This window comes from Plecotus auritus, assembly GCF_963455305.1.
Source record: "Plecotus auritus genome assembly, chromosome: 10".
In the NCBI taxonomy this organism is placed as follows: domain Eukaryota; kingdom Metazoa; phylum Chordata; class Mammalia; order Chiroptera; family Vespertilionidae; genus Plecotus; species Plecotus auritus.
In genome coordinates, this window is record NC_137785.1 from 6,616,267 (window position 1) to 6,743,094 (window position 126,828).

Genomic DNA, 126,828 nt, shown 5'->3' on the forward strand with positions numbered 1-126,828 from the left:
AACTCTTTTCTTTTACTAGTCTTTGTTGTGGAATAAAACACCCAAAGTTTAGTGGCTTAAATCAACCAGCATTCCTCATCGCACGTAATTCTGGGGTGTCTGAGCCCTTCTCTGTTGCTCTCACTTAGGGCCTGTGGTTCTCAACCTTTCTAATGCCGCGACCCTTTAATACAGTTCCTCATGTTGTGGTGACCCCCAACCATAAAATTATTTTCGTTACTTCATAACTGTAATTTTGCTACTGTTATGATTCGTAATGTAAATATCTGTGTTTTCCGATGGTCTTAGGCTCTACAGCAGCAGTTCTCAACCTGTGGGTCGCCTAGGACCATCGGAAAACACAGATATTTACATTACGATTCATTAACAGTAGCAAAATTACAGTTATGGAGGATTATAACCTATTTGACCGCACCCTGAATCCTGAATCCATTTCCTGTTTTGTTTTCTATTTGCGAATGAACTGTCAGGTATGGATAACAAATCTGCCAAATAGATACACTGAAGAACACACCGGGACATATTTTTAGCTCAAGAATCATTAATTCTGGCCCTAGTCGGTGTCACTCAGTGGATATAGCATTGGTTCATGCACTGAGAGTCCTGGCTTTGATTTCCACAAAGGGGACAAATCTACCTTGCAGGGTACATCCCTGACCCTTGCAGGAGGTACAAATCTTTGTGTCTCTCCCACAGAGACATTTTTTTCTCTCTCTCTGTCCCCCTTCCTTTCACTCTCTCTAAAGATGAATTGAAAAATAGCCTCAGATGAGGATTCACAACAACAAAAACAAAAAGATTCATTAATATTTTCCTGGCCAAGGAGTAACTCTGCTGGTTGGAACCTCATCCCAATGTGCCAGGAATTCGGGTTTGAGCCCAGATTGGGGCACATCCAGGGGTGAAAAATAAACAATAAGGAATCATTAATTCTGCAACATTTTGTATGGCGGCACATTCTCTGTAATGTAAGCCTAAAAAGAAGTAAAACCACTGATCAATATCTAATAATATCTCCCTTTGTACCCACAATAATTTTTACCACAATATGTGTTAGTGAGCATCTAATACGAAGTATGTTTCATTGAAAAAGGTTCCATCATAGACAAACAGCAGGACATTCTCCGCGTAGTGAGTAGACATGAGTGGGAGTAAGCTGAGTCCTGGGAGGTTGTAACTTTTTTTTTTTCCCAAAAGCAATGTATCTTCCAGACTTTCAATCTATCTCACCTCAAGCATTTAATTATTGAAAATAATAAAACATGCCCAGATGGCGTGTCTCAGTGGTTGGACATAGGACTATGAACCAGAAGTCGGGGTTCCATCCATGGTCAGGGCATATGCCCTGGTTGAGGGCTCCATTCCAGTGTGGAGTATGCAGGAGGCAGGGGATCCACGATTCTCTCTCACCATTGATGTTTTCATCTCTCTCACCCTCTCTGCAATGAATAAAAAAATTTTTAATTAAAAAAAATCTTATTAAAATGTTAGGATAACAATACTTTAAAATTTTCAAAATTCATATTATTTCTGAGAAAACCAGGAGGCCCTGTCTTGGAAATAAGCCTTTAGAAATGTCTGTGGAACAGAGATGTGGTCAGGTTGATGCAAACTCCACCAGCACAATATCCAGAATTTCCACAGAAAAAAGAACAATAAATATTAGGTATTTTTTATTTCAGGTTTAAAATTATTTTGGGTTTAAAGGATGCCACTAAAAACCTGAAAGCTAGGTTTCCTGTTAACTTTTATGTTCACACAAGAAAATTAACCTCCTTACCGCACGTCTCTGCATGAAGCAGTAACAAGCAACCCAGCCACAGGCTTTGGTGAGGTGACCACGTTGAGAAGGGGTGTCTATTCACGCATGGACTAGAGCCTGCAAGTAGGCTCTGCACTACCAGCCAGGTTGGTCAGTAAGGATTGCTCAGGGGGCCCATCGGGATGCCCTGGCAGCTTTACACAAACCAGGAAATAAGAGACTACATATGAAGTGATATATTAATGTGCACAAACGCACAGGAACCTATGGAAAAAACACAACACAGACAGAAGAAACACCTTTGCCTGATTTTATGAATTCATCTGAGGTTACAGAATAGAATTATGGTGTTTCTGACTCAGAAGTATTAATAACTGGTAACAAAATGGAGAATTCAGAGATAGAACTAAGGTATCCTTCTCACAAAATCCTTGGTGTTGAGCTGGGGACTCTCATTGAACAGGTGACTGCAATAAAAAAATGGTTATAATTTATCCAAGACATAGAAGCCATATGTGAGCTAAATGTAAGAACTCTGAGATAAAAACATAGGGTTAGTTCTTCCTGACCTCGGATTTTACAATAGTGTGAGATATGACACCAACACAAAAACAGAGAAAGGTTAAATTACTCATCATCAAAATGTATGCTGTGTGCATTCAAAGACTCTAACAGGGGTCCTCAAACTTTTTAAACAGGGGCCAGTTCACTGTCCCTCAGAAGGTTGGAGGGCCGGACTATAGTTTAAAAAAAAAAAACTATGAACTAATTCCTATGTGCACTGCGGGCTCGGAACGAGTCGGCTACTAAGCAGGACAGGCAGCGGCACCCGGATAAATGTCCTCGGCGGGCCGCATGTGGCCCGCAGGCCGTAGTTTGAGGACCCCTGCTAGCACATAAGGGAAAATAGTCTATGAGATGGGACAGTGATTTTAAGTCACAGTCTTAAAGCATCTAGTATCCCTGTTTCCCCAAGTCCTACAAATCAACAACCAAAATACAAAGATCCCAGGGGGAAGGATCAATCTCTGCCTTCATGTCCACCAATATTTGCTTTATATACTGTACTCAGGTCCTCCTACTTTGCGTCTGTAAATGTTTACAAGGGTTTTATCTTCTTGGTAAGTTGATCCCCTTTATCATTAGAAAATATCCCTCCATTGTTATGGCCTCTCTTTCAAAGTGTATGTTTTTGTTTTTTTTAAATATATTTTATTGATTTATTACACAGAGGAAGGGATAGAGAGCTAGAAACATCAACGAATGGGAAACATCGATCAGCTGCCTCCTGCACACCCCCCACTGGGGATGTGCCTGCAACCAAGGTACAAGCCCTTGACTGGAATTGAACCTGGGACCTTCAAGTTTGCAGGCTGACGCTCTATCCACTGAACCAAACCGGTCAGGGCGAAGTGTATGTTTTTTCTGACATTAGTATTGCAACCACAGCATTTTAAAAATTTCATTTCCATGAAATCACTTGTTTAACCCAGAAGAACAGAGTTTTGTACTTTATTTGATTTCCAAATTTTACAAAGAGCCATCAATCAAGTGGTTCCCATAAAAGAGAGGCATCCTTACCTGAGATAGCCAGCAGGCCTGCTCTGAACTGCTCCCGCTCCTTCCACAACTTTCTGGGCATTGAAACACTGTGTATGTGCTGCCTTCACTCAAAGTCAGCGCTCCCACAGGGGTCAGCCAACTCTGAGCACGGTTATCCTCACACCTATTAAATGTACACCGTCCAGGATTAGAGCTCTCACTGGCAACATTCTCTGCAGAGTAGTTTCTTTGGGTCCCAAAGGTAGACATGAAGTAACTTTTCTCCAACCCTTTACTTTCATGCTGTGTCTTTTGATCTGAAGTGGGTGTCATGTAGACAGCGTATGTAAAGGTCTTCTCTCCCTATCCATTCAGCTACCCTGTGTCTTCTGGTTCAAACAGTGAAACCATTTATATTGTGAGTGAATATCGATAGGTATATAATTATTGGCATTTTCAAGTTAATTAATACAATCATAGGAGGGGACTTTAACTTCCCATTGACATCAATGGATAGATCTCCCAGAGAAATAAATCTATAAGGAAAAAGTGGTCTTAAATGACATATTAGACAAGATGGATTTATATGTTTACAGCTGTGATTTTCAACTGGGATGTCACACAGGCTAACTGGTGTGCTGCAACAATTTTTAAAACAAGCAACAGTGCCGAAACCGGTTTGGCTCAGTGGATAGAGCGTCAGCCTGCGGACTGAAAGGTCCCAGGTTCGATTCCGGTCAAGGGCATGTACCTTGGTTGGGGGCACGTCCCCAGTAGGGAGTGTGCAGGAGGCAGCTGATCGATGTTTCTCTCTCATCGATGTTTCTAACTCTCTATCCCTCTCCCTTCCTCTCTGTAAAAAATCAATAAAATATATTAAAAAAAAAACAAAACAAAAACAAAAATAAGCAACAGAGACTGTTTAGTCAATAGCACAGACTACACTACCCATAGATTGTCGAATAAAATAAGTGACAACAGCCAAAACAGTAAACAGCTGTGTGGTGTGCATGGATCAAAACCAGACTTTTTTCTTTTTTTTTTAGCAGAATGTTAAGTTATATATTTTGGTGGGCCAGTGAATTTCAGTAATTAGTTCACGTGTGCCATGAAAAAAAAAAAAGTTGAAATCTCTGATTTAAAAATTTTCACACCAAAGCGGAAGAATATGCATTCTGGACAAAATGAAGACAGAATGCCCTCTAACCCAAGGGACAGTGTCTGCTTCATCTACTTTCCTAATGACCACATGAAAAAACAATCTTGTGTATTTTGTATCAATACACCTTCTCAACATTCCTCACTGCAGTACTAGAATATGGAACTATTGTCTAGATGGCACTGAATTCTTTAAATGACCTGAGTCCCATAGTATGTCCTGTAACAGAACACATTCATAAAGCCCCGGGTCCAGATGAGTCCCAGTCACAAAATATCAGGTGATACATATACAAATGAATGCACTAGGGGTATGTCAGAAAGTAGAGTAAAAGAATATTGAACATCTTGTCTTTGTAATGATTTTGTCAGTCCTCTGGGTGGCACGTGTATAGGAACTAACGTTTACCACCTTGTACAAATTCAGCACTGAACACTGGAAAAGTAAAAATTGTGGAGCTTTCATTTCAATCTCTGCTGTCCTGCTGTCACTGGAACTTGCAGTGATGGCTTGGAAAACACTGCAGGGACAGCTAATGCCGAAGGATATACCTGTGCTCAGGCCGTAAATATACAAAATAGCTTTGCAACCAAAATAATAAAAGTTTTCAACTACAAAGCTGCCATGATCTCTGGGGTTCCTCTAGAAAGAATGACCAACATTAGGCTACATTCAGGAAAGTGAGAATAAAACCTGTTTAACATGGGCTAATCCCACTCCAATAAAGAAATTACTGATATAACAGAAATAGTTTTCCCAGTGATAATCAGTTTGTGGTATTTCAAAAGTTCATATCATTGTTTTGTTTAATAAATCTTCATTGCTCAGAATATTACAATTGTTCCTCTTTTTTTAAAAAAATGTATTTTATTGATATTTTACAGAAAGGAAGGGGGAGGGATAGAAAGCCAGAAACATCGATGAGAGAGAAGCATCGATCAGCTGCCTCCTGCACACCTCCCACTGAGGATGTGCCCGCAACCAAGGTACATGCCCTTGACCGGAATCGAACCCGGGACCCTTCAGACTGCAGGCCAACGCTCTATCCACTGAGTCAAACTGGTTTCGGCACAATTGTTCCTCTTTTATCACCCCATACCGACCCTCCACCCGGTTCCCACCCCACCCTCTGCCCTTACCCCCCGCCACTGTCCTCATCCATAGCTGTACGATTTTTATGGAGTCTCTTCCTGTACCCCCCACATCCCTTTCCGCCCGAGAACTGTCAGTCCACTCCCTTTCTATGCTCCTGATTCTATTATATTCACATTTATTCTGTTCATCATTTTTATTCACTTTTTAGATTCACTTGTTGATAGATATGTATTTGTTGTTCTTAGTTTTTTTTAATATATATTTTATTGATATTTTACAGAGAGGAAGGGAGAGGGATAGAGAGTTAGAAACATCGATGAGAGAGAAACATCAATCAGCTGCCTCCTGCACACCTCCCACTGTGGATGTGCCCGCAACCAAGGTACATGCCCTTGACCGGAATTGAACCTGGGACCCTTCAGTCCTCAGGCCCACACTCTATCCACTGAACCAAACCGGTTAGGGCTGTTCATAATTTTTATCTTTACCTTTTTCTTCTTCTTCCTCTTCTTAAAGAATACCTTTCACCATTTCATAATACTGGTTGGGCGGTGATTAACTCCTTTAGCTTTTTCTTATCTGTGAAGCTCTTTATCTGACCTTCAATTCTGAATGATAGCTTTGCTGGGTAGAGTAATCTTGGTTGTAGGTTCTTGCTATTCATCACTTTGAATATTTCTTGCCACTCCCATCTGGCTTGCATAGTTTCTGTTGAGAAATCAGCTGACAGTTGTATGGGTGCTCCCTTTTAGGTAACTAACTGTTTTTCTCTTGCTGCTTTTAATATTGTCTTTTGCTCTTGGCATTTTAATTATGATGTGTCTTAGTGTGGTCCTCTTTGGATTCCTTTTGTTTGGGGTTATGTGCGCTTCCTGGACTTGTAAGTCTATTTCTTTCACCAGGTGGGGGAAGTTTTCGGTCATTATTTCTTCCAATAGGTTTTCAGTATCTTGCTCTCTCTCTTCTTCTGGCACCCCCATCATTCTGATGGTGGTACGCTTCAAGTTGTCCCAGAGGCTCCTTACACTATCTTCATATTTTTGGATTCTTTTTTCTTTTCCGGCTGGGCGTTTTTGCTTCTTTGTATTTCAAATCTTTGACTTGATTCTTGCGATCCTCTAGTCTGCTGTTGGATCCCTGTATATTATGTTTTATATCAGTCAGTGTATGCTTAATTTCTAGTTGGTCCTTTTTCATATCCTTGAGGGTCTCGCTAAATTTATCAACCTTTTCTAGAAATTTCTTGAAAAACCTTATAACCGTAGTTTTGAACTCTATATCCAGTCATTTCCTTTCCTCCATTTCTTTCATTTGTGAACTGTTTCTTTGTCTCCACATTTTTACTGCTTCCCTGAGTTGGTAGAGTGGCTTTGTGTGCTAGGTGTCCTATAGGGCCCAGTGGCTCAGCCTCCCCAGTTACCTGAGGTGGACACTCTTGGTGCCCCCCTTTGTGGACTGTGTACACAGTCTTGTTGTAGTTAAGCCTTAATTGTTGTTGGTATCACTGGGGGGAATTGACCTCCAGGCCAATTGGCTGTGAGGATCAGCTGTGTCTATGCTGGGAGAATTTCTGTACTGGAGACACCCTTATGACACTAGACTTGCAAAAGCCTCTGTGCTCAGCTTGGATGAGGTGGAGTCTCAGGGCGGAGCAGACAGCAATGGCTTCCCGTCAGCCCTGCTCTAAGAAGCCCCTGGGTCTCAGTGTCCCGCGGTAATCCCTGCAAGCACCTCTGAGAGAAAGCTGCCCTTCAGTTTCGCCTGCTGCCAGACAGTCCAGTTTCTCTCCGTATGAGTCTGGGTTCCCAAAGTCTCGCCTGGAACTGGAGTTCAGAGCCGTGGGGAGCTTTTGTCACCCTCCCGCTTGAGAAAGCCAGCCATGTACTCAGTTGCCAGCCCTCTCCGCACATCTGTGTTCTGCAGCTCCTCTGAGTCTCAGTGTGCTTTTCTCTTTCCTTCTAGTTGTAGAATTTCCACTCAGCCAGCCTTCCTGTGGTTCTGGATGATGTCCAATTTGTCTTTTAGTTGTAGTTTTGAAATTGTTGTGCGAGGCAGCAGTTTAGGTGTTTACCTATGCCGCCATCATGGTTTCTTTCCCAAAAGTTCATATTCATGTTAAAAACTATAGGTGTCAGCATGAGAACCCGAATGGTGTGCTTCCTACTCCATGAAAATAAAGCAAAATATTCACCAAATTCTACTACATTATAAATTCCAAACAACTGAGCAGAAGCTACACAGGCTTGAGGGGCCGATGTGGGACAGGAAGAGCTTAACGTGCTGTGGTCATAGCACTGCAAAAAGAATGGCAGCCTAGAAGACAGAGTGAAAAACCAGAGAGAAATAGAAAATAGAAAATGAAAGAAATAGAATTAATTTTTCTGAGTTCAGCCAGCAGTGCAGCCTGGGAAAGGTGTCCTCTCTCCACCTGCAGAGTTCATGCTGATTCTGCATCCTGGGTACAACAATGACACTGGTTTTGCAATATTCCTCTTAATTATGGAAAACCTATTACAGAGACAGCACAGTCCTGAGTGTACTTCCATTCACCTAAACATCAAAACCACAAATGTAAATGCACTCATAAAGTTTTCATCCAAACACATTGGCACTGAAAAGTAACTTTAATGACATGATTTATAAAATAAAACTCAAGAACTATTTTAAGAGATTCTTTCAATAGTGTAATTCTCTAATGGAAAAAAATGTGCACCTTACACTGTATCCAATATTCCATGGAAAAATGTGCATAAGTGAAGTCCCCATGATTTCACTCACACATAAACCAGGAATAACACATAGAAGCATCAATTGATATGGGAGTAGAATCACATTATTTCCTTCTCAAAATACTTCAAGTGATTTCAATATAAATGAGATAACACTCTAAGTAACTGTACATATGGAAACAACAATTCTTTTGATATATTCAAGCATACAAAATATTACCTAACTACATTTAAAGTTTGGAGTACACTGTGTAAGAAACATGCTGATTAAGAGCAATACCTGAAAGGCATTTTGAGTACCTATCTAGTATGAATTCAGTGATACTTTAAAATTCATAATCAATTATATACTTGGATCAAGTGTTTACATTTTAAAGTCATGTTAAAGAATTGATTTCTTGGAATTTTGTGAACTGAATATTTTGAACAAGTCCTCCCTCCTATATCATGAATGTAGAATTTCTACCCAATTACAATCCCTAATATTGACTGAGGCTGCAGATCCAAGTATATGATTTCCCACATTCTTCAGTTTTGAGGTTTCCCTCTAGAATGAATTCCAATGTGAGGAATAATGTACGGGTATTGATTAAAGACTTTAGGACAATGTTTACATTTGTATTGTTTCTCTCCAGTATGAATTCTGATTTCAACTAAGTTTTGCATAATGAATAAGCTTTCATACATTCCTTGTATCTGCTGGGCTTCTATCCAGTAATAATAATCAGATGTTGTATAAGATATAAATTAGGATATACACTTTGACATATGCCTCATAATTGATAAGGCTTAATTTTAGCATTCTCAATGAAGATTAAACCTATTGTTAAATCTTTGGCCAAATACTTTCATTATTTCTGTTTCTCTTTAGAACGATTCTTAAAATGTTGACTACACCTGTTAAAGGCTTTCTCACATTTTCTACAGTGTAGGCTTTCCTCCACTCTAAAATCTCCGATGTTCAATAAACTTTGATCTAAGGGTAAATGCTCTAGCCCATTCCCTAATTTTGTAAGGACTCTCTTTAGTATGAAGACTCTCAGGTAAAGTAATACATGAATAGCATGGAAAAGCCTTTTTATATTTTGCACATTAATTTGGCTTCTTCCCAGTATGAATTCTGTGATATTCACTAAGTTCTCCCTGGTAAACACTTCCAACACTCCTCACATCTGTAAGACTTCTCTCAACTATGAACTCTCTTATGATAAGTAAGAGATGAAGAATGGCTAAAGGCTTTGCTACATTCTCTACATTTATAAGGCTTCTCTCCAGTATGAACTCTCTGATGTTCATTAAGGGAGGAGGAACGGCTAAAGACCTTGCCACATTCTCTACATTTATAAGGCTTCTCTCCAGTATGAACTCTCTGATGTCGATTAAGCTTTGTGGACTCACTGAACGCTTTGCCACATTCTCTACATTTATAAGGTTTCTCTCCAGTGTGAACTCTCTGATGCTTCATAAGGGATGAGGACTGGCTAAAGGCTTTGCCACATTCTCTACATTTATAAGGCTTCTCTCCAGTATGAACTCTCTGATGCTTAGTAAGGACTGAAGAGCTACCAAAGGATTTGCCACATTCTCTACATTTATAAGACTTCTCTCCGGTATGAACTGTCTGATGCTTAGTAAGGTCTGAGGACCTGCAAAAGGCTTTTCCACATTTTCCACATTTATAAGGCTTCTCTCCGGTGTGAATTCTCTGATGACAAGTTAGGTATGAGGACTCTGTAAAGGCTTTGCCACATTCTCTACATTTATAAGGCTTCTCTCCAGTATGAACTTTTTGATGTCGATTAAGCTTTGTGGACTCACTGAACGCTTTGCCACATTCTGTACATGTATAAGGCTTCTCTCCAGTATGAACTCTCTGATGCATAATAAGGTGTGAGGAGCTCCCAAAGGCTTTGCCACATTCTCTGCATTTATAAGGTTTCTCTCCAGTGTGAACTATCTGATGATAATTAAGGGATGATGTTTTACTGAATGCTTTGCCACATTCCCTACATTTATAAGGCTTCTCTCCAATGTGAACTCTCTGATGATAAGTAAGGAATGAGGAATTCCTAAAGGCTTTGCCACACTTTCCACATTTATATGGCTTCTCTCCAGTATGAACTCCCAGATGATAAATAAGGTGTGAGGACTGGCTAAAGGCTTTGCCACATTCTCTACATTTATAAGGCTTCTCTCCAGTATGAACTCTCTGATGACAATTAAGGGATGTTGCCGAAATAAATCCTTTGCCACATTCTCTACATTTATAAGGCTTCTCTCCGTTGTGAGTTCTCTGATGATAAATAAGGTTTGAGGACCATCTAAAGGCTTTGCCACATTCTCTACATTTATAAGGCTTATCTCTAGTATGAACTCTCTGATGCTTAGTGAGGATTGAAGAGCTGCTAAAGGCTTTGCCACATTCTGTGCATTTATAAGGCTTCTCTCCAGTATGAACTCTCTGATGACAATTAAGGGATGGTGCCGAAATAAATCCTTTGCCACATTCTCTACATTTATAAGGCTTCTCTCCGGTGTGAGTTCTCTGATGATAAGTAAGGTTTGAGGACCATCTAAAGGCTTTGCCACATTCTCTACATTTATAAGGCTTATCTCTAGTATGAACTCTCTGATGCTTAGTGAGGATTGAAGAGCTGCTAAAGGCTTTGCCACATTCTGTGCATTTATAAGGCTTCTCTCCAGTATAAATTCTCTGATTTACAGTGCAACCAGACAGCCAATTACATGTTTTACCAGAATCTTTACATTTATATGGTTTTTCTCCACTATGGATTTTTTTCATTTTATTTAGAAAGAATACTTGACTTAAAAGTCTACCACAAGGATTCCATTTGTAAGCCTCCTCCCCAGTATGAATATTCTCTTGTTCATTATAATTTGAAGACTGCTGAAAAGACTGGACACATTTACTTCCTTTGTGTGTCTTCTCCACAACAGGAATAACCTGAATTATACTGTGATTGGACATTTGGTCAAAGACTTTTCCACCTTTATAATGGTCCTCTGCAAGTTCACTTGTCCGATGATTAAGATATGACTCTTGCTTAAAGTTTTTCCAATGTTTAATCCATTGATAACTGCTATCTCCATTATGCGTACTCTGGTAATAATGGGAGATAGAAAGACCTGTTGTGAGATTTATAATTTCATTAAACATGTACATTCATTCCATAAGTACCATTTTGTGATATTCATTAAACCAAGATCACTGTATAAAAAAAGCTTTCCTAATTTATTGATAGATAAAAAAAATAAATACAAAACATTAATTGTCAGAGGAAGAAGAATGAATCCTTGTTTAAAATACTGCCAAATTGCCCAGCCAGCACAGCTCAGTGGTTGAGCTTTGACAGATGAACAAGATCATGGTTCCATTCCCAGTAAGGGCACATGGCCTGACTGCGGGATAAGTCCCCAGTGGGAGGCATGCAGGAGGCAGCCAATGAGTGATTCTCTCTCATCATTGATGTTTTCCTCTCCCTCTTTCTCTCTCTTACTCTCTGAAATCAATAAAAATATATTTTTAATTTAAAGGATCATAAAAGACTGCCCAATTGAGCACCTTTTAATTTTATAGATACGTTATAAATCTATACATTTTAGATATGATTGCATGAAAGTTTAATTCCATCCTACATTTTAAATAATTCAAATAAATATTACACTAGAGAATATGTGAATTCCTAGCTTTTGCAGATTTCCTTTCCGGGAATGCTAAACAATAAAAAGTTGTTTTCACTCTTCACGTATAGAAACACACTGATCTGCCAATGAAACTGACTTTAAAAGGGAAGATTTCCCAAATGCATAATACACCTGACTTCTTTAGGTAACAAAAATTTTATTATAATAAGTGTTCCAGATTAGTTCTGTTTATATTAATATCCTCCCTTCTCATCACACTCTTCCTCAAATTCCAAGGCTTTCATTAAGTGTACATTATCAAAGTGACACTTTTTACATCTCACCAATATTATTTCAGGGAATAAATCTTGTATTTCAGGCTTTGGCATAAGGACCTGGTTATCTTTAGATGACATAGCTGAAAAAAAAAAAACACACAAATTTTTAAGTTTTGACAAGGTGAGTGCACTTTGAAATTAACAGCACGTATCGACCAAATGACATTTGTGAGTACTTCAAGAGCATGAAAAGAATTCAATCAAAACTCAAGATAGGTACAATAAGGAAAACTCACATCAAAGAGGGACAAAGAGTTCCTTATATTTTCCAATGATACCTGCTCAAAACCCCTGGCACACCAAGGCAATATTAAAACACTCCCAATGCCCAGTTTATTGGCTGGAGAGAGAGAGATGAGAGAAGTGCATGTTTAATGTCCTCCGTTTTGAAGCATCTTGAACAAGTGTCTGTTGTGCGTGACACAGAGTGCGAACAGAATGGCAGTACACGATGAGTGCCCTGTAGTGGCTGCTACAAAGAAACAATGAGAAATTGTTCGAGAACCACAAAGACAGTGGTAGTAAAGATGTATATCAAGCCTGAAAAGATACCGTGGGCCTAAGAAAGAAACAGAGACCATCTCAACTGGGAAATTAAACAGACAACCGAACCAAGAATACAGATACTGGCCGAAACCGGTTTGGCTCAGTGGATAGAGCGTCGGCCTGCAGACTGAAAGGTCCCGGGTTCGATTCCGGTCAAGGGCATGTACCTTGGTTGCGGGCACATCCCCAGTGGGAGGTGTGCAGGAGGCAGCTGATAGATGTTTCTCTCTCATCGATGTTTCTAGATCTCTATCCCTCTCCCGTCCTCTCTGTGAAATATCAATAAAATATATTAAAAAAAAAAAAAAAAAAGAATACAGATACTGAAAACAGTGTTGACAGAAAGTAGAATTGGTTCCACAGATGGTTATTATTTGTTTCCTCCTAAAGAAAGTATGTTCAAAAGGCTGCTTGTTTACAATTCCGGAATCTCTACAAAATATATTAAGTCATGCATAGAAACAGAAAAAGTGTACCATCAGAAACACAAAATAAAAGTAATCAAATTGGCACCACATTAATGGAAATATATTAATTACCTGAAAAAGAATCGAACTAAATATTTTAAAGCCAAAAAGGTGGAAAAAAAAGACAACTCCATAATATCGCCAAAATATTACATAACCAAAATAAAAATACAATAAGAAAGTACTTTATAAACAACACACCAAAAGGGGAAATTGAAAAACATAATACCCTAATTAAAAAATACAGTAGAGCCCTAACGGGTTTGGCTCAGTGGATAGAGTGTCAGCCTGATAACTGAAAGGTCCCAGGGTTGATTCCGGTCAAGGGCATGTACTTTGGTTGTGGCACATCCCCAGCAGGAGGTGTGTCACGAGGCAGCTGATCAATGTTTCTCTCTTATTGATGTTTCCAACTCTCTATCCCTCTCCCTTCCTCTTTGTAAAAAAAAAAAAAATCAAGATATATTTTGTAGAAACCAAGATGGCGGCATAGGTAAACACCTAAATTGCTGCCTCACACAACAATTTCAAAACTACAATTAAAAGACAAAATGTCTATCACCCAGAACCATGGGAAAGCTGGCTGAGTGGAAGTTCTATAACTAGAAGGAAAGAGCAAACAGCATTGAGGGGTGCACAAGCGCTGAAAAGCTGAGGTACGGGGATGCGCGAATCGGGCTGGCGGTGGGTGTCTGGGTGCGCTGCTTCTTTCAACCTGAAGGGAGACAAGCTTCAGATTACTCTGAACTCCAGTTTCTGCCGAGACACTGGGGACACAAACTCTTACAGGGAGAAGCTGGACTGTCTGCCATCGGGTTGGAAAGTGAGGGTGACTTTCTTGCAGAGGTGCGCCCAGCAATCATTGTTTACTGCACTGGGGCGCGAGATGCGGGGACTTGGAAACATGGAAATGCAGAGATGGCTGACTGGCAGCTATCGCTGTTTGCCACGGCCTAGCCTAGTGACTCCCTGAGACCCCACCCCGCACAATCTACAAACCCACCCAAGTTCCACGCAGTGACTTTTGCAAATAAATGGCCTGCCCTATCACAGCTTAACCAAACAAACTGCAGCTCTGGTCAGACAGCTCCAAAACCTCCAAACCCCAAGCAAAGAGGAGAAAACTGTAGTTCTCGCTGTAGTGCCTGCTGGGTGGCCTCAGACAGTAGCTGACCTGCACCCCATTGGAGATCCAGAAGCTAGTGTACCTAGTGGTCAGTGTGAGACGACACCAGATTTCAACTACTCACATCCATAAGTGATACATTCAAGAGGCAGACTCAGTGAGCACCAAAGCCCCACTGAAGCAAGTCCTGCCTCATAAGCGTGTATCAAGCACAGCAGTTCTTCCATTATAGACACAGCGGGTCCTCACAGCCAATTGGCCTGGAGGTCAATTCCTCGCAGCGACACCAACAACAATTAAGACTTAACTACAACAAGGCTTTACACACACGCCACAAAGGGGTGCAACAAGAGTGTCCACCTTAGGTAACTGGGACGCCGACCCACTGGGCCATATAGGGCACCTAGCACACAAAGCCACCCTACCAACTCAGGGAAGCAGCGAAAATTCGGAGACAAAGAAACAGATCACAAATGAAAGAAATGGAGGAAAACAAATGACTGGATATAGAGTTCAAAACCACAGTTATAAGGTTTTTCAAGAATATCCTAAAAAAGGTCGATAAATTCAACCAGACCCTCGAGGATATGAAAAAGGACCAACTAGAAATTAAACATACACTGACTGAAATAAAAAATATTATACAGAGACCCAACAGCAGACGAGAGGAACGCAAGAATGAAGTCAAAGATTTGAAATACAAAGAAGCAAAAAACACTCAACCGGGAAAACAAAAAGAAAAAAGAATCCAAAAAGTTGAAGATAGTGTAAGGAGCCTCTGGGACAACTTCAAGCATACCAACATCAGAATTATGGGGGTGCCAGAAGAAGAGAGAGAGCAAGATACTGAAAACCTATTTGAAGAAATAATGACCGAAAACTTCCCCCACCTGGTGAAAGAAATAGACTTACAAGTCCAGGAAGCGCACAGAACCCCAAACAAAGGGAATCCAAAGAGGACCACACCAAGACACATCATAATTAAAATGCCAAGGGCAAAAGACAAAGAGAGAATATGAAAAGCAGCAAGAGAAAAACAGTTAATTACCTACAAGGGAGCACCCATACGATTGTCGGCTGATTTCTCAACAGAAACTATGCAGGCCAGAAGGGAGTGGCAAGAAATAATCAAAGTGATGAATAGCAAGAACCTACAACCAAGATTACTCTACCCAGTAAAGTTATCATTCAGAATTGAAGGTCAGATAAAGAGCTTCACAGAGAAGAAAAAGCTAAAGGAGTTCATCACCACCAAATCAGTATTATATGAAATGCTGAAAGGTATTCTTTAAGAAGAGGAAGAAGAAGAAAAAGGTAAAGATAAAAATTATGAACAACAAATACGTATCTATCAACAAGTGAATCTAAAAATCAAGTGAATAAAAAATCTGAGGAACAGAAGAAACTGGTGAATATAATAGAATCAAGGGCATAGTATGGGAGTGGATTGATAATTCTCAGGGGGAAAGGGGTGTGGGGGGTGTGGGAAGAGACTGGACAAAAATTGTACACCTATGGATGAGGACAGTGGCGGGAGGTAAGGGCAGAGGGTGGGGTGGGAACCGGGTGGAGGGTAGCTATGGGGGAAAAAGGAGAAACAATTGTAATAATCTGAACAATAAAGATTTATTAAATTAAAAAAATATATTTTTTTAAAAAAATACAGTAGAATAACAAAAGACATTTTCAACTTAGAACATCAAAGAATTTGCCAGAAAGTAGTGGCTTAGTGGTTGAGCTTCGATCTGTGAACCAGGTGGTCACACTGGTTCCATGTCAGGGCACAGGCCTGAGTTGAAGGCTTGATCCCCAATCATGCAGGAGGCAGCTGATCGATGATTCTCTGTTCATTGATATTTCTATCTCTCTCTCTCTCCCTTCGTCTCTGAAATCAATAAAGATATATTTTAAAAATAAAATAAAGAACTTGTACATATTTCATCAAAATTTAATTCATTAAACTTGTGATTAAGAAAAGCCAACAAATGTGAAAATATGAAGAGAATTTAAGGAATTCCTAAGACACTAACAAGTGGACCTGCAAGAGGACACCAAAAAGACAGGATCGTGAAAAGGATTAGATAGCTTATATAAAAAATTAATCATTTAAGATCTGTTATGGGGCGACCCGCAAGAGACAACCACCAGAGACAGAGATCAAAATTTATGAGCCTTTACTAAGCTGGCCAGCGACTACAGTTGCAGCACTTCACCGCGGTAAAGGCCGAACTGCAGTGCAGACCACAGGTGTTACAGCAAATTTATACTCAGAAACCACAAGAGGGAGTTGGGACAGTTACAATGACAACCCAAAGGTTACAAAAGCCATTTCAGCCGTTCCCAAGAAACTCAGGGCACAGGTGCACTGCCTGGGCACGCTTGGCCGGAGCGTGAACCACCTCCCTCCAAACTCCAACTGACCCATTGTTCGGTGACCTACTGCACCTCCCTCTGTCTTAAGGCATCCTGCCTCCTGGCAATGGAGTTGCTGTGCAATGTTTGCAGCCCAGAACAAGATCCTGACAATTGGAGAAAGTGACATACAAATGCAAGCAGTTCAATGAACTCTAAGTATATAAACGTATAATCTAAGTATATGTTCTCAATATAAACGTGAGAACAGATAAAAAAGAATGAAAATATAATGAATCTCAGAATCCAAAAAGCATATAAAAACATAACTTTTCATGGAAAAAACAGCTCCTCTATGATCATTAGGGGGTTTCTAAGCAAAATACTACTGGAGGCTAAAAAGGGCACGAAATAGAACACTGAAGCGATAAATGAACAAAAACCACCCAACAAAAATACTGACAAAACAGATCAACAATGGAGAGGAAAAAACTTTTCCAGTTCCAAAACTTGCTCATTATTAGACCTGCCCTATAAATAATCCTTAAGAAATATACTCCTTGCCCTGACTGGTTTGGCTCAGTGGATAGAGCGTCGGCCTTTGGACTGGGGGGTCCCAGGTTCAATTCCGGTCAAGGGCATGTACCTTGGTTGCGGGCACATTCCCAGTGGGGGGTGTGCAGGAGGCAGCTGATCGATGTTTCTCTCTCATTGATGTTTCTAACTCTCTATCCCTCTCCCCTCCTCTCTGTAAAAAATCAATAAAATATATTTAAAAATATATATATACTCCTGGAGGTAATTTAAAAATTCTACAAAACACTAATAGATGAAAATATTAAAATTCCTTGTACAAGCAAAAATAAAAAATAAAATCTTAAATCTCTGCTATGACACAAAGCAAAAGATAATGTGATACCAACTTATGTGGGTACATGGGTAGAAATGGAAATCAGCAGAAATTTGTATGCAATTGACACTATGAGTTTAAGGTACGTTGTTATAACCTTAAAGATATTTTAAGTAGTTCCCATGGTCACAATCAAAATAGAAAATAAATAAAATTATCTCTGCTAACAGGTGACAGAATTCTGTATTGTACATCACAGACTCCAAATTTATATAAATAGATATACATAATTAATTTCTTAAAACATGATATATAAAACCACCCAATGAAGTTAGCAGTGTTACTGTAAGGTAACAGAAATTAATACAAAATAACAAATTAAGTATGTGTTTACATGAATAACAGCATAACTGAACTACACATGCAATGATTTTAAACTGCAATGCTAACAGTATAAGCTGTCACAGGTACCCAAGGTTGACATAAACATTCAACGCCGTCACGATCCACGTCCCAATGACACTTTTCACAAAATTAGCAATCCTCATCCTAAAATTGATATGAAACGACACGGGAAACTAGGGAACCAAAACAAACTTGGGAGAGGCAATATAAGCTTAAAGGCATCATGCTTCCTGATTTAAAAAAATATTTTAAAACTGGTGTTATCCAAAAGTATAATCTAGCCCTAACAGTGGACAGTTTGGCTCAGTGCACAGAGCATCGGCCTGCAGACAGGAGGGTCCCGGGTTCGATTCCAGTTAAGGGCATGTACCTTGGTTGCGGGCACATCCCCAGTGGGGGGTGTGCAGGAGGCAGCTGATGGATGTTTCTCTCTCATCGATGTTTCTAGCTCTCTATCCCTCTCCCTTCCTCTCTGTGAAAAATCAATAAAATACATTTTAAAAAAAAGTATAATCCACACATTAAGACAGAGGTAAATAAAGGAGCACGGGAGGCCCTGGCCAGTGTGGCTCAGGGTTAGAGCATCATCCTGTGCACCTCAGGGTGGTGGGTTGAATGCCCGTTAAAGGACACATACCTAGGTTGCAAATTCCCACCACACCTGGTTGAAGTGGGAACCGGTCAATGTGACTCTCTCACATCGATGTTTCCATCTCTCTCCCGGTCCTTGCTCCCACCCTTCCACTCTCTCTGAAAAGCAATGGACAAAATGTTCTCATGTGAGGATCAACAACACCTACAAAAAAGCACTGTAGAATAAAAAGCCTACTTACAACTTCTCACGCATGGGGTAAAATAATCTTCCACAACGGTGCTTATATCACTAAAGAAGTAAGGGACATATTCACATATACGAATAGTGTTGAGAGACTTAGATGTCTACATGTAAAAAGAATGAGGGGAGTTGGAAACATAAAGCTAATAATAACTCAATCGATTAAAATAAAAGTTATAGAAAAGTGGGTTTTTTTTAAATACATTTTTATTGATTTCAGAGAGCAAGGGAGAGGGAGAGAGAGATAGAAACTTTAAGAGAGAGTCATTGAGCCCTAGCTGGTTTGGATCAATGGATAGAACAATAGTGGGCTGTCTGAAGGGTCCCGGGTTCTATTCCAGCCAAGGGCACATGCCTGGGTTGCGGGCTCAGTCCCCAGTGGGGGGCGTGCAGGAGGCAGCCAGTGAACGAGCCTGCATCCTGGTTATGTGCCCTTGATTGGAATTGAACCCGGGACCCTTCAGTCCACAGGCCGACACTCTATCCACTAAGCCAATCTGCCTAAGGCATATAGAAAAGTTTTTATGACATTTGATTTTATATTGTAGCACTGAATGGAAAGGTAAACAAAATAAAATAGTCAAAAGGCATCACACACCATATAAAAATAACTTCACATTAAAGCAAATTGTCAGTGCATTAAAAATACAAGCTGTGAAATGTGAAAAAAATTTCTACAAAGCATATTACCTGATAAGTAGTTAATATTCAGAATATACAAACACCTTTTAAAAATCAACATGAAAAAGGAAGTAACACAACTTTAAAAATGTCCAAAGCTATATGGTTAACTAATGTACAAGATAGAAGACAAGAACACACAATAGGTAAAGACAGATTCTTCATCAAGTAGGGACACAAAACAGAACAGATACATGCAAAGATAATAAAGGTCCCGTTCATAGGCCATGAACCAAAATGAACTCAGCATGGATTAACAACTAAAATATAAGACCTGAAACCATGAAAACATTGAAAGAAAGCATTGTCAATGAACTTCACCATCACGCTTAAAAATACTGGTTTGCATATATCTTCCTAGGCATAACAAAGAAGTTAAAAAATAAAGAAATGAGACTACAAAAGAATAAGTTTGACATACCAAAAGAAACCACAAAATAACAAAATCAACGACAGCCCAGCAATATTACATCCTCAAAAAATAAAGATCCAAAATATGTGAGGAACTCACACAACTGAATACCAATAAGACAAAATTGGCAGAGGACCTGAATAGACATTTCCCAAACAGGACATAAAGATGCGCAATAGACATATTAAATGATGTTCAACTCATTCATCACCAGAGACATGCAATGGACACCTACGTGAAATACCACCAAACACCTAATAGGATGCCAATCATCCATACAAAAAAAAAAAAAAAGTATTATCAATGAAGTGGAGATATGACAACATTCATACACTGTCAGCCAGATTATAAACACACTAGAGGCCCGGTGCACAAAATTCGTGAACTGGGGGGGTATCCCTCAGCCCAGTCTGCACCCTATCCAATCTGGGACCCCTCAGGGGATGTCTGACTGCCGGTTTAGGCCCGATCCCGGTAAGACATCCCCCTCACAATATGGGCCTGCTGGCTCCCAAACGCTCATCTGCCTGCCTGCCTGATTGCCCCTAACCGTTTCTGCCTGCCAGCCTGATCAGTGCCTAAGTGCTCCCCTGCAGGACAGATCACCCCCAACTTCCCGCCCCTGCTGGCCCAGTCGCCCCTACCTGCCCTCCCCTGCTGGCCTGGTCACCCTCAAATGCCCTCCCCTGCAGGCCTGGTAACACCCAAATGCGCTCCCATCATGGCCAAGTCACTCCCAACTGCCCTCCCCTGCTGACCCAGTCATCCCTAACTGCCCTCCGCTGCCAGCCTTAGAGATGTTAAAATAATAAAGGAAACCAAACCCTGCGGGTGGAGGAGGAAATCAGGAAGGAGTCATCCTCACCCAGGGAGGCCAGGTTGCTGTAGTTCTCCGACATCACATCTACATACAATTTCCGCTGACCTGGGTTCAGGCATTTCCACTCCTCCTGAGAGAAATCTATGGCCACATCCCTGAAGGTCAACAGTTCCTGAAAGAAAAGACACATTTACCAAGAGGTCACCAGAAGAGTTCATAGTGTCACCCAACATGAAAACAGTGTCAGGAGAAGAGATTTGGACCTAGGGGAGTAGCCTGAATTATTCAATAGATCACTTTGCCCCAATAACATTCTCTGATGGGTTTTCTAACACTGACACATGAGGATAACACATGCCCACACACCCACGGTACAGAGTATGTTTCAGGAAAATAAACTTTAAATTTAAGGCATGCTAGCATGGGACCTGAAGGGTCCCAGGTTCGATTCCGGTCAAGGGCACATGCCTGGGTTGCGGGCTACATCGTTCTGGGGCATGCAGGAGGCAGCTGATCAATGACTCTCATCATTGATGTTTCTATCTCTCTCTCTCTCCCCCTTTCCCTTCCTCTCTGAAAGCAATAAAAAATTTTTTTTATATTTCACTGATTTTTTACAGAGAGGAAGGGAGAGGGATAGAGAGCTAGAAACATCAATGAGAGAGAAACATGGATCAGCTGCCTCCTGCACGCCTCCTACTTGGGATGTGCCCACAACCAAGGTACATACCCTTGACCAGAATTGAACCTGGGACCCTTCAGCCCACAGGGCAACGCTCTATCCACTGAGCCAAACCAGTTATGGCAATAAAAATACATTTAAAAAAAATTAAATCATGTACACAGGCAACTGGATTTCTGAGTGCTATATTTGCATCACTCAGGGTTAGCGGTGTATATTTCTCAGCGGGAAATACCATGCTGGTTGGAAGTATATGGACTTCTTCTCAAGTGTAAAACAGACCACAAGCAAATGAACTTCTGTAAAAATGCTGATTGTGATCCAGGTTCTGAGATGGGGCCTGTGTTTCCACATGGGTTACAAGCTCACTTTTACTTGTGATGTCAATGTTTCCGATCCATGTGCCATACTTCTGAGTACAGAGAAAGTGAAAACAGAGAAAAAAAATTCATACGGAACTTTGAACTAACAGAGTTTGTTAATGGAATTCAGTTCTCATGGAATAGGATATATAGGAACCACAATCCTAGTGGGGAAGTTACTATGAGTAATCTTATTATTTTTTTTTAAATATATTTTATTGATATTTTACAGAGAGAGGAAGGGAGAGGGATAGAGAGTTAGAAACATCGATGAGAGAGAAACATCGATCAGCTGCCTCCTGCACACCTCCCACTGGGGATGTGCCCGCAACCAAGGTACATGCCCTTGACCGGAATCGAACCCGGGACCCTTCAGTCCGCAGGCCGACGCTCTATCCACTGAGCCAAACCGGTTTCGGCTATGAGTAATCTTAGAACAGGATTATTCTGCCTGGGCCAGCTGGTGTGGCTCAGTGTTGCCTGCTAACCCACGCACCAAAAGGTCACTGGTTTGATTCCCGATCTGCACGTAAGACCAGTATGCAGGCTCAATCCCCAGTGTGGGGTGTATAGAAGGCAGCTGATCAATGATTCCCTCTCATCATTGATGTTTCTATCTCTTTCTACCTCTCTTCCTCTCTAAAATCCATAAAAATGTACTTGGGGGGGGGGGAGAAAAAATAGCTGAAATAAGGTTAACAGTTTAGGCTCAGAGACACACATTTTATAACTATGAAATCAAGATGGTTTAGTGATTTTGTAAATCTCATGAATTTATTTGTGTAAGATCCACTTTGTGTTTTATGAACATAATAAGGAGAGAAACATAAGGATATAAAACAAGTTAAATCTTCTGTTATTGCAACCTGTTTCAATAAAATGAGGAATGATGAAATGACAGACAATATATACACAGACAAGACAGACGCTGAGCTCGGTGAAGACTGCAGCAAGTTTATTAATTGCGTAATGCCTTTTATACACAAAACACTGAATAGGAGGTCTGTCAAGAGGAATGTATTTTTTGTTCCTTTTAATCTCTAAGGGAGAGACAGAGCAGAAGGACAAATTCTCAGTACAGCAAATCTCAGTAAATAGTTACAGACTTCTTGGTAAGCTATGAAAGGTTGCTCTCATTCTACTGATAACCGCCGTCCAAACAAGCCTGGGAAAACTGTGTGGGTAGGGGACCCATACCTTTAAAGAATAGCTTTAAAGGTCATTCCCTTGTGGCCAAACCCACCCTTCCTGTTTGCAGGCAAAGGGGGAGCACATCTGTTTGCAGAATGTGCTTCTTTGGCACGTACACAGTTGGGAATGTTTCCAAGTTAAGCTGTTTGCAGCTTTTCCTCAGCTGATCTCTTCATTCTGTTTCCGTTTTGTGGTTGTAAATCCTCATCTGGGGAGATTTTTTCCCATGGATTTTTGGGGAGGGTAAGGCAGGAAAGGGAAAGGAGGGAGAGGGATCGAGACAGAAAGAGACATCAATGTGAAAGAGAGACAGACACACATGGATTGGCTGCCTACCACAGGTACCCAGAACCTACTTGCCCTGGACCAGGAATCAAACCCTCCACCACTGATCTACACCAGCTTGGTAAACTAATTTTTCTTACTAGTACATTTCTTTCACAATTTTTATGCATCATTAGTGGAGAACTATGTTGTATAAATTTAATGAAACTGAATATACATTAATACCGTTCTTGGAAACTTTCTAGAAAATACAAAGAAGTGATGGTCTTTGCACAACTTTATTAAATCTCTATTACACCCTTATTACTGAGAAAGGGAGACTATGAACTCTATAGTGCGGGGATCGCCTGTGCCACGTGAACATCAGGTGGACTGAACAATGGGCATCAGGGGACTGAGGCACACGGAAGGTCAGGTCATCCCTGCTGCGACTTTCCTGGCAAAAATACATCAATAAAGAAATAATTTTGCGGAAATTATCACAAATAAACTTTAATTTTTGCACGTGCCAATCCATGTGTACCTCTCATGTTCTGTAAGCTAATAATAGTACATTTATCTACCAAGTATTTCGTACTAACCCAGTGAGCAAGTCTCTTCTATTTGCCCTTCTTTTCAGAATTTTCTGAGTTATTCTGAGAATCTTCTTACCCCTGATCTAGAGCTGATGCTGCAGCCACTTGAACCCAAGACCCACATTTGCCTTCTTCAGTGATAAGTGAGCCTCTGACCCATCCCAGTAGGGATGTTAGACATGGCTGCCTTCCAAGCTTTATCTGTCATGAAAGAAATGTTCTGATTATTTGAAAGTCACTAAATAAAGGTGGGAATGCTTCCTGCTTTCAAAATGAATACAGACAAGGCTCTGGGACAGAGGAGGAAATTATAGCCCAGCCCAGGTGGGGCTGAGAGGTAGAGGGTTGACTTGAGAACCAGGAGGTTAGGGTTGGATTCCTGGTCAGGGCACCTTCCAGGTTTCAGACTTGATACCCAGTGCAGGGTGGGGTACAAGAGGCAGATGATCAATGATTCTCCATCCTGACTGATATTTCTGTCTCTATCTCCCTCTCCTTTCCATTCTGAAATCAATAAAGATATATTTTTAAAAAGAGAGGTTAAAAAAAAGAAGAAAAACACACACACAAAAAGAGAGAAATATAGAAACTGCTGACATTGACTATCCTATATAAAACCCTAATAGGCAAATCGACCAACCTGGGGAACAACCAGTTGCTATGACACGCACTGACAACCAGGGGGCAGATGCTCAACACAGGAGCATATGTCCCGAGTGTCCTGACTTGAGCATCTGCCCCCTGAGAGGGAGGCGACTGGTGGCTGTGGTGACAGGGGGTGGGAACGGCCAGCAGGTGGCGCCAGGCCACCAGCCAAGGTGGGTGCTAGCAGGGACTCGCCAATTGCCCTATCAGTCACCCCACAGATCGGCCCTGATTGCTGGCCAGGCCTAGGAACCCAACCCATATATTGGGAACAGTCTCTTAAGATTTAAAAATTAAAAACGGGAAAGGCTACTCTGACACTGAAAACAACAGGATGATGCAGCATTGACATGCCAGGACTCTAGCTTATGGATTTTGTGGTCAACCCTGATTTTCATAACTTAAAACTGTGTGACAAAGCCAATTATGTAACGTCTCTCTGCTTCAGGTTTTCGACCCATAAGATGAGGAACATGGCCCTGACCGGTTTGGCTCAGTGGATAGAGCATTGGCCTGCGGACTAAAGGTCCCAGGTTTGATTCCAGTCGGGGGCATGTGCCTTGGTTGTGGGCACATACCCAGTAGAGTGAGCGGGGGCGGCTGATCGATGTTTTCCATCGATGTTTCTAGCTCTCTATCCCTCTCCCTTCCTCTGTGAAAAAAACCAATAAAACATATTATAAAAAAAATAAAGATGAGGAAAATGGTACTACTGCCTCAGAAGGATCATGTTATGTACTACTTTTTATAATCAGGGCAAAAAAATGTAGCTGCCCATATAACAGCAAGATGCCTTTCATCTGTACGAAAAGTACGGTCACCGGGGCATGCAGCATCCCAGATTGTAAGAGGGTTGTCCAACTGCCAATTGTTGGACATCCCCCAAGGGGTCCCAGAGTGCACGAGGGCGCAGGACAGGCTGAAGGACCCTTTACCCCTTGCATGATTTTCGTGCACCAGGCCGCTAGTGATGAATAAAGTAATGAAATAAGGAAAGAAAAAAAACCTGCAAAGGCAAGAACATCAGAAATAGAGAAATGAATCACCAGATGTTAGAGAAAAGCAAACATAATCTCTGACCCAGGACACATCTTTTACCTGAGAAGCAGCCATGTGGTCCTGGTCCTGATCAGGGTCTGGTTTGTTTCCTCAGGTGACAGTATGTTGAGGAGTCACAGAATGTGCCTTCAAAGAAGTTAGTACAGACTCTTAATCAGCTCATCTCACACTCACAGTCAGAAGGACCTGGAAATGCAGAAAAGGCCACTCCTTCTGACCACTGTCAAAGGAGAGAGTCAGGAACAAGGAGCTCCTACATGGAGACCACACGGTGAGGAGTTTTAGTCCATCTTCATGAGTCTCTACTCCCAAAGACATCCACAAACTCCTACAGAAATGAAAACATGAGCTGCTGTCCTGACCCCCCAAACCAAACAGAGCACCCCCTTACCTCCCCTGGACAAACCCTGCTCCCCACTCTCACAAAGGCATCCTGCAAACCTCCTGCTAATCCCTGTCCTCACCTTCCAATCACCCAGAGCCCCTCAGTAACCAATGATGCCCCACCCAGAGCAGCTGTCCACCTCCATGGGGGAAAGCGCCCCTGAGGGCATTTCCTAAAGCTCCTCAGGGGATCTGAGAAGACTCAGAGGATTTACCTCAGGATGTTTTTAAATAATAAATTAAATGTCAGACATTGAAAAATAAACCCATCGAAGAAACACGCACACACAGAAAACACCAGAGCAACGAAGATGAGGCTTTTAATATTCCTTGAAAAAGCATCACATGGTGACAGACACAGGTCACCTAGTCTTTGCCATCCCAGGAAATGACAAGGGACCCATAACCAAGAGACAAGTCTCTCCCCTCTGAGTGAATAAGGTTTGAATCGGAAGCAAATTATTATAAAACTAGATGCCCAGTGTCCCTCAGCCCAGCCTGAACCCTCTCCAATCTGAGACCCCGCTTTAGGCCCGAACCCAGGCAGTCGGACATCCCTCTCACAATCCGGGACTGCTGGCTCCCAGCTCTCCTGCCTGCCTGCCGGACTGCCTGCCTGCCTAGTTGATTGCCCCTAACCGCTTCTGCCTGCCAGCCTGATCACCCCCTAACCACTCCCCTGCCAGTCTGATTGACGCCTAATTGCTCCCCTACCAGCCCGATCGCCTAAAAATGACCTCCTCTGCCAGCCCAGTCGCCCCTAACTGCCCTCCACAGCAGGCTAGGTCGCCCCCAACTGTGCTCCCCTGCTGGCCTAGTCGCCCCTAACTGCCCTTCCCTGGCAGCCTGGTCGCCCCTAAGTGCCCTCCCCTGCAGACCTGGTCATGCCCAACTGCCCTCCCCTGCCGGCCATCTTGTGATGACATGGCCATGGCCATCTTGTCACCACATGGGGGTGGCCCTCTTGTGAGGGTATGACAGTCAATTTGCATATTACCTCTTTATGATATAGGACTCCCAAGCTCTATAAACTGGAGATTTGTCATTCTCATTCAAATCTGCATAACTAAAACAATTCAGTTGTTAAATATATAGGCACACCTAGGTGGCATGACTCAGTGGTGGAGCTTGGACCTATGAACCAGGAGATCATAATTAGATTCCTAGTCAGGACATAGAGCCAGGTTGCATGTTATATCCCCAAGTTAGGGGCATCCATGTAGGAGGCAGCTGATCAATGATTATCTCTAGTCATTGATTTTTTTATCTCTCACTCCCTGTCCTTGCCTCTAGAGAATCAATAAAAGTATATTTAAAAAAAAATACACACACACACATACACACTTCTCCATAAACCGATACAAAACTAAATCATCCACATCCCATTAGCTCACCCCTCATCCAGACCAGGGTTCCCCTCCTCCCACTGCTGTGTATTTCTGTCTATAGATCTGTCTCTGTCTCCCTGTTCCCTTTCTCTCCACTGTGGTCCTTTCCTGTGTCCCCCTCTCCCCTCCCTGCTCTTTCTCCCCTTATCTCTGTCTGTCCCTACACCTGGACCATGAACCTCCTGAAACCCATTTCCCTTCAGGTGCTCTTTCTCCTGGTCTCTGATTGCTCCCATCTCCACACACATCCGCGTCTTTCCCTCCCCACGCCCGCGGCCCCTCTGCTGCCTGTTACAGTCTGTCCTGCTCCCCACAGCTGGCTGACTCCGTGCTGCTTCCCCCTCTGAACCCTCATCCCTGAGCCCCCCTTTCTGTCCCTGCACTCGCTCCCCCAACTCTTCTCTGAACCAGTGTCTCTGTCTGAAGTGCCTCCTCCTGTGTGGCCCCCACTTCTGCTCACCAGGACCCTCTCCCTCTCAGCTCCCCCTCCTCTCTCTGGGCTCCCCCTCCTCCCTATTTCCCCACTTCCTTCCTCCTCAGGCTCCTTTCCCAAGTTACCCCCTCACTCCTACCGTCACCGTCCAGTCCCTCCCACACCCCCTATGGGCCCCTCTCTGTGGACCCCTCACTGCCCTTTCTCCCTCCCACGTGTCTGTCTCTCTCACTCCCTCTCCAGACCCCCCAGCCCGGTTCCCCGCCCCCCGCAGTCACCGCTCCCACAAAGCCCCTCCCTGCGGGCAGGTCACCTCTTCTGGGGACACCGCGTACTTCCCCCTGAGCCCCACCCCATGGAAGCTGTGCTCCCCTGGCATTCAGACCCCTTATTAAATGGGGGTGGGCCTAGGAAGGCGGGGTGCAGACCCCCAGGCCGGGAGCCATCCGGGCTCTTTGGGCGGAAAGCGCCGGGCGGGGGGAGGGGCGCAAAGGGCGGGAACCCCCTGACCCAGACTCTCAGCCCCGCGGGGAGGACCGGCGGCCCCGGGAATGGTTTTCAGCAGGAAAACCGCGCGGCAGGCGGTGGCCCACAGCCAAAGGCGGACAGACCGCGGGCCGGGGCCTCAGTTTCCTCCCAAAGGAACACGGCGCCTCCACTGCGCAGCCTCCCGGGACGCGGACTCACCGCTGTGAGGGGCTCCGGGGCGGGGACCTCAACAAGGACTTCAGCGCCTGCAGCGCCCCTCAGCCTTCCCTGCTGGGAGGAGGACGGAGAGCAGCAGCTTTAAAGCACAAACACCCTCCTCAGTGGGAACCAACACCTTCCCCTCCACAGCCGCTTCCGGGTCTGCAAGGAACTGCGCATGCTCCTCCCTGCGGGATGGGCGGGGCCAGAGCCTGAGCTGAGTGAATCCGCGATGGGGGAGGGGCCGAGCTGCAGGGACGGAGGGAGGGAGGGCGGGGCAGGAGCAAGGGGGCAGCCCTGGTTCCCTCACCTCCTCCCACAGGGACAGCCCTTCCTGGTGGAGTTCCCACGTCATTGTTGGGGTTTTGGCTGGTGATGCGGCTGTGAAAGGATTCACAAGGGAGAGAAGAGACAGGAGCAGAGAGAGGGCATTTATTTTACTTCTTTAAAGGGATGAAAGGGCCAGGTGCCCTTTGATGGCACAAGGCTCCCCAGGTAGAGGGGGCTGTTCTTTTATTAGGGTGCTAGCGAGTAAATGGCAGCTGTGGCAAAGCATAAAGAGGGGAGGAGGAATCTGGAATTCACACAGAAGTTTCCAGATCCCAGAAGCTGTGCTTAGAGCTACTGGCTGGCCTGCCCTTCAGCTGCAGATGTCCCAGGGAGGAGTCTTTCCCAGGATCTTCACAGGCCGGTAACACAGTCTCACAGTGAAGTTACAGAGAACTCAAAAGGGCAGATTGGGCTTGAAACCAGAAACTTCCTGCCTCCGATTTGCCTGGATCCTTAACTCCTCAGTGAGTAGGGGGGAGGGGAAGGGCAGCCTGCTCTCTCAGCCCCTCCCAGTTCCCCAACCGGAATGGAGAGGCAGCTTGAGTTAGGGAAGCAGGAGTGTGGGGGTGTCAGAGACAGACCCATTGGGAAACACATTTTAATTTACATACTTTCCAAGGGATAAAAATTTTCTAGTTGGAAGTTGTGGTCTTTGAAGTCTTTGTGTTCTGGAAAGGCATTTTTAATTGAATATTTTGACTTTAATAGTCCCTATAACCTAGTTAATGAAACATTGATATTAATGCAGAATGTCTCCTGTTAGTTTTCCTTATATTTGGGAAACAATACAATTTTAAAATATAGAATATTTAAAAGCGTTATAAGAATAATAACTATTATCAGTATACTTAGTCCCATCACCATTTTTTAATTTTGATTATTTTCCAGTATTTTCATGAATATATATATTCATTCAAGTTTTATAAATCTTTATTTACTTTAAAGATATAACCTGTTTAGAAACCTGTAATTTAGAGTAAGTCAAACCAGAGGATTATGTTTAACCTATATAAATATTTAATTGCTTTAGGCCAATAAATTATCACACCTTAGTATTGCCACCCAATGCCAAAAAATATACCACATATAATCAACAGATAAACACATAGAGACAATCTATTCTACAAAGACAGTATAAGACTTGTACACTGAAAATTACACAACAATGCTAAAGAAAGGAGATACAAATAAACTGAAAGACATTTCTTAATATATCAAGTGTTCTACAAAATAAATAGATTACCTAGTCAAGGCAATTTTTTAAAAAATATATTTTATTGATTTTTACAGAGAGGAAGAGAGAGGGACAGAGAGTTAGAAACATCGATGAGAGAGAAACATCAATCAGCTGCCTCCTGCACACCCCCCACTGGGGATGTGCCTGCAACCAAGGTACATGCCCTTGACCAGAATCGAACCTGGGACCCTTGAGTCCTCAGGCCGACGCTCTATCCACTGAGCCAAACTGTTTAGGGCATTGTCAAGGCAATTTTGACTGTAATTTAAGCAAATGATATTCAGGAGAGGCAAATTACTTCAAATATAGGAAAGTTGGAAGATTCATTTTTTTTTTAATATATTTTATTGATATTTCACAGAGAGGAAGGGAGAGGTGATAGAGAGTTAGAAACATCGATGAGAGAGAAACATCGATCAGCTGCCTCCTGCACACCTCCCACTGAGGATGTGCCCGCAACCAAGGTACATGCCCTTGACCGGAATCGAACCCAGGACCTTTCAGTCCGCAGGCCAACGCTCTATCCACTGAGCCAAACCGGTTTTGGCGGAAGATTCACTTTTTAAAAAAATATTATTTTATTGATTTTTTATAGAGAGTTAGAAACATCAATGAGAGAGAAACATCGATCACCTGCCTCCTGCACACCCCTTACTGGGGATATGCCTGCAACCAATGTACATGCCCTTGACCGGAATCGAACCTGGGACCATTCAATCTGCAAACCGATGCTCTATCCACTGAGCCAAACCAGCTAGGACTGAAGATTCACTTTTTTACACTGTAAAACATTTTACAAAGCAACAGTAAGCAAGTGGGTGTGATCCTGGATAAACACAGACACACCAATGGAACGGAGGGGAATGCCCTGACAGAAACCCCGATGAAGCCTCACCTGCATCAAACAGGAGCCTTCTCTGTGCCAGAGGATACAATCCACAGGGGCAAATGCAACCTCCAGAAAAGATGTGTTAAAAGTGTTATACACCTTTCACACATTTCTGCTTATTTCCTCATCGAAATTTAAAATAGAATGAAACACCCTTCGGCAGTGATGTCTGCTTGTCAATATTCCTCTCTATTCCCCATGGTACTCTTTGGAAGTCAGTGACTCACACATTTAGCTTCAAATCCTATCTAATAAAAAGGGAATATGCTAATTGACCATCACTCAGTCACAAATATGGCTGCACCCACAGCTGAAGCCAAGCTCCCATAAGTAGCCTTAACAAGCAATCAGCAGGGACCTGGGGCTACACCCTCCCCCGCCCCGTAGGGCTTGACAGGGGACCTCAGGCTGAGCCCCCCACCCTGGCGTCGGACTGGGGGACCTTAGGCCGAAACCTCCACCAGGTGGGGCTTGACAGGGGACTTCAGGCCATGCCCCCCACCCCGGCACCAGGCTCAGGGACCTCAGACCGCACCCCCTGCCCAGCAGGACTTGACGGGGGACCTCAGGCCACGCCCCCTGCCCCAGCATCTGGCCAGGGGTCCTGAGCCTGCGCTCACTGCCTGACGGGGATTGACAGGGGACCTCAGGCTATACTCCCTACCCAGCGGGGCTTGACAGAGGACCTCGAGGTGTACCCCCAGTGCTGGGTCGGGGGAACTCAGGCGACGCCCGCTGCCCAGCGGGGCTTGACAGGGGATCTCAGGCCATGTCCCCCACCTGGCGGGGCTTGATGGGGGATCTCAAGGCACGCCTCCCGCCCCAGTCTGGGCTGGGGGACCTCAGGCCATGCCCCCCATCCTGGTGCCGGGCCAGGGGACCTGAGGCTAAGTCCCCTGCCCGGCAGGGCTTGACAAGGGTGAAACTGGGCAGGTCTGGATCTAGCCCAATGGGGGCAAGGGCCGGCTGGGTCTGGGTCTCACGTGATTTTGAGGTGCATGTGGGTGGGCGGGGACTTGACTCTGGGTCCCATGTGCACCCCAGACTCTGACAGGAGGAAGGTTTTCACATACATTTTACTAATTTTCTTTCATCTCTGACACTTCTATTATAGAGAAAGGGCAAACAGCAATATTAAATTATTTCCTCTAATTAATCCCCTTTTAATGTGCATGAATTTCATGCACCAGGCCACTAGTATATTATAAAAGCACTCAGAAAGATTTCCACGTGTGATGGAAACTAACAGATGAAAAGGGTTATGCCAGCAGCTAATTTGCCCCCCTCCCACCCCAGCCATGCAGGCAGATATTAATAGTGAGGCTGAAGCAACTCTGTAGGAACTGGGATCTCAGTGAGGGGCAGGAGGTAGGGAGGGGCTTGAATTCAGAAACATGACTGCCATTGGATTCATGTAAGCACTTTCATTAAACAAAGACTTGCAATGGTCTGTGTGAGGATAAAGAACTAGAACGTGAAAACACAACTCTCCCTGAGTAGATGGGCAATTTCACAGTCACACCAGCAGCCTTTTCCGCTCCATTCCTCATTCTCCAGGGAGACCAGACTCAACATGGCTGAGTTCCAGAGTCTTTCAGAGGGACACAACCTGGGATATGAGATTGGGTGACCAAGACATGTGATCATTTAGGACAGTGGTCAGCAAATGGTGGCTCGCGAGTCACATGTGGCTCTTTGGTCCCTTGCGTGTGGCTCTTCCACAAAATACCAGGTGCAGGCGCGCACATACAGTGCGATTGAAACTTCGTGGCCCAGCCCTAACCGGTTTGGCTCAGTGCATAGAATGTCGGCCTGCGGACTCAAGGGTCCCAGGTTCGATTCCGGCCAAGGGCATGTACCTTGGTTGCGGGCACATACCCAGTGGGGAGTGTGCAGAAGGCAGCTGATCGATGTTTCTGACTCTCTATCCTTCCCCCTTCCTCTCTGTAAAAAATCAATAAAATATATTAAAAAAAAGAAAGAAAGAAAAAAAAAAGAAACTTCGTGGCCCATGCACAGAAGTGGGTTTTCGGCCTGGGCTAGTCTATTTTGAAGAAGTGGCGTTAGAAGAAGTGGGGGTGTCAGTCGCACGTGGCTCGTGAGCCGCGGTTTGCTGACCACTGATTTAGGACAATAGCATTGTTTAAAAAGAAACTTTTTAAAGAACATTGTGATAAACTGCATTACTAAAACAAATGTTGTGTCCAACACTTGAATTAAATTTCCTTAAATATTGTTTTTTCACTACACACCTGTTATTTCATGTAATAGCTGTTCCAAAATTAAACACATCAAAAATAAAAATTTCCAACTTAGCTGAGAAGCAGACATTGAACTATTCTTTCTTTATATTATCCAAATAAAACTTCAAGAATATGTACAGACAGGTTATTCTCTTTTATTTATTTATTTTTTAAATATATTTTAGCCGAAACCGGTTTGGCTCAGTGGATAGAGCGTTGGCCTGCGGACTGAAAGGTCCCGGGTTCGATTCCGGTCAAGGGCATGTACCTTGGTTGCGGGCACATCCCCAGTGGGAGGTGTGCAGGAGGCAGCTGATCGATGTTTCTCTCTCATCGATGTTTCTAGCTTTCTATCCCTCTCCCTTCCTCTCTGCGAAATATCAATAAAATATATTTAAAAAAATATATATATATATATTTTATTGATTTTTTACAAAGAGGAAGGGAGAGGGATAGAAAGTTAGAAACATCAATGAGAGAGAAACATCAATCAGCTGCCTCCTGCACACCTTCTAATGGGGATGTACCCACAACCAAGGTACATGCCCTTGACCGGAATCGAACCTGGGACCTTTCAGTCCGCAGGCTGATGCTCTATCCACTGAGCCAAACTGGCTAGGGCTATTCTATCTCCTTTAATAAGGACCCCACTTATATCATATTAGGACCCCACTCTTGTGACCTCATGAAAACTTAATGACCTCCCTAAACCCCCTATCTCCAAATACAGACATATTGAGGGTTAGGCCGTCAAAATATCCATTCTGAGGGGACCCAATTCAGCTCTTAAGAGCATCTCAAGTTAATTATCTGTTCTGTAAAACCACCCAAAATGGATTTTCTTTAATGCAACAATATTTGATATTTCTTATAAGTCTATGGGTTGCCCAGGTGGTTCTTCTGCTTCATGTGCTATTGGGAAAAGGTTTGTCAACTTTTTCACTAGATCAAAACATGATTTCCAAAAAAAACACCACGTTTTTCCCCTCCTTCCAGACTTCCATCCTAGTTCCTTCGCTTGCAGTGTCCACTAACAGTCTCCTTCCAGCGTCTATCCACTAGCTAGTTCCAAGGGCAAGTCACATGCATTAGGTTTTTATTACGGAGCACCTCAATCTCACAAACTGTTTTCTCTTACAGCTAGTCTTTGTTGTGGAATAAAACACCCCAAATTTAAGTGGCTTAAATCAACCAAAACTCATCATCGCACGTTAATTCCAGGGTGACTGAGCCCTTCTCTGCTGCTTTCCCTTAGCTCATACACGCAGGTGCCTCCAGCTGGCAGGGCAGCTGTCTTGGGCCCCAGGGAGCTGGACAATACCTTGCTTTGAACATATTTTAAATTTTTTTTCTAAAGTGAATTTAGGAAGGCAGGGATGGAGAGAAACATCCATGTGCACAATAAACATCCATTGGTTGCCTCCCAAAAGCGCCCTGAGCAGATCTGGAATCACACCCCAAATCCAGGCATTTGTGGGACCAGGAATCAAACCTGCAATCTTTTGGTGAAGGGCACTACATGCAGACAAATGAGCAAAATGGGACAAGGTGTGAAATACCTTTGAGATAAACTTCCTTACATCGCGATATGTGTATGCCAGTCATATCTCATAAAATGTAACTTCAAATTTATTATAAGTCCCTTCAAAGAGACTCTACAGCTCAGCCCGTGTGGCTCAAGGGTTATAGTGCGGTCCCTCCCTCCAGAAGGTCACAGATTGGATTCCCCCTCAGGTCTGATACCTGGGTGGAAGGTTTGGTCTCCAGCCAACCCTGTGTGCCTGAGGGAGGCACCAATGGATGTCTCTCTCTCATATCAATGTCCCTCTCTCTCTCTCTCTCTCTCTCTCTCTCTCTCTCTCTCTCTCTCTCTATCCACCATCCCTCCCACTCTCTCTGAGATCAATGAAAATAATATACTTGGATAAGGATTTTAAAGAAATAGAAACTACTTTTATTTTTTGAATATTTTGTTGATTTGAGAGTTAGGGAGAGAGAAACATCAACGATGAGATAGAATCAATATTCCACTGACTTCTGCATGCCCCCTATTGAGAACTGAAGCGGAAACCCAGGCATGTGACGTGACCAGGAATCTAACCCGACCTCCTGGTTCATAGGTCAATGCTCATTCACTAAGCAGCACAAGTTGGGCCAGAACATTTAGTTCTTATATTATTGCTAGAGTCCTGGTGCACGGATTGGTGCAGTGGTGGGGTTCCTCTACCTGGCCAGCATTTCATAAGTTATTTGAGCATTCAGCCCACAGTTTGCATGAGCTTGCTCCCAACATTTCTCTAAAAATTCTCCCTTCCATAGTAAACAATCTCCTTGATCCAGAGTTGCACGAGCCAGAGAATACTACTCACAAGGAGCTAAGTATGCTTCAGAAATGTTAGTCATAATTTCTCCTTTAATCCTTCTCAGATAGCTCTTTGCACAGGTGATTCTATTAGTGGCAAATTAAACATTTCAGGATTAGGACATGTAGGTGGAGGGGGCCATGAAGGCCATTTCTCCAATTTTTCTTTTTGCTCCTCTTTAGGAGCGGAGGGTGCAAGGTGAGGAGGTTTATCCTCCTTAGCCTCTCTCAAAGGCTCTAGCAAATGCAATACCGTGTTCCACAAGGAGAAACAATTTGGAGGCAAGTTTTTCCCCTGCTGTTGCGTTTTTTTCAAGTTTTTACCAAAACTCTTTCCCAACATTCAACATCTAATGTACCTCCTTCAGGAAACCAGGGTTTATGTTCTATAATAACTGCAAAAACTGTAAGAGAATACCTTCTAACACTTTAATTCCTTTATCCTTAAGCATGCAAGCCAAAAGTCTACAATAAAGCTTTTAACCGAATTCTCCCCCATTAGCCTAGCTTAAAAAAAGACGTTCCCACCCTACTTACAGATCGTGACTTCTGCAGCTGGCCATGGGCTTTGCATGCGGCAAATTTCCCCACCTTTCCGGTGAATTCTTTTTCCCCACCTATCCGGGGAATTTTTGCCACCTATCTGGTGAACTTCGTTTTTCGCTCTAAGAGATTCTTCTTCTCCAGATGTCCCTAGTCGAGAAGCCAAATGTGTGAGCAACGTCCCGCGTAGTTCAGTGTTCGGGATCTGGAAAAGGGCCGTGCGCATATGACAGAGACAAGAAATAATAATTTGGAAATATTGGAGGCCAGGGGGAATGTCCAACGCAAGGGGAAGGTGCCCAGGCCTTGCCAACCTTTTATTCAATTTTGGATACACATATAGCCCTTGGTCAGGCAGGCAATTCCAGTAAAAGACAAACTATGTTAATGGTCAGTAAGTATTAATAAAGATTTACTCTGAGACTATTTGGTCAGGAAATAGCTTGAGGTACCATTGTCTTGACTAAACAATTGGTGCATAGCTCTGGCCCTGGCCAGGGCTCAAGTTTCATCAGTGTTCTGGAATCCTTGTTTACACTGCTCTGATAGTGAAGAAAATGGGTAGCTCCAACAGTATAGGATCTTGCACATGCTCTACATTTGAAAGGTTTCCCCTTCAGTATAAAGTCTCTCATGCACAGTAATACATGAATGGCTTTTAAAGGCTTCACTACGTTTTTCATATTCATAAGGCTTGTTCACTATCAGAATTTTGTGATGTTCAGTAACTTCTCACTGCTGGTCAAGGACATTTGACACTCCTCAGATCTGTAATACTTCTCTCAAGTATTAACTCTGCTGTACAATAAGGCAGGAATACTGATTAAAGGCTTTGCTACATTTTTACATTTATAAGGCTCCTCTCCAGTATGACCTCTCTGATGTGCGGTAAGGTTAGAGGAGCTGCCAATGGATGTGCCACATTCTCTTTATTCATGTGGCTTCTCTCCAGAATGAACTTTCTTATGCTTAGTAAGTTGTGAGGACCATCTAAAGGCTTTGCCACATTCTCTACATTTATAAGGCTTCTCTCCAGTATGGATTCTCTGATGTAGATTAAGGGAGGAGAAACATGTAAAGGCTTTGCCACATTCTCTACATTTATAAGGCTTCTCTCCAGTATGAACTCTCTGATGTATATTAAGTCTTTCAGACTCATTGAAGGCTTTGCCACATTCTTTACATTTATAAGGCTTCTCTCCATTATGCACTCTCTGATGGTAAGTAAGGTGTGAAGAACGGATAAAGGCTTTGCCACATTCTCTACATTTATAAGCCTTATCTCCAGTGTGAATTTTATGATGGCGAGTAAGTTTTGAGGAATCAGTGAAGGCTTTACCACATTCTCTACATTTATAAGGCTTCTCTCCACTATGAACTCTCTGATGTATATTAAGGGAGTACGAACATCTAAAGGCTTTGCCACATTCTCTACATTTATAAGGCTTCTCTCCAGTATGAACTCTCTGATGACGATTGAGGGAGAAGGACTGGCTAAAGACTTTGTCACATTCTCTACATTTATAAGGCTTCTCTCCAGTATGAACTTTCTGATGATAATTAAGGGATTCGGACTGCCTAAAGGCTTTGCCATATTCTTTATATTTATAAGGCCTCTCTCCAGTATGAACTCTGTGATGTTTATTAAAGGAGGAGGAATCGCTAAAGGCTTTGCCACATACACTACATTTATAAGGCTTCTCTCCAGTATGAACTCTATGATGTTTATTGCGGGAGGAGGAATCGCTAAAGGCTTTGCCACATTCTCTACATTTGTATGGTTTCTCTCCAGTATGAACTTTCTGATGTCGCATCATGTTTGACGCATGGAGGAATGCTTTACCACATTCTCTACATTTATAAGGTTTATCTTCAGTATGAACACCTTTATGTTTAGTAAGACCTGCATGGCTGGTAAAGGATTTGCCACATTCTCTACATTTATAAGGTTTCTCTCCAGTGTGAATTCTCTGATGAATAGTAAGGGTTGAGGGCCGGCTAAAGGCTTTGTCACATTCTCTACACTGATATGGCTTCTCTCCAGTATGAACTCTCTGATGTCGATTAAGATTGGCGAACTCACTGAATTCTTTTCCACATTCTGTACATTTATAAGGCTTCTCTCCAGTATGAACTCTCTGATGTCGATTAAGGTTTGTGGACTCACTGAACGCTTTGCCACATTTTGTACATTTATAAGGCTTCTCTCCAGTATGAACTTTCCGATGTCGAAACATGTTTGAGGCGTGAAGGAATGCTTTACCACATTCTCTACATTTATAAGACTTACCTTCAGTATGAACACTGTGATGATTAGTAAGAACTATATGGCTGTTAAAGGATTTGCCACATTCTCTATATTTATAAGGCTTCTCTCCAGTGTGAATTCCCTGATGAAGAATAAGGTTTGAGTGCCGACTAAAGGTTTTGCCACATTCTGAACATTTATAAGAATTTTCTTCCATATGATTTGTACAATTTTGAGTATAACTTGAGAACTGACTGAAGTCTTTTCCATTTTCCCCGAGTTTGGAAAATTTTGCTATAGGGTGAAATCTTCCCTTATGTATAATAAGAGATGAATGATATTTAAAAGCTTTGCCACATGATTTACATTTGTAAGGCTTCTCTCCAAAACGAATTGTCTGATTTAGAGTACAACCTGAAGGCCAAATAGATGTTTTACCAGAATCTTTACATGTATAAGGTTTTTCTCCACTCTGGACTTTTTTGCATCTATTTTGTTTGAATATTTGACTGAAGACTCTCCCACACGGATTCCATTTGTAAGCCTCCTTCCCAGCAGGAATATTCTCTCGTTCAGTGTAATTTGAAGACTGCTGAAAAGGCTGGATACATTTACTTCCTTTGTGTGTCTTCTCCACAATAGGAAAAACCTGACGAATATTGTGATTGGACATTTGGTCAAAGACTTTTCCACTTTTATAATGGTCCTCTGCAAGTTCACTTGTCCAATGATTAAGATATGACTCTTGCTTAGAGTTGTTCCAATGTTCATTCCATTGATAACTGCTATCTCCATTATGTGTACTCTGGTGATAATGGGAGATAGAAAGATTTTTATTGACAGTTATAATATCATGAAAAATGTACACTTATTCCATAAGAACCATTTTGTGATACTCATTAAACCTAGATGGTTGAATAGGAAAAGCTTTCCCAATTTATAAAAATTATAGACAAAAAATAAATACAAAACATTAATTGTCAGAGGAAGAATAATGAATCCTTGTTTAAAAGATTGCCAAACTGCCCAGCCAGCATGCCTCAGTGGTTGAGCTTCAACATATGAACAAGATCATGATTCCATTCCCAATAAGGGGACATGGCCTGCCTGTGAAATCGGTCCCAGTGGGAGGCATGCAGAAGGCAGCCATTGAATGATTCTCTCTCATCATTGATGTTTTCCTCTCCTCTTTCTCTCCCTTTCTGAAATCAATAAATATATATTTTTAATAAAAAATATCAAAAAAGCCTAAACTGGTTTGGCTCAGTGGATAGAGCGTCGGCCTGCGGACTGAAGGGTCTGGGGTTCGATTCCGGTCAAGGGCATGTACCTTCGTTGCAGGCACATCCCCAGTGGGAGGTGTGCAGGAGGCAGCTGATCGATGTTTCTCTCTCATCGATGTTTCTAGCTCTCTATCCCTCTCCCTTCCTCTCTGTAAAATATCAATAAAATATGTATTTTTAAAAATATCATAAAAAATTGCCAAATTCAGCACATTTTAATTTTATGCATACATTATAAATCTATACATTTTAGAAATGATTGAAAGTTTAATCCAACCCTACATTTTAAACAATTCAAATAATTATTTAATCTAGAGACTATGGGACTTCTTAGTTTTTCCAGATTCTCTTTCCTAGAATGCATAACAGTAAAAAGTTGTTTTTGACCTTCACGTGCAGAAACACACTGATCTGCCAATGTAACTGACTTTAAATTGGGAGATTTCCCAAATGCATAACACACCTGACTTTCTTTAGGTAACAAGAATTTTATTATTATAACTGTCCCAAATTTGTTCTGTTTATATTAATTTCCTCTCTTCTCATCACACTCTTCCTCCAATTCAAAGGCTTTCATTAAGTGAGCATTATCAAAGCGACATCTTTTATATCTTACCAGTATTATTTCAAAGAATAAATCTTGTATTCCAGGTTTTGGCATAAAGGCCTGGTTACCTTCAGATGACATAGCTGAAAGAAAACAAATTTTCAGTTTTGACAATCAGGTGGGTGCACTTTGAAGTTAACAGCAAGTATTGCCCAAATGACATTTTTTATTATCCCAAGAGCAAGTGATGATTTTAAACAAAGCTCAAGAAAGGTACAATGAAGGAAACTCACATTAAAGAGTTGCTTATATTTGCCAATGATAGCTGCTTAAGCCCCCTGGCACACAATGGCAATATTATAAAAACATTCCCAGTTTATTCACTGCAGAAAGAGAGAGAAAGAAATGAAGAAAGTGTATGATCAATGATCTCCCTGTTTTGAGGGCTCTTGAAGAACATGTATCTCTGGTGCATGACTCAGAGTGTGAACAGAATTGCAGTACAAGGTGAGTGCCCTGTTGTGGCTGCTACTAAGAAACAATGAGAACTAGTTCGAGCACCACAAAGACTGTGGTAATGAAGATATATATCAAGCGTGAAAAGATACCGTGGGTCTGAAAAAGAAACAGAGAACATTTCCAACTGGGAAATTAAACACACAACTGAACCAAGAATACAGATCCTGAAAACAGTGTTGACCGTAAGTAGAATTTGTGCCACAGATGGTTATTATTTGTTTCCTCTTATAGAAAGCATGTTCAAAATCCTACTTGTTTACAATTCCAGAATCTCAACAAAAAATATGAAGTCATCCAAAGAAACAGAAAAAGTATACCATCAGGAAAATAGAATAAATGTAATCAAACTGGCACTATATTAATGGAAGTATATTAATTATCTAAAAAAAAGGCAAATAAATACCTTAAAGCCAAAAAGGGGGGGAAAATACAACTATATAATATCACTAAAACATTATATAACCAAAATAAAAATACAATGAGAGCCAAAACCGGTTTGGCTCAATGGATGGAGCGTCGGCCTGCGGACTGAAGGGTCCCAGGTTCGATTCCGGTCAAGGGCGTGTGCCTTGGTTGCGGGCACATCCCCAGTGGGAGGTGTGCAGGAGGCAGCTGATCAATGTTTCTCTCTCATCGATGTTTCTGGCTCTCTGTCCCTCTCCCTTCCTCTCTGTGAAATAGCAATAAAATATATTTAAAAAAAAAAAAAATAATACAATGAGAGAGTATTTTATAAATACCACACCGAAAGGGGATATTGCAAAACATAATACCAGAATTAATAAATACAGTAGAATCATTAATAAAGGACATTTTCAACTTAAAACATCAAAAAATTTGCCTGGAAGTGGTGGCTCAGTGGTTGAGTGTCGATCTATGAACCAGGGGGTCACGGTTTGGATCCATGTCAGGGCACAGGCCTGGGTTGAAGGCTCAATCACCGATCATGCAGGAGGCAGCCGATCAATGATTCTCTTCACTGATGTTTTCTTTTTTTTTTTTTTTTTTTTTTTTTTTTATTTATTTTTTTCAGAGAGGAAGGGAGAGGGATAGAGAGTTAGAAACATCGATGAGAGAGAAACATCAATCAGCTGCCTCCTGCACACCTCCCACTGGGGATGTGCTCGCAACCAAGGTACGTGCCCTTGACTGGAATCAAACCTGGGACCCCTCAGTCCGCAGGCCGACGCTCTATCCACTGACCCAAAACGGTTTCGGCGATTCTCTTCACTGATGTTTCTATCTCTCTCTCCCACTCCCTATATCTCTGAAATCAATAAGGATATATTTTAAAAATAATAATTAAATGATGAAATAATTTGTACATAAATCATTAAAATGTTAATTCATTAAAATTTTAATGAAGAAAAGCCAACAAACATGTGGGAATATGAAGAGAATTTAAGGAATTCCTAAGACACTAACTAACTGACCTCTAAGAGTGCCCCATAAGGACAGGAATGTGAAAAGGAGTAGGTAGCTTTTATAAAAAATTAATCGTTTAAGATCCTGACAATCGGAGAAAGAGACATACAAACGCAAGCAGCTAACTGAATTCTAAGTAGAATGAATATAAACATGAGAACAGATAAAAAAACAATGAAAGTATCATAAGTACCAGAATACTATCCTAAAAGCATATAAAAATATAACTTCAGATGGAAAGAACAGCTCCTCTAAGATCATTAGGGGATTTCTAAGTAGAATACTATTGGGGGCAAAAAAAGGGTATGAAATAAAACGGGAACTGATAAATGAACAAAACCATCCAACAAAAACACTGACAAAACAGATGATCAACAATGGAGAGGAAAAACTTTTCCAGCTCCAAAACTTTCTCATTATTAGACCTTTCATTATTAGACCTGCCCTAAAAATAATCCTTCAAAAACAGTCTTCTGGAGATAATTTAAAAATTCTACACAACACTAAACTACGAACATATGAAGATTCCTTGTATGTGAAAAAATATATAGAAATATAAAAATGTGTGGTGTTCTAAAAAAGAAACCCATATCACTTTGATTTCTCTCGTGGAACTTTAGAAAATAAAAGGAATAGTCCAAACAGCATGGCTCAGTGGTAAAGGGTCTACCTATGAACCAGGGGTCACAATTGGATTCCTCGTCAGGCCACATGCCTGTGTTGCGGGCTCATTCCCCAGTATGGGGTGTGCAAGAGGCAGCCGATCAATGATTCTCTCTCATCAGGGATGTTTCTATCTCTCTCCTCATCTCCTTTTCTGAAATACAAATCTATTTATAAAAAATAAATAAAAGAAATAAAATCTTAAATCTCTGCTATAAGACATACAACGTAAAAAATAATGTGATATCTACTCATGTGTGTATATGGGTAGAAATAGAAATTAGCACAGTTTTTGTATGCAATTGACACTATGAGTTTAACGTACATTGTTATAGCCTTAAGATATTTTAAGCAGTTCCATGGTCATAACAAAAATAGAAAATAAAATGATCTTGCTATTACGTGACAGAATTCTGTATTGCAAATCACAGACTTTACAGACCTAATAATATATATCTAATTGATTTCTCAAAACATGGTATATAGAAACAACCAACGAAGTTAGCTCTATTCCTGTACATGAAATTACTACAAAACAACAAACTAATTATGTATTTACATGAGTAACAGCATAATTGAAAATAAAATATTGACAGTTTACTTCATAAGAAGGTACATGATTTGAATGGTGTCAAGCATAAAATATTGCTGACTGCCCTCTGCAGTGTGTCTTGATGGGTAGAGCATGGGGCCACCCTCCACACGGTTGCAGGTTGGATCCCAAGCCCTTTTGGGACAAGTGAGGGAGCCAAACAACATGTCCTTCTCACATCGATATTTCTATCTCTCTCTTTTAACCCCTCCCTCCCTTCTTTCCACTCGCTGTAAAACGCAATGGTAAAAATATAATAGGGTGAGGATTAACAAAATCACACACACACACACACACACACTCTGCTGGCTGTAATTAAAGAAGAAACCACGAAGTTGAAAAACACATTCCATGATCCTACTCTGAAATGCTAACAGTATCAGCTGTCATTAGTACCCAAAATGACCTAAACATTCAAAGCAATCCCTACCAAAGTCCCAGTGACCCTTTTGGTGGAAAGAGAAAATCTCTTTCTAAAATTAATGTGAATGTCATGTAAGAAAGAGACTCCATGTAACCAAGAGAACCATTAAACGAATGTATGAAATTAAAGGCTTCAGTCTTCCTGATATTAAAACATACTTCAAAGCTTCTGTTACCAAAGAACTGTATAACAGCCCTAGCCGGATTGACTCAGTGAATAGAGCGCAGGCCTGTGAATTAAAAGGTCCTGGGTTCAATTCCTCTCAAGGGCACAGGCCACGGTTACAGGCTTGATCCCCAGAAGGGGACACGTAGGAGACAGCCTATCAATGATTCTCTCTCATCACTGATGTTTCTAACTATCTCTCCCTCTGCCTTGCTCTCTGAAATCAATAAAAAACAAAAAATAATAAACAAACAAAAACCTGTAATGCAGACATCAACGCAGAGGAAAATAAATATAGCAGCGGAGAATAACAGGCCTATATACAAATTCTACTGGATAGGGCCTAAAGATCTCCAACAAGGGTGCCAAACCACAAGATAAGAAAAGGATACTCTCGCCCTGACTGGTTTGGCTCAGTGGATAGAGCGTCGGCCTGCGGACTCAAGGGTCCCAGGTTCGATTCCGGTCAAGGGCATGTACCGTGGTTGTGGGCACATACCCGGTGGGGAGTGTGCAGGAGGCAGCTGATCGATGTTTCTCTCTCATCGATGTTTCTAGCTCTCTATCCCTCTCTCTTCCTCTCTGTAAAAAATCAATAAAATATATTTAAAAAAAAAAAAAAAAAAAAAAAAAAAGAAAAGGATACTCTCCTGTTGCCGGTGTAGCTCAGTTGTTTAGAGTGTGGTCCTGATACCAAAACATTGCACTTTCGATTTTTACTCAGGGCACATTAACAAAGCAACAAATGAATCCATAAATAAGTCAGGAAATAAATCTCTCTCCCCGCCCTGTTGCTCTCTTCCTTTAAAATAAATAAAAATAGAGTATAAAGTAGTGCTGGCAGTAATTAAAGAACACAATAAATGAACTACACATGCAATGACCTTAAATTGGAATGCTAACAGTATAAGCTGTCACAGGTACCCAACGTTGGCATAAACATTTAAAGCAGTTATTATACATGTCCCAATGACACTTTTCACAAAATTAGCAAACCACATCCTAAAATTGATATGAAATGACACAGGACACCAGAGAACCAAAATAAACATAGGAGAGACAGTATAAGCTTAAAGGCATCATGCTTCACGATTTAAAAAAATATTTAAAAACTTGTGTTATCCAAAAGTGTCATCTACACAGATTTTGACAGAGGTAAACAAAGGTGCATGTTAGGACCTGGCCAGTGTGGCTCAGGGTTACAGCATCATCCTGTGCACTTAAGGGTTGCGGGTTCAAATCCCCTTAAAAGGCACAGACCTGGTTGCAAATTCCCACCCCATCTGGGTTGAAGTGCAAGAAAGAGGGGCCAGTCGATGTGTCTCTCTCACATTGATGTTTCCCTCTCTCTTCCCCCTCATTCTTCCCACCCTTCCACTCTCTCTGAAAAGCAATGGAAAAAATGTCCTCATGTGAGGATTAACAACAACTACAAAAAAGAACCACTGTAGAATAAAGAGCCTACTTACAACCTCTCAGGCATGAGGTAAATAATCTTCTACAAGGGTGCCTATACCACCAAAGAAGTAAAGGATAGTCTCACATTTACGAATAGCGTTGAGATACTCAGATGTCTACGTGTAAAGGAATGAGTGAAGTTAGACTGTTATTAATCGCCATATACAAATATTAAAGCAAAATGGATAAAAGATTTGAAACATAAAGCTAATAATAATCTATTAAAAGAAAACTTACAGAAAAGTTTTTTTTAAATTCATTTTTATTGATTTCAGAGAGGAAGAGAGACAGAGAGAGAGAGATACAAACATGAAGAGATTGTCTGACTCCTGCATGGCCCCTACTGGGGGTTGAGCCTGTAACCTGATCCTGTGCCCTTGACTGGAATCGAACCTGGGATCCTTCAGTCCGCAGGTTGACAGAGAATCCACTGAGCCAGTCCAGCTAGTCCATATAGAAGTTTTCATGACATGTGATTTTTTTACTATATCACTAAAAGGAAAGGTGAACACCCCATATAAAAATTACTTCACATTAAAGCAAATTGTCAGTACATTAAAAATACAAGCTTCGAAATGGGAATACATTTCTTCCAAGTACATTATCTGGTAAGTAGTTAATATACAAATGATATACAGACCTTTTAACACATCAACATGAAAAAAGAAGTTACACAACTTTAAAAGTTGTAGTGCCCCACGTTTGGGCTCCAGTTTGTAGTGAACCCCTTTCACCTCCCGCGTGGTTCAGGGTTCAGGTTCAGGGTTCGGGCTCTGGAGGAGGCCGCACGCAAATGAAACAGACTAGAAAATATTAATTTATGGAAATAATGGGGGCCAGGCGGGAGCCCAACTCGAGGGGAAGGACTTCGCTTTGCTCCGGACTCACAATCCCTTTTATTAAGACTATGGGATCCACCCATAGCTCTAGCTCTAGGCAGGCAATTCCAGTAATAGCCAATCAGCAAGGATTGAAATAGGATTAAAAGGTGGAGATTGCTTTAGCTGTCATTCTCTCCACTAGACAGTGGGTGGCTGGCTCTGACCTTTCAGAGCTTCAAGGTTGACCAGCCTTTTGGGTTCCTTGTCCACACCTCTCTACTAGTGAGGACAATGGGCGGCTTCCAACAAAAAATGTCCAAAGCTATATGGTTAACTAATCTGTAAGATAGAAGGCAAGAACACACAATAGGTAAAGACAGATTCTTCACCAAGTAGTGCAACAAAAACTGAACAGATACATGCAAAAATTATAAAATTAGACCCCATTCATAGGCCATGAACCAAAATGATCTCAGCATGGATTAACGACTACAATATAAGATCTGAAACCATGAAAACACTGGAAGAAAACATAGTCAATGAACTTTACTATCACTCTTTAAAATACTGGTTTGGATATAACTTCTGAAGCATAACAAAGCCAAGAAATAAATAAATGAGACTACAAAAGAATAAGTTTGGCATACCAAAAGGAACAACAAAGTAAACAACAACAAAAATGCTACATCCTCAAAAGCTAAAGATCCAAAATATATAAGGAACTCACATATCTTAACACCAAAAAGATAATATGATTGAAAAATGGCAGAGGACCTGAATAGACATTTCCCAAACAGGACATAAAGATGTGCAATAGACATATTAAATGATGTTCGACTCATTCATCATCAGAGAAATGAAAATAAGACACCACCATGAAATACCATCAAACACCTACCAGGATGCCAATCATCCATAAATCAGAAAACAACAAGTATTACCAATGAAGTGGAGAAATTAGAACATTAGTGCACCATCAGCAAGATTGTAAACACATTGGTGCAGCCACTAACAAAACACGATGGAGGGGATTTTTCAATATTTACAAACAAGTACCAGGTAACACAGTGATTCCATTTCTGGGGATTTATACAGAGAACACAAATTTAGCTTCTCGGCCTTTTGGCTAAGATCAAGTGCAGAGAACACAAATTTAAAAATATATACCTACCCACATATCGATTGCAGCAATATTTGCAATAGTGAAGATAACGGACTGGAAAAAAAGGACTATTTTTATAATGATGCTATACCATTCAAAATAAATTAAAAGACTTCATTTGAAATGACATGTAAGGAGACAAAATTTATATTTCAACTCATCTGCTTCAAGATGAGACTCACTACATGTTTATTCCAGAAATGACACAATAGCTGCAAATATAACTTCCATGTTATCGTATATAATAAAAGCCTAATATGCTAAATGTCTGGTCGACCGGTTGGCCATTCAATCAATCAAAGCGTTATGCTAATGATATGATACGGCCACTCAACCACTCTCTATGATGTGCACTGAACACCAGTGGGCAGAAACTCCGAGGGGTAGATTAGCTTGCTGCTGGGGTCCAGCCAATTGGGATTGAGCAAGACAGGCTAGACATGCCCTGGAGCCCTCCTGTGGTCCCTCCCTGGCTGGCCAACCTCTTGCATCTCTACTCGGCCCTGATGATGCACTGGTGGGGTTCCTCGGCCTGGAATGCGCTCTCTGGCAATCCGGAAGCTCTCAGGGGATGTCGGAGAGCAGGTTTTGGCTTGATATAGCAGGCCAGGCCAAAGGACCCCACTGGTACAAGAATTCGTGCATCAGGCCTCTAGTGGAATATAAAACTACATTAATGTTATACACTGTACATTTTTGAAAGGTAAATAAGTAACCATACTTGTATTTCAATCCATTGTATTAAAATAGAAACTCCCAATGTATCAACTAAAACATTAAAGAAAAAAACACAACAATAAATATGGTATCCACAACAGAAAAACGAAAAGCCACAGTCTAAGAAAATATATTTGTAAAAGTCAACATACCCTGACTGGCATGGCTCAGCAGTTGAGAATAGACCTAAGAATCAGTAGGACACAGTTCGAATCTTTGTCAGGGCACATGCCCAGGTTGCAGGCTCAATCTCAAGTAGAGGGTGTGCAGGAGGCAGCCGATCAATGATTCGCTTTGAACATTGAGGTTTCTCTCTCTCCCTCTCCCTTTCTCTCTGAAATAAATATATATAAATGTATTAAATAAAAATTAATATATTAATATGTTAATATATAAAATTAATATATGTTAATAAAAAAGTCAATATGTATAGGACAATTATGCAAAACAGAAAAGAAGTCTTCAAACTCAACATTGACAAAATAACCAACATGACTGAAAACAGCCAAACACCTTAACGCACAGCACTACAAAATACATACACATAGAAAATCAGTGTGACAAGATCCTGCACATCATATGTCACTAAGGAAATGCACATTATAAAAATGAAAAGCAGCAGCAGACAAGCAACACTCAACCAGCATTGAAAGGGTCAGAATCCAGAACACTGACCCCACCAAATGCCATGGTGATGTGGAGCAACTGGAACTCCTATCACTGCTGCTCAAAATGCCAATGCTACAGCCCCTTGGGGAGACGGTCTGGAGGTTTTTATGAAACAAAACATACACTTGCCATAGGATCCAATAATTGGGCTCCTCACTATTAAACCAAAGAATTAAGACTTTTATCTACACAAAAGCCCACAAGGGGCTGTTTCTTCATAATTTACAAAAATTGGAATCAATGAAGAGGTCTCTCGACACGTGAATGGATAAATACACTGAAGGACGTACAATGAAGTCTTATTCACTACCATGAAGAAATAATACATCAAGCCATGAAAAGACATGATAGAAGCCTAGATACATAGAACTATGTGGAAGAATCCAATCTGCCTGCACAAGTAGCATAGTTGCTTAGAGGATTATACAGATATACCAAAGTCGTAGGTTTCCTCTCTGGACGGAGAACATACCAAAAAAAAAAATCAATTAATGACCAGCTGAAGTTTCTATCTCTCACTAACTCTCCCTTCCACCCTGAAAGCAGAAAAATCTTAAAAAATACAAAAATAAAAGAAAATGGTGTGTGAATTTTCATAGAGGCTTTCTCATTTCCAATCCTGTTGTTCTATGGCCAGAAGACAAGGTAGAATCTAAAATATTCTAGAAAATTATTTTCTAAAATAGTATTTTCTGATATTACCTTAATTACTGTAGACAACATGTAGAGTGTGCAAACACTGAGTTCCTAATTCACATATAACAAAAACTTTCTTGTCTACACCAAAAAAAAACCCCAATTTATTCCTTTTTAAAATATATACATATGTTTATTGCTTTTCGAGAGGAAGGGAGAGGCAAGGAGGGAAACATTAATGATGCAAGAGAATCATTGACTGGAGAAACCAAGATGGCGGTATAGGTAAACACCTGAACTTGCTGCCTCCCACAACCACTTGAAAACTACAACTAAAAGACAGAACGGACATCATCCAGAACCACAGGAAGGCTGGCTGAGTGGAAATTCTACAACTAGAAGGAAAGAGAAAAAGCACACTGAGACTCAGAAGAGGTCTGGAAGTAAAGTGCACAGGTACGGAGGCGCACACGCGGAAAGGGCTGGCAACTGAGGACACGGCTGTCTTTCTCATCAGGAGGGAGACACAAGCTCCCGACTGCTCTGAACTCCAGTTCCGGGTGAGACTCAGGGGACCCAGACTCATACGGGGAGAAACTGGACTGTCTGGCGGCAGGCGGAACTCGAGGGCGGCTTTCTCTCAGAGGTGCTTGCGATTACCGAGGGACACTGAGACCCAGGGGCGAATTAGGGCAGGGCTGACCGGGAAGCCAGTGGTGTTTGCTCCACCCTGAGGTCCGCCCCACCCAAGCTGTGTGCAGAGGCTTTAGCATAAAAATGGCCAGGTCCTTTGAAAACTTAAATTACCTAACAAACTGCAGCTGAGTCAGAGAGACCCGGACCATCCAAAAGAAGGCCCAAGGCCCCACAAAAGACTGCAGTGCTTCACAGCTGGGCCTCATCTGGGCACCTCCAAAACCCAAACAAAGAAGAGGAATCCGCAGATCTCTCCGTAGCTCCTTCTGGGTGGCCTCAGGCAGAGGCTAAATTAGCACCTCCTTGGAGATCCAAGAGCCAGTGTACCCAGTGGTCAGAGTGGGAATATCCAGATTACAACTCCTCAGATCCATAAGGGACACACTCAGGGGGCAGACTCAGTGAGCACCAAAGCCCCACTGAAGCAAGTCTTGCCTCATAACGGTGTCTCCAGCACAGAAGTTCTCCCATAGTAGACACAGATGATCGTCACAGCCATTTGGCCTGGAGGTCAATTCCTCCCAGTGATACCAACAACAATCAAAGCTTAACTACAAGAAGACTGTGCACACAGCCCACAAAGGGGTCCACCAAGAGTGTCCACCTCGGGTAACTGGGGAGGCTAGCCACTGGGCCCTATAGGACACCTAGCACACAAAGCCACTCTATCAACACTGGGAAGCAGCCAAAATGCGGAGACAAAGAAACAGGTCATAAATGAAAGAAATGGGGGATATAGAGTTCAAAAACATGGTTATAAGGTTTTTCAAGAATTTTCTAGAAACCGCTGATAAATTTAGTGGGACCCACGAAAACATGAAAGAGGACCAACTAGAAATTAAGCATACACTGACTGAAGTAAAGAATAATATACAGAGATCCAACAGCAGACTAGAGGATTACAAGAATCAAGTCAAAGATTTGAAATACAAAGAAGCAAAAAACACCCAGCCGGAAAAAAAAAAAAAAAAGAATCCAAAAATATGAAGATAATTTAAGGAGCCTCTGTGACAACCCCAAGTGTACCAACATCCGAATTATGGGGGTGCTAGAAGAGAGAGAGCAAGATATTGAAAACCTATTTGAAGAAATAACAACAGAAAACTCCCCCCACATGGTGAAAGAAAATAGACTTACAAGTCAAGGAAGCGCACAGAACCCCAAACAAAAGGAATCCAAAGAGGACCACACCAACACACATCATAAATTTGGACCATACGATTGTCCGCTGATTTCTCAACAGAAACTATGCAGGCCAGATGGGAGTGGCAAGAAACAGTCAAAGTGATGAATAGCAAGAACCTACAACCAAGATTACTCTACCCCGCAAAGCTATCATTCAGAATTGAAGGGCAGATAAAGAGCTTCACAGATAAGAAAAAGCTAAAGGAGTTCATCACCTCCAAACCAGTATTATATGAAATGCTGAAAGGTATTCTTTAAGAAGAGGAAGAAGAAGAAAAAGGTAAAGATAAAAATTATGAACAACAAATACATATCTATCAACAAGTGAATCTAAAAATCAAGTGAATAAAAAATCTGATGAACAGAATAAACTGGTGAATATAATGGAATCAGGGGCATAGAAAGGGAGTGGACTGACAATCTTCGGGAGCAAAGTGGTGTGGGGGGTGCAGGAAGAGACTGGACAAAAATCGTACACCTATGGATGAGGACAGTGGGGGGGGTAAGGGCATGGGGTGGGGTGGGAACTGGGTGGAGGGGAGCTATGGGGAAAAAAAGAGGAACAACTGTAATAATCTGAACAAGAAAGATTTATTAAAAGTCAAAAAAAAAAAAAAAAAGAAAGAGAATCATTGATCAGTTGCCGCCTGCACACCCCATACTGGGCAGCAAGTCCACAACCCTGGCTTTGGCCCTTGACCAGAATTGAACCCAGGACCTTTCAGCGTGCAGGCGAGTGTGCTCTATCCACTGAACCAAACCAGCTAGAGCCCAATTTGTTCCTCGAGAGCAACAATTCACCATAGAAAGCAGAAAGTCCCTAGACATCTATCTATATATGGAAAGGCTATTATGCAAATTGTCCGCTCCTGAGTTCAACTGGGAGAGTGGGAACTCAGTCACTCATTAGGACCAGCGCTGACCACCAAGGGGAGGCGCGGAACGTGGTAGGTGACCAGCAAAGGCAGCAAGGTGCTGAGGGAGCAAAGGAAGGGGGAGCCCGAGAGGCGGGGAAGCCAGGCCTAGAGACCTACCACTGCAAGAATTTTGTGCACCAGGCCGGTGGTGTTCAAATAATAAAGGAAACAAACCCCTGGAGACTGAGTAGGAACTCGGGAAGGAAGTCATCCTCACCCACGGAGGCCAGGTTGCTGTAGTTCTCCAACATCACATCCAGGTACAAGTTCCGCTGAGCTGGGTCCAGGCACTCCCACTCCTCCTGAGAGAAATCTATGGCCACATCCCTAAAGGTCAACGGTCCCTGAAAGAAAAGACACATTTACCAAGAGGTCACCAGAAGAGTTCATAATGTCACCCAACATGGAAACAGCGTTTAAGGAGAAGAGGTTTGGACCTAAGGGAGTATCCTGAATCACCCAATAAGAGCACTTTGACCCGTAACATTCTCTGATGTGTTTTCTAACACTGACAAATGAGGATGACACATGTCCACAAACCCACAGTATAGATTTTACTTTAGTGGAAAATAAACTTTAAAATGAAGGCATGGCCCTAGCCTGTTTGGCTCAGTGGATAGTGTCAGCCTACTCACTAGGACCTGCACTGAGTGGATAGAGTGAATGAAGAGTTGCAGGTTTGATTCCAGTCAAGAACACATGCCTGGGTTGCAGTCTCCATCCCAAGAAGAGGGTGTGCAGGAGGCAGGCGAGCAATGATTCTCCCTCATCATACACGTTTCTCTTTCTCTCTCTCCCTTCATCTCTGAAATACTTAAAAATATATTAAAAAATAGCCCTAACCGGTTTGGCTCAGTGGATAGAATGTCGGCCTGGGGACTGAGGGGTCCCAGGTTCGATCCCGGTCAAGGGCATGTACCTTGGTTGTGGGCACATCCCCAGTGGGCGGTGTCCAGGAGGCAGCTGATCGATGTCTCTCTCTCATCGATGTTTCTAACTCTCTATCCCTCTCCCTTCCTCTCTGTGAAAAATCAATAAAATATATTAAAAAAGAAAAGTAGGAATCTTTAAAAAATATATATATACATACATACATATATATACATATATATACATATATACATATATATACATATATATATATATATTAAAAAATAAACAAAATGAAATAAAATTAAGGCCAGGACACAGACGTATGGATTTCTGAGTGCTGTGTTTGCATCGTTCAGGGTCAGTGGTGTATATTTCTCAGTGTAAATGACGTGTTGGGTTGGAAGTATAGGGACTTCTTCGCAACTGTGAAGCAGACCACAACGAAAGGAACTTCTGTAAAGACACAGATTCTGATCCAGGTTCTGAGAGGAGGCCTGTGTTTCCATCTTTGTATCAAGCTCAATTTTCACTTGTGATGCCAATGTTTCTACATCATGTGCCATACTTGTGAATACATGGAACAAACGGAAAAAATTCATGTAGAACTTTGATCTAAGGGTTTGTTCATGGAGTTCAGTTCTCATAGAATAGGACACAGGAACCACAATCCTAGTTGGAAATTTACTATGAGTAATCTTACCAGATTATCCTGCCTGGTCCAGTTGGTGTGGAGCAGTGGTTGAGCGCTGACCCATGCACCAAGAAGTCACTGGTTTGATATCCGGTCTAGACACACAACCAAGTTGTGGGCTCGATCCCCAGTGTGGGGTGTACAGGAGGCAGCCGATCAATGATTCTCTCTCATCATTGATGTTTCTATCTCTCTCTACTTCTCCTTTTCTATCTCAAATTTATAAAAATGTACTCGTGGGGAAAATATGTAGCTGACATAATATTAACAGTTTAGGCACATAGACATATATTTTACAACTATGAAATCAAGATGGTTTAGTTATTCCATAAATCTCATGAATGTATTTGTGTATGATCCCCTTTGTGTCTTATAAACACAATAAGGAGAAAAACATAAGGATAGAAAACGAGTTAGACCTATTGTTGCCTTTATGTGGTTGTGAATCCTCACGTGGGGAGATTTTTTCATTGAGTTTTGGAGGGTGGAAGGCAGGAAGGTAGAGACACGAAAGGCAAGGAGGAGAGAGCAATGTGAAAGTGACACATAGATCGGCTGCCTACCACAGGTCCCCAGGAACTACTTGCCCTGGACCAGGAATCAAACTGTCAAACATTGATCCACACCAGGCCGGGGGAACTCATTTTTCTTACTACGACATTACTTTCAAAATTTTTACATATCATTACTGGAGAGCTATGTTGTAGAAATTTAATGAAACTGGACATACATTAATATATCATTCTTGGAAACGTTCTAGAAAATACAAAAAAATGATAAGGTGGGGTCTATCTGTGATATGAGCAAAGAATAAAATGAAAAGTTAAAGAACCAAGGCCTGATTGTTTAAAGGTCCCATGAAAAAGCCAGTGATCTATAGGAAATAAAAGTAAGTCCTTTGTTTTGCAAAGCAAACACAAACTAAGAAGAGGGACATGTCCAGATGTAAAGTGATAGTCTTTGCACAACTTTCATTAATTCCCACTATACCCCTGTTACTAAGAAAGGGAGACTGTTAACTCTACAGTGAGTGCAGCACCTCTGCCACATGAACATCAGGTGGACTGAGAGAATGGGCATCAGGTGACTTAAGATAAATGGAAAATCAGGTCACCACTGCTGTGACATTACTTTAAAAAATACATCAATAAATATGCTGGAAACTATCCACTGCCTACACTTTCATGAAAGTGCAACAGGGAACTCGGAAGGCTGATGAACCTTGAGCTTTAGCAAGGGCTAAAGCTAAGCAACGATTATTCTGTCTTGATAATAGTGGCTCAAGCAATTTCCTCACCTAATAGTCTCAAAGTAAATCTTTACTAATACTTACTGACCTTTAAGAGAGTGTGTCTGTTACCGGATTGCCTGCCAAACTAAGGGCAAGATGTGTATTCTAATATTGAATAAAAGCTCACAGGGCATGGGCTTCAGAGAGCCTCCCCATTAGAGAAATAGGTTACTGCCTGGCCCCCAGGCCTTCTAAATTCATACTTCTTGTATAGTGCATTCATTTGTGTGGGGCCCCTTTTCCAGATCCTGAACCCTAGTCACAAATAGATGTGGCTTCACAAGATAAATATGTGGAAATGATAAAATAAACATTAATTTTTGCAAGTGTCAATCCACAGGGACCTTTTGTGGTCTCTGAGTTAATAGTACATTTAACTACCAAGTCTTTCGTACTAATCTAGTGAGCAAGTCTCTTCCATTTACTATTCTTACAGAACTTGCTGAGCTATTATGAGCAGTAAAATGTGCATTTATTAACCCCTGATCAAGAGCTCATGCTGCAGCCACTTGACCCTAAAACCTACATTTCCCTTCCTCAAGATATACGAGCCTCTGACCCCATCCCAATAGAGATGTTACAGATGGCTGCCGCCCCAGGTAAATCTGTCACAAAAGGGATGTTCTGATTGGTTGACAATCATTAATTAAGGGTGGGAATGCTTCCTGACCTTGGGGAGGCTGCAAAAATGAATGCAGAAATCGATTTGGGAAAAAGAAGACAGGTATAGCTCGGCCAGTGTGGCTCAGAGGTAGGTCATATGAACCAGGAGGGCAGGGTTCCAATCTTGAACACTCAAAGTTTCAGACTGGATCCCCAGTGGGGGTCTGCCGTAGGCAGCTGATCAAGGATTCTCATTGCTCATTGATGTTTCTATCTGTCTCTCCCTCTCCTTTCCTTTCTGAAATCAATAAAAACATATATTAAAAAAGAGAGAGGGAAATAGAGAAACTGGTGACGTTGACTATCACATAAGAAAAGAGGAAAGTAAAACAACCTGCAAAGGCAAGAACATCAGAAGTAGAGAAATATGGAGGAGAGGAAGGAGTCTCAGAGACACGAAGTGGAGCTGAGAGGGAGAGGCATCCTGGTGAACAGAAGTATGGGCAACGAAGTGGGAGTCATTTCAGAAAGATAGCCTGGGAGAAACCAAGATGGCAGCATAGGTAAACACCTGAACTGCTGCCTTGCACAACAACTTCAAAAACTATAACTAAAAGACAAAACGGACATCATCCAGAACTACAGGAAGGCTGGCTGAGTGGAAATTCTACAACTAGAAGGAAAGAGAAAAGCACACTGAGACTCATAGGAGTTCCGGAAGTAAAGGCAGAGGAACGGAGGCGCGCGTGAAGGAGAGGGCTGGCAACTGAGTAAGCACCTGGCTTTCTCAAGCGGGAGGGAGACACAAGCTCCCGACTGCTCTGAACGCCAGTTCCGGGCAAGACTCTGGGGACCCAGACTCATACGGGGAGAAACTGGACTGTCTGGCAGCAGGCGGAACTCGAGGGCAGCTTTCTCTGAGAGGTGGTTGGAGTGATTACTGCAGGACACTGAGAGCCGGGGGGGCCTCTTAGGGCAGGGCTGAGGAGAAGCCATTGCTGTTTGCTCTGCCCTGAGACTCTGCCCCACCCGAGCTGTGTGCAGAGGCTTTTGCATAAGAATGGCCTGGTCCTTTGAAAACAAAACTTAGCTAACAAACTGTAGCTGAGTCAGTGAGACCCAGAACATCCAAACGAAGGCCCAAGGCCCCACATCAGCTTGCATTGCTTCACTGCTGGGCCTCATCTGGGCACCTCCAAAACCCAAACAAAGAAGAGGAATCTGCAGATGTCTCCGTAGCTCCTTCTGGGTGGCTTCAGGCAGAGGCTAAATTAGCACCTCCTTGAAGATCCAAGAGCCAGTGTACCCAGGGGACAGAGTAGGACCATCCATATTACAACTCCTCAGATCCACAAGGGACACACTCAGGGGGCAGACTCAGTGAGCACCAAAGCCCCACTGAAGCAAGTCTTGCCCCATAAGGGTGTCTCCAGCACAGAAGTTCTCCCATAGTATTCACAGATGATCGTCACAGCCAATTGGCCTGGAGGTCAATTCCTCCCAGTGATACCAACAACAATCAAGACTTAACTACAAGAAGACTGTGCACACAGCCCACAAAGGGGTGCACCAAGAGTGTCCACCTATGGTAACTGAGGAGGCTGAGCCAGTGGGCCCTATAGGACACCTAGCACACAAAGCCAGTCTATCAACTCAGGGAACCAACCAAAATGCAGAGACAAAGTAACAGGTCACAGCCCTCGCTGGTTTGGCTCACTGGATAGAGCGTCGGCCTGGGGAATGAAGGGTTACTGGTTTGATTCCAGTCAGGGGCATGTACCTTGGTTGCAGGCACATCCCAAGAGGGGGGTGTGCAGGGGGCAGCTGGTCGATGCTTCTCTCTCATTCATGTTTCTAACTCTCTATCCCTCTCCTTTCCTCTCTGTAAAAAAATCAATAAAATATATTTTAAAAAAAAGAAACAGGTCACAAATGAAAGAAATGGAGGAAAGCAAACAACTGGATATAGAGTTCAAAACCATGGTTATAAGGTTTTTCAAGAATTTTCTAGAAAATGCCGATAAATTTAGCAAGATCCTTGAAGATATTAAAAAGGACCAACTAGAAAGCATACACTGACTGATATAAAAAATAATATACAGAGACCTAACAGCAGACAGGAGGACCGCAAGAATCAAGTCAAAGATTTTAAATACAAAGAAGCAAAAAACACCCAACCAGAAAAGCATAAAGAAAAAAGAATCCAAAAATATGAAGATAGTGTAAGGAGCCTCTGGGACAACTTCAAGCGTACCAACCTTCCGAATTATGGGGGTGCCAGAAGAACAGAAAGAGCAAGATAATGAAAACCTATTTGAAGAAATAATGACAGAAAACTTCCCCCACCTGGTGAAAGAAATAGGCTTACAAGTCCAGGAAGTGCACAGAACCCCATACAAAAGGAATCCAAAGAGGACCACACCAAGACACATCATAATTAAATTGCCAAGAGCAAAAGACAAAGAGAATATTAAAAGCAGTAAGAGAAAAACAGTTAGTTACCTACAAGGGAGTACCCATACGATTGTCAGCTGATTTCTCAACAGAAACTATGCAGGCCAGATGGGAGTGGCAAGAAATATTAAAAGTGATGAATAGCAAGAACCTACAACCAAGATTACTCTACGCAGCAAAGCTATAATTCAGAATTGAAGGGCAGATAAAGAGCTTCACAGATAAGAAAAAGCTAAAGGAGTTCATCACCGCCAAACCAGTATTATATGAAGTGCTGAAATGTATTCTTTAATGAGAGGAAGAAGAAGAAAAAGGTAAAGATAAAAATTATGAACAACAAATACATATCTATCAACAAGTGAATCTAAAAATCAAGTGAATAAAAAATCTGATTAACAGAATAATCTGGTGAATATAATAGAATCAGGGGCATAGAAAGGGAGTGGACTTTCAATTCTAGGCGGGGGAAAGGGGTGTGGGGGGTTCAGAAAGAGACTGGACAAAAATCATACACCTATGGATGAGGACAGTGGGGGGGAGGGTAAGGGCAGAGGGTGGGGTGGTAACTAGGTGGAGGGGAGATATGGGGGGAAAAAGAGGAACAACTGTAATAATCTGAACAATAAAGATTTATTGAAATGAAAATAAAAAAAGAAAAAACAATAAAAAAATAAAGATAGCCTGGTTCAGAAGAGAAGATCTGGGGGAGGGAATGGAGCGACAGAAAGGGGCGTTTAGGGATGACGGGGCAGAGGGAGAAGCAGCACTGAGTCAGCCAGCTGTGGGAAACAGGACAGAGTGTAACAGGGGCAGCAGAGGGGACACGGATGTGGGAAGGGAAAGAGAAATCTATCAACAGTTGTTCAAGGAAAAGCAAACATAGACTCTGACACAGGACACATCTTCTACCTGAGAAGCAGCCATTTGGTCCTGGTCCTGATCAGGGTCTGGGTTGTTTTCTCAGGTGACACTACGTTGAGGAGTCACAGAATATGCCTTCAAAGGCGTCCACACAGCTAGTTAATCAGCTCACAGGACACTCACAGTCAGAAGGACCTGGAAATGAAGACAAGGCCACCCCCTCCTGTCCTTGGTCACAGGAGAGTCAGGAACAATGAGCTCCTCCAAGGAGACCACACGGTGAGGGGTTTTATTCTGTCTTCATGTGTTTGTCTTCCCAAAGACTTCCACAAACTCCTACAGCAATGAGAGCATGTGCTGCTCTGTTGAACCCCAAACACAACAAAACACCCTTTAGCTCCCCTGAAAAACCCTGCCCTGGGGCCCATGACAGGGCATCTTTAACGAGTTCCCTCCTGGGGCCTGCGAGGCTCCCCTAGAGCGGTTTCAGTAGCCCTGGGTACCAGACACCAGACACAGCACACCCGAGACCTCTGGGTAGTGGGAGGGGTTGAAGGAGGAACTTGTACACGTGCAGAATTTCCAGGTATTTCTCCATTCTCTTTTTCCAGAAAATTATAGAAAATAGATCTTCAGGCTTAAGCCTTTGGGAGAAGTTACCTATTGAAATATACTGACCAAGTGACTTCACCATGAATAGATGGGCTCTGTGGGAATAAAGTTCCAGGTCAATCCAGTGTATCCTTCAGTATTTTCAGAAAATGGACAAGAGGGACTTGAGGGGAACGGCTCCTTTGAGGCTCACAGTCAGGAATTGAACAAATCACATGAAGGGAAGGAAGAGGTGCTGAACATTAGACCAACTCACACAACTAGCTTCCGACTGTGAGGACCCCTGACATCCTTACCAAGTGCACGCTGAGCTCACCTCATATTACTAAGTGCCAATGAATGTTTCCCTATATGATAAACAGTAGAAAAAATGCAGGGCTCAGAATCTGAACTACACACAATATATTTAAAACTAAAAACAATTAGGTCTTTTTTGTTTTTAATGTAGTGACTTCTCAGTTTAAATAATTCAGTTGTTAAATTAAACATACAAAGCCACAAACCAATATATCACAACTGAATCCTCCACATCCCATCCACTGAGCACTCACAGATCAGCGTTCCACTCCTTCCCATTACTAAGTACTTCTATGGATCTGTTTCCATCTTACTGTTCCCTATCTCTCCCGTGTGTCTTACTGTTCCCTATCTCTCCCGTGTTGTCTCTTCCTATGTTTTTTGTTTTTGTTTTAATATAGAATTTTATTGATTTCAGAGGGAGAGAGGGAGAGATAGAGACATCAATGAAGACAGAGAATCATTGATTGGCTGCCTCCTGCAAGTCTCCCAGTGGGGACTAAGACGAAAAACAAGACCAGGAATCCAACTGTTAGTTTACCTCCTGGTTCATAGGTCCACCTTTAAGCACTGAACCCAGCTGATTGGAGTCTTCCTGTGTCCCCCTCCCTCTCCCTTCTCTTTCTCCCCTTTTCTGTCTGTCCCTACACCTGCACCTTGAAATTCCTGAAACAGATTTCACCTTCTGTTACCCTTTCTCCCTGGTGCTCTTTCTCCTGGTCTCTGATTGCTCCCATCTCCACACACGTCCGCGTCTTTCCCTCCCCACGCCCGTGGCCCCTCTGCTGCCTGTTACAGTCTGTCCTGCTCCCCACAGCTGGCTGACTCCATGCTGCTTCCCCCTCTGCCCCCTCATCCCTGAGCCCCCCTTTCTGTCCCTGCACTCGCTCCCCCAACTCTTCTCCTCTGAACCAGTGTCTCTGTCTGACCTGCCTCCTCCTGTGTGGCCCCCACTTCTGCTCACCAGGACCCTCTCCCTCTCAGCTCCCCTTCCTCTCTCTGGGCTCCCCCTCCTCCCTATTTCCCCACTTCCTTCCTCCTCAGGCTCCTTTCCCGAGTTACCCCCTCACTCCTACCGTCACCGTCCAGTCCCTCCCACACCCCCTATGGGACCCTCTCTGTGGACCCCTCACTGCCCTTTCTCCCTCCCACGTGGCTGTCTCTCTCACTCCCTCTCCTGACCCCCCCAGCCCGGTTCCCCGCCCCCCGCAGTCACCGCTCCCACAAAGCCCCTCCCTGCGGGCAGGTCACCTCTTCTGGGGACACCGCCTTCTTCCCCCTGAGCCCCACCCCATGGAAACTGTGCTCCCCTGGCATTCAGACCCCTTATTAATGAGGGTGGGCCTAGGAAGGCGGGGTGCAGACCCCCAGGCCGGGAGCCATCCGGGCTCTTTGGGCGGAAAGCGCCGGGCGGGAACCCACTGACCCAGACTCTCAGCCCCGCGGGGAGGACCGGCGGCCCCGGGAATGGTTTTCAGCAGGAAAACCGCGCGGCAGGCGGTGGCCCACAGCCAAAGGCGGACAGACCGCGGGCCAGGGCCTCAGTTTCCGCCCAAAGGAACGCGGCGCCTCCACTGCGCAGCCTCCCGGGACGCGGACTCACCGCTGTGAGGGGCTCCGGGGCGGGGACCTCAACAAGGACTTCAGCGCCTGCAGCGCCCCTCAGCCTTCCCTGCTGGGAGGAGGACGGAGAGCAGCAGCTTTAAAGCACAAACACCTCCTCAGGGGGAACCGCCACATGCCTCTCCACAGCCGCTTCCGCGTCTGCGAGAAACTGCGCATGCTCCTCCCTGCGGGATGGGCGGGGCCAGAACGTGAGATGAGTGAATCCGCGATGGGTGCGGGGCCGAGCTGCAGGGACAGAGGGACGGAGGGCGGGGCAGGTGCAGGGGAGCAGCCCTGGTTCCCTCACCTCCTCCCACAGGGACAGCCCTTCCTGGTGGAGTTTCCACGTCATTGTGGGGGGTTTGGCTGGTGACGCGGCTGTGAAAGGATTCACAAGGGAGAGAAGAGGCAGGAGCAGAGAGAGGGCGTTTATTTTACTTCTTTAAAGGGAGGAAAGGGCCAGGTGCCCTTTGATGGCACAGGGCTCCCCAGGTAGAGGGGCTGCTCTTTTATTAGGGTGCTAGCGAGTAAATGGCAGCTGTGGGAAAGCATAAAGAGGGGTGGAGGAATCTGGAATTCACACAGAAGTTTCCAGATCCCAGAGGCTGTGCTTAGAGCTACTGGCTGGCCTGCCCTTCAGCTGCAGATGTCCCAGGGAGGCGTCTTTCCCAGGATCTTCACAGGCCGGTAACACATTCTTGCAGTGAAGTTACAGAGAATTCCAAAGGCGGGCAGATTGGGATTGAAACCAGAAACTTTCTGCCTCCGATTTGCCTGGATCCTTAAACCCTCAGTGAGGAGGGGGAGGGGAAGGGCAGCCTGCTCTCTCAGCCCCTCCCTGTCCCCCCATCTGAATGGAGAGGCAGCTTGAGTTAGGGAAGCAGGTGGATGGGGGGTGTCAGAGACAGACCCAGATATCCATTCATGGTTAGGCACCTGATGAGATAAGGTCCCATCCATTAAGTGGGAAACAGATTTTAATTTATATATTTTTCAAGGGATAAAGATTTTCTAGTTGTAAGTTGTGGTCTGTGAAGTCTGTGTTCTTGGAATGCATTTTTAAATGAATATTTTTACTTAAGTAGTCCTTATAACTCAGTTAATGGGACAATGATATTAATGTAGAATGTCTCCTATTAGTTTTCCTTATATTTGGGAAACAAAACAATTTTAAAATCAACAATATTAAAAACAGAGTTATAAGAATCATAACTGGAGAAAGCAAGATGGCGGCATAGGTAAGCACCTAAAATGCTGCCTCGCACAACAATTTCAATACTACAACTAAAAGACAAAAGGGACACCATCCAGAACCACAGGAATGCTGGCTGAGTGAAAATTCTACAACTAGAAGGAAAGAGAAAAGCTCACAGAGAATTGGAGGTACAGCAAAGGGTCTTGGTGCATGCAGAGAGGAAGGGCGGCTGAGAACCTGGCTGACTTTCTCTGGCGGAAGGGGGAAGGAAGCCCCCGACCGCACGGAACCCCAGTTCTGACTGCACTAAACCCCAGTTCCAGGCGAGCCCCTGGGACCCACGCTCTTACAGGGGGAAATACGGACTCTCTGGTGGAGACTCTGGAGACCAGGAAGGCAGAGGTCTGGGGGCGCGCACATGCCAGTGCGCACAAAGGCTGCAGAGGTTGCCACAGGCTTTCCCTAGTGGAAGGGAGTCAGAAGCTCCTGACTGCACTGAGCTCCAGTTCTGACTGCACTGAACCCCAGTTCCAGGCGAGCCCCTGGAGACCCACGCTCTGCTGGGGGGAATCTGGACTCTCGGGTGGAGACTCAGGAGCCGGGGAAGGCAGAGGTCTGAAGGCGCACGCGTGCGCACAAGGGCGAGGCTGACTGGAAGCCAAGACTGTCTGCTCTGCCCTGAGACTCCACCCCATCCAAGCTGAGCACAGAGGCTATTGCAATTTGGCAAGTCTAATCCTATAAGGCTGTCTCAGCACCGAACTTCTCCCAGCATAGACACAGCTGATCCTTACAGCCAACTGGCCTGGAGGTCAATTCCTCCCAGTGATACCAACAACAATCAAGAGTTAATTACAACAAGACTGTACACACAGTCCACAAAGTGGTGCACCAAGAGTGTCCACCTCAGGTTAACTGGGCAGGCAGACCCACTGGGCCATATAGGAAACCTAGCACACAAATCTACCCTACCAACTCAGGGAAGCAGTGAATATGAGGCATCAAAGAAACAGATCACAAACGAAAGAAATGGAGGAAAACAAACGACAGGATATAGAATTCTAAACCACGGTTATAAGGCTTTTCAAGAATATCCTAGAAAAGGCCGATAAATATAACGAGACCCTCGAAGATATGAAAAAGGACCAACTAGAAATTAAACATACACTGACTGAAATAAAAAATATTATACAGAGACCCAAAAACAGACTAGAGGAACACAAGAATCAAGTCAAAGAATTGAAATACAAAGAAGCAAAAAACACTCAACCAAAAAAGCAAAAAGCAAAAAAAAAAATCCAAAAAGTTATAGATAGTGTAAGAAGACTCTGGGACAACTTCAAGTGTACCAACATCAGAATTATGGGGGAGCCAGAAGAAGAGAGAGAGCAAAACCTATTTGAAGAAATAATGACTGAAAACTTCCCCCACCTATTGAAAGAAATAGACTTACAAGTCCAGGAAGCGCACAGAACCCCAAACAAAAGGAATCCAAAGAGGACCACACCAAGACACATCATAATTAAAATGCCAAGAGCAAAAGACAAAGAGAGAATATTAAAAGCAGCAAGAGAAAAACAGTTAGTTACCTACAAGGGAGCACCCATATGATTGTCAGCTGATTTCTCAACAGAAAGTATGCAGGCCAGATGGGAGTGGCAAGAAATATTCAAAGTGATGAATAGCAAGAACCTACAACCAAGATTACTCTATGCAGCAAAGCTATCATTCAGAATTGAAGGGCAGATAAAGAGCTTCACAGATAAGAAAAAGCTAAAGGAGTTCATCACCGCCAAACCAGTATTATATGAAATGCTGAAAGGTATTCTTAAAGAAGAGGAAGAAGAAAAAAGTAAAGATAAAAATTATGAACAACAAACTCATATCTACCAACAAGTGAACCTAAAAATCAAGTGAATTAAAATCCTGAGGAACAGAATAATCTGGTGAATATAATAGAATCAGGGGCATAGAAAGGGAGTGGACTGATAATTCTCAGGGGGAAAGGGGTATGGGGGGTTCATGAAGAGACTGGACAAAAATCATACACCTATGGATGAGGACAGTGGGGGGGAGGTAAGGGCAGAAGGTGGGGTGGGAACTGGGTGGAGGGGAGCTATGGGGGGAAAAAGGAGAAACAATTGTAATAATCTGAATAAAGATTTATTAAAATAAAAAAATAAAAATGGAAAAAAAAATCATACACCTATGGATGAGGACAGTGGGGGGGAGGTAAGGGCAGAAGGTGGGGTGGGAACTGGGTGGAGGGGAGCTATGGGGGGAAAAAGGAGAAACAATTGTAATAATCTGAATAAAGATTTATTTAAAAAAAAGAATCATAACTATTATCAGTTTACTTAGTCCCATCACCATTTTTAAAATTTTGATTATTTTCCCGCATTTTCATGAATATAGATATTCATTTGAGTTTTATAAATGTGTATTTACCTTAAAGATATTACTTGTTTAGAAAGCTGTAATTCAAAGCACATCACACTCCAGTGTAGAGAGCGCCCGGGAAGGTGCATGAGCATTTCTTTAATTATTGTCAGCTGAATCAAGTGGAGTAGGCAAAGCCAAGTCCTGGAAACATACCTTTCCTGAGGCAGGAGTGTTGTCAGCTTGACCTTCAGCCCAGACGTCAGGGTGTGGGTTTCTTTATCTAAATCCAGCCAAGCTTGCACCAGGAATGAATACCACTGGGGCTCACCCAAGAATGCACATAATCTCCTTTTTCTTGACCTTTAGTAAAACTTCCTGTTTTTTGCTGTATAAAAGAAACAGGCTGTATTGGCTCTGTGTCCCTCTCTCTCCATCAGAGGACAGTGGTCCCACCCAGCCCCAGCATTTTCCTTCCATCTCTATGTCTGTCTCTTTATTTCATTTTCTCAATCCCCAGCAGCCCCGCTCTCTAGCAGCACTGGATGCGGAAAAGTGAGAAATATTTACACCCAAAGATTGTGTTTAACCTATATAAGTATTTAATTGCTTTAGGCCAATAAAATATGACCCCTTAGTATTGCTACCCAAAGCCAAAAAAACACAACACATATAATAAACAGATAAACACAAAGCCAATCCATTGTACAAAGATGATGAATGACACACTGAAAATGACACAACAATGCTAAAGAAAGCAGATACAAATAACCTGAAAGACATTCCTTAATATGTCCAAGTGTCTACACAATAGATTATTGAAATTCCAAGGCAATTTTGACTGTAATTTAAGCAAAAGAGATTCGGGAGAGGCAAAATATTTCTAATGTAGGAAAGTTGGAAGATTCATTTTGACACTGAAAAACATTTTACAAAGCAAGCGTAACCAAGTGGATGTGATCCTGCATTAACACAGATCCATACACCAATGGAACGGAGGGGAATGCCCTGACAGAAACCCCGATGAAGCCTCAGCTGCATCAAACAGGAACCGTCCCTGTGGGAGACTTTTTATATTATGGCTAGATGTCTGGTGCAGGAAAATTCATGCACTTGAATTAAATTACCTTAAATACTGTGTTTTCACTACACACCTTTTGCTTTTCAGGAAGCATTTGACCTCCTGGTTCATAGGTCAATGCACATCCACTAAGCAACACAGGCTGGTCTAGAATGTTTACTTTTTATATTATAGCTAGAGGTCTGGTGCATGAAAATTAATGCGCTGGAAGGAGGGGGTCCCTCAGCCTGGCCTTCCCCCTCTCACAGTCTGGGAGCCCACAGGGGCGGGAGGTGACACAGCAATCAGGGGAAGGCGACACCCCCATCACGCCTCTGCTGCTGCCACTGCCAGCAGCAAAAGCCTCAGCCGGCCCTGGTTACCTGAGCCTTGGGTGGCCCTGGGCAGCTGGGCAGCCACCATATGCGGCTTGCCTGCACACCGGGCTGGCCCTGGGCAGCTAGAGGGCTGGGGGAACTGGGGGACTCTGAAGACAGGTATGTGTCTGCCGCCCGGCAGGGGAGGGCTGAGGTGGATGGGCGCTGCCATCTTGAGGCTGTGGGCGCCACTGTTCTTGAGAGTGTGGCAGTCAATTAGCATATTCCCTCCTTATTTGCTGTGGGCGCCGCTATCTTTGAGCGTGTGGCAGTCAACTAGCATATTCTCTCCTTATTGGCTGTGGGTGCCGCCATCTTTGAGGGTGTGACAGTTAATTAGCATATTCCCTGCTTATTGGCTGTGGGCACCGCAATCTTTGCGGACAGCATGAGGGTCAATTAGAATATTCCCTCTTTGTTAGGTAGGACTACAGGCCCTGTGCACAAAATTCATGTGCCAGTGAGGTCCCTAGGCCTGGCCTGTGAGCAGGGTCATCTTAGCTGGCTGCCGGCAGCGAGCACCGCCCCTGCTGCCACCCACGCCCTGTCGCCCTTTAGCCAATGCGTGATGGGAGCCTGCTAGCCAGGGTGGGGGTCCCCTTGGGGGCCGGGCTGGCCATGGAGAGGGGATGCGTGTGCTTTGCAGGCCAGCCATGCCCCCAATAGGATAAGGCGTCCCCTTTGGGGGTGAGGCCACAGGGGCGAGGGGCTGCGGGTGATGTGCAGACTGGCCCCGCCCCCAAGGGGACACCCACCCTGCTGGGGGGCATGGCTGGCTTGCCCAGTGGGCCGTGGTCACTCTGGTAATCTGGTCATTCTAGTCTCTGTCCTTTTATTATTTAGGACTAGTGATCCGGTGCACCGATTCATGTACAGTGAAAGATATTAAGGTGGCCAGTGGGGTGGGACTGGGCAAGATGGGTGCCGCAGCTCCTGCATTGAGAATTGGCCCCTAGTGGTCAGTGCCTGTCATAGCAATCAGTCAGACAAGCAGAGGGACACTCAGCATATTAGCCTTTTATATATATACTAGAGGCCCGATGCAGTAAGATTCGGTAAGAATAGGCCTTCCTTCCCCTGGCTGCCGCCACCAGTTTCCCTCAAGAACCGAGGACCTGGGTTGCTTTGTTCCAGCTGCTGCCAAGCACCCAGGACCCAGGCAGCTTCACTCCGGCCACTGACGCCACCCACTGGGGGCGTGCTCCCAGCCATGCCATGCAGCCACTCAGAACACACCCCAACCCCTGGTGTGTGTGTCGCAGCTCAGAGCACGCCCTCAGCCCTGGTGTGACACGGCTCGAGCACGACCCCACCGCTGGTGTGTGTGTGTGTGTTCGCTAGAGCTGGGGGCAGTACGCAGTCCCCTCCTGCCCATCTGCGTGCGCAGCTACTCCTGAGCCGTTGTGATGCAGCCTCCTTGAGCTGGTTTTGACACCTGGCTAATTTGCACATTACGTGTGTGTGTGTGTGTGTGTGTGTGTGTGTGTGTGTGTGTATCTACATAATAAAAGAGTAACATGCGAATTGACCATACCTTCATAGCGCCCACCAGCCAATCAGGAGTCAGTATGCAAATTAACCCAACAAGGATGGCGAGTTCATTTGCATACTCAGGCACCAAGCACCAGGGGCGGGGTGGGACGTCGCCATGGCCACAACTTGGGTGTTCTGCACCACCCCAGCCACTCTGGGCATCTGGACAGCATGGGAAGGTGGAAAGGCAGCTCTGGGCTGGAGTGGAAAGACAGCTCCGGCCAAAGCGAAGGCAGTGCTGGCAGCCAGGTGAAGGCAGGCCCATTCTTGCACGAATCTTCGTGCATTGGGCCTCTAGTGTGTGTGTGTGTGTGTGTGTGTGTGTGTGTGTGTGTGTGTGTGTATTAACCTATTTGGCCATCACTGTCCTGAATCCCACACTTTTTTGTTTTCTATTTCTGAATCATCTGTCACATATGGAGAACAAACCTGTCAAATACAAATACTGAACAAGACATTAGGGTATATTTTTAGCTCAAGAATCATTAATTCTGCCCCTATCACAGGGGTGGGCAAACTTTTTGACTCGAGGGCCACAATGGGTTCTTAAACTGGACCAGAGGGCCGGAACAAAAGCATGGATGGAGTGTTTGTGTGAACTAATATAAATTCAAAGTAAAGGAGCGGAGGGGAGAGCAAGAGAACCGGATAGAACAGCCGGATCCGGCCCGTGGGCCGTAGTTTGCCCAAAGCTGCCCTAGCGGGTATCGCTCACTGGAAAATGCATTGGCTCATGGACTGAGAGTCCTGGCTTTGATTCTGGTAAAAGGGGATGTACCTACCTTGCAGGACACATCCCTGGCCCTTGAAGGAGGCTACCAACCTATGTGTCTCTCCAACAAAGACGTGTGTCTCTCTGTGTCTGACCCCTTCCTTTCACTCTTTCTAAAAATCAATGGAAAGATAGCCTCAGTGGAGGATTCACAACAACAAAAAGATTCATCAATTTTGTGCTGGCCAAGGAGTAACTCTGCTGGTTGGAGCACTCTCCCAATGTGCCAGGATTGAGGGTTTGAGCGCAGATTGGGGCACATCCAGGGGTCAAAAATAAATAAGAACAGCCAAAACCGGTTTGGCTCGGTGGATAGAGCGTCGGCCTGCGGACTGAAGGGTCCCGGGTTCGATTCCGGTTAAGGGCATGTACCTGGGTTGCGGGCACGTCCCCAGTGGGAGGTGTGCAGGAGGCAGCTGATCGATGTTTCTAACTCTCTATCCCTCTCCCTTCCTCTCTGTAAGAAATCAATAAAATATATTTTTTTAAAAAAATAAGAACAAAGGAATCATTAATCTTGCAACATCCTGTATGGTGGTACTTTCTCTATAATGTAAGTCCCAAAATCAGTAAAACCATTGATCAAATATCCAATAATTACATCTTCCTCTATGCCAGCAGTTCTCAACCTGTGGGTCACAACCCCTTTGGGGGTCGAACGACCCTTTCACAGGGGCCACCTAAGACCATTGGAAAACACAGATATTTACATTACGATTCATAAGAGTAGCAAAATTACAGTTATGAAGTAGCAACGAAAATAATTTTATGTTGGGGGTCACCACAACATGAGGAACTGTATTAAAGGTTCACGGCATTAGGAAGGTTGAGAACCACTGCTCTAGAATGAGTGACCAACATTAGGCCACATTCAAGACAGAATAGATTCTCTCTTATCATTGATGCTTCTATTTCTCTCCCTCTCCCTTCCTCTAAGAAATTAAAAAAAACATATATTTATATATATGTAAAAGCAAGTGAGAATAAAATCTGTTTAACATGGGTCAATTCCATCCCAATGAAGAAGTTAACGGGCTAACACCGAGAAAAAAAATTTTTTTAATATATATATATTTTTTTAAATATATTTTATTGATATTTTACAGAGAGGAAGGGAGAGGGATAGAGAGCTAGAAACATCGATGAGAGAGAAACATCGATCAGCTGCCTCCTGCACACCTCCCACTGGGGATGTGCCCGCAACCAAGGTACATGCCCTTGACCGGAATCGAACCCGGGACCCTTCAGTCCACAGGCCGACGCTCTATCCACTGAGCCAAACCGGTTTCGGCTTTTTAATATATTTTATTGGTTTTTTAATAGAGGAAGGGAGAGGGAGAGTTAGAAACATTGATGAGAGAGAAACATAAATCAGCTGCCTCCTGCACACCCCCTACTTGGGATGTGCCCGCAACCAAGGTACATGCCCTTGACTGGAATCGAACCTGGGATCCTTGAGTCCACAGGCCGACACTCTATCTACTGAGCCAAACCAGTTAGGGCAACATCAAGAACTTTTTAAGGTTTCCAATGAAAATCATTCCAATTACAAAGTACACGGATGCCAATTTGTGATATTCCAAAAATTAATATCCATATTAAAAACTATAGGTGTCAGCATGAGAACCCAAATAGTGGGCTTCCCTACTTCATGAAAATAAAGCAAAATATTCCCCAAATTCTGATGTCACTCATTGCATTATAAATTCCAAACTACTGAGTGGAAGTTACAAGGGCTTGAAAGGCTGATGTGGGGCAGGAAGAGCTTCACATGCTGTGGTCATAGCACTGCAAAAAGAATGGCAACCTAGAAGACAAAGTGAAAAACCAAAGGAACAGGAAATAGGAAGTGAAAGAAACAGAATTAATTTTTCTGAGTTCAACCAGCAGTGTTGACTCCAACATGCAGAGTTCATGCCAATTCTGAATCCTGGGTACAATAATGTCACTGGTATTGCAATATTAATCTTTTTTTTTTAATATATTTTATTGATATTTCACAGAGAGGAAGGGAGAGGGATAGAGAGCTAGAAACATCGATGAGAGAGAAACATCGATCAGCTGCCTCCTGCACACCTCCCACTGGGGATGTGCCCGCAACCAAGGTACATGCCCTTGACCGGAATCGAACCCGGGACCTTTGAGTCCGCAGGCCGACGCTCTATCCACTGAGCCAAACCGGTTTCGGCTGCAATATTACTCTTAATTATGGAAAATCTATTACACAGACAGCACTGTCCTGAGTGTATTTCTGGTCACCTAATGTGACAACCACAAACACTCACATGCTCTCAAAAAGGTTTCAGCTTGAACACATTGGCACAGAAAAGGAAGTAACTTTGATATCATTTACAAGCCTCCAGAAGTATTTTAAAAGTGTTTCAATCGTGTTATTCTTTATAACAAAAGGCTAATATGAAAACTGTCCACTCAGGAGTTCGACTGGAGTATCAGATGACGTGCATTGACCACCAGGGGGTGGCACAGAACATGGTAGGCGACCAGTGGCAGTGGTGCATGGGTGACCAGAGAAGGTGAAGGTGCAGGAACCTGATCGGCCCCGATCACCGGCCAGGTCTAAAGACCCTACCTGTGCACGTGCATTGGGCCTCTAATTCTCTAGTAGAAGAAAACAATGCGCCTTACAATGTATCTAACATTCCATGGGAAAGTGTACACAGTGAGGTCATATAATATACAACAGCTCACGGATCTTTAAGGCAGAAACAATCAACCTCATGATTTCACTGACACATACACCAGGAATGAAACATAGCATCAAGTGACATGGGAGTAGAATCACATTATTTCCTTTTCAAAAGACTTCCACTGATTTCAATATAAAATAGATAACACTGTAATTGTAGCTATGGAAACAACAATTCTTTTGATATATTCAATCATACAAAATATTACCTAACTACATTTAAAGTTTGGAGGACAGTGTGTAATAAACATTCTGATTTAGAGCAATACCTGAAAGGCATTTTGGTTGCCTATCTGGTGTGAATTCAGTGATACTTTAAAATTCATAATCAATTACATACTTGGGTCAAGTTTTTACATCTTTAAAGTCACTTTATGATATAAATTCCTGGGAGATTTGTAAACTGTGTATTTTGAACAAAAGTGCTTCCTACTATATCATGAATGTAGAATTTCTACCCAATTACAATCCCTGATACTGAATGAGGCTGCAGGTCCAACTATATGATTTCCCACATTCTTCAGATTTAAGGTTTCCCTCTGAATGAATTACAATATGAGGAATAAGCTATGGATGCTGATAAATTACTTTAGGACAGTGGTTGGCAAACCGCGGCTCGTGAGCCACATGCAGCTCTTTGGCCCCTTGAGTGTGGCTCTTCCCACAAAATACCACAGCCTGGGTGAGTCTATTTTGAAGAAGTGGCATTAGAAGTTTAAAAAATTTGGCTCTCAAATAAAATTTCAATTGTTGTACTGTTGATATTTTGCTCTGTTGACTAATGAGTTTGCCAACCACTGCTTTCGGACATTGTTTACATTTGTAGTTTCTTTAAGTATGAATTCAAGTAAGGTTTGCATACTGAGTAAGCTTTGTCATATTCTTTATATCTGCTGGGTTTCTATCCATTAATAATTATCAGATGTTGTATGACATATAAACGAGGATACACACTTTGACATATGCCTCATAATTTTTTAAAATATATATATATTTTATTGATTTTTTACAGAGAGGAAGGGAGAGGGATAGTTAGAAACATCGATGAGAGAGAAACATCAATCAGCCGCCTCCTGCACACTCCCCACTGGGGATGTGCCCACAACCAAGGTACATGCCCTTGACCGGAATCGAACCCGGGACCCTTCAGTCTGAAGGCCGACGCTCTATCCACCGAGCCAAACCGGCTAGGGCCCTCATAATTTTCAAGGACTAATTTTGTCATTCTCAATGAAGCTTCAACCATGGTTAAGTCTTTGGCCAAATACTTCATATTATTGCTCTTTCTCTTTAGAATAACGCCTAAAATATTTTGACCACAGGTTAAAGGGTTTCTCTCATTTTTTTTACAGTGTAGGATTTACCTCCCCTAAATAATCTCTGATGTGCAGTAAATTTTGAGCTATGGGTAAAGGCTCCAGCCCATTCTGTACATTTGTAAGGTCTCTTTTTGTTATGAAGTCTCCAAGTACAGTAATACACGAATTGCTATTAAGGGCTTTTTACATTTTTCACATTCATAAGGCGTCTTTCCAGTATGAATTCTGTGATGTTCAGTAAGTTCTCACAGCTGGTCAAAGACTTACAACACTCCTCACATTGTAAGACTTCTATTAAGTATGAACTTTCTGCAGTACAGTAAGGTAGGAACATGGATAAGTGGATTTGATAAATTCTCTTCATTTATAAGACTACTCTCTATGGTGTACTCTCGGATGAAAAATAACAGATGAGGACTGGCTAAAGGGTTTGCCATATTCTCTACATTTATAAGGCTTCTCTCCAGTGTGAACTCTCTGATGCTTACTAAGGTTTGATGAGGTAGTGAAGGCTTTGCCACATTCTCTACATGTAAAAGGCTTCTCTCCGGTGTGAACTCTCTGATGATAAGTAAGAGATGAGGAGCTGCCAAAGGATTTGCCACATTCGCTGCATTTATAAGGCTTCTCTCCAGTGTGAACTCTCCGATGATAAGTAAGGGATGAGGAGCTGCCAAAGGATTTTCCACATTCTCTACATTTATAAGGCTTCTCTCCAGTGTGAACTCTCTGATGAGCAATAAGGGATGAGGACTGGCTAAAGGCTTTGCCACATTCATTACATTTATAAGGCTTCTCTCCCGTGTGAATTCTCTGATGAGAGGTAAGGCATGAGGACTGGCTAAAACCTTTGCCACATTCATTACATTTATAAGGCTTCTCTCCAGTATGAACTCTCTGATGCCTATTAAGGGATGAAAACTCGCTAAAGCTTTTGCCACATTTTCTACATTTATAAGGTTTCTCTCCTGTATGAACTCTCTGATGTCCATTAAGGGAGAAGGAATAGCTAAAAGCTTTGCCACATTCTCTACATTTGTAATGTTTCTCTCCATTATGAACTTTCCGATGTCGATACATATTTGAGGCATGAAGGAATCCTTTACCACATTCTCTACATTTATAAGGCCTATCTTCAGTACAAACACTTTGATGATAAGTAAGAATTGCATTGCTGATAAAGGATTTGCCACATTCTCCATATTTATAAGGTTTCTCTCCAGTGTGAATTCTCTGATGAATACTAAGGGTTGAGGGCAAGCTAAAGGTTTTGTCACATAAAGAACATTTATAACACTTTTCTCCCATTTGGTTTCTATGAGGTTGAGTATGTCTTGTGGACTGACTAAAGCCTTTTCCATTTTCCCTGAGTTTGTAAAGCTTTGCTGTAATATGAATTCTTCCGTTATGTATAATAAGAGATGAATGACATTTAAAGGCTTTGCCACATGCTTTACATTTGTATGGCTTCAGTCCAGTATGAATTTTCTGATTTACAGTATAACCTGAAGGCCAATTAGATGTTTTACCAGAATCTTTACATTGATAAGGTTTTTTTCCACTATGGATTCTTTTCACTTTATTTGTCTTGAGTATTTGACTGCAGATTATACTACAAGGATTGCATTTGTAAGCCTCCTCCGTAGCATGAATATTCTCTTGTTCAGTGTAATCTGAAGACTGCTGAACAGACTGGACACATTTACTTCCTTTGTGTGTCTTTTCCACAATAGGAACAGCCTGACGTATATTGTGATTGGACATTTGGTCAAAGACTCTTCCACTTTTGTGATGTTCCTCTGCAAGCTTGCTTCTCCAATGAGGATTAAGATATGACTCTTGCTTAAAGTTTTTCCAATGTTCAATCCATTGATAACTGCTATCTCCATTATGTGTACTCTGGTGATAATGGGAGATAGAAAGCCTTTAGTGACAGTTGTAATTTCATTAAACATGTTCCATAACAACCATTTTGTGATACTCATTAAACCAAGATTATTGTATAACAAAAGCTCTCCTAATTTATTAAAATTACAGACAAAAATAAATAGAAAACAGTAATTGTCGGAGGAAAAAGAATGAATCCTTGTTTAAAAGAATGCCAAATTGCACAGCCAGCAGGGTTTGATGGTTGAGTCTTGAAATTTGAACCAGAGGACTGCTTCCATTCCCCATTAGGACTCAAGCCCTGGGTTCGGCATCACTCTCGAGTTTGAGGAATGCAGGAGGCAGCCAGTCAATGATTCTCTCTCATCAAGGATGTTTGCCTCTCTCTCTTCATCTCCCTGCCTCTCTGAATTAAAAAATATATTTTTTAGTTAAAAAACCAATAAAAGCACTAGCTGGTTTTGCTCAGTGGATAGAGTTTGGTAAGCAGACTAAAGGGACCTGGATTTGATTCCAGTCAAGGGAACATGCTCAGCCAAAACCGGTTTGGCTCAGTGGATAGAGCGTCGGCCTGCGGACTGAGGGGTCCCGGGTTCGATTCCGGTCAAGGGCATGTACCTGGGTTGCGGGCACATCCCCAGTGGGGGGTGTGCAGGAGGCAGCTGATCGATGTTTCTCTCTCATGGATGTTTCTAGCTCTCTATCCCTCTCCCTTCCTCTCTGTAAAAAAATATCAATAAAATATGTTTAAAAAAAAAAAAAGGGAACATGCTCAGGTTCTGGGCTCCATCCTCAATGGGGGGCATGTAGGAAGCATCCAATCAATGATTCTCTCTCATCATTGGTGTTTCCATCTCTCTCCCTCTCCATTCCTCTTTGAATTCATTAAAAATATATTTAAAAGTGTTAACATAATAATGATAATAATGATTGCCCAAAACTGTGCACATTTAAGTTTTATATGTATATTGTAAATCTCTACATTTTAGAAATTATTGCATGGAAGTTTAATCCCACCCTACATTTTACTAAATTCAAATGATTATTTACACCACAGACTATGTGAATTCCTACTATATCCAGATTTCCTTTCTAAGAATGCATAACATTAAGAGTTGTTTTCAGCCGAAGCCGGTTTGGCTCAGTAGATAAGGCGTCGGCCTGTGGACTGAAGGGTCCCGGGTTCGTTTCCGGTCGGGGGCATGTACCTTGGTTGCGGGCACGTCCCCAGTGGGGGGTGTGCAGGAGGCAGCTGATCGATGTTTCTCTCTCATCGATGTTTCTAGCTCTCTATCCCTCTCCCTTCCTCTCTGTAAAAAATCAATAAAATATATTTAAAAAAAAAAAAAAGAGTTGTTTCAACCTTCACGTGCAAACACACTGATCTACCAATGGAACTGACTTTATTATGGGAAGTTTCCCAAATGCATAATACGATTGAGCTCTTTAGGTAACAACAATTTTATTATGATAACTGTTCAAGATTAGTTCTATCTATATTAATATCCTCCCTTCTCATCACACTCTTCCTCAAATTCTGAGGCTTTCATTAAGTGCATTATCAAAGCGACACCTTTTATATCTTACCAGTATCACTTCAGAGAATAAATCTTGTATTCTGCTCTTTGGCATAAAGGCCAGGTCATCTTCAGATGACATAGCTGAAAGAAAACAAATTTTCAGTTTTGACAATCAGGTGAGTGCACTTTGAAGTTACCAGCAACTATAGGCCAAATGACAGTTTTGAGTACTCCAAGAGCCAGTGAAGGATTCAAGGAAAGCTCAAAATAGGTACAATGAGGAAAACTCAAATCCAAGAGGCACAAAGAGTTGCTTACATTTGTCAATGATACCAGCTCAAACCCCCTGGCACACAATGGCCATGTTATAAAAACACTCCCAATTCCCATTTTCTTCTCTGGAGAAAGAGAGATGAGGGAAGTGCTTGTTCAATGATCTCCCTGTTTTGAAGCATCTTGAATAACAAGCGTCTGTTATGCATGACACGCAGTGCGAACAGAATGGCAGTACATGGTGAGTGCCCTGTAGTGGCTGCTACAAAGAAATAATGAGAAATTGTTCAAGCACCACAAAGACTGTGATAATGAAGATGCATTTCAAGCCTAAAAGATACAGTGGGTCTGAGAAAGAAATATAGAACATTTCCAACTGGGAAATTAAACAGACAACCAAACCAAGAATACAGATCCTGAAAACAGTGTTGACCGAAAGTAGAATTTGCTCCACAGATGGTTATTAGTTTCCTCCTACAGAAAGCATGTTCAAAAGCCTGCTATTTTACAATTCAGGAATCTCAACAAAGGATATCAAGTCATGAAAAAAACAACAACAGAAAAAGTGAACCATCAGGAAAACAAAATAAATATAATCAAACTGGCACTACATTAATAAAAATATATTAATTACCTCAAAGAATGGAAAACCTTAACGCAGAAAATAAAAAAATATTTAAAAATCACCAAAATATCATGTAACCAAAATAAAAATATAATGAGAAAGTACTTTATAGCCCTAACCGGTTTGGCTCAGTAGATAAGAGTGCCGGCCTGCGGACTCAAGGGTCCCAGATTCAATTCCGATTGAGAGCATGTACCTTGGTTGCAGGCACATCTCTGGTAGGGGGTGTGATGGAAGCAGCTGATTGATGTTTCTCTGTCATCGATGTTTCTCTCTCTCCCTCTCCCTTCCTCTCTGTAAAAAATCAATAAAATATATTTTTTTTTAAAAAAGAAAGTACTTTATAAATACCACACCAAAAGGGGAAATTGAAATACATAATACCTGAATTAAAAAATACAGTAGAATCATGAATGAAAGACGTGATCAACTCAAAACATCAAGGAATTTGCCTGGCTGTGGTGGCTCAGTGGTTGAGCTTCAACCTATGAACTAAGAGGTCATGGTTTGGTTCCACATCCCGGCACAGGCCTGGGTTGAAGGCTAAATCCCCCATTGTACAGGAAGCAGCCGATCGATGATTCTCTCTCTTCTCTGATGTTTCTATCTCTCTCTCCCTCTCCTTTCATCTCTGAAATCAATAAAGATACATTTAAAAAATAGAAATTAAATAATCAAAGTATTTGTACATAAATCATTAAAATTTTAATTCACCAACATTTTAATTCAGAGAAGCCAACAGACATGAGGAAATGTGAAGAGCATTTAAGGAACTCCTCAGACACTGACAAATCGACCACCAAGGCAACCCGATAGAGACAGAACAGTGAAAAGGAGAAGGTAGCTTATTTAAAAAATTAATAGTTTAAGATCCTGACAATTGGAGAAAGAGACATACAAAAGCAAGCAGCTCACTGAATTCTAAGTAGACTAAATATAAACATGAGAACAGATTAAAAACAATGAAAATATCATGAGTCCCAGAATATTATCTAAAAACATATAAAAAATTAATTACTCATGGAAAAGACAGCTCCTCTCAGATCATTAGGGGGTTTCTAAGCAGAAAACTATTGTAAGGAAAAAGACATGAAATGAAACACTGAACTGATATATGAAAAAACACATCCAATAAGAATACTGACAAAACATGATAAACAATGGAGAGGAAAAACTTTTCCAGCTCCAAAACTTTCTCATTATTAGACCTGGGTCTCTAGTATATATATAAAAGGCTAATATGCAACTTGTCTGCTCGGGAGTACGACCTGGAGTACAAGAGAGCCATTGCTTCCTATGATGTGTGCTGACCACCAGGGGGGCGGCCTTGCACATGGTGGGAAACCAGCGGCGGGGCGCTGAGGGAGTGAGGGAAGGAGGAGGCAGGGAGGCCAGGCCTAGGGACCCTACCCATGCACATATTTTGTGCACCAGGCCTCTAGTAGTAGAATATTAGAATATTATAGAAAATGATTTTCTAACATATTATTTTCTGATAGTACCTTAATTAGTGTAGACAACCTGTAATGTGTGCATACAATGACTTCCTAATTCACATACATAATGAAGCCTTTCATTTCTATATTAAACAACCCCTAATTTGTTCCTTTTTAATATATATATATATGTGTGTGTGTGTGTGTGTGTGTGTGTATATATATGTATATGTATATATGTATATATTTATTTATTTATTGCTTCTAGAGAAGAGAGAGGAAGAGAGAGATAGAAACATCAATGATGAGAGAGAATCATTGATCGGTTGTCTCCTGCACGCCCCATACTGGGGAACAAGCCTGCAACCCTGGCATTTGCACTTGAACAGAATCGAAAATGGTTCCTTTCAGTCTGCAGGCAGGTGTTCTATGCACTGGGCGAAACCAGCTAGGGCCCAATTGGTTCCTTGAGAGCAAGAATCTAACACAGAAAGCAGAAGCCCCCAGAGATGTTAAAATAATAAAGGAAACAAAACGCTGCGGGTGGAGGAGGAACTCGGGAAGGAGTCATCCTCACCCACGGAGGCCAGGTTGCTGTAGTTCTCCACCATCACATCCAGGTACAATTTCCGCTGAGCTGGGTCCAGGCATTCCCACTCCTCCTGAGAGAAATCTATGGCCACATCCCTGAAGGTCAGCGATCCCTGAAAGAAAAGACACAGTACCCAAGAGGTCACCAGAAGAGTTCACAATGTCACCCAACATGGAAACAGGGTCAGGAGAAGAGGTTTGGACCTAGGGGAGTATCCTGAATCATCCAGTAAGATCACTTTGCCCCAGTAACATTCTCTGATGTGTTTTCTAACACTGACAAATGAGGATGACACATGTCCATAGATCCAGGGTTCAGATTTTACTTTACAAGAAAATAAACTTTAAAATTAAGGCATGGCCCTATCCAGTTTGGCTCAGTGAACAGAGTGTCAGCCTGCGGACTGGAAGAGTCGTGGGTTCAATTCCTGTCAAGGGAACAAGCCTGAGCTCTGAGCTCAATCCCCAGTAGGGGGTGTGTAAGAGGCATCCGATCAATGAGTCTCTCTCATTATTGATCTTTCTGTATCTCTTGCCCCCTCTTTCTCTTTATCTCTCTCTCTCTCTCCCCTTTCTTCTCTAAAATCAATAAAAATATATTTAAAAAATAAATTAAATTAAGGCATGGACACAGGCATATGGATTTCTCTGAATGCTGCATTTGCATCATTCAGGATCAGTGGTGTATATTTCTCAGGTGTAAATGTGATGGTGGATTGGAAGTTTATGGACTTCTCAAGTGTGATGGAGACCACAAGAAAATGAACTTCTGTAAAGACAGATTATGATCCAGGTACTGAGATGGGGCCTGTGTTTCCACATGTTTAACAAGCTCACTTTTTACTTGAGATGTCAAAATTTCCACATAATGTGCCATACTTCTGAATACACAGAAAAACACAGAAAATAATTCATATAGAACTTTGAACTAAAATGCTTTGTTAATGGAATTCAATTCTCATGAAATAGGACAGATAAGAAACATAATCCTAGTTGGAAATTTACTATGAGTAATCTTAGAACAAGATTATTCTGCCTGGTCCAACTTGTGGGGCCCAGTGGTTGAGCGCTGACCCATGTACCAAGATGTCTCTGGTTTCATGTACCAAGTACCACTGGTTTGATATCTGGACACAAAACCAAATTGCCAGCTTGATCCCCAGTGTGGGGTGTGCAGGAGGCAGCCAGTCAATGATTTTCTCTTCATTAATGTTTCTCTCTCTCTCTACCTCTCCCTTCCTCTCCGAAATCCATAAAAATGTAGTTGGAAAAATAAAGAAAAAAATAGATGAAATAATGTTAACAGTTTAGGCACAGAGACATACATTTAACATCTCGAAATCAAGATGGTTTAGTGATTTGTAAATCTTAGGAATCTATTTGTGTATGATCCCCTCTGTGTTTTATAAACACAACTAGAGGCCCAGTGCATGAAATTCATGCATGGGAGTTGGGTCTGTCAGCCCAGCCTGCACCCTCTCCAATCTGGGACATCCCTCTCCCAATCCAGGACTGCTGACTCCTAACCGCTCACCTGCATGCCTGCTGGATTGCCCCTAACCACCTCTGCCTGCCTAGTCGCCAATAACAAGCTCTTCCTGCCTGCCTGATTGCCCCTAACTGCTCCCCAGCAGGCGTGATAACCCTGAACTGCCTCTGCCTCGCCCCCCGCACCCAGGACCCAGGCTTCCTTCCTCTGGCCGGCCGCAGGTACCCGGGATCTGGGCTTCCCTCCCTCTGGCCATCCACAGGCACTTGAGACCCAGGCCAGTTTCGCCTGGGCTCGCTGCAGCCACAGGCACCCAGTACTACGGGCAGCTCGGCCCAGGCTGGCCGGAGCCGCAAGCACCCAGAACCACAGGTGGCGTCGCCCAGGCAGGCCGCAGGAGCCCGGGACCCCGACCGACTTCACTCTGACCCGGCTTTGTCAGGAATGACATCCAGAAGACATCCAGTCTAATTGGCATATTACCTTCTATTAGTATAGATAAGGAGAGAAACATAAGGATAGAAAACAAGTTACACCTATTGTTTCTTCTTTGTAACTGTAAAGCCTCACCTAGGCAGATGTTTTCCTTTGAGTTTTGGAGAGTGGAAGGCACGAATGTAGAGGCACAAAACTAGGAGATGGAGGGAGAGACAGACAAAGGGAGAGAGACAGAAAAAAAAGAGAGAGAGAGAGACATGGACTGGCTGCCTACCGCAGGTACCCAGAAGCTACTTGCCCTGGACCAGGAATCAAACACTCCACCACTGATCCACACCAGCCTGGGGGAACTAATTTTTCTTACTATTATATTTCTTTTTTTAAAATATATTTTATTGATTTTTGTATAGAGAGGAAGGGAGAGGGATACAGAGTCAGAAACAACGATGAAAGAGAAACATCCATCAGCTGCCTCCTGCACACCCCCTACTGGGGATGTGCCCGCAACCAAGGTACAAGCCCTTGACTGGAATCGAACCTGGGACCCTTCAGTCCGCAGGCCGACGCTCTTTCCACTGAGCCAAACCACTTAGGGCCTATTATACTTCTTTAAAAACTTTTATGTATTATTAGTGGAAAGCTATGTTGTAGAAATTTAACGGAACTGAACATACATTAATAATATCATTCTTGGAAACTTTCTAGAAAACACAAAAAGTGATCATGTAGGGTATGTCCATGATGAGAGTATAGAATAGAATGAAAAGTTAAAGAACCAAGGCCTGATTGTGTAAAGGTCCCATGAAAAAGCCAATGATCTCTAAGAAATAAAAGTCCTTCATTTTCCAAAGCAAACGCAAACTAACAAGAAGGACATTTCCAGAAGTGAAGGGATGGTCTTTGCACAACCTTCATTAACTCCCTACTACACCCTTGTTCCTGAGAAAGGGAGACTATTAACGCTACAGTGAGGGGAGCACCTCTGCCACGTGAACATCAGGTGGACTGAACAATGGGCATCAGGTGACTGAGGCACAATGCAAGGTCAGGTCACCACTGCTGTGACATTACTGCCAAAAATACATCAATAAAGAAATCATGGGGGGGGGGGGCAATGGTAAGATATGTACACATACCTTAATAAAAAAAAAAAAAGAAATCATTACAGGGAAATGATCACAAATAAACATTACTTTTTGCCAGTGTCAATCCACGTGTACCTCTCGGGTTTTGTAAGCTAACAGTACATATAACTACCAAGTCTTTCGTCCTAATCCAGTGAGCAAGTCTCTTCTGTTTACTATTTACTATTTACTCATCTTTCAGAACTTGCTGAGCTATTCTAAGCAGTAAAATGTGCATTTTCTTACCCCTGATCCAGAGCTGATGCTGCAGCCACTTGAACCTAAAACCTACATTTCCCTTCTTCAAGACACAAGAGCCTCTGACCCTAACCCAAAAGGGATGTTAGACATGGCTGCCTTCCCAGGTGGATCTCTCACAAAAGGGATATTCTGAGTAGTTGCAATTCATTAATTCACGGTGGGAATGCTTCCTGACCTTGGGGAGGCTGCATAAAATGAAGGCAGAGAAGGCTCTAAGACAAAGGAGAGAATATATAGCCCAGCCAGAGTGGTTCAGAGGTAGAGCATTGACCTCTGAACTAGGAGGACAGAGTTTCATTCCTGGTCAGGGCACACTCCAGATTTCAGACTTGATCCCTAGTGGGGGTTGTACAGGAGGCAGCTGATCAATGATTCTCTGTGCTCATTGATGTTTCTACCTCTCTCTCCCTGTCCTTTCCATTCTTAATAAAAACATATATTAAAAAGGAGAGAGGGAAGTATAGAAACTGCTGACACTGACGACCTTAAGAAAAAAGGAAAGAAATAAGGAACTGAAAACAACCTGCAAAGGCAAGAACAACAGAAGTAGAGAAAAATGGAGGAGAGGAAGGAGCCCCAGCGAGACGAAGGGGAGCTGAGAGGTGGAGGGTTCCCAGTGAACAGAAGTGGGGGCAACAAAGAGGGAGGCACTTCAGACAGAAAGACTGGTTCAGAGAGAAGAATTGGGGGAGAGCGTGCAGGGACAGGAAGGGGGGTTTAGGGATGAGGGAGCAGAGGGAGAAGCAGCACTAAGAGTCAGCCAGCTGTGAGGAGCAGGACAGACTGTAACAGGGGCAGCAGAGGAAACACATCTTTTACCTGAGAAGCAGCCATGTGGTCCTGGTCCTGATTGGGGTCTGGGTTGTCTTCTCAGGTGACAGTATGTTGGAGTCACAGAATGTGCCTTCAAAGGCGACACCACAGCCTTTCAATCAGCTCCCCTCACACTCAGTCAGGAGGACCTGGAAATGAGGAAAAGAAAACCCCCTCCTGTCCTTGGTCACAGGAGAGAGTCAGCAACAATGAGCTCCTACATGAGACCACACTGTGAGGGGTTTTATTCTGTCTTCATGTGTCTGTCCTTCCAAAGACTTCCACAAACTCCTACAGCAATGAGAGCATGTTCTGCTCGACTGTACCCCTAAACCCAACACAACACCCCTTACCTTCCCTGAAAAAGCCTGCCCTGGGACCCATGACAGGGCATCTTTAACTAGCTCCCTCCTGGGGCCTGCGAGCTGTTTTCAGTAGCCCTGGGTACAGACATCAGACCCAGCACACCTGAGACCTCTGGGTAGTGGGAGGGGTTGAAGCAGGAACATATACACGTGCACGTTTCCTAGACAGATTTCCTCCCTCTTGTCCCAGGAAATTACAGAGAATAGATCTTCATGCTAAAGCCTTTGGATAAAGTTAGCTATTGAAATATGCTCATCAAATGACTTCACCATGAATAGAGGGGCTCTGTGGGAACCAAGTTCCAGGTCAACCCAGGTCATCCTTCAATAGTTTCAGAGCATGGACAAGAGGGACTTAGGGGAACAGCTCCTTTGTGGCTCAAAGACAATAATTCAACAAATCACATGAAGGGAAGGAAAAAGGACTGAACATTGGACCAACTCACACAACTAGCTCCCGACTGTGAAGACCATTGCCATCCTGTTCTATTGGGTTTCACTCAATAGAGAGAGCATCGGCCTGCAGAGTGAAGGGTCCCAGGTTCGATTCAGGTCAAAGGAATGAAGGAGGAGTCTTGAAGGAGGCAGCCAATCAGTGATTCTCACTTATCATTGATTTTTAGATCTCTCTCTCTCTCCCTTCCTCTCTCTGAAATCAATAAAAATATATTTTTAAAAAATCACTGACATCCTTAACAAGTCCATACTGAGATAGCCTCATATTATTGACTAAGTGCCAATGGATGTTTCCACTTATGATAAACTAGAGGCCAGGTGCACAAAATTTGTGCAGGGGTGGGGGAGTGTCCCTCAGCCCAGCCTGCAGCCTCTCCGATCGGGGACCCCTCGAGGAATGTTCAACTGCCCGTTAAGCAGGATCGGCCCTAAACGGGCAGTCAGACATCCCTCTAACAATCCAGGACTGCTGGCTCCCAACCACTTGCCTGCCTGCCTACCTGAATGCCCCTAACCTCTTCTGTCTGCCAGCCTGATCACCCCCTAACAACTCCCCTGACAGCCTGATCGATGCCTAACTGCTCCCTTGCGGGCCTGGTCACTCCCAACTGCCCTCCCCTGCTGGCCTGGTCACCCATAACTGCCCTTCCCTGCAGGCCCGGTCACCCCTAACTGTCCTCCCCTGCTGGCCTAGTCGCTCCCAACTGCCCTTCGCTGCTGGCCTGGTCCCCCCCCCCGGCAACTGCACTTCCCTGCCGACCTGGTAGCCCCTAACTGTCCTCCCTTGCCGGCCTGGTCACTCCCAACTGCCCTCCCCTGCTGGCCCGGTCACCCATAACAGCCCTCCCTTGCCAGTCTGGTTGCCCCCACCTGCCCTCCCCTGCAGGCCTAGTCGTTCCCAACTGCCCTTCCCTGCTGGCCGGTCAACCCTAACTTCCCTTTCTTGCCAGCCTGGTTGCCCTAACGTCCCTCCCCTGCTGGCCTGGTCACCCCCCAACTGCTCTCCCCTGCCAGCCTGGTCCCCCTAACTGCCCTCCCCCGCAGGCCTGGTCCCTCCCAACCCCCTCCCCTGCAGGCCTGGTCCCCCCCACCCAACTGCCCTCTCCTGCAGGCCTGGTCAACCACAACTGCCCTCCCCTGCAGGCCTGGTTGGCCCCACCTTCCCTCTCCTGCAGGTCTGGGTCCCCCCCAACTGCCCTCCTCTGCCAGCCTGGTCACCCCTAATTGCCCTCCCCTGCAGGCCTGGTCCCTTCCAACAGCCCTCCCCTTCTGGCCTGATTGCCCACAACTGCCCTCCCCTGCTGGCCATCTTGTGGCAGCCATCTTTGACCATTTGGGGGCGGCCATCTTGTGTGTTGGAAGGACAGTCAAATTTGCATATTACTCTTTTATTAGATAGGCTAGTAGAAAGAATGAAGAGCTCAGAATCTGAACTACACACAATATATTTCAAACCAAAACCAATTAGGGTTGTTTCTTTTTAATGTAATTATTTCCAGGTTTAAAGCTTTAAAGAGGTGGAGACCACATTATACTAAGAAAATAATTATAAGAGGTGAGTGTGAGATGTCATCAATGCTGATTTCAGAAGTTAATGGCCATTTACATGAATTAAATATCAGAAATAGAAAATGGAAATCCATGGATCAGAAAAAAAGATTGATGCTTCTAATATTTCTTGATAAAGCAGCATGGGGGGGCAGACTCAGCCATTTCTTGTCCCAGGTCACCTCCTTCTTGCCATCCCAGGAAATGACAAGGGACCCATCAGGAACATACCAGTCTCTCCCTCTGTGAGAATAAAGTTGCAAATGGAAGCAAATAATTATACAATTTGCAAGCCTTATGAACTGGAGATTTGTAATTCTCATTCAAATCTGTTTAAACAATTCAGTTGTTAAATTAAACATATAAAGCAACAAGCCAATATATCAAACTTAACCATCCACATCCCATCAGCTCACCTCTCACCCAGATCAGGGTTCCCGTCCTCCCACTACTGTGTATTTCTGTCTATGGATCTGTCTCTGTCTCCCTGTTCCCTTTCTCTCCACTGCGGTCCTTTTCTGTGCCCCCCTCTCCCCTCCCTGCTCTTTCTCCCCTTTTCTCTCTGTCTGTCCCTACACCTGGACCATGAACCTCCTGAAACCCATTTCCCTTCAGGTGCTCTTTCTCCTGGTCTCTGATTGCTCCCATCTCCACACACGTCTGCGTCTTTCCCTCCCCACGCCCGTGGCCCCTCTGCTGCCTGTTACAGTCTGTCCTGCTCCCCACAGCTGGCTGACTCCGTGCTGCTTCCCCCTCTGCCCCCTCATCCCTGAGCCCCCCTTTCTGTCCCTGCACTCGCTCCCCCAACTCTTCTCCTCTGAACCAGTGTCTCTGTCTGACCTGCCTCCTCCTGTGTGGCCCCCACTTCTGCTCACCAGGACCCTCTCCCTCTCAGCTCCCCTTCCTCTCTCTGGGCTCCCCCTCCTCCCTATTTCCCCACTACCTTCCTCCTCAGGCTCCTTTCCCGAGTTACCCCCTCACTCCTACCGTCACCGTCCAGTCCCTCCCACACCCCCTATGGGCCCCCTCTCTGTGGACCCCTCACTGCCCTTTCTCCCTCCCACGTGTCTGTCTCTCTCACTCCCTCTCCTGACCCCCCCCAGCCCGGTACCCCGCCCCCCGCAGTCACCGCTCCCACAAAGCCCCTCCCTGCGGGCAGGTCACCTCTTTGGGGAAACCACGTTCTTCTCCCTGAGCCCCACCCCATGGAAACTGTGCTCCCCTGGCATTCAGACCCCTTATTAAATGGGGGTGGGCCTAGGAAGGCGGGGAGCAGCCCCCAGGCCGGGGAGCCATCCGGGCTCTTTGGGCAGAAAGCGCCGGGCGGGGGGAGGGGCGCAAAGGGCGGGAACCCACTGACCCAGACTCTCAGCCCCGCGGGGAGGACCGGCGGCCCCGGGAATGGTTTTCAGCAGGAAAACCCCGCGGCAGGCGGTGGCCCACAGCCAAAGGCGGACAGACCGCGGGCCAGGGCCTCAGTTTCCGCCCAAAGGAACGCGGCGCCTCCACTGCGCAGCCTCCCGGGACGCGGACTCACCGCCGTGAGGGGCTCCGGGGCGGGGACCTCAACAAGGACTTCAGCGCCTGCAGCGCCCCTCAGCCTTCCCTGCTGGGAGGAGGACGGAGAGCAGCAGCTTTAAAGCACAAACACCCTCCTCAGGGCGAACCACCACCTTCCCCTCCACAGCTGCTTCCGCGTCTGCCAGAAACTGCGCATGCTCCTTCCTGCGGGATGGGCGGGGCCAGAGACTGAGCTGAGTGACTCCGCGATGGGGGAGGGGCCAGGCCTGTGCAGGGACAGAGGGAGGGAGGGCGGGGCAGGAGCAGGGGGGCAGCCCTGGTTCCCTCACCTCCTCCCACAGGGACAGCCCTTCCTGGTGGAGTTTCCACGTCATTGTTGGGGGTTTGGCTGGTGACGCGGCTGTGAAAGGATTCACAAGGGAGAGAAGAGACAGGAGCAGAGAGAGGGCGTTTATTTTACTTCTTTAAAGGGAGGAAAAGAGCCAAGACCGGTTTGGCTCAGTGGATGGAGCGTCGGCCTGCGGACTGAAGGGTCCCGGGTTCGATTCCGGTCGGGGGCATGTGCCTTGGTTGCGGGCACATCTCCAGTGGGAGGAGTGCAGGGGGCAGCTGATCGATGTTTCTCTCTCATTGATGTTTCTCTCTGTCCCTCTCCCTTCCTCTCTGTAAAATATCAGTAGAATATATTTAAAAAAAAAAAAAAATAAAAAATAAAGGGAGGAAAGGGCCAGGTGCCCTTTGATGGCACAAGGCTCCCCAGGTAGAGGGGCTGCTCTTTTATTAGGGTGCTAGCGAGTAAATGGCAGCTGTGGCAAAGCATAAAGAGGGGAGGAGGAATCTGGAATTCACACAGAAGTTTCCAGATCCCAGAGGCTGTGCTTAGAGCTACTGGCTGGCCTGCCCTTCAGCTGCAGATGTCCCAGGAGGTGTCTTTCCCAGGATCTTCACAGGCGGGCAACACATTCTCACAGTGAAGTTACAGAGTATTCAAAAGGCGGGCAGACTGGGTTTGAAACCAGAAACTTCCTGCCTCTATTTGCCCGGATCCTTAAACCCTCAGTGAGGAGGGGGAGGGGAAGGGCAGCCTGCTCTCTCAGCCCCTCCCTGTCCCCCCATCTGAATGGAGAGGCAGCTTGAGTTAGGGAAGCAGGTGGATGGAGGTTTCAGAGACAGACCCAGATATCCGTTCATGGTTCGGTACCTGATGACATAAGGTCGCATTCAACACAGTGCGAAACAGATTTTAATTTACTTATTTTTCAAGGGATAAAAATTTTCTAGTTGTAAGTTGTGGTCTGTGAAGTCTGTGTTCTGGGAAGACTTTTTAAAATGAATATTTTAACTATAGTAGTCCATATAACCTAGTTAATGAGACATTAATAGTAATAGAGAATGTCTCCTGTTTGTTTTCCTTATATTTGGGAAGCAAGACTATTTTAAAATCAACAATATTTAAAACAGAGTTATAAGAATAATAACTATTATCAGTTTACTTAGTCCCATCACCATACTTTTATTTGATTATTTTCCAGTATTTTCATGAATATAGATATTCATTTCAGTGTTATAAATCTTTCTTTACTTTAAAGATATGACCTGTTTAGAAATCTGTAATTTAGAGTAAGTCAGACCAGAGGATTACATTTAACCTATATAAATGTGAAAATGGGCCAATAAAATATCACCCCTTAGTATTGCCACCGGAAGCCAAAAAACACACCACATATAATAAACAGGTAAACACATAAATACAATCTATTCTACAAAGACAGTGAAAGAGTTGTACAGTGAAAATGACACAACAATGCTAAAGAAAGCAGATACAAATAAACTGAAAGACATTCCTTAATATGTCCAAGTGTTCTACACAATAAATTGATTACCTAGTCAATGCAATTTGGACTCTCATTTAAGCAAAAGATACTCAGGAGAGGCAAAATATATCAAATATAGGAAAGTTGGAACTTTCATTTTTTGACACTGAAAACATTTTACAAAGCAAGATTAAGTGTTGGAACACACCCACTGTCGTCACTCTGAGAGAAGTGTAAACAAGGAGCCGGAACACTGGTGAACCTTGAGCCCTGGCAAGGGCCAGAGCTATTCACCGATTGTTTAGTGGAGACAATGGTAGCTCCAGCAATTTCCTGACCAAATAGTCTCAGAGTAAATCTTAACTAATACTTACTGACCTTTAAGATAGTCTGTCTGTTTAGAATTGCCTGCCAAAGGGCTATACGTGTCTCCAAAATTGGATAAAAGGTTGGCAAGGCCTGGGCACCCCTGAAAGTCCTTCCCCTTGCGTTGGACTTTCTCTCAGGCCTCCGTTATTTCCAAATTATTATTTCTTGTCTCATCTCTGTCATTTGCGCTTGGGCCTTCTCCAGATCCTGATCCCTGAACCTCTCGGGACATGGCTCACACAAGTAACCAAGTGGTTGTGATCGGGGATTAACATAGATCCACACACCAATGGAACAGAGGAGAATGCCCGGACATAAACCCTGGTGAAGCCTCACCTGCACCAAACAGGAGCCTTCTCTGGGGGAGAGGATACAATCCACAGGGGCAAATAAAACCTCCAGAAATGATGTGGTAAAAGTGATGACTTTTAGACATTCCTGTGGATTTCCTCCTTAAAATTGATAATGGAATCAAACGCCCTCTGGTAGTGATGTCTGCTTGTCAACAATCCTCTCCATTCCCAATGGTGAAGTTTGGAAGTCAATGACTCACATATTTAGCTTCAAACATATTATGAAAGCACTCAGAAAGATTTCCATGTGTGTTGGAAACTAACAGTTGAAAAGGGTTATGTCAGGAGCTAATTTGCCCCCCATCCCACCCCGGGCCATGCAGGCAGATGTTTGCAGTGAGGCTGTAAGCAACTATGTAGGAACTGGGATCTCAGTGAGGGGCTGGAGGTGGGGAAGGAATCGAACTCAGGAACATGACTGCGGTTGGAATTCATGTAAGCACTTTCATTAAACAAAGAGTTGCAATGGTCTGTGTGAGGATGAAGAACTAAAGGTGAAACCACAACTCTCCCTGGGTAGACGGGCAATTTCATACTCACACCAGCAGCCTTTCCTGCTCCCTTCCTCATTCCCCAGGGAGACCAAGACTCAACATGGCTGAGTTCCAGAGCCTTTCAGAGGAACACGACCTGGTGTATGAGACTTGGAGGACTAAGACGTGTGATCATTTAGGACATTGCTTAAAAATAAACCTTTTAGCCCTAACCGGTTTTGCTCAGTGGATAGAGCATCGGCCTGCGGACTGAAAGGTCCCAGGTTCGATTCCAGTCAAGGGCATGTACCTTGGTTGTGGGCACATCCCCAGTGGGAGGTGTGCAGGAGGCAGCTGTTCAATGTTTCTCTCTCATCAATGTTTCTAAATCTCTATCCCTCTCCCCTCCTCTCTGTAAAAAATCAATAAAATATATTTTAAAAAAAATAAACTTTTTAAAGAACATTGTTATAAACCTCATTACTAAAACAAATGTTGTGTCCAACACTTCAATTAAATTACCTTGAATACTGTTTTTCCACTATACAACTTTTATTATTTCATCATTTGAATATAACACTTATTCCAAAATAAACATATCAAAAATTAACATTGTTGATTTACCTCAGAAAAAGACATTGAACTATCCTTCCTTGATAATATTATCCAAATAAATTTCAAGAATATGTACAGACAGGTTATTCTATCTCCTCCTTTCATAAGGACCCCACTTTTATCAGAATAGGACCCCACTCTTGTGACCTCATATAAACTTAATGACCTCACTAAACCCCCTATGTCCAAACAGACATATTGGGGGTTAAGCTGTCAAAATATCCATTTTCAGGGGACACAATTTAGTCCTTAAGAGTGCTTCAAGTTCATTAGCTGTTATATAAAACCACCCCAAAATGGATTCTCTTAATGCGACAATATTTCAGTATTTCTTATAAGTCTATGGGTTGGCCAAGTGGTTCTTCTGCTTCAAGTGCAAAAGGTTTTTCCTTAGATCAAAACATGATTTCCCAAAACAAAACAAAATAACACTTTTCCGACCTTCCAGACTTCCATGCTATTCCTTCGCTTGCAGCATCCACTAACAGTCTCCTTCCAGCCTCTATCCACTAGCCAGTCCCAAGGCCTTGTCACACTCATAAGGTGTTTATTACTGAGCACCTCAATCTCAGGAATGCTTTTCTCTTACAACTAGTCTTTGTTGTGGAATAAAACACCCAAAGTTTAGTGGCTTAAATCAACCAAAATTCACCATTGCACGTAATTCCGAGTGGCTGAGCCCTTCTCTGCTGCCCAGCTAGCATGGCAGCTGTCTAGGCCGGCAAGGAGCTGGGAAATACCCTCTTTGAAGATATTTTTAAAGTTGCCAAAACCGGTTTGGCTCAGTGGAAGAGCGTCAGCCTGCGGACTGAAAGGTCCCAGGTTCGATTCCGGTCGAGGGCATGTACCTTGGTTGCGGGCACATCCCCTGTAGGAGGTGTGCAAGAGGCAGCTGATCGATGTTTCTCTCTCATGGATGTTTCTAACTCTCTATCCCTCTCCCTTCCTCTCTGTAAAATATCAATAAAAAAAAAGATATTTTTAAAGTTATTTTAAAAACTGAATTTAGAGAGGAAGGCAGCTATGTAGAGAAACATCCATGTGTAAGACAAACATAAATTGATTGCCTCCCTAAGGTGCTCTGATATTTGCAATCACACCCCCAATCCGGGCATTTGTGGAACCAGGAATCAAACCTGTGACATGTAGGTGCAGGGCACTACATGCAGACAAATGAGCCAAATGGGACAGGGTGTGAAATACCTTTGAGATAAACTTCTTTACATCATGATATATTTGTCAGTCATATCCAATATAATGTAACATCAAATTTATTATCAGACCCTCAAAGAGAATCTACTAGTACAGCTCAGCAGGTGTGGGTCAGTGGTTAGAGTGCCGTCCCTCCCACCAGAGGGTCACAGATTTGATTCCCCCTCAGGTCTGATACCTGGGGGGAAGGTTTGGTCTCCAGCCGGCCCTGTGTGCCTGAGGGAGAAACCAATTGATGTGTCTCTCATATCAATGTTTCTCTCTCCCACTCTCTCCCCACTATCCCTCCCATTCTCTGTAAGATCAATGGAAATAATATCCTTGGATAAGCATTTTAAAGAAAGAGAAACTACATTTATTTTTTGAATATTTTATTGATTTCAGAGAGGTAGGGGGAAAGAAACATTAATAATGAGAGAGAATCAATGTTCCACTGACTCCCACATGCCCTCTATTGGGGATTGAAGGGGAAACCCTGGCATGTGCCCTGACCAGGAATCGAACCCGAACTCCTGCAATGCTCATCCACCAAGCAAGGCAGGCCTGGCCTGCAGAGATAAGGCTGAAACCGACTCTCCTACATCCCCCGATGGGTCCTGAATTGTGAGAGGATGCAGGCCAGATCGAAAGACCCCACTGGTGCACAATGGGGCCGGGAGAGACCAGGGTAGGGCTAAAGGGCGTGTCCGGCCCGTCTTGTCCAGGCCCGATTGGCCAGACCCCACTACAGGTCAGAGTGTCTGCCCCTTGGTGTCAATGCACATTATAGAGAACAGTCCAAAGAATGGTCGGACACTTAGTATAGACAAGATCATAATGTATTTGACTGCTCCCTGACTCGCGAATTCCCCATTTCTTGTTTTGTTTTCTATTTCTGAATGATCTGTCACGTATGGATAACAAACCTGCCAAATAGATACACTGAAGTAGACACTGGGACATATTTTTAGCTCAAGAATCATTAATTCTGGCCCTAGCTGGTGTCGCTCACTGGATACAGCATTGGCTGGTGGACTGAGAATCCTGGCTTGGATTCCGGTAGAGGGGATGTACCTACCTTGCAGGGTGCATCCCTGGCCCTTGCAGGAGGCTACCAATCTATGTGTCTCTCCAACAAAGACATTTCTCTGTGTCTGACCACTTCCTTTCACTCTTTCTAAAAATCAATGGAAAAGTGGCCTCAGGTGAGGATTCACAACAACAAAAAGATTCATTAATATTGTCCTGGCCAAGGAGTAACTTTGCTGGTGGAACGTCCTCCCCATGTGCCAGGATTGCAGGTTCAAGCCCAGATTGGGGCACATCCAGGGGTCAAAAATAAACAAGGAAGGAATATCATTAATTCTGCAACAGTTTGTCAAGTGGCACATTCTCTATGATGTAAGCCCAAGAAGAAGTAAAACCATTTTTCAATATCTAATGATTACATCTCCCTTTATTTTTTAAAAATACATTTTATTGATTTTTTACAGAGAGGAAGGGAGAAGGGCAGAGAGTTAGAAACATCTATCAGCTGTCTCCTGCACGCCCCCTACTGGGGATGTGTCTGCAACCAAGGTACATGCCCTTGACCGGAATCGAACCTGGAACACTTCAGTCCGCAGGCCGATGCTCTATCCACTGAGACAAACCGGTCAGGGCTACATGTCCCTCTATACCCACAATAATTTTTACCACTAAATGTGTTAGTGAGCATCCAATGTGAAGTATGTTTCATTGAAAAAGGTTCCATCTACAGACAAACAGCAGGACATTCTCTGCGTAGTGAGTAGACATGAGTTGGAGTAAACTGAGTCCTGGGAGCTTGTAACTTTTTTTTTTTTTTTGTCCAAAAGCAATGTATCTTCCAGACTTTCAATCTATCTCAGCAAAAGCATTTAATTATTAAAAATAATAAAACCTCCCCAGCTGGCATGGCTCAGTGGTTGAGCATCGGACTTTGAACCAGAAGTCGGGGTTCCCTTCCTGGTCAGGGCACATGCCCCAGTTGAGGGCTCCATCCCAGTATTGGGTATATAGGACATCATCCAAATGTGTGCTCTGTGCATTCAAAGACTCTAGCACATCAGGGAAAATACAGTCTATTCGATGAGAAAAAGTGATTTTAAGATTTTAAGTCACACATCTTGAAGCATCTGGTATTCCTATTTCTCCAAGTCCTACAAATCACCAACCAAAATACAAAGATCCCAGGGGGAAAACATCAATCTCTGCCTTCATGTCCACCGATATTTGCTTTATATACTGTACTCCGGTCCTCCTGCTTTGCATCCGTAAATGTTTACAAGGGTTTTATCCTTTTAAGTTGACTCCTTTATCATTAGGAAGTATCCCTACATTATTATGGTCTCTCTTTCAAAGTCTATGTTTTTCCTGAAATTAGTATTGCACCTGGCATTTTAAAATTTTCATTTCCTCCTGACTGGTTTTGCTCAGTGGATAGAGCGTCAGCCTGCGGACTGAGGGGTCCTGGGTTCGATTCTGGTCAAGAGCATGTACCTTGGTTGCGGGCACATCTCCAGCAGGGGATGTGCAGGAGGCAGCTAATTGATGTTTCTCTCTATGCCTCTCCCTTCCTCTCTGTAAAAAATCAATAAAATATATTTTAAAAAAATGTAAAAAAAATAAAATTTTCATTTCCATGAAATCACTTTATATCCCCCAAGGGTAGACTTTTTTCCTTTATTGGATTCCCAAATTGTAGAAAGAGACTGTAAAGCCATCAATTAAGTGGTTCACATAAAAGAGAGGCATCTTTACCTGAGGTTCCCAGCAGGCCTGCTCTGACCTGTTCCAGCTCCTTCCACAACTTTCTGGGCATTGAAACACTGTGTATGTGCTGCCTTCACTCAAAGTCTGCGCTCCCACAGGGGTCAGCTAACTCTGAGCACCGTTATCCTCATACCTATTAAATGTGCACCGTCCAGGATTAGAGCTCTCACTACAGCAACATTCTCTGCAGAGAATTTTCTTTGGGGCCCAAAGGTAGACATGAAGTAACTTTTTCCCAACCCTTTACTTTCATGCTGTGTCTTTTTTTTATATATATATATATTTTATTGATTTTTTACAGAGAGGAAGGAAGAGGGATAGAGTTAGAAACATCGATGAGAGAGAAACATCGATCAGCTGCCTCTTGCACACCTCCTACTGGGGATGTGCCCGCAACCAAGTTACGTGCCCTTGACCGGAATCGAACCTGGGACCTTTCAGTCCGCAGGCTGACGCTCTATCCACTGAGCCAAACCGGTTTTGGCTAATGCTGTGTCTTTTAATCTGAAGTGTGTCTTATGTAGACAGCATATGTTAAGGGTCTTGTTCTCCTATCCCTTCAGCTACCCTCTGTCTTCTGGTTGAAGCAGTTAACCCATTCATATTGTGAGTGAATATTGATAGGTATATAGTTATTGGCATTTTAAAAATTAATTAGTACAGTCATTGTGGGGAACTTTAACTTCCAAATCACATTGATGGAAAGATCTTCCAGACAAATCAATAAGGAAAAAGTGGTCTTAAATGACACAGTAGAAAAGATGAATTTTATGTTTAAACCTGTGATTATGAACCAGGGTGTCACACAGGAAAACTGGTGTCCTTCAAGATTTTTTTGAAAAAGCAACACTTGACTATCAATAGCAAAGACTACATAACCCATAGATTGTGGAAGAAAATAAGTGACAACAGCCAACTCATTAATATATGTCTGGTGTGCATGAATAAAATACATACTTTATTGTAAGATTGGCAAAATATGTATTTTGGTGAACCACTGAATTTCAGTAATTAGTTCATGTGTGCCATGAGATTAAAAAAAATGGAAATCTCTGATTTAGAGCTTTTCACCCCAAAGCAGAATATGAATTCTGGAGAAACTGAAGACAGAATGCCCTCTAATCCGAGGGGCATTGTCTGCTTCAGTTCTTTACCTATTGGTCACGGGGAAAAAAAAAAATCTTATGTGTATTTTGTCTCAATACAACTCCTCAACATTCCTCACTAGAGCACCAGAAAATGGAACTATTGTCTAAATGCGACTGAATTTTATGAATAATCTGGATCCCATAGTATGTCCTGTAACAGAACAAATTCATAAAGCCCGTGTTCCAGATCAGTCCAAGTCACAAAATGTCAGCACATACATATACATATGAATGCTCCAGGGGTATGTCAGAAAGTAGAATATTGAACATCTTGTTTCTGTAATGATTTTGTCATTCTTTGGGTGGCACATGCATAGGAACTGATGTTTATCACCTCGTACAAATTCAGTACTGGCCACTGCAGAATAAACGTGCGGCTTTCATTTTTTTTTTTTCTTTTCATCTTTACACTCAATGAATTAACAGTAGTGGGTTCAGACTGGCCAGGTCCAGGGTTCTGTGGGCCTTGGGGCAGGCCCAGCTACAACAAACACAGGAAAATGGGCGAGAGGGCAGGGGGAGGAAAGTGTGAACGGATTTGGTCTTGAACTTGGGGGGTGGGGTGGAAAAGTGATTATCCTTGGGGCTTGGGATGAGGACCAGCAGGAAGAAAGCTGTCTGATAGGGGCCTGGGCAGGCCCAACGGATGGGCTGGTACCCTTGGGGCTGTGCTGAGAGGAAAAAAATGAGGCCCCTTCCCCTGAGGACAAGGCGCTTGGCTCAGACTCCTCCTGCCCCACACCATCCAAGGAAGAGATGAGGCCCTCATTCCCCTCGTTCCTCTCACTGGCTCAGAGGCTGTTCCAGGTTGAGCCTCTGAAAGAAGCTTTTGCCCAACTCATATGTGCTGATCATGATGGCACAGGAGGGGGTGGCCTTGATGATCCTTGGGAGGAAGCCTGCAGAGTCCCCTGGTGCCAGACTCGGCCCGGATCCTCCGCAGCAGCAGCAGCCAGGTGGAGTCGGCGTGCACAGGTGACACTCTCACAGCCTCCATGGCTCCCAGCGCAACCTGGCGTTGCGTCTTCACCACATCGAAGGGTAGAGTCAGGATGACAGCCAGCGTTCCTGAGATGCCACCAGCCAAAGCTGATGCCCACTGATGTCTCGTCCTTTGGCCTGCGCCCACTCAGCCAGCTCATAGTTGAACCAATACAGGGCTGATAAGGGCACATCCCGAAGAGCAGTGGGGCCCCGGCCCAGCCACAGCGAGCGCTAGCCGCCCTGAGCTACAGAGGTTCGAACACAGGCACCCAACTCCCGGTATGACACATGCTGAGCCTGCAGCTTTGTCCGTACCAGTTCTAGGGGGCTTATCACAGTCACGGTGCCCAAGCGAGCCAATGCACCAGCCACCATGGGTGCATAGAAGTCAGAGGTCAGGGCTCGACCACACAGGAAGGCCTTGAGTTGGTCATAGGCCGTGAAGTAGATGGCGGTTGCTGGCACAGTCATCACCAGGGTGGCTGGGAGGCCACTCCACAGGGTCCCGGTGCCCTCGTGTCTCACAATCTTCACAAAGGCATCCACAGTGCCAGTGAAGCGAGTGGGGTCCTGAAACCAGGTGGCACAGCGGGCACCATTTGGGCACAGGTACAGGGGTTCCAGAACACCATTGCAGTAGAGGCACTTCCCTGTGGGTCGGAGAGAGGGCAATTTGGTGTAAGAGAGACTCCAGAGTCTGGAGGGAGGCATCAGTTCGCTGGTCACTGAGGGACGTTGAGACTGCAGGCGGACCTTCACCACGTCCAGGGGGGTCATGAAGATGGAGGTGACCACAGCCCCGGCACCTGAGGCCACCATCTGTTGGAGGGGGCTGATGCCCCCAGGGTCCTGATCAGCCATCTTGTAGCTTCAGTTCTGGCTTTAGGATGGTACTCGCGCGGCGCGGAGCCTGGGGTTGGGCGGGCCAATGGCGGGTCTGCGACTGGTGCGGGGTCCGCGCGTGTTCACCTCGCTCCAAGGCCGACAAGGAAGTGCGGCTTTCATTTTAATTTCTGTGTATCTGCTGTCCCTGGAATTTGCAGTGATGGCTTGGAAAACACTCCAGGGACAACTAATGCCACTGGACATACCTCTGCTCAGGCCGTGAATATACAAAATAACTTTGCATACAAAATAATAAAAGGTCTCAACTGCAAAGCTGCCAAGGTTCTAGGGTTCCTCTAGAAAGAATGACCAACATTAGGCTACATTCAAGAAAATGAGAACAGATTCACTCTCATCATTGATGTTTTTATCTCTCTCCCTCTCCGGGGCAGGGCTAACTGATGTTTCACTCTCCCTCTCCTTTCCTCTACAAAATCAATAAAAATATATATTTAAAAAGAGAGAATAAAACCTGTTTAACATGGGTTAATTCCATCCTAATAAAGAAGTTAATTAGATAACGAGAAATTATTAAGGCTTCTAATGAAAATCAGGACAAGAAAAATCACTCCAATTACAAAGTACACAGATGACAATTTGTGTTATTCCAAAACTTCATATTCATTTTAAAAACTATAGGTGTTAGCATGAACCCACATGGTGGCCTACCTACTTCATGAAAATAAACAAAAATATTCGCCAAATTCTGATGTCAGTCACTGCATTATGAATTCCAAACTACTGAGTGGAAGTTACAAGGGCTTGAAAGGATGTGTGGGACAGGAAGATCTTTACATGCTGTGGTCATAGCACTGCAAAAAGAATGGCAGCCTAGCCCTGGCCAGTTTGGCTCAGTGCCTGGAGTGTGGGCCTACGTACTGAAGGGTCTCAAGTTCGATTCTGGTCAAGGGCACATGCCTAGGTTGCAGGCACCATCCCCAGTAGGGGGCCTGCGGGAAGCAGCCAATCAGTGATGCCCTGTCATCATGGATGTTTCTATTTCTCCTCCTCTCTGAAATAAAAAAAAAAAAAATTAAAAAAAAGAAAAAGAATGGCAGCCTAGAAGATAAAGTGAAAAACCAAAGAGGAACAGGAAATGGGAAATGAAAGAAATAGAATTAATTTTTCTGAGTTCAGCCAGCAGTGCAGCCTGCAAACTGTGTCCTCTCTCCACATGCAGAGTTCATGCCAATTCTGCATCCTGGGTATTACAATGTCACTGGTATTGCAATATTCCTCTTAATTATGGAAAACCTATTACACATACAGCACTGTCCTAAGTGTAGTTCCAGTCACCTAAATGTGACAACCACAAATTGACATATACTCAAAAAGTTTTCGGCTGAACACACTGGCACAGAAAAGGAAGTAACTTTGATGACATCATTTACAAAACTCGGAAACTATTTTAAAAGATCCATTCAATAGGATTATTCCCTAATAGGAGAAAATAATGCACCTTACAATATATACCATATTCCATGGGAAACTGTACACAAGTGAAGTCCATATAATATACAACAGATCACAAATGTCTAAGGCAGAAACAATGATCCCCATGAGTTCACTCACACGTACACCAGAAATAAAACATAGCAGCATAAAGTGATATGGGATTACAATCACATTAATATTTCCTTTTCAAAAGACTTCAAGTGATTTCAATATAAATAACACTCTAAGTAATTGTACATATGGAAACATCAATTCTTTTGTTACTTTCAAGTACACAAACATTACCTAACTACATTTAAAGTTTGAAGTACACTGTGTAATAAACTTTTTGACTTAGAGAGCAATACCTGAAAGGAATTTTGGCTACCTATCGAGTGTGAATTCAGTGATAGTTTGAAATTGATAATCAATTACATACTTGGATCAAGTTTTTATATCTTTAAAGTCACTTTAAGGCATAAATTCCTAGGAGATTTGTAAACTGTATATTTTGAACCAAAGTCCCTCTTCCTATATCATGTATGTAGAATTTCAACCCAATTATAATCCCTCATAAGATTGGGGCTGTAGGTTGAACTATACCATTTCCCACATTTTTCAGTTTTAAGGTTTCCCTCTAGAATAAATTCCAATGTGAGGAATAAGATACAGATGCTGATTAAAGACTTTAGGATAATGTTTATATTCCTACTAGAGGCCTGATGCACGAAGATCCATGCAAGAATGGGCCCTCCTTCCTCTGGCTGCTGGTACCACCTTTCCATGATGCCCTGAGGCCCGGAGCTACTGCATATGCAAATTAGCCATCTTTGTTAATTTGCACACTCACCCCTCATTGGCTGGTGTGGGTCACGAAGGTATGGTCAATTAGCATATTACTCTTTTGTTAGTGTAGATTGTTTCTCCCCAGTATGAATTCTGATGTCAGGTAAGGTTTGCATACTGAGTAAGCTTTGTCACATTCTTTATATCTGCGGGACTTCGATCCAGTAATAGTTATCACTTGTGATATGAGATATAAATGAGGACATACACTTTGACTTATGCCTCATAATTGTAAGACCTCATTTTATCATTTCTAATGAAGTTTCAACCATGGACAAATCTGTGGATGGAAACTTTATATTACTGCAGTTTCTTTAGAATGATTCTTAAAATGTTGAGTAAGTTTCACCGCAGGTTAAAGGCTTTCTCACATTTTCTACAGTGTAAGGTTTCCTGGCCCTGTTAAAATCTCTTGATGTGCAGTAAATTTTGAGTTGCGGGTAACGGCTCCAACAGATTCTCTACATTTCTACTGTCTCTTTCTGTTATGAAGTCTCTCAGGTACAGTCCTATGTGAATGGCTTTTAAAGGCTATTTTACACTTTTTACATTCATAAGGCTTCTTTCAAGTATGAATTCTGTGATGCTCATTAAGTTCTCATGGCTGGTCAAGGACTTATGACACTACGCACATCCGTAAGACTTCTCTCAAGTATGAACTCTCTGCTGTATAGTGCAGCAGGCACACTGAATAAAAGCTTTGTTACACTTTGTACATGTATAAGGCTTCTCTCCAGTATGAACTCTCTGATGCGTAATAAGGTCTGAGGATCTAACAAAGGATTTGCCACATTCTCTACATTGATAAGGCTTTTCTCTGGTGTGAACTCTCTGATGATAAGAAAGGGACGAGGAGGTAGCAAGGGCTTTGCCACATTCTCTACATATATAAGGCTTCTCTCCTGTATGAAATATCTGATGTGCAATGAAGTGTGAGGACCTGCTAAAGGCTTTCCCACATTCTCTACATTTATAAGGTTTCTCTCCAGTGTGAATTTTCTGATGATCAGTAAGAGATGAGAAGTGGCTAAAGGCTTTGCCACATTCTCTACATGTATAAGGCTTCTCTCCAGTATGAACTCTCTGATGTCGCCTAAGCTTTGTGGACTCACTGAATGCTTTGCCACATTCTCTACATTTATAAGGCTTCTCTCCTGTGTGAACTCTGTGATGACTAGTAAGGGATGAGGAAGTAGCAAAAGATTTGCCACATTCTCTACATTTATAAGGCTTCTCTCCTGTGTGAACTCTCTGATGATAAGTAAGTGATGAGGAGGTAGCAAGGGCTTTCCCACATTCTCTACATTTATAAGGCTTCTCTCCTGTATGAATTCTCTGATGTGTAGTAAAGTTTGAGGATCTGCTAAAGGATTTCCCACATTCTCTACATTTATAAGGCTTCTCTCCTGTGTGAACTCTCTGATGATAAGTAAGTGATGAGGAATGCCTGAAAGCTTTGCCACATTCTCTACATGTATAAGGCTTCTCTCCAGAATGAACTCTCTGATGTGTAATAAGGTTAGAAGCCTGGCTAAAGACTTTGCCACATTCTCTACATTTAAAAGGCTTCTCTCCAGTATGAACTCTCTGATGTTGATTAAGCATTGAGGAATCACTGAAAGTTTTGCCACATTCTCTACATCTATAAGGTTTCTCTCCAGTATGAATTCTCTGATGAATACGAAGGGTTGAAGGCCAGGTAAAGGCTTTGTCACATTCTGAACATTTATAAGACTTTTTTCCTGTATGATTTCTGTGTTGTTGAGTATGTCTTGGGGATTGACTAAAGCATATACCATTATCCCTGAGTTTGTAAAATTTCCCAATAGTATGAATTCTTCCCTTATGTACAATAAGAGATGAATGACATTTAAAGGCTTTGCCACATGCTTTACATTTGTAAGGCTTCTCTCCAGGATGAATTCTCTGGTTTAAAGTGCAACCTGAAGGCCAAATAGAATCTTTACATTGATAAGGTTTTTCTCCCCTATCGATTCTTTTGCGTCTATTTAGATTGAATATTTGACTGAAGACGCTCCCACACGGATTCCATTTGTAAGCCTCCTCCTCAGTATGAATATTCTCTTTTTCATTGTAATTTGATGATTGCTGAAAAGACTGGACACATTGACTTCCTTTGTGTGTCTTCTCCACAATAGGCATAACCTGATGTATATTTTGATTGGACATTTGATTAAAGACTTTTTCACTTTTATAATGGTCCTCTGCATGCTCACTTGTCCAATGATTAAGATATGTCTCTTGATTAAAGTTTTTCCAATGTTCAATCCATTGATAACTGCTATCTCCATTATGTGTACTCTGGTGATAATAGGAGATAGAAAGACCTTTAGTGACAGTTATAATTTCATTAACTTGTTCCATTAGAACCATTTTGTGATACTCATTAAACCAAGAGGGTTGTATAGAAAAAGCTTTCCTAATTTATTAAAATTGTAGACAACAAATAAATAGAAAACATTAATTGTCAGAGGAAGAATAAATTAATCCTTGTTTAAAAGATTACCAAATTACCCTAGCTGGTGTGGCTCAGTGTATAGAGCGTCAGACTCTGAAGAGTCCTGGGTTCGATTCCAGTCAAGGGCACAAGCGTGGACTGTGGGCTCGATTTCCAGTAGGGGGCATGCAGGAAGCAGCCTATCAATGATTCTCTCTCAAGACTGATGGTTCTCTCTATCCCTTTCCCTCTCCCTTCCTCTCTGAAATCAATAAAATATATTTTAAAATAATATTAATAAAAAAGAATAAATAAAAGATTAACAAATTGCCCTGCATGCATGGTTCAGTGGTTGAGCTTTGACATATGAACAAGGAGACTATGATTCCATTCTCAGTAAGGGCATATGGCCCAGCTGCCGGATCAGTTCCCAGTGGGAGGCATGCAGGAGGCCACCAATGAATGATTCTCTCTCATCATTGATGTTTTCCTCTCTCTCAACTCCCTTACTCTCTGAAATCTATAAAAATATATTTTTAGTTAAAAAATCTAACAGATTGCCAAATTAAGCACATTTTAATTTTATAGGTACATTATAAATCTACATATTTTAGAATGATTGACCAAAATTAAATCGCACCCTATGTTTTAAACAATTCAAATGATTATTTACACTACAGACTACGCAAATTCCTAGTTTTTCCAGATTTCCTTTCCAAGTATGCATAACAGAAAAATTTGTTTTCAACCTTGACGTGCACAAACACACTGATCTGCCAATGTAACTGACTTTAAATTGGGAGGTTTCCCAAATGCATAATACAACTGACATCTTTAGGTAAAAAGAAATTTATTATGATAACTGTCCCAGAATAGTTGTTTATATTCATATCCTCCCTTCTCATCACACTCTTCCTCAAATTCCAAGGTTTTCATTAAGTATATTTTATCAAAGCCACACCGTTTATATCTTACCAGTATTATTTCAGGGAATAAATCTTGTACTCTGGGCATTGGCAAAAAGGCCTGGTTATCTTTAGATGATGGTATAGCTGAAAGAAAACAAATTTTCAGTTTTGACAATCAGGTGAGTATATTTTGAACTTACCTGCAAGTATTAACCAAATGACATTTTAGAGTACTCCACGAGCAAGTGAAGAATTCAAAGAAAGCTCAAGATAGGTACAATGAGAAAAACTCACATCGAAGAAGAAGAAAAAGTTGCTTACATTTGCCAATGATAACTGCTCAAACCCCCTGGCACACAATGGCAATATTAAAAAAACACTCCCAATTCCCAGTTTCTTCTCTGGGGAGAGAGAGAGAGATGAGGGAAGTGCATTTGTGCATCTCCTATTTGTGGTTTTGTATTAAAGAAACATGTATCACTTTAATTGCTCTTGTGGAACTTTAGAAAATAAAAAGAATAGTCCGAGTGGCATGGCTCAGTGGATAACGGTCTACCTATGAACCAGGAGGTCACAGTTTGATTACTGGTCAGGGCAAAATCCTGTGTTGTGGGTTCATTCTCCAGTGTGTGTGTGTGTGGGGGGAATCAATAATTCTCTCTCATCATGGATGTTTCTCTCTCTTTCCCCATCACCTTCTCTGAAATAAAAATGTATTTCGGCCCTGACCGGTTTGGCTCAGTGGATAGAGCATTGGCCTGCGGACTGAAGGGTCCCGGGTTCGATTCCAGTCAAGGGCACGTACCTTGGTTGTGGGCACAACCCCAGTAGGGGGTGTGCAGGAGGCAGCTGATCGATGTTTCTCTCTCATCGATGTTTCTAACTCTCTATCCCTCTCCCTTCCTCTCTGTAAAAAAATCAATAAAGTGTATTTCAAAAAAAATGTATTTCGAAAAAACAAAAATATATATAAAAGAAATAAAATGTTAAATCTCTGCTGGCACACAACATTAAAGATAATGTGATAGCCACTTACGTGGGTACATGGGTAAAAATGGCAATCCATAGATATTTTTGTATGCAATTAACACTATGAGTTTAAGGTACATTGTTATAACCTTAAGATATTTTAGGTAGTTCCCATGGGCACAAGAAAAATAGAAAATAAATAAAATGATCTCTACTAAGAGGTGACAGAATTCTGTATTGCAAATCACAGTCTCCACATTTCTAAAAATATACATATAGATATATAGTTAATTTCTCAAAACATGCTATGTAAAACCACCCAATGAAGTTAGCTGTGTTCCTGTAAGGTAACCAATATTAAAACAAAATAACAAATTAAGTATGTACTTACATGAATAACAGCATAATTAAAAATTAAATATTAAGAGTTTACTTCCTAAGAAGGTGCATGACTTAAATGCTGTAAAGCATAAAATACTACTGGCTGCCTTCTGCAGTGTGTCTCAGTGGTTAGAGCATGGGGGCACCCAAGAAATGGTTGCAGGTTGGATTCCAAACCCATTTGGGACGTGTGAGCAAGCCAAGCATACAACGTGTGTCTCTCACATCCATATTTCTCTCTCTCTCTTTCAACCCCTCCCTCCCTTCTTTCTACTCTCTAAAACTCAATGGGAAAAATATCATCCAATGAGCAGTGACAAAAGAAAACACACACACACACACACACACACACACACACACACACACACACACTGCTGGCTCTAATTAAAGAAGAAATCAGTAAGTTGGAAAACACATTCCATGATCCTACTCCGAAATGCTAACAGTATCAGCTGTCATTAGTACCCAAAGTGACATAAACATTGAAAGCAATCCCTATCAAAGTCCCAGTGATACTCTTGCTGGAAATAGAAAAGACCTTTCTAAAATTAATGTGAATGTCACAGGACTCCATTTAACCAAGTGAATCGTGAAAAGAATATATGAAATTAAAGGCTTCAGGCTTCCTGATTTTAAAACATACTTCAAAGCTCACGTTACCAAAAAAACTGTAATACATCTCCAGCCGTTTTGGCTCAGTGGATAGAGCACCAGCCAGTGAACTGAGGGTCCCGGGTTCGATTACTTTCAAGGGCACATGTCAGGGTTGCCAACTTGTGCCCCAGAAGGGGACGTGTAGGAGGTAACCTAGCAATGATTCTCTCTCATAATTGATGTTTCTAACTTTCTCTCCCTTCCTCTCTGAAATAAAAAAAAATAAAAAATCAGAAAATAATAAACAAACTAACAAAAACCTGCAATGCAGACATTAAGGCAGAGGGAAATAATAAAGCAAGGTAGAATAAAAGATCTACATAGAAATTCTCCTGAATAGTGTCTAAAGATCTTCAACATGGGTGCGTAAACCACAGATAAGAAAAGGACACTGTCGCCTTGCCTGAGTAGCTCAGTTATTTAGAGTGTGGTCCTGATACCAAAACATTACAGTGCTGATCTTTGCTCAGGGCTCATTAAAAAGTCCCCAATGAATGGATAACTAAGTGGGGAAATAAATGATTGACTCTCTCTCTCTCTCTCTGTCTCCCCCTCAGTTGCTCTCTTCTATAAAATCAATACAAAGAGAGTATAAAGTAGTGTTGGCTGTCATTAAATAAGAACTCAATAAATGAACTCCAAATGCAATGACCTTAAATTGGAATGCTAACAGTATAAGCTGTCACGAGTACCCAAGGTTGGCATAAACATTCAAAGCCGTCACTATTCACGTCCCAATGACACTTTTCACAAAATTAGGAAACCTCATCCTAAAATTGATATGAACTGACACAGGACACCAGGGAACCAAAACAAACATGGGAGAGAGACAATATAACCTTAAAGGCATCATGCTTCCTGATTTAAAAAAATATTTCAAAATTGGCATTATCCCAAAGTATCATTACACATTAAGACACAGGTAAATAAAGGAGCACGGCAGGCCCTGGCCAGTGTGGCTCAGGGTCAGAGCATCATCCTGTGCATTTAAGGGTGGTGGCTTGAATTCCCCTTAAAGGGCACAGACCTCAGTTGCAAATTCCCACCCCACCTGGATTTAGGCATGAGCAGAATGGGGCCAGTCGATGTGTCTCTCTCACATCGATGTTTCCCTCTCTCTCCCCTCTCCTTGCTCCCACCCTTCCACTCTCTCTGAAAAGCAATGGAAAAAATGTCCTCATGTGAGAATTAACAACTACAAAAAAGAAAGCACTGTAGACTAAAGAGGCTGCTTACAACTTCTCCTGCATGAGGTAAAATAATCTCCTACAAGAGCGCCTATAGGACCAAAGAAGTAAAGCATATTCTCACATATACGGATAGTGTTGAGATACTTAGATGTCTACATGGAAAAGAATGAGTGAAGTTAGCCAAAACCGGTTTGGCTCAGTGGATAGAGCGTCGGCCTGCAGACTCAAGGGTCCCAGGTTCGATTCCGGTCAAGGGCATGTACCTTGGTTGCGGGCACCTCCCCAGTAGGAGGTGTACAGGAGGCAGCTGATCGATGTTTCTCTCTCATCGATGTTTCTAACTCTCTATCCCTCTCCCTTCCTCTCTGTAAAAAATCAATAAAAAATATATTAAAAAAAAAAAAAAGAATGAGTGAAGTTGGACTGTAATTAAACACCATATACAAATATTAAACCAAAACGGATAAAGATTGAAACATAAAGCTAATAATAACTGAATCTATTAAAATAAGTTATTGAAAACTTTTTATTTTTCTTTTAAATATCAGTAAATTTTATTGCTCTCAGAGAGGAAGGGTGAGGGAGAGAAAGATAGAAACATAAGGAGAGATTCATTGATTGGCTGCCTCCTGCATGGTCCGTACTGGGGATCGAGCCTGCACCTTGGTCATGTGCCCTTAACCTGAATAGAACCCGGGATCCTTCAGTCCACAGGTTGATAACCTATCCACTGAACCAATCCAGCTAGGTCATATAGAACACTTTCTATGACATTTGATTTTTTTATTATAGCACTAAATGGAAAGACAACAAAATAAAATAGTCAAAAGTCATTACACCCCATATAAATATAACTTCCATTAAAGCAAAAGAAGCTAAAAAATAAAGCAATGAGACTACACAAGAATAAGTTTGGTATACCAAAGAAACCACAAAATAATAACCACCAAAAAAGACCAGCATTGATACATCCTCAAAAGCTAAAGAGCTAAAATATATAAGGAGCTCACACAACACCAAAAAGACAAACAATATGATTGAAAAATGAGCAGAGGACCTCAATACACATTTCCCAAACAAGACAGAAAGACATGCAATAGACATATTAAATGATGTTCAACTCATTCATCATCAGAGAAATGCAAATGGACACCAGCATGAAATACCACCAAACACCTAACAGTATGCCAATCATCCATAAATCAAAAAACGACAAGTATCACCAATGAAATGGAGAAATGAGAACATTCATGCACTGTCAGCAAGATTATAAACACATTAGAGGCCCAGTGCACGAATTAGTGCACGCGTTGGTTCTCTCAACCTGGCTGGTAATTGGGGCCGGCTGGCCAGGAGGAATGACCACATGAGGATGGATGACCAAGGGCGGTTGGCTGTGGAAGCGTACTGACCACCAGGGGTCAGATCCTGTGTTAAGCGCCTGCCCCCTGGTGGTCAGTGCATCATCATAGCGACTGGTCAACCTGTCACTTAGGATTTTGTATATATAGATTCATGCAGCCACTCATCAAACACGATGTGTTTTCCAATATTTACAAACAAGTACCAGTTAAAGCGATTCCATTTCTGGTGATTTATACAGAGAACATGAATTTAAAAAAATATACCCAGTCATATATCCATTGTAGAACTATTTGCAATAGTGAAAATATTGGACTGAAAAAAAAAAGACTATTTTTATAATGATGCTCTACAATTTGAAATAAAAGATTTCATTTGATTTGACATATAAGACGACAAAATTTATATCTCAACTCACCTCCTTCAAGACCTGACTATGTGTTTATTTCAGAAATGACAGAAAAACTGCAAATATAACTTCCATGTTGTTGAATACAAAACTACATTAATTTTATACATTTCACATTTTTGAAAGGCAAATACTAACCAGGTTTGTATTTCAATCCATTGTATTAAAATGGAAACTCCCAATGTATCAACTCAAACATTAAAGAGAAAACAACAAAAACAGCATCCTCAAGAGAAAAACATAAAATAAAAATAGAAGCCTCTGGCTGAGAAAATGTATTTGTATTTGTAAAATAGCCCAGCTGCCAGGCTCAGCAGCTGAGCATCAACCTATGAACCAAGATGTCGTGGTTCGAATCCTAGTCAGGGCACATGGCAGCTGATCAATGATTCTCTCCGATCATTGATGTATCTCTCTCTCTCTCCCTCTCGCCTTTTCTCTGAAATCAATAAAAAATCTATATATTGTCTGTTCGGGAGTTCAACATGGAGATCGGGAGAGTGATCACTCGCTATGACGTGCACTGGCCACCAGCGGGCGACCAGAAAAGGTGGTGGGGCTCTGACGGAGCGAGGGAAGGAGGAGGCCAGGAGGCCAGGCCAAGGGACCCAACCCAGTACGCATTTTGTGCACCAGGCCTCCAGGATATATAAATTAATAAAAAAGTCAACATGCACAGGACAATTATGCAAAACAGACACAGTAGTCTTCAAACTCAACATTGACAAAACAACCTGAAAAGCGCCAAACACCTTAATGCACAGCACTACAAAATATATACTCACAGAAAATCAGTGTAAGAAGATCTTGCTCGTCTTAAGTCACTAAGGAAATGCACATTATAACAATGGGAAGTAACAAACAGCACAGGCAAGAAACACTAAATCGCTATTGAACAGGTCAGAATGCAGAACACTGACCCCACCAAATGCCTTTTGTGATGTGGAGCAACTGGAACTCCAATCACTGCTGTTGAAAAAGCCAAATGCTACAGCCCCTTGGGGAGATGCTCGGGAGGTTTTTATAAAACTAAATATACACCCAGTAATTGGGCTCCTGACCCTTAAAGCAGAAAGTTAAGCCTTTTATCTACACAAAAGCCTACAAGGGTGCTGTTTATTCATAATTCACAAAAACTGGAAGCAATGAAGAGGTCTGTCAACAAGTGAAGGGATAAATAAACTGAAGTACAAAAAAATGAAGTATTACTCACTACTATACAGAAAAATTACAGCAAGCCATAAAAATTCATGATAGCTTAGATCAGTGGTCAGCAAACTCATTAGTCAACAGAGCCAAATATCAACAGTACAACGATTGAAATTTCTTTTGAGAGCCGAAAACCGACATCTGCGCATGGGTCATGAAGTTTCAATTGCACTGTATGTGCGTGCCCACACATGGTATTTTGTGGAAGAGCCACAATCAAGGGGCCAAAGAGCCGCATGTGGCTCGCGAGCCGCAGTTTGCTGACCACTGGCTTAGATACATAGAAGTAAGTGAAAGAATCCAAACTGCCTTCCCAGGTAGCCCACTTGCTTAGAGGATTGTACAGATAAAACAAAGTTGTAGGTTTGATCTCTGGTCAGGGCACATACAAAAATTCAACTAATGTCCAGCTGAAGTTTCTAACTCTAATTCTCCCTTCCTCCCTGAATTCAATAAAATCTTAAAAAATATAAAAATAAAAGTAAATGGAGTGTGATATTTGATAGAGGATTTCCCAATTCCAATCCAGGTTGTCCTCAGGCCAGAAGACATGGTAAAATATTAGAATATTCTAGAAAATGTCCTTCTAAAATATTATTTTCTGGTAGTACCTTAATTAGTGTAGGCAACATGTAAAAAGTGCAAACCCTGAGTTCCTAATTCATATACATCAGAGAGCCTTTCTTTTCTACACCCAATTTGTTCCTCTTTTTAAAAATGTATATTTTCATTGCTTTCAGACACGAAGGGAGAGGGAGAGAGAGATAGAAACATCAATGATGAGAGAGAATCATTGATTAGTTGGTTGCCTCCTGCACACACCATACTGGGGCGGGAGTCAGCTACTTGGGCATTGGCCCCTGATCAGAATCGACCTGGGATCTTTCAGTCTGCAGGCTGGCACTAGAGCCACTGAGCCCAACCAGCTAGGGCCCAATTTGTTCCTCGACAGCAAGTATCTACCATAGAAAGCAGAAGGCCCTGAGATGTTAAAATAATAAAGCAAACAAAACGCTGCGGGTGGAGTAGGAACTCGGGAAGGAAGTCATCCTCACCTACGGAGGCCAGGTTGCTGTAGTTCTCCGACATCACATCCACGTACAACTTCCGCTGAGCTGGGTCCAGGCATTCCCACTCCTCCTGAGAGAAATCTATGGCCACATCCCTGAAGGTCAATGGTCCCTGAATGAAAAGACACAGTTACCAAGAGGTCACCAGCAGAGTTCCTACTGTCACCCAACATGAAAACAGTGTCAGGAGAAGAGGTTTGGACCTAGGGGTTATCCAGTAAGAACACTTTGCCCCAGTAACATTCTCTGATGTGGTTTTTGACACATGAGGATGACACAGGTCCACAAATCCACAGTACAGATTTTACTTTACAGGAAAATAAACTTTAAAATTAAGGCATGGCCCTTGCGGGTCCGGCTCAGCGGACAGAGTGGCGGACTGCAGACTGAAGAGTCATGGGTTCAATTCTGGTCAAGGGCACATGCCAGGGTTGTGGGCTGGATCACCAGTAGGGGTTGTGAAGGAGGCAGCCGATCAATGATTCCCTCTCATCATTGATGTTTTTTTCTTTCTCTCGCTGCCTTCCTCTCTGAAATCAATAAAAATATACTAAAAAAATAAATACATTAAATAAAATTAAGGCATGGAAACAGGCATGTGGATTTCTGAGTGTTGCATTTGACTTGTTCAGAGTCAGTGGTATATATTTCTCAGCTGGCAATGTCATGCTGCGTTGGAAGTATATGGACTTCGTCTCACGTGTAAAGCAGACCACAACAAAATGAATTTCTGTAAAGATAGATTCTGATCCAGGTTCTGAGATGGGCCCTGTTTCCACATGTGTAACAAGCTCACTTCTTACTTGTGATGCCAATGTTTCTGTATCATGCGCCACACTTCTGAACACACAGAAAAAGGAAACACAAGGAAAAATTCATACAGAACTTTGAACTAAAAGGGTTTGCTAATGGAATACAGTTCTCATGGAATAGGACACGTAGGAACCATAATTCTAGTTGGAAATTTACTATGAGCAATCGTAGAACAAGATTCTTCTGCCTGGTCCACCTGGTGTGGCTCAGTGCTTGAGTACTGACCCATGCACCAAGAGGTCACTGATTCAATTCCTGGTCTGGGCATATGACCAAGTTGTGGGCTCAATCCCCAGTGTGGGGTGTGCAAGAGGCAGCCAATCAATGATTCTCTCTCACCAATGACATTTCTATCTCTCTCTACCTCTCCCTTCCTCTCTGAAATCCATAAAAATATACTTGAAAAAAAAAAGCTGAAATAATGTTAACAGTTTAAACAGAGACACACATTTTACAACTATGAAATCAAGATGGTTTAGTGATTCTTTAAATCTCATGCATCTATTTGTGTATGTTCCCCTTTGTGTTTTATAAACGCAATAAGGAGAGAAACATAAGGATAAAAAACAAGTTAAACCTACTGTTTCCTTTTTGTGGTTGTAAATCCTCACCTGGAGAGATTTTTTGCATAGAATTTTTAAGAGCGGAAGACAGAGAGGTAGAGGCACAAAGGGAGAAAGAGAGAGAAAGATATGTGTATGTGTATATATATATATATATATATATATATATATATATATATAGAAAGAGAGAGAGAGAGAGAGAGAGAGAGAGGGAGAGAGAGAGAGAGAGATAGGTGAAAGAGACACATGGATTGGCTGCCTACCACAGGTTCCCAGGAGCTACTTGCCCTGGACCAGGAATCAAACCCTCCACCACTGATCCACACCAGCCTGGGGGAACTAATTTTTCTTACTAGTACAATTCTTTCAAAATTTTTATGTATCATTAGTGGAGAACTATGTTATAGAAATTTAATGAAACTGAAGATATATTAATAATGTCATTTCTTGCCGAAACCGGTTTGGTTCAGTGGATAGAGCGTCAGCCTGCGGACTGATGGCTCCCAGGTTCGATTCCGGTCAAGGGCATGTACCTTGGTTGCGGGCACGTCCCCAGTGGGGGGTGTGCAGGAGGCAGCTGATCGATGTTTCTAACTCTCTATCCCTCTCCCTTCCTCTCTGTAAAAAATCAATAAAACATATTAAAAAAAACAAAAAAAAACATGAGAAAGTGTTTAAAAAAAAATAACGTCATTTCTTGGAAACTTCCTAGAGAATACAAAAAGTCATCATGTAGGATATGTCTATGATGGGAGTACAGAATATAAGGAAAATGTAAAGAATCAAGGCCTGATTAGTTAAAGCTCCCAGGCAAAAGCCAATGATCTGTAGGAAAGAAAAGTCAGTCCTTCATTTTCCAAAGGAAATGCAAACTAAGAAGAAGGACATTTCCAGATGTGCAGTGATGTACTTTGCAAAATTTTCATTAAATCGCTACTACACCCTTGTTCCTGAGAAATGGAGACTATGAACTCTACAGTGAGGGGAGCATCTATGCCACGTGAACACCAGGTGGGCTGAGACAATGGGCATCAAAGGACGGAGGCACACGGAAGATCACGTCATCACTGCTGTGACATTACTGCCAAAAACACATCAATAAGTAATTATGTGGAAATGACCACAAATAAACATTAATTTTTGCACATGTCAATCCACCTGTACCTCTCTCTCATGTTCTGTAAGCTAAGAGTACAGTTACCTACCAAGTCTTTCATACTAATCTAATGAGCAAGTGTATTCTATTTGCTCTTCTTTTCAGAACTTTCTGAGCTATTCTGAGCAGTAAGATGTGCATCTTCTTACCCATGATCTAGAGCTGATGGATGCTGTAGGCACTTGAACCTAAAACCTTCATTTGGCTTCTTCAGTGATACCCGAGCCTCTGACCCCATCCCAGTAGGGATGTTAGACATGGCTGCCTTCCAAGTTTGATCTGTCACAAAAGGGATGTTTTGAGTAGTTGAAAGTCACTAATTAAAGATGGGAATGCTTGCTGACCTGGGGAGGGTGGCAAAATGAATGCAGACAAGGTTCTGGGACAAAGGAGGGAATTATAGCCCAGCCAGTGGGGCTGAGAGGTAGAGGGCTGACCTATGAACCAGGAGGGCAGGCTTAGGTTCCTGGTCAGGGCACATGCCAGGTATAAGACTCCATACCCAGTGCTGGGTGGGGTACTGGAGACAGCTGATCCATGATTCTATCTAATTGATGTTTCTCTCTCTCTCCCTCTCCTTTCCACGCAGAAATCAATAAAAATATATTTTTAAAAAGAGAGAGGAAAAAAAGAAAAAAAAAACACACAGAGAAAACTAGAGAGAGAAATAGAAACTGCTGACATTGACTACGATGAATAAAGTAATGAAATACGGAAAGAAAAACAACCTGCAAAGGAAAGAACATCGGAAGTAGAGAAATAAATCACCAGATGTTAGCGGAAAAGCAAACAGCCTCTGACACAGGACACATCTGTTACCTGAGAAGCAGCCATGTGGTCCTGGTCCTGATGGGGTCTGGGATGTTTCCTCAGGTGACAATATGTTGAGGAGTCACAGAACGTGCCTTCAAGGAAGTCAGCACAGCCTCTTAATCAGCTCACCTCACACACACCGTCAGAAGGACCTGGAAATGAGGCAAAGGCCACCCCTCCTGTCCTTGGACATACGAAAGTCAGCAACAATGAGCTCCTAAATGGAGACCACACTGTGAGGTGTTTTACTTCGTCTTTATATGTCTCTCTTCTCAAAGACATCCACAAACGCCTACAGAAGAGAAAGTGAGTTGCTGTTCTGATGCCCCAAACCAAATACAGCACACCCTTGAACAAACCCTGCTCCCCACTCTCACAAAGACATCTTTAAACCCTTCTGCTAATCCCTGTCCTCAGCGTCCAATCACCTGGAGCCGTGGTCGGCAAACTGGGGCTCACGAGCCACATGCGGCTCTTTGGCCCCTTGAGTGTGGCTCTTCCACAAAATACCACGGCCTGGGCGAGTCTATTTTGAAGAAGTGGTGTTAGCAGAAGTTTAAGTTTAAAAAATTTGGTTCTCTGTCGACGTGACTGGTTTGGCTCAGTGGATAGAGTGTCGGCCTGTGGACTGAAGGGTCCCAGGTTCGATTCCAGTCAAGGGCATGTACCTTGGTTGCCGGCACATCCCCAGTAGGGGGGTGTGCAGGAGGCAGCTGATCGATGTTTCTAACTATCTGTCCCTCTCCCTTCCTCTCTGTAAAAAATCAATAAAATATATTTAAAAAATAAAAATATAAAAAAAAAGGCTCTCAAAAGAAATTTCAATCGTTGTACTGTTGATATTTGGCTCTGTTGACTAATGAGTTTGCCGAACACTGACCTGGAGCAATTCAGTAACCAAGGATGCCCCACCCAGAGCAGCTTTCCAACTCTATGGGGGAAAGCACACCTGAGGGCATTTCTTAATTTATCTCAGGATATTTTTAAATAACAAATTAAGTGTCAGAGATAGAAAAAGTAAATCCATGGAAGTAACGCACACTACCCATAAAACACCACACACAACACAGCAACAAAGCTAAGGCTTCTAATATTCCTTGAAAAAGCATCAAATGGTGACAGACACAGATTATCTCCTCGTTGCCATCCCAGGAAATGAAAAGGGACCCATGACCAATAGAGAAATCTCTCCCCTCTGAGTGAACAAGGGTTGCAATTGGAAGCAAATTATTATAAAATTCCCAAACCTTATAAACTGGAGATTTATAAGTCTCATTCAATCTGTATAACTAAGCCAATTCAGCTGTTAAATTCAATATATAAAGGCACACCTAGGCAGCATGACTGAGTGGTTGAGCTTGGACCTATGAACCATGAGGTCATGGATTCCAAGTCAGGGCATGTGGCCAGGTTGCAGGTTTGATCCCCAGTGACCAGCGTGCAGGAGGCAAGTGATCAATGACTGACTCTACTCACTGATGTTTCTATGTCTCTCCCTCTCCATGCCTCCCGGAGATAGTGATATCTTTATACAAACACACACACACAGTCATAAACACACAATATATCACAATTAAATCATCCACATCCCATCAGCTCACCTCTCACCCAGATGAGGGTTCCCCTCCTCCCACTGCTATGTATTTCTGTCTATGGATCAGTCTCTGTCTCCCTGTTCCCTTTCTCTCCACTGTGGTCCTTTCCTGTGTCTCACTCTCCCCCCCTCCCTGGTCCCCTGCGATTTCTCCCCTTTTCTCTCTGTCTGTCCCTACACCTGGACCATGAACCTCCTGAAACCCATTTCCCTTCAGGTGCTCTTTCTCCTGGTCTCTGATTGCTCCCATCTCCACACACGTCTGCGTCTTTCCCTCCCCACGCCCGCGGCCCCTCTGCTGCCTGTTACAGTCTGTCCTGCTCCCCACAGCTGGCTGACTCCGTGCTGCTTCCCCCTCTGCTCCCTCATCCCTGAGCCCCTCTTTCTGTCCCTGCACTCGCTCCCCCAACTCTTCTCCTCTGAACCAGTGTCTCTGTCTGACCTGCCTCCTCCTGTGTGGCCCCCACTTCTGCTCACCAGGACCCTCTCCCTCTCAGCTCCCCTTCCTCTCTCTGGGCTCCCCCTCCTCCCTATTTCCCCACTTCCTTCCTCCTCAGGCTCCTTTCCTGAGTTACCCCCTCACTCCTACCGTCACCGTCCAGTCCCTCCCACACCCCCTATGGGCCCCTCTCTGTGGACCCCTCACTGCCCTTTATCCCTCCCACGTGTCTGTCTCTCTCACTCCCTCTCCTGACCCCCCCAGCCCGGTTCCCCGCCCCCGCAGTCACCGCTCCCACAAAGCCCCTCCCTGCGGGCAGGTCACCTCTTCTGGGGACACCGCGTTCTTCCCCCTGAGCCCCACCCCATGGAAACTGTGCTCCCCTGGCATTCAGACCCCTTATTAAATGGGGGTCGGCCTAGGAAGGCGGGGAGCAGACCCCCAGGCCGGGAGCCATCCGGGCTCTTTGTGCGAAGAGCGCCGGGCGGGGGGAGGGGCACAAAGGGCGGGAACCCACTGACCCAGACTTTCAGCCCCGCGGGGAGGACCGGCGGCCCCGGGAATGGTTTTCAGCAGGAAAACCGCGCGGCAGGCGGTGGCCCACAGCCAAAGGCGGACAGACTGCGGGCCAGGGCCTCAGTTTCCGCCCAAAGGAACGCGGCGCCTCCACTGCGCAGCCGCCCGGGACGCGGACTCACCGCTGTGAGGGGCTCCGGGGCGGGGACCTCAACAAGGACTTCAGCGCCTGCAGCGCCCCTCAGCCTTCCCTGCTGGGAGGAGGACGGAGAGCAGCAGCTTTAAAGCACAAACACGCTCCTCAGGGGGAACCGCCACCTTCCCCTCCACAGCCGCTTCCGCGTCTGCCAGAAACTGCGCATGCTCCTCCCTGCGGGATGGGCGGGCCAGCGCCTGAGCTGAGCGAATCCGCGATGGGGGAGGGGCCAGGCCTGTGCAGGGACAGAGGGAGGGAGGGCGGGGCAGGAGTAAGGTGGCAGCCCTGGTTCCCTCACCTCCTCCCACAGGGACAGCCCTTCCTGGTGGAGTTTCCACGTCATTGTTGGGGTTTTGGCTGGTGACGCGGCTGTGAAAGGATTCACAAGGGAGAGAAGAGACAGGAGCAGAGAGAGGGCGTTCATTTTACTTCTTTAAAGGGAGGAAAGGGCCTGGGGCCCTTTGATGGCACAAGGCTCCCCAGACAGAGGGGGCTGTTCTTTTATTAGGGTGCTAGCGAGTAAATGGCAGCTGTGGCAAAGCATAAAGAGGGGAGGAGGAATCTGGAATTCACACAGAAGTTTCCAGATCCCAGAGGCTGTGCTTAGAGCTACTGGCTGGCCTGCCCTTCGGCTGCAGATGTCCCAGGGAGGTGTCTTTCCCAGGATCTTCACAGGCCGGTAACACATTCTCACAGTGAAGTTACACAGAATTCCAAAGGCGGGCAGATTGGGTTTGAAACCAGAAACTTTCTGCCTCCCATTTGCCTGGATCCTTAAACCCTCAGTGAGGAGGGGGAGGGGAAGGGCAGCCTGCTCTCTCAGCCCCTCCCTGTCTCCCCATTTGAATGGAGAGGCAGCTTGAGTTAGGGAAGCAGGTGGATGGGGGTGACAGAGACAGACTCAGAAAACCATTCATAGTTAGGCAGCTGATGACATAAGGTCGCATTCAACACAGTGGGAAAGAGATTTTAATTTATTTTTCAAGGGATAAAAAATTTCCCGTTAGTTGTGGTTTTTGAAGTCTTTGTGATCTGGGAATGCATTTTTAAATGAATATTTTGACTTTAGTAGTCGCCATAGACTTGTTAATGGCAGAATGATATTAATGTAGAATGTCTCCTGTTAGTTTAACTTATATTTGAGAAACAAAACAATTTTAAAATCAACAATATTCATGAGTTATAAAAATAATAACTTTGTCAATTTAGTAAGTCCCATCACCATTTTTTGTTTATTTTATTTTCCAGTACTTTCATGAATATAGGTATTCATTTGAGTTTTATAAATGTTTAAATTTATGACCTGCTTAGCAACCTGTAATTTAAAGAAAATCAGAGCAGAGGAATGTTTAACCTATAGTATAATAAAGGACCAGCGCTCGATTGAAATCTTGGGAAGAGGCGCCCAGCTTCTCACTGCTGTGAGGAGCCGCCCCCCCCTCCAGCCTCTTCACAGGCTGGCTGTGCACGCAGTCTCCTGCTGATTGGTCCTGAAGTCATGAACCCCCGTCATGCACACATTTCATGCACTGGGCCTGTAGTATAAGTATAATCAACCTCCTGTGGTCCCTCTCCTTCTCCCTCCTGCCAGTCACCCAACTTCCTGTGGCTACTTTCCCTGGCCAATGGGTCCCCAGATAGGCTGGCCGGCCGAGGGACCCCACCCATGCACGAATTCATGCACTGGGCCTTGAGTTGTTGATAACCAACTACAATGTTAGCTAATGACTGATTACTATAATCATGTTGCATTTATTTCCCTTATGCGCACCATTTCTCTGCACTAATACCAGCAGCGAATATTTTAGCAGCTGATTGTCACGTTACTAGTCTTGGACTGACTTGTTTGGTGTGAGCAAGAGGAAATAGTTCCCTTTCAGAGGACATGAAAAGTACGTTTATTTCCTTATGCTTATTAATTTGTGCAGTTCTTCAGTGTCTCGTAAGTTAATGTTCAAGAAAAAATATTTTTACTAAAATGTTCTATTAGTTTATGTTAACAATAGCTCATTTTAGCCCTTTGTATTCAGTATGACTATATCTAAATAAACCTGTTTCTATGAAAATTGAAGCTTTTTTCGCAGCCCACATAAACTTAAACCTTGTTTATTTGGCCCATGTTAACCTTTGAATTTGACATGCTTGGTGTACAGTTAGGGACTCTCATTGAGCACTTGACTGAAATTAAAATAGTTATAATTTATTTATTTTTTTATCTTATTTCTTTTTTGTTTTTTAAATAAATCTTTATTGTTCAGATTATTACAGGTGTTCCTCTTTTTCTCCCCCTAGCTCGCCTCCACCTGATTCCCCACCCCACCCCATGCCCTTACCCCCCGCCACTGTCTTCATCCATAGGTGTAAGCTTTTTGTCCAGTCTCTTCCCACACCCCTCACATCCCCTCCCCCCTGAGAATTATCAGTCCACTCCCTTTCTATGTCCCTGATTCTATTATATTCACCAGTCCATTCTGTTCTTCAGATTTTTTATTCACTTGATTTTTATTTTATTTTATTTTAAATATATTTTATTGATATTTTACAGAGAGGAAGGGAGAGGGATAGAGAGCTAGAAACATCGGTGAGAGAGAAACATCGATCAGCTGCCTCCTGCACACCTCCCACTGGGGATGTGCCCGCAACCAAGGTACATGCCCTTGACCGGAATCGAACCCGGGACCCTTCAGTCCGCAGGCCAACGCTCTATCCACTGAGCCAAACCGGTTTCGGCTATTCACTTGATTTTTAGATTCACTTGTTGGTAGGTATGTATTTGATGTCATTTTGTTGTTCATAATTTTTATCTTTACCTTTTTCTTCTTCTTCCTCTTCTTAAAGAACACCCTTCAGCATTTCATGTAATCCTGGTTTGGTGGTGATGAACTCCTTTAGCTTTTTCTTGTGTGTGAAGCTCTTTATCTGCCCTTCAACTCTGAATGATAGCTTTGCTGGGTAGAGTAATCTTGGTTGTAGGTTCTTGCTGTTCATCACTTTGAATATTTCTTGCCACTCCCTTCTGGCCTGCATAGTTTCTGCTGAGAAATCAGCTGACAGTCGTATGGGTACTGCCTTGTAGGTAAATAACCGTTTTTCTCTTGCTGCTTTCAAGATTCTTTCTTTGTCTTTTGCCCTTGGCATTTTAATTCTGATGTGTCTTGGTGTGGTCCTCTTTGGATTCCTCTTGTATGGGGTTCTGTGTGCTTCCTGAACTTGTAAGTCTATTTTTTTCACCAGGTAGGGAAAGTTTTCTGTCATTATTTCTTCTAATAGGTTTTCAATATTTTGCTCTTTCTCTTCTTCTGGCACCCCAAAAATTCGGATGTTGGTACGCTTAAAGTTGTCCCAGAGGCTCCTTACACTATCTTCATATTTTTGGATTTTTTCTTTTTGTTTTTCTGGTTGGGTGTTTTTTGTTTCCTCATATTTCAGATCTTTGGTTTGATTCTTGGGGTACGTTGATCTACAGTTGAGATTCTGTATATTCTTTATTTCAGACAGTGTATGCTTAATTTCTGACTGATCCTTTTCTATTTTTTTGGCATTCACATTAAGGTCCTTGAAGGTCTCACTAAGCTCCTCGGAGGTCTCATCAAGTTTCTCGGCGGTTTTTAGAAGATTCTTGAGTAACCTTATAAATGTGGTTCTGAACTCTATGTCGTCCATTAGTTTGCTTTCCTCCATTTCTCTCATTCGTGACATGTTTCTTTGTCTCCGCATTTTGTTGCTTCCTTGTGTTGATGGAGTGGCTTTGTGTGGTAGGTGACCTATCGGGGCCAGTAGCTCAGCCTCCCCAATCACCTGAGGTGGACGCCTTTGGTAACCCCTTTGTGGGCTGAGCGCAAAGTCTTGGTGTAGTTAAGCCTTGATTGCTGTTGGTACACTGGGAGGAATTGACCTCCAGGCCAACTGGCTGTGAGGACCCGCTGTGTCTATAATGGAAGAACTGCTGCGCTGGAGACACGCTTATGGTGCAGGACTTGTTTCAGTGGGGCTTTGGTGCTCACTGAGTCTGCCTCTTGAATGTATCACTTATGGATGTGAGGAGTTGAAATCTGGTGTCTCACACTGACCACTAGGTACACTGGCTTCTGGATCTCCAATGGGGTGCAGGTCAGCTACTGTCTGAGGCCACCCAGCAGGAGCTACAGCAAGAACTACCGTTTTCTCCTCTTTGCTTGGGGTTTGGAGGTTTTGGAGCTGTCTGACCCGGGCTGCAAGTTTGCTAGGTTAAGCTGTGATAGGGCAGGCCATTCATATGCTAAAGCCGCTGCTTGGAGCTTGGGTGGGTTCGTAGATTGTGCAGGGCGGGGTCTCAGGGCGTGACTAGGCTAGGGTGTGGCAAACAGCGATGGCTGCCAGTAAGCTGGCTCTGCGGCTCTGCATCTCCGACCATGTCCCCGCGTCCCACACCTCAGCACAATAAACAATTGTTCCTGCGCGCAGCCCTGCAAGCAAGCCTCCCTCACTTTCCGACCCCACGGCAGACAGTCCAGCTTCTCCCCGTAGGAGTTTGGGTCCCCCGCATCTCCCCAGAAACGAGTTCGGAGTAATTGGGAGCTTATCTCCCTTCGGGTTGAAAACAGCAGCGCTCCCAGTCACCCATCGCCAGCCCGATTCGTGTGTCTCCGTACCTCAGCTTTTCAGCACTTGTGCACCCCTCAATGCTGTTTGCTCTTTCCTTCTAGTTGTAGAACTTCCACTCTGCCAGCTTTCCCGTGATTCTGGGTGATAGATGTTTTGTCTTTTAGTTGTAGTTTTGAAATTATTGTGTGAGGCAGCAGTTTAGGTGTTTACCTACGCCGCCATCTTGGATCTCCTTTTCAAAATAGTTATAATTTAGCCAAAACATAGAAGCCATATGTGAGCTAAATCCAAGAACTCTTACAATAACACATAGCGTTAAATCATCACCACAAATTTTACAGTAGAGTTTGAGATATGATACCAACACAAAAAATATAAAGTTGAAATAAAGTAGTCTTCCTTAAAATTAATGCTCTGGACCTAGCCATTTTGGCACAGTGGATAGCGTTGGCCTATGTGCCGGAAGACAATTCCAGCATGTCAGCAAGGTTGAATCATCTGGGATGGCTAAAAAGCATCTCCCCCAAACCTGAATAGGATTGCTTGCTGCCAGACAGCTCAGGGAATTTTAATCTGCATGTTATTGCCTCCTGTTGGCCAAACACCTGAACAGCTGTTGGCTATTCCCCAATCTGACAATGCTTCTGTAAACCCTACCCTTTGAAACCTTACCCTTTGAAGTATATGTCTCCACCTTGCCTTAGGACAAATTGTGTTAGTAAAAGCAGGGTCCTGAGTCAAGGAGGTAGTCTTTAGCTCCTTTAGCTGAAGCTCCTCTGACCCCCAATGCCTTTCAAAACTATCTTTCATCTTTGGACTCCTTCTTGAATCTACGCGCAGCTCCTTTCTCCAGATTGCTGAACCCTTTGTAATGCTGGGACAAGAACCCCGGCACTATGGATTGAAGGGTCCCAGGTTCGATTCCGGTCAAAGGCACATGCCCAGGTTGTGGGCTCGATCCCCAGTGTGAGGCATGCAGGAGGCGGTTGATCAATGCTTCTCTCTCATCATTGGTGTTTCTAACTCTCTCTTCCTCTCCCTTTCTCTCTCAAATCAATAAAAATATAGTTTAAAAAATAAAAAATAAAATTAATGCTCTGTGCATTCAAGAACTCTATCTCATCAGTGAAAATAGGCTATGAGAAAAAGTGGTTTCAAGTCATACATCTTGAAGCATCTAGTATCCATATTTCACAAAGTCCTACATATCAACAACAAAAAAAACAGTGAAAAACAATCAGTCTCTGCCCGCCATGTCCACCAATAGTTACTTTATATAATCAGGTGCTCTACATGGAGAAATTGATCCCTTTATGATTATGAAGTATCCCTCTATTATGGCCTCTCTTTTAAAATCTGTGTTTGTCTGACTTATTGCAAATGACAGTACTGCAATTCTGGCATTTTAAATTATTCCATGAAATCACTTGTTTCCCCCTCCCCCTTCCCTCCTCTCCTGCCAAGTGCAGTTGTTTCCTTTATAGGATTTCCAAATTTCAGGACAGAATGTAAAGACATAAATTAAGTGGTTCACATAAAAGAGAGGCATCTTTACCTGAGATTCCCAGCAGGCAGCTCTGACCTGCTCCAGTTCCTTGCACCACAGGTTTCTGGGTATTGAAAAACTGTTTACATGCTGACTTCGTTAAGAGTCAGCACTTCCACATGGGTCACCTAACTCTGAGCATGCTTATTCTCAGACCTATTAAATGTACACAGTCCACGATTAGAGCTCTCACTACAGCAAAATTCTCTGCAGAGAAGGATCTTTCAGACCCAAAGGTAGAGATGAAGTAACTCCTTCCCAACCCTTTACTTTCATGCTGTCTCATTTACACAGTATATGTATGGATTTTATTTTCCAATCCATACAGATACCCTGTGTCTTCTGGTTGAAGCATTTAACCCATTTATATTTTAAGTGATTATTGAGAGGTACATAGCTTTTGACATTTTTAAATTAATACATTGATAGTAAGGGACTTTAGCTTCCCATTGACATCAACGGTTAGCTCTTCCAGACAGAAATCAATAAAGAAAAAGTGGTCTTAAATGACACATTAGACAAGATGGACTGGATATGTTTATACCAGAGATTTTCAACTGTAGTGTCACACTGGTGTGCTGCAAGAATTTTGAGAACAAGCAACATCTGACTATTTAGATGCACAGACTACATTATCCATTGAATGTCTAATAATATACCAGTATATAACAACAGGCAACAAAGTAATAGCTGTGTAGTGTGCATAAATCAAAATCATACATTTGTATTGCCAAATTAGCAAAATATATATGTTGGTGGACCACTGAATTTCAGTAGTTAGTTCATATGTGCTATGACATAAACAATGTTGAAATCTCTGACTTAGAGCTTTTAACCTCACAGCAGAAGAATATGCATTCTGGACAAAATGAAGACGGAATGCCCTCTAGCCCAAGAGACAATGTCTGCTTCATCCATTTTCCTAATGACCGTGTGAAATAAAATCTTACGTATGTTTTACATCAACACACCTCCTCCATATTCCTCACTAGAATACCAAAAAATGGAACTCATGTCTAACTGATATCAAATTCCAATGAATGGCTCTAACTGGATTGGCTCAGTGAATGGAGCATTGGCCCGCAGACTCAAGGGTCCCAGGTTCGATTCCGGTCAAGGGCATGTGCCTTGGTTGCGGGCACACCCCCAGTTGGGGGTGTGCAGGAGGCAGCTGATTGATGTTTCTCTCTCATCAGTGTTTCTAACTCTCTCTCCCTCTCCCTTGCTCTCTGTGAAAAAATCAATAAAATATATTTTAACAAGAGAAATTCCTATGAATGATCCGGATCCATAGTTTGTCCGGAACAGAACAAAACCATAAAGCCCCTGGTCCAGATAATGAGACCTACAGACAAAACATCAGGAGATTCTAACATGTATGAATGCTCCACGAGAATGTCAGGGTGTAGAAAAGTATCCAATATCTAGTTTCTTTAATCGTTGTGCGATTCTTTGGGTTGGTCCATGCAAAAGAACTGATATTTACTACCTTGTACAAATTTACAACAGTACACTGGAGAAGGAATGAATGTGGGACTTTCATTTTAATCTCGGCTTACTGCTGTCCCTGGAACTTACAGTGATGGTTTGGAACAGTGGTCGGCAAACTCATTGGTCAACAGAGCCAAATATCAACAGTACAAAGACTGAAATTTCTTTTGAGAGCCAAATTTTTTAAACTTAAACTATATAGGTAGGTACATCGTTATTAACTTAATTAGGGTACTCCTAAGCTGGCCTTTGCTAAAAACTCAAGGGGCCAAAGAGCCGCATGTGGCTCATGAGCCGCAGTTTGCCGACCACTGGTTTGGAAAACACTGTGGGGACAACTAATAGCTGTAAACATACCTGTGGTCATGCTGTCAATACACAAAATAACTTTTGATGCAAAATAATAAAATTCTTCAACCGCAAACCTGCCATGGTCTCTGGGGTTCCTCTAGAAAGAATGACCAACATTCAGCTACATTCAAGTAATCCATATATAAAAGCCTAGCGACCATTACGGCGGACGACCAGGAAAACCGGTCGACCAGTCGCTGTGATGCGCACTGACCACCAGGGGCCAGATGCTCAATGCATGAGGAGGAGGAGGGGGCCGCAGTGAGGCCTGAAGGCACATGCTATGGCCAAGGGATCCCAAGAACCACAGTGCAGAGCTTGCTTTACAAAAAAAAGAAAAAGAAAAAAAAAACTTGAAAAAAAAAGTGGCCTGATGCTGACAATCTGGGAAGAACAGCTCCAGAAAGGAAAGGCGTCCCCAGGCCCCGCCCAGCCCGGCTGGTGCAGCATGGGCTTGAACTTACTGGTGAACTGCAGGAAGCACAGCCCTTCCAACTCCAAAGCCGGTGGCATGAACAGCTGCTCACCATCCAGCTCCATGGTGGACACAGCACAGCTGAGCAGCCTCAAATGTGACTTCCTGCTGGCCCCTTTGTATACTATATGCGCTTGGGGGCGTGGCTTCAGCCTCCCCAGCCAATAGTGCTGCAGCACAGCCAGAGAGTGGCAGGACACAGCCACCAGGGCTGGCTGGGCATTGATTTGGCCGCTGACTGACGTCCATGTGCAGTTACACTGTGTGTTTACATTTGTAGGGAAGCAGGGCAGCCCACTCCTGCCACCGGCCTCACCTTCTAGGCTAAGAAAGGCCTGCTAATATCCGTGTTTCTCCTCCAATCCGGAATCAAAACCTCTTGGGGATGAATAAACCCAGCGATGACCCCAACACACGCCAAGTGTCACTGTCACAGACATTCCCAGTCATTACAGCCCGTTCCTCAGCCCACAGTGCCCTGCTCCACCCACGGCCACTCCTCACCTGTCACCCCCTGAGGACCACCTTGTGTTATCCTATTTGAAATGTGAAGAAGTTCTCAAATGCCCCCCAGTCAATAGCTCCCTTGCTCTACCTTTCTTCCTCTAAAAACCTTGCATTTTAAAAATATCTATTTGATTGATTTCAGAGAGGGAAATAGAGATAGAAATATCAATGATGATAGAGAATCATTGATTGGCTGCCTCCTGCACTTCCAAACTGGGGATCAAAACCTCCCCCAGCCCCTCCTTGCCAGCCATCCTGCAGTGAGCAGGCCCCCAGTGGTGGCACAGCACTCAGGTGAGGAGGGGGTTAAGCGGGGAACCGCAGAGTGGCGGAGCCGAGGGCCGAATCAGCATCTGGCGTCTGTTCCTTCTGAGTCCGGCCTGGCAACAGTCACCTCCTCTCCTTACCCTGCTAGGGCCTTCAGGACCCGATCAGCCTGGCCTTGATTGGCCCTGATGGCCCTCCAGGCCTAAGGACCCCACACATGCACAAATTCCGTTCACTGGAATTCTACTCCTATATCATAAAAGCCTAACATGCAAATCGACCAAATGGTGCAACGATTGGGCGGCGATGCGTGAGGCTGGCAAGCAGGTGGTGCCAGGTGAGCCAAGGTGCTTGCCAGCGAGCAGAGGGCTGGGACGACAATAGTGGGGAGGTGGCAACCAGTGGTTGTGGAGGGGTGATTGGAGTCTGTGGCTGGCTGATCGCCAGTTGGCGCAGGCCTCTGATCGACCTCTGGTAGCCTCAGACCTTCCCTGAGGGCTGCTGGACTGTGCGAGGGCATAATCCGCCCACCTTCCCCCGAGTGCATGAATTTTTGTGCACCAGACCTCTCATTGAGAATAAAATCTATTTTACACCAGTTGATTCTACCCTAAGAAAAAAGTTAATGAGGCAACTCTGAGAAATTCTTCAGGATTCCAAGGAAAATCAGGACAATAAAAATCATTCCAGTGATAAAGTACACAGAATCCAACTTAATATATTCCAAAAATTAATTATAATATTTAAAACTTTAGAATCCAGCATAAAAATTGAATAGTGGGCTACCTACTTTATGAATATAAAGCAATATAATTATCAAATTCTGATGTCAGTTACAGC

The 126,828-nt window shown here is 43.3% G+C and overlaps 3 protein-coding genes and 1 pseudogene across 16 annotated transcripts; all 4 read right to left on the bottom strand.

Moving 5' to 3' along the window:
• Positions 1-6,623: 6,623 nt before the first annotated feature.
• Positions 6,624-28,635, bottom strand: LOC308235438 (uncharacterized protein). 4 transcript variants are annotated; one of them, XM_080644245.1, is made up of 5 exons: positions 28,456-28,635; positions 25,603-25,891; positions 20,810-20,936; positions 12,277-12,350; positions 6,624-11,408 (listed from the first exon to the last, which is right to left on the bottom strand). In XM_080644245.1, exons 2-5 carry the CDS (start codon positions 25,615-25,617, stop codon positions 9,474-9,476), a joined length of 2,151 nt encoding a protein of 716 aa, XP_080500371.1. In that variant the 5' UTR covers positions 25,618-25,891; positions 28,456-28,635; the 3' UTR covers positions 6,624-9,473. The 4 variants fall into 4 exon arrangements, with proteins under 4 accessions (XP_080500371.1, XP_080500372.1, XP_080500373.1 ...); XM_080644246.1 differs by having other exon boundaries at positions 28,279-28,621; XM_080644247.1 differs by having other exon boundaries at positions 25,603-25,749; positions 28,456-28,619.
• A 5,876-nt stretch (positions 28,636-34,511) lies between these two features.
• Positions 34,512-61,634, bottom strand: LOC308235436 (uncharacterized protein). 4 transcript variants are annotated; one of them, XM_080644239.1, is made up of 5 exons: positions 61,472-61,634; positions 59,008-59,154; positions 52,404-52,530; positions 40,207-40,280; positions 34,512-39,112 (listed from the first exon to the last, which is right to left on the bottom strand). In XM_080644239.1, exons 2-5 carry the CDS (start codon positions 59,020-59,022, stop codon positions 36,989-36,991), a joined length of 2,340 nt encoding a protein of 779 aa, XP_080500365.1. In that variant the 5' UTR covers positions 59,023-59,154; positions 61,472-61,634; the 3' UTR covers positions 34,512-36,988. The 4 variants fall into 4 exon arrangements, with proteins under 4 accessions (XP_080500365.1, XP_080500363.1, XP_080500364.1 ...); XM_080644237.1 differs by having other exon boundaries at positions 59,008-59,295; XM_080644238.1 differs by having other exon boundaries at positions 59,008-60,367.
• Positions 61,635-72,474: 10,840 nt separating this feature from the next.
• Positions 72,475-116,933, bottom strand: LOC308235440 (uncharacterized protein). Of its 7 annotated transcripts, none has more exons than XM_080644257.1 (5): positions 87,179-87,342; positions 83,279-83,449; positions 79,134-79,260; positions 76,290-76,363; positions 72,475-74,714 (listed from the first exon to the last, which is right to left on the bottom strand). In XM_080644257.1, exons 2-5 carry the CDS (start codon positions 83,291-83,293, stop codon positions 73,188-73,190), a joined length of 1,743 nt encoding a protein of 580 aa, XP_080500383.1. In that variant the 5' UTR covers positions 83,294-83,449; positions 87,179-87,342; the 3' UTR covers positions 72,475-73,187. The 7 variants fall into 7 exon arrangements, with proteins under 7 accessions (XP_080500383.1, XP_080500384.1, XP_080500385.1 ...); XM_080644258.1 differs by having other exon boundaries at positions 72,477-74,714; positions 83,279-83,421; positions 87,179-87,356; XM_080644259.1 differs by lacking the exon at positions 87,179-87,342 and adding an exon at positions 116,754-116,920 and having other exon boundaries at positions 72,483-74,714.
• On the bottom strand, positions 96,557-97,895 carry LOC308235442 (mitochondrial glutathione transporter SLC25A39-like; annotated as a pseudogene). The gene has a single exon. The product of its transcript is annotated as a mitochondrial glutathione transporter SLC25A39-like (transcript).
• Positions 116,934-126,828: the final 9,895 nt, after the last annotated feature.

Bases quoted from the DNA above. Each gene is read 5' to 3' on its own strand.
- LOC308235438 (XM_080644245.1), bottom strand. The intron at 12,351-20,809 runs GTGAGGATGACT...TTTTTTTTTCAG, and splicing joins CAGCAACCTGGCCTCCCTGG to CTATGTCATCTAAAGATAAC. The intron at 11,409-12,276 runs GTGAGATGTAAA...CATTATTACCAG, and splicing joins TATTCCCTGAAATAATATTG to AGTACGCATAATGGAGATAG.
- LOC308235440 (XM_080644253.1), bottom strand. The intron at 103,578-110,662 runs GTGAGGATGACT...GTTTTCTTTCAG, and splicing joins CAGCAACCTGGCCTCCGTAG to CTATACCATCATCTAAAGAT. The intron at 102,390-103,500 runs GTAAGATATAAA...TATTATCACCAG, and splicing joins TATTCCCTGAAATAATACTG to AGTACACATAATGGAGATAG.
- LOC308235436 (XM_080644239.1), bottom strand. The intron at 40,281-52,403 runs GTGAGGATGACT...GTTTTCTTTCAG, and splicing joins CAGCAACCTGGCCTCCGTGG to CTATGTCATCTGAAGGTAAC. The intron at 39,113-40,206 runs GTAAGATATAAA...CATTATCACCAG, and splicing joins TATTCTTTGAAATAATACTG to AGTACACATAATGGAGATAG.